This window comes from Vanessa cardui, chromosome 24 (genome assembly GCF_905220365.1).
Source record: "Vanessa cardui chromosome 24, ilVanCard2.1, whole genome shotgun sequence".
NCBI classification, from domain to species: domain Eukaryota; kingdom Metazoa; phylum Arthropoda; class Insecta; order Lepidoptera; family Nymphalidae; genus Vanessa; species Vanessa cardui.
Window position 1 is genome coordinate 10,399,637 of NC_061146.1, and position 124,646 is coordinate 10,524,282.

The window sequence follows — 124,646 nt, forward strand, 5'->3', positions numbered from 1 at the left end:
AATTAACCATTTGCCAGTTCACCTACGAATGCTATATAAAATACATTTAGTTTTATTAAGGACGATAAAAAAATATAAATTAGTATTTTATTAACAAAATTTTAAAAAGTATGGATTAAAAGTTCCGACGCCATTTTGTCAATAACGCATAAACAGTAAGCCAATAGCAGATGAGTTGGGGTCAAGATAACAATATTTGCATACCCTGAGAACAGACAGCTGCGCCGAGCTATCTTAAGCGAAGGATCACTGATAACGCTCTGAAAAACATTTCACTTTAGTTTTCGAATGCTGGAAATAATAAGATTAAATATATATTAATAATATAAATGTGAAATTAACTCTGTCTGACTGTCGCTCTTTCACAATCAAACCAATGAAGTGAATAGGCTATTTGACAGTGCGAAAAATAAATTGTGAATTATTGTAATTAGTGTATATTATGAGTTTAAAAATAGTTATTTACTAACAACATTAAAACTTGAAAATAATAATTAATTTATTCAAAAATCAATAAATAAAAATGCATTTTTTCAAACGTTTGTCACGTGACACAAAACGCTCCCGATTGTTGGGGCTTATGATGAAGTAACTTTCTTGTAAACCTTGCTTTTCTACTATATGTACCACAGATTAAAATACAGCAAAGTGACGTCACCGACCCCATTGCAGCGCCATATTGTCCAAGTAGCGTTTTCGCGCGTTATTTAAATATGGAATTTTTAATATGATATTTTTCGGTAAATATGTATTAGAAATAAAAAAAAATCAACTTTTACTGGGTTCCTTAACCTCTACTAAGTAATATAAAATGGATTTTAAAAACCAGTCAAATAACTCCAAGTAAGGACAAAGGCTACATTTTAGGCCTAACACATGGTAACCAAGCCTTAAAACGCGAACGAAGTCTCGGTTAACTACTGTTTGGTATCTATTTAAGCACGCAAGGTATTAAAGCATAAGTTTTTTGGATTATTATTATTATTTTATGGTATAAATAGGTGATGGTAAGTGGTCAACATCACCCATAGTCAATGACGCTGTAAGAAATATTAACTATTCTTTACATCGTCAATGTGCTACCAAACTTGGGAACTAAGATGTTGTGTTCCTTGTGCCTGTAGTTACACTGGCTCACTCACCCTTCACACCGGAACACAACAATACTGAGTGCTGTTATTTGGCGGAAAAATAACTGATGAGTGGTTGGTACCTACCCAGACGGGCTAGCACAAAGCCCAACCACCAAGTATGTATATTAATTTTAACGTAAGATAACAAAAAATATTTTAACAGGAAAGCTGACCTATTCGTTTTCAATATCACTCAATTAACCGGTTTAAAATGATATACATATACTTCAAAACATATGTGTTTCTTCACGGTGTAGCACGTAGCATACAGCTACGCGCTACACCGTGTCTACAAAGACCTTAAGTCGAATCGTCGAAATAATATCGTCTTAATAAATAATATTTTACTAACAAATACTTAATATGACTTTACTGTTATTCTATTAATAAGTACAAAACTTATTGCAAAATTATATATATTAATTAATTTGTATTTGTCTAGTCTTGACTCAAAACCTTTGAATATATTAAGATAATTAAGAGCGATTGTATAGGTTTTTTTATATTTTAAAGCACTCGCATTAGATTATTTTGAAATTAAATTAGCAATTTTCAAATTGTTAACATTATAATCCAAGCGCAAAGTGCGCAATTATCCCTATATATAAATGTTTGCGATGTTCGGACACGCGGCGCCATCTGTGGCCCGCGGCGGAACCAATTTATATGTTTGTTTGAGAAACAAGATTTGTATAATATTATGTATATATAATTTTTAGATTATATCATTAATCATTACATATTATATTAGATGAGCATTTTTTAAGGTAGTTAGATATATTTTGATGCCTCAGATGTTTGGGTAGCTTCACTTTTTATATTTAAAGTAGGTAAGAAAACTGGTAAATAGGTTACCTGATGATAAGTTACCTTGTAAGAAATATTAACCTGTACTACCATCGTCAATGCGTCACTAGCTTTGGAAACTAAGATGTTATGAGCCAGTAGTTACTCTAGCACTAACTATTTATGGTACAATATTGGATTATTAGGTAGTAATCAAAAAGGCTTGTATAAAGTCCTACAAAAGTTACTCAAGTGAAAGTTCGGTTCACATACTTTCTACTTTAAATGATTGTGTACACGACGACGCTTTAGCGATGTAAACTAGATGTACTTCCAAATACCAATTCGGTATCTACAAGTGAAGTTGATACTTAACGTGAGATGGTGCACTGGCATGTTAAATTATATTGTTTATTAAATATGAATATAATATATTATTTAAATTTAATGTTTAATAATCGCGAAAAGACAACATTATAATATATTATATTGAACGGGGAAATGTTGCTAGCATTCTTGCCACCATTCCACGCGGTCAAGATTTATACAGTAACTAGTTTTAGTTCATATATATATATATATTTAAGCATTTAATGTTGTTAATTCTTATGTTAATAAATTATTATTTAGACTTATAGAATTATATAGAATGTAAAATTAAATAAAAATATATTAACAAATTATAAAATTAAATTAAAATATTACGTTGATAATTGGTATACAAAGAGATCTTACTTCTTTGTTTCTAAAAAAGGCAATGTCGTTTCTCAGGCTCTAGACTATTTGTATACCAAATTTCATTGAAATTGGAACAGTAGTTTTGGCGCACTCACTTTCGCATTTATAATATTAAATAGTTAATCATTAATAGTATGGATTAATATTCGAAAGGAAAAGCTCTCTAAAAGCTGTCGTTGAATGCTTTCGAATACGCAATAAAAGAGTATTAAGTGATACACTAAGAACGTCAGCAAACATCATAACTCGTGGAAAATCCTCAATTATCCCGATGTAAATGTTTGCAGACCTGCGCGGACACGCGGCGGCACCTGCGGCACGGCTCTAATTAAATCATATCTGCTTGTTTATGAGCTATGCGCCATGAACGTGTATACAATCTGAATGATGAGCGCTCTTGTTTGTTTATAGGATATGTTTTGAACAAACCGATTATTGTCTGATATGATATGAAGATGCTGCCTGTGAATGTATGACAGTTAGGCTTAGGCCACTGTTTTCTTGTAATCCATATTAATATTATAAATGTGAAAGTAAATATGTGTGGCTGTTGCTTTTTCACGACCAAACCGCTGAATCGAATGTCATGAAATCTGGTATGAAGCAAACTTAAACTCCAAGAGGAGACATAGGCTACTTTTTGCCAGGCTTCTTAGCGAACTTAACCTAGCTTCGTTATATTCATTTTACCCCTTCGAGGGGTAAATTGAAAAGTAATTGAAAAATGTATATATCTCAAGACTCAAGCTATCTCAAAATACAATTTAATCTAGATTATTAAAGTTATTAATTTCGGGATATTTACCATGTTTTTTATTATTGTTCGGTGGAGCTCGATATTTCGACATTGTCTACGAATGTCTTGTTTAGAAAAAAAAATCGTATTAATTCAGCCATTTAAGCCTAAAAATTAAAAGACAGGTATTTTCGAATTTATAATATTAGTGTAGGATTTTTAATATGTGATTTATATCAATATTTTATTTATTATATTGCCATCAATCCATTAATTTTCATTACAGTTCCTTTTATAAGAGAAACATTGAGAGTTTTTATTTCTAAATTGTTATGGTTAACTAAAAATATCACAAAATGCATCTTAATTTAGTATGCATATATTAAATTTTATTTTCATTGGACCATCTCAGCTCTATTTAATTATAATTATAATTGGCCCAGTGGTTAGAACGCGTGCTTCTTAACCGATGATTGCGGGTTTAAACCCAGGCAAGCACCACTATATATATGGACTTAATTTGTGTTTATAATCTCGTGCTCGGCGGTGAATGAAATAATCGTGAGGAAACCTTCAAGTGACTAATTTTATTGAAATTCTGCCACATGTGCATTCCTCCAACCCGCATTGGAACAGCGTGGTGGAATATGTTCCAAACCCTCTCCTTAATGGAAGAGTAGGCCTTATCTCAGCAGTAAGAAATATATAAGCTGCTACTTTTTAACAGAAACATTGAGAGCCCAAAATGCCTCAGACTTATTTAACTTTGCATAACTATTCAAGATAGTAAACCCACGTCTGTAATGTGAAAAAAAAAGATTAAAACTCGTGAACCTTAAACAGTAATTGTGTTTTAATCCAGGCAAGCACCATTGCAATTCCTTGGCAGTGAATGAAAGCATCGTGAGGAAACCTTCTCTAATTTCAATGAATAGCTGATGTATATGATGCAATACATGTGTATGCATTACGTTGGAGCGTGGAGCTTTAAGCTCCAAACGTCTTCAAAGGGAGAAAGCATTAGTCTAGCAGTGAGACGTTAAAAAGTTGTTAGTTATAATATTAAGCTATAAAAAAACAATACAATCGAAAATGATTTATTTTTAAAGAAATTGTATTGAACAAAAGAAAGTTGTCTGTAAAAAAATCGTTTAGCTAAAATACAAAGTTTGAACTATAAAATAAAGTTTAGCCAATTTCGAGTTCCGAGATTGGAAATGGAAGTTTTATTTTAAGCAAATATTGATCCCAGTGGAAACTCTATAGCGACATCTGGCACCGAATCCTTATAATAATGCGGGCGACAGTTGCTCACCCTTGGCAGATATTGTGTTGTCTATCATAAAAGAGAGGCGACTCGTTTAAGCAATGCCGATGTATTTGCTTATTTATATTGCTAATAACTTTGATTTACACTTTGTTTGAATATAAAGCGGTTGAACACACTCAACTTATGTAATAGTATGTGCCTTCTCCAAAATGTGATACATCTTCTGATATAAGTTCTACATACATTGGTTTAGTAGATATTTTAATAAGACATGACTAAAATACGTCAGTTTCTTTCACCGTTTCTTCTCAAGGTTGTTTCGAACCTGTGGTAGTGTATATTGAACTTTAAAAAGTATGTATGCTTCCATATCGAATAAAGAAATTTCAATTTGAGTATGATTTCTCTTTACTGGATGGGAGAGCTTTTTGCAAGCTTTTTTTGCAAAACAACAATCCTTTGTATTGTTGTGTTTGCTTAAAGGGTGATGACTTCTTAGTTACCATGTTTGGTAACGCGTGGGTGATTTTTTATTATTGTTATACGTGATTACCACCGCCCATGGTTATCTGCAACAGCGGGGGCTTGCAGGCGTCTTGTCAAAAAAATTGTAAAAATTTAAATAAAGAAATTGTGCTCTACCATAAAACAATATGTCTGTTTATAATGGCTGGTAAGTGCTCACCAAATAGGTCAGTACAAAGCATCACCATTATTATTTAAAAAAACTATTGTTAGATTAAATGAATTCTAATTCTTATTCCATGTCTTCAATTCTACAAAAAACGAATCTTTTCTGTAACTTTATTGGTAAAGTGAACTAAAGGTCAGTTCTGTCTTAGGAAATTGGAAATAAAATCGAATTGAACCCAAATTAGAATGAAATGAAAGATTTACATCGAAATATATTGATAGAACTCTACATTTTGCGAATAATTTGTCGCCTTTTTTTTTAAACAACATGATTATGAAATATTTACAGACTAAACTGTGTCCTTGTTTATGCATAATAGAAATAGCAATAATACTTATCATATCTGCCAAAAAACGATCCTTAACATTGTCTTGTTCCGGTTTGAAGGATTTACCATTTAAATTTTGGAAAAATAATGATTAGTTTTGGCAACGTACTTACTCGGTGGTAGGGCTTTGTGCAAGCCCGCCTGGGTAGGTACCACCCATTCATCAGATATTCTACCACTAAACAACAGTACGCAGTATAGTTGTGTTCCGGTTTGAAGGGTAAGTGAACCAGTGTAACTACAGGCACAAGGGACGTAACATCTTAGTTCCCAAGGTTAGTGGCGCATTGACGATGTTAAGAATAGTTAATATTTCGTACAGCGTCATTGTTTGTGGGTGATAGTGACCACTTACCATCAGGTGGCCCATATGCTCGTCCTCCAATCTAATCCATAAAAAAAACGTACATTGTATAATGAAACTCTTTCATAAAACTTGGAATACCAGCTCCAAAACGTTCTGGTCTTTGCCATGAAAAAGCATCTGATGTATGATATCATGATATAACCACCTATTACTTTTACTGAACAAACTAGCCTCAGATATTTAACTTATAAAATCTATCAGACTGTAAAAATAGTATTTCATCTAAATATATTTATTTATTCTTTAAATCTGATATTCCAAAGTATTCTTAGATTTGGAATAGTTTCATTGTGTGTGTATCTGCATATCTGTATGCATTAGCTCATCCTTTCAAGATGTATTAGTGTGCGTGGGATGATTGACACAAGATTATAGGTAACAAAAAATACAAATTATATCATATTTTAATAATTGAACTTAAAGAGTTTTCGTGAGTGATTAGATCTGTAACTCTGAAAATAACTCTTGAAACCCAGTGCTTCCGGATCTGCAGCTGTAAACGTTGGGAAAAGCACGGCGTATGTATAACACAGCTGACCGCCCGAGTGACGCAATCAGCGCGGCCATGTGGCGCGGGGGCGCGTCTTATTTATACACGGGACTGGCCGGGCACGCGACTTCGTTCGACTCTTAAATTTTTACACCATTTTTAAATGACAAGCTCACATACAAACGCACACATATACAGATACACTCACATGGAAATAAAATAATTGCATTGGTGTGATATCTGTGTTGTTATGTATCAAAATCATCTTTATTCGAGATCATATCATTATAGTAATTTGAATCGACGTCAGTGTTGAATTAAATGTAAAGCTTCTACCAGTTCCAATAAGTTATTTATTTACTTAAAACAAAACAACAACAACAACAGCCTATAAATTCCCACAGCTGGGCTAAAGGCCTCCTCTCCCTTTGAGGAGAAGGTTTTGGAACATATTCCGCCACGCTGTTCCAATGCGGTTTGGTGGAATACATATGTGGCAGAATTTCTATGAATTTTATCACATGCAGGTTTCCTCACGATGTTTTCCTTCACCGCTGAGCACGAGGTGAATTAATTTAAATAAACACAAATTAAGCACATATACATATGTATACGTATATAGTGGTAAAACAAAACAATTATCTAAAATTAACTTGATTGCCCCTGATATGTGAACGAACAAACGATTTAGTATACAACTTTATATATTAGTATAGAGAATATACCGTTTTTAATAGTTAAATCCATTAGCCCAGATGGCTAGAAGTTGAATATTGCTGAAATGTTTCGCCGTTATATATTAATCGTGGAGTTATACAATGCATGTGTTATTGTGACGTGTGGAGCGCGTGCGGCCATGTGGCGCCATATTTATACTAATCATCGATGCTTGCACTTGCTTTTTTATTTTAACTATTATTAGAGCCGAGATAGCCCAGTGGTTAGAACGCGTGCATCTTAACCGATGATCGCGGGTTCATCAGGTTAGCACCTGAATATTCATGTGCTTAATTTGTCTTTATAATTCATCTCGTATTCGGTGGTGAAGGGAAACATCGTTGGGAATCTTGCATGTGTCAAATTTCATAGAAATTCTACCACACGTGTATTTTACCAACCCGCATTGGAACAGTTTGGTGGAATGTGTTCCAAAACTTCTTCACAAAGGGAGAGGAGGTTTTAACTCAGCAGTGGGAAATTTTGAAAGTTGTTGTTGTTGTTGTTGCAATAGTATTACGGCCTTTGTGTCACTCAAACTGCACAACATTTTATTTTTCATTAATACACTTTAGCTTTCGATGTTAGAATTTTAATTATGATTGAAAACACTTAATACTTTTATAATGTAGGTATTTATTTGTTAGCACATCTTTCTTGTTCGTGTCTAGCCAAACGGCTATGAATTCTATGTCTGACTTCAATTATACGCTTAATTTCGAGTCAAAATAAAAACCATATTATTTAAAATATATATTGTTTATTATCTAAACTGAAGGAATCAATCGAGACGCTTAAATATTCATAGAATATAGTTTTGTGATTTATTAAAACAATAAAATATCGGTTAAAATTGTAATCAAATTGGAAAAATTACAGAACAATTAATATTATTTACGTCAAATAATTCTTTAATATAAATTCAACATAAAAATATCTTTAATCATAACACTTTCTTATCAATTGTCAAAATTCTAATCCCATAAAATTTGAGCCCATAAAATATTTTACAAAGCTTCAACCCTAATGACTTTGGAAGTAAATAAATAAATAAATATGAGACAACATCACGTACATTACTCTGATCCCAATGTAAGCAAAGATTTAAATCGTTAGATGCGCCCCTGCCATAGTATAACCGCTATAAAATGTGTCAATACTCAAATGAGTCAGCTCACTCATTCGCAATCAGTGTTCATTTATACGTAGTGACAGTCAGACGTCATCCATTGTAATTAATGCGCTAATTATAATCCAAAAAAAATCGCAAAATGCCGTCATGTGCCTTTCGAAAGTGCAATCACAACTCAAGAAATACTAATAAAGCCCAGGGTGTAACATTTCACTCGTAACTATTTATATTTATTTTAATATTGAATTTATTTTATTCCGATGTCCGACAAGACCACGAAATGAAAGAAATTGTGCGACAGAGAAAGTAGTATGGCATAATTTATGTAATTAACAGGGATGAAACTATTGTCTCAGTACCATTCTATTAACTAATATAACTAGATACACGGAAGTAGTACGGAAGCGGCTTGGAAAGGGATCATCTATAAATGGACATTAACAGCGGCAATCCTGTGGTAGCGTCGGCATTTTATGTTTTATAAATATTATATTACAAAAAATGTTTTAAATTGCACCGTAATATATTTTGCAATATTAATCCGTCAAAATATATTTTTGCTCTTAGAAATCTAGTAGCTTAGTAAATTATGGATGTTTTATTGAAAATGGTTCAGTTGTTCAATCAAGAGTAACTTATTTGGTGCTGGATAAAATTTAAATAATTGAAAATACCTTTCTCAAATTACGTTTTTATTATTTAGATTTCCGCAAGACACACGAACGTTAGCTACGAAATTTAGTCAAGTTTGTTCTGCCTAGAACAACCAGCAACTTGGAACCATAAAAAACAATAAAGTCTGTAATTAAATGCTACGCTGATGTACGCCTTCATCATGTTCATAAAAATGTTAAAAGAACAAACAGTCAAAAGTATAATAAATTGATTTTATTTCATGGAGAATAAATATTATGCAATAACAATAAAATTATAATACATTTTTTATAGTACAATTATATTTTTTTTGTTAAAATGAAAAGTGTTTCTTACTAACGTGTAAAAATTGCAAAAAATAATTTTTTGTAATTTTTAAAATTATTTCCTTTAACAACCTAATTTCTTACATTTTACAATTTGATGAATTTGTTGACCGTACTTCGCACGCATTCGTGTGAGTGCGTAAGCCATCGTAAGCGACTTGTCAAAACACGCATTGTAAAAATTATTCCACAGTTTTTCAAGGCGAGGGCGCATCTAACGATTTAAATCTTTGAATGTAAGTAGCTAAAGCACTTGTGCTATGGAGAATCAGAAGCAACGACGGCACCACAAACATTTTCTATGCTGTCTTGGGTCTGGGATCCAAGATAACATAGAAAACTAATGGTAATCTAGATCGACTCGGCCAGGAATCGAACCCGGGACCTCAGAGTGGGGTACCCATGAAAACCGTTGTACACACCACTCGGTACAAAGTCGGTGTTTTATAAATTTCGCGCGGGTAAAACCGCAATTTCAATATTATACAAAATCGTATATAAACGCTATTTTATCATGACGATTGATAGCACACACAGTAAACCGTTTAAAATGACTTCCTTAAAATACACAAACGAGATAAATACATAAACTAACGTTAATCGTAGTCGGGTTAACATGACAAATAGTCCTCGAGTCACTGAGGATACTCATTAGAGGGCCGAGCAGGTGCGGAGCAGGCGTCACGTGACGCTGGCGGATAATTGAAGTTAAAATGTTTTCGATAGATTAGTTATTCAATATATTATAAAGATATAAATGATAATAAAATTCCGCAGACATTTTTAACTTTGCCACTTCCTAAATTCAAATCATTTGTAAAGAATACATTGGTAAAAAAGGTATATTATTCGAAACAATTATAGATGATAAAAAAGCGTGGAATTGATTGATGACTTCCAGGCAGGATACATTACATACATATACAATTGTATTGAACTAATATGACTGTATGTTTTAAATGTTGAAAAAGAGTAAAAAGAGTTTCTTGCCGGTTCTTCTCGGCGGCTGCACTAAATTGTTAAATGACGATTCAAAAGTGCTTGTAAAAGCCTACTTGACTAAAGATTGTATTGTATGTGTTCTAGCCGAATGAAACCTCCTTGCTGTGTACAAATTTAATTACGGCGAGACGTCATTTTTAAGAAAAGAAGATTGCGCTCGGAGACTTGTCCGCTAAACAAAATCATAAATTATTTATTTATTTAAAATATTACCTTTCTCCATGTTAATTCATTGGCGCGATCAGTAAGACTAACACCATAATCTAGCTAACTTATCAAGATACGTAGGGCGATAAGTGTAAGCTCAAGTCGCCATAAAAAGCCTTAGATGACTCTATTGACAGTTTCTTGAGATTGAATACAATCCAAATTTTAGGATTTTTTTTAGGTAGAATTAAAAAAAAGTAATCTAGAGGTTTTGTAACTTTAGGATTAAATAGACAGATGTAGATTAGATTAGATAGATATATAGATAATAGATTTATTCAAAATAAATGATAGGTGTAAGTGAGAATGTGTCGTTAGTCTAGTGGCTGAATACAAGGACAGATCCAGAAGTTGTGGGTTCGAACTTCAGGTCGGCCCAATAAAATTCTGTCGAAAAATTATCAATAACTCTTTGAAAAAGATGAAAATGTTAGCGGTTCTGTACAGATGTTTGCACATATACTTGTGCACTGTAATGTGTGCTGCGTAGATTATGATCTCCTGTGAAATTGGCCGCTGAAACCGGAATCAAAAATCTTTATTCAATATAGAAGTGTTACACTTGCTTATTGATCAATAATATACCATAGATTCGGAAACAAACATGTTGTTTCATGCTTTATAATTATTGTTTATAAATAAAATCAAATATATTTTAATTATTTGAAAAATCCTAGATACGATCATCTCATTCCAAAGGTATGCAATAAACTAAGAAATCATTAGTGTTGTAATATTCTCTAGCACACAAAAGCTCTTTAACGATTCTCTTAAATTTTACAATTGAATACTTTTGAAAGATTATTGGGGCCCTCTTGTAGAAATGTCTATTTTGTCCCACAAAAGAGTTACTAACCCTGTTGTAATCGGGTAATTGAAGTAAGAAGTTTATCATGTACGTCACAATTTCTGGATATTCGTAGAAAATTGTTTCGATATTCAAAATAAAAACTACATACATAATTGACATAAACAAAATTGGCAATTATTTCGTTATTATTTAAAATATTTAATAAAATATATTCATCTATAATAAAACTTATTGCATTTTTTTCATCGAATGCAAAACAAGTTTGAATGCTTTAAAAAAGAAAAAGAAAAAGTAAACGCACTGCTGGGCTAAGGCCTCCTCTTCCATTAAGGAGAGGGTTTGGAACATATTCCACCACGCTGTTCCAATGCGGGTTGGTGTGGCAGAATTTCAATGAAATTAGACACATGCAGGTTTCCTTACGATGTTTTCCTTCACCGCCGAGCACGAGATGGATTAATTCGACAAATTAAGCACATACTCGTATATATACTCGTGCTTGCCTGGGTTTGAACTTTGATTAAGATGCACGCGTTCTAACCACTGGGCCGTCTCAGCTCTTTCTCATACTTTTAAAGATTAAACTTTAATAAATTATAATCTGTGTTCACTGCCACAGATAAAACAAACAATTTAATAAGAAACACAGTCATGCTCCCATTCACAAACATTTATAAAACGTAAAAACTAAACCGGTATATCGGTATTTAAATGTAATCTTCGTTCAGGAATCGATTAGTTGATCAGTCGTTTTCCGGTGAATGAAAACATTTCGCAGACTTTTCATACAATTTACTCAGCGTCCTGATATAAAGGTGTGTAATGCGGAACCAATGTTATTCCTTATGAAAACAAATTCGATACTTCACAGCTAATCTAATCAAGAAAATCACAATTTTAAAGTGTTAGAATAATGTTTTTTAGGCGTTCCGTACATGTGTATGCATGTGTATAATATTTAAACGTTTATTTTGTTCTAACTATGTGTCAATAGATGTCGTTATTCAATTTGTTTGAATTCGAGTTTTACTTGGTGGTAGGGTTTTGTGGCCCGCCTGGGTAGGTCACCACTCATCAGATATTCTACCGTTAAACAACAGTACGCAGTATTGTTGTGTTCCAGTTTGAAGGGTGATTGAGCGAGTGTAACTACAGGCACAAAGGACATATTATCTTAGTTCCCAAGGTTGGTGGCACATTGACGGTGTAAGGAATAGTTAATATTTCTTACAGCGTCATTGTCTATGGTTGATGGCACGTATGATCACTTCAGGTAGCCCATATGCTCGTCCGCAAACCTATTCCATAACAAAAGTTTCTAAATCACACTATCCTTTGTCAAAAGAAATATGTCACAGAATCACATGGATAGATATCTAAACGATCACTGTTGTCGTCCGATGTGTTGATTTTACTAATTCAGTACGCAAGTCTGGCGCTGGCGTTGTCCCAAGACGAAGAGACCAAGAGCCTGATTCAAGGAAGGAACATATACTGACAGATTTTAACTATTGACATCTCTCAACTAACGAGTTATAAAACTTAATCACATCGTGTGTCATTCTTATAAATGAGTCGTGTACTTGTAAATTCATAATCTCTAACATATACAAGACTGGAAATTCAAATTAATAAACCGTCTTTGTCTTGGGAACGAGTGGTGTCTTTTGGTCCTTCGAGACGGATATATAAGACAACATCACATACATTACTCTGATCCCAATGTAAGTAGCTGAAGCACTTTTGTTATGGACAATCAGAAGTAACGACGGTACCACAAACACGCAAACCCAAGACAACATAGAAAACTAATGGTAATCTACATCGACTCGGCAGGGAATCGAACCCGGGACCTCAGAGTGGCGTACCCACGAAAACCGTTGTACACACCACTCGACCATGGATGTCGTCATAATATGAACCAGCGATTGATAACAGTTATTAACTCCTACAGTCCCTTGTCAACTAAGCCATAGAAGAAAAAAACAGTCTTAAATTCGAGAACTAACTAACTAAACCAACTACGTAAAATATAAATCAAGTATGTATATATATAATCTAATATATATATGACAGTTGTATCCTTCATATGATGATGTCATTGGCAATTTACAAATTTTCGATGTTGATACGTGCTCTTTGTTCATTTGATCTTCGTCGTCAAAGCAGTCGTGCCCTTGTTAAACTTAATTGGTATTTTTTTAGCTAACAGTCCAATTAACATTGCTAGTATTAACTACAATGAATAGATAGATAGATAGATTGTAGTTTAGTTAATTTGCCTAGATAAATAAGCAACTTGTGAGATTCTAGACGATTCTCTTGGTAGCTTTATATTCATTTAATACATAGTATTATGTATTTATCTAAGGTAATTTTGTATTCCAGTGTACAATCTACATTACAAACAGGTTCTATTAGACTTTACTATATGGAGCTCTGTAAAATGATGATTAAAAAGTGCTTGTAAAGTCTAGTTTTTATATTAAAAAGTACTTGTAAAGAAAGGTCATTAAAATTATTTTGATGGATGCAGGACTGTAACTTGGGAAATTACTGTTTAAAATAGTTCATTTTAAACCTTAGAAGCACTTCCGTCACTGTCAGTTCTCTGGTACATATTCTTGAGATGTAATTCTACCACTCATCAGCTCTTGTACCGCCAAACAGCAGTACTGAACAAGTACTGTAGCAGCCAGTAGTACTCAGTATTCCAACAATCAGTACTTAGTATTCCAGTTTTAAGGTAGAGTGAATTTGTAAAACTTCAAAAACGAGGGACATAACATCTTCGTTCAACATTGATGGTGTATTGACGATGTAAGGTTAATATTTCTAAAAGTACCATTGTCTATGGGTGGTAAAAATAAAATAATAAAAATGAAACTCACACATCACACAGCCATCTTAATTTATTGCGATTTTCTAAGAAATATTAACTATTCCTTACATCGTCAATGTGCCATCAACCTTGGGAACTAAGCTGTTATGTCCCTTGTGCCTGTAGTTACAATGGCTCACTCACCCTTCAAACCGGAACACAACAATACTGAGTACTGTTATTTGGTGGTAGAATAACTGATGAGTGGGTGGTACCTACCCAAACAGGCTTGCACAAAGCTCTACCACCAAGACATAAAGTCCTACCACCAACCCTTTTTTACGAATCATGATATTTAATGAGGTCCAAGTACCCAAGTTGTGGAACCGATATCTTGAAGAATATCTAGTAAATACTATTATTGTTTCTGCGTCAATTTGTTCTATGGAGTGACGCCAAGACAGATGGTTCGTATCTCCATTACCAGCGCAATTGTGACGGAACCCAGCCGCCCAACTCGGTCAAGTGCGAGCCGGTTTAATATTTAATTTTAGAACGTTTCTATAAACGTAACTTTACCGCTAAAGCCGGTTTACATTTTCATAGAATACATGTAACTTAAAACCTTATGTCTAGTAATTTGTCCCACTTCGTGGTACGGAACACTTATAGCCTGTCTGTATGTTTGTATGTTTACTTTTAATAATAAAATTGAATGTATGAGTTATTTTTTAAGAGTACTAGCAACCCGCCCCAGATTGACACGGGTGCAATATACTATTATTTATTTTTTAACATACAATACAAACCGCTACATTCCTGCATTTTAAATCTATACATATAATAAAATTGAGGTGGCTGTTTGTAATATTAAGATAGTCCTTTTTTACTCAATGCACGTATACACGGTACATATACGGGACTGATAGACGGGACTTGCACTGGCAGATAACTGTTATAATAGGGAGTACCTTAGGCTACAATATATTTTTTATTTAATTCAAACGTGTACATAGTCGCGGGCACAGCTAGTCTGTAATATTTTCCAAAATATTCATATAAATCGCATGATGCAAAGGGCCATATTGATATTAAATGCACAATGTATTTTATTGCAAAAGTATTAATGCTGTATAAACCGTATTGCTTAACATCGCTTCGAAAAAAGCCATTATTTCTCGCAGAATCTAAAGAATAAAAAATAGTTATTGTTATCTCTAAGATAGAAATATCTCACCGCGGACTTTTGGAGACCTTTATAAGATGTACAATGCTATAAATTATTTTGATCTATCTCGTTGAGTTCAGCCAGTTTCTACAATGTAAGCACAAAAAAAAGTGTATATAATGTTGTCTTAGATTTTCGCGATTATTACACATTGAAATAAAACTAGTTTTAACGGATTTAAATCGCGTATATTAATTACTTATATCATCCCGACGTTTCGAGTTTATTTATTTATTAGAAATCGTTGGCGGTAGCTGTAAATAATATTTCTTTTGGACTTCAAATAAACAAATGTCACCTCAGTCTACCCGTGACCACGAACACTGTAAAGTCCTCGAAACGTCGGGATGATAAAAATAATTAATATACGCGATTTAAACCCGTTAAAACTAGTTTTATTTCAAAAAGTGTATATTTACGACTTCATTTTAGAGACCTCTAAAATAATGTTTATCTACTTTATTGTGCATGCATTATACATATAAATATTCCTCTTGAATACATCTATCTATTAAAAAATTTTGCATCAAAATCCGCTGCGTAATTTAAAGATCTAAGCATACACAGGGACAGACAGCCATAAGCGACTTTATTTTATATTATGTAATGATTTAATTATAATTTTACTGTAATTTCAGCTCAGTTGATTAAAGATATCTACTTCTAAGTTGGGTTGAGAGACTTCTACACTTTCATGGCTATTTAATTGAAAGTTTGTGAAAAACATATTATATAGAAATGACAAAGTATGTTAAGTATCTTACTGATGTATTTTGAGTGATGATTAGTTATTACATACTTACCGCTGTCTGTATATATGTATGCTTAGATCTTTCAAACTACGCAATGGATTTTGATGCGTTATTTTAATAGTTAGAGTAATTCGAGAGGGAAGATTTCGTTTATAATACATATACAATATAGTAAATAAATAAGAAAAAATCCGTAGTATGTTTAGTAACATCAGTTTCCCAAAAAGTATACAACTATTGAGATCCTATTGAAATGAAACTCAAAGAGCTGAAATAAAAGGAGATGGCTGTTGCATTTAAAATTATAATGAAGTTGTTTTTATATTTGCAGATGGAGGCAAAGGTGAAAGAAGAAATTCCAGATAAAGACTATAATCAGCCCACGACGACCGAGAGACGGAAATGTGAGTTAATTTAGTATATATATACATATATTTTATGGTATAGGTTGGCGGACGATCATATAGGCCAACTGATGGTAAGTGGTCACTATCACCCATAGACAATGACGCTGTAAGAAATATTAACTATTCCTTACATCGTCAATGTGCCACCAATCTTGGGAACTAAGATGTTATGTCCCTTGTGCCTGTAGTTAGACTGGCTCACTCACCCTTCAAACTGGAACACAACAATACTGAGTACTGTTATTTGGCGGTAGAATAACTGATGAGTGGGTGGTACCTACCCAGACGGGCTTACTTACTTATAACTGTCAAATGAGTGACAGGATATAGTCAGTTTTGTGTCTCTTTCTTTCGAATGACGACCTTCGCGGTCGAGTTGTGTGTACACCGGTTTTCATGGGTACGCCTCTCCGTGGTCCGATTTGATGTAGATTATCATTAGTTTTCTATGTTGTCTTGGGTCTGGGTGTTTGTAGTATTGTTACTTCTGATTTGTCCATAACACAAGTGCTATAACTACTTACATTGGGATCAGAGTAATGTAGGTGATGAAGCCTAACTTTTGTGTTTGCTCTAAAAGTCTATAGTGAATAGGACATTGCCCAACTGTGGGCTATTTGCGGAACATTAAAACATTACCCATTTTAATAAAAAAAATAATTTCAACCACGGATATGAACCCGCAATCGTCTGTTATCATTCAGCGCTTAGTATTTATAAAGAATTATCTTACTTATAGGAAAGTACAAGCAGTTTTATTGGTTAACCTTTGTGCTAGCCCATCTCGGAAAGTACCAGCCGTAATAGTATATACATTATACACACGCCCAGTCGTTAGAACGCTTGCATCTTAACCAATGATTGCGGGTTCAAACCCAGGCAAGCACCACTATATAAATGTGCTTAATTTGAGTTTATAATTCATCTCGTGCTCAGAGGTGAAGGAAAACATCGTGAGGAAACCTGTGTTTAATTTCATCAAAATTCTGCCACATGTGCATTCCACCAACCCGCATTGGAACAGCATGGTTGAATATATTACAAACCCTGTCCTTAATGGGAGAAGGAGCCTTAGCCCAGCAGTGGGAAATTTACAGGCTGTTACTTTACTTTGGTACACATAAGGTACATAACATATTAGCTTCCAAAGCAGTTTTTGAATTTAAGGAATGATCAATATTTATTATAATTTTAGTCTATGGGCGATGGTGACTACCTACCATCAAATGACCTACCGCGGTACCAATGTTTATGAACTTCATGTACTAAGTTTGTAAAATAGATGAAATAGAGAGAACATAAAATAAATCAATAGCATAACGCCTCGCTAATCACGGCACCCTTCGTTACATAAAGAGTAACTACTGAGTTTCTTGCCAGTTCTTCTCGGTAGAATCTACTTTCCGAACAGGTGGTAGCTTAACATAATTGCAAAATGACGATTCAAAAGTGATTATAAAAGCCCACTTGAATAAAGTTTATTTTGATTTTGATTTTGACCTTACGCGCCGAAATATGGCATCCTGTATATGGCTGTATCGGAGTTATCATAAAAAGTAAACAAAATAAATCCACATCTTCGTTATATTTATTTGTTCTGGTTAAATATAATAAATATTACCATCATCTTCTATCTATACATGTAAAATAATAAGTCCTGACAGAAGGATTCATCATCGCCCAACGTAAACTATTAAAGTTACAGCCATAAAATTGAAAATAAGTAGATACGTACTTAATCGTTACTGGATACTCGTTTTCTAAGATAAAATATAATATATAATATAATAATATTTCTACCATAAGAAGTAGTGTAAAGTAAAAACACATATGGTAATAATGATAAAGAAGTATTTAATAAACATATTCAACTTCAACGCGAGCGAAGACGCGGGCAACGATTAGAAAGAAACATCCCAACATATACAACTGTTGCAAAAACATCACGACTCCAAAACATTGAAAGCAATATCGCCCTCATACTACGTATTACATATACTATATGTATATATAATCAGGTATTATTCTGTAGGCTTGTTTGTGGGAACTGACAAGTGTGAGGCGATCATAATCTAACGATAGCGACGGGCGGCACGGAGCGGTTCTGCGACGCAGACCTAAGTTGTTTTAGAGGCGGCATTACGGTTGTCGAACTGAGCTCCGTAGCTGTTTTAGGGGAAGTGCTTTGTTTGTACAAGTGCTATTTAGTGCTCAGATAGGGCATAGTGTTCTGAATTTTAGTTGGTTTTAATTATATTTTTTTAAGATTTTTTTTTTATTATATCGGTAATTTTAATATTATTATGATACATGGAATCAGTGGATGATAGATAATCTATCAGATGCGTCGCAATAGATTCTCGCAAAAACTAGACAATTTAATTTTTTTTGGTTTTGAATAAAATATTCCTTGTATAATTATTACTTAAAAGTATTCTTCTCCAGGAAAGCAAAGTCATTTCAAACACTTTTTGCTTCAAAATTTTTCAATGAGGCAATATATTGCACATCGTTAAAAGGTGTTAGGAGAATTCCTGAATGTGGTACTTCGATGTGAAAGAGCCGAGATGGCCCAGTGGTTAGAACGCGTGCATCTTAACCGATGATTGCGAGTTCAAAAACAGGCAAGCACCAGTGAACATTCATGTGCTTAATTTCTGTTTATAATTCATCTCTTGCTCGGAAGGAAAACATCGTGAGGAAACCTGCATTTGTCAAATTTCATAGAAATTCTGCCACATGTATTTATGTTCCTCAGAGGGAGAGGATTAGCCCAGCAGTGGGAAATTTACATACTGTTGTTGTTGTTGATGGGAAATATATTACGAAAAGTATATATCGCTGTGTTATATGCACATATTGTGTTCTAGTGCAATTATAACAAGAGCGTTAAATTGAAGTCAATATAAATGATCTGTGCTCAATTTTGCGCTGGATTTACGTCAATATAAATGATCGGTGCTCAATTTTCGCAAAGATATCTAGTATCTCTATATCTTCGTAACATCCATTCTATAAAGAGCGTTGTATTTGCTTTCAGCGAACATTCCGCCCGTGAGTAATACGCCGTAGACACAACCTCAACACGCGACTACTGATCTCATTATTTATTTACAAATACATTATGATTTTTATCATCTAAATAATGACAATAAAACAATACTAATCGAACTACTTTTTTTATAGAATACGTATTTCATATAGTATGTAGGTGGACTGGAAAATAACTATAATCATCACGTAAACATAGATAAAATAAACCATTTCTTAAATCACCCAAAAGGCAAATGCCCCAGTGATTAGAACGCGTGCATTTTAACCGATGATTGTGGGTTCAAACTTAGGTAAGCATCATTGAATTTCCATGTGCTTAATTTGTGTGTTAGTCATCAAATCTCGTGCGACGGTGAAGAGAAACTTGCATGTATCTAATTTCGACGAAAGAAAACTTGTGTATTCAATTCGTATTGGAGCAACATCGTGGAATATGCCCTAAACCTTCTCCTCAAAGCCTCGGACCTACTTGGCCTAAAAATTCGCCTTCGACTGCTTAAGGCTGGATATCTCAAGGTCATTGGTTCAGAGTACAGTTGGTAAATTCTGTAACAGTCCAGGTTTTAGTGTTTAATTTGGTAAATAAGTTTGAAGCTTCTTGAAAACTTTATAACTTCTTTATTCTTTTGCCATATAATTTGGCTATATGGCATATTAAACAAAAAGGCATAACTTTCTCCAATCCTATTAAATTGATGTCCAACGTTCACGCTTATTTCAAAATTCGAACAGTGATAAATAAAAGACAATCAAACAGCGGAAAAAACAATTCAAATAAATGTCATAGCAATAATATGAAATTAATTTGAATTTGGAATAGGTTTTTTTGGTATAGGTAAGTGGTCACCATCACCCATAGACAATGACGCTGTAAGAAATATTAACTATTCCTTACATCGTCAATGTGCCATCAACCTTGGGAACTAAGTTGTTATGTCCCTTGTGCCTGCAGTTACACTGGCTCACTCACCCTTCAAACCGGAACACAACAATACTGAGTACTGTTATTTGGCGGTAGAATAACTGATGAGTGGGTGGTACCTACCCAGACGGGCTTGCACAAAGCCCTACCACCAAGTAAAATTCTAAATAAAATTCTAAATAAAATTGACAGTTACGTAGGTAAGAACCTAATCTTTCTACTTAAGGTGCCTCAACCTACCGTGAGTTTAGTCAAAGCCTGAAACTAGTACAGACAAATGAAAAATAGGTATTGTTCTCACTAATGTAGGGTAAAATTTCAGCACAACTTTTGTTTATATATAGGACATAGGTATTACAAACATAATGTTATTGTATTTAAATAAAATGACTTTGTATTTTTAAATGTTGACAAAGAGTCAACTTCTCTGTATAATCTACATTCCAAACCGATGGTCAATTAGTATAATTGTTATGTGACCATTCAAAAGTGCTCGTGAAAGCCTACTTGAATAAAGTATATTTTGATTTTGATAGGTTACGTTTTACAGCAAAATCTATCATAATCTTTGAAATTTAAATGCTGGTTAGATAATTGACGATGGGCTATCGCACTAAAAATTTATTCCACCATTATCCGAGTTTACTAGAGTCTTTATCAATAAATCAAAATAAACGGTGACCGCTATTATGCCGTGGGACGAACAGCGTGGTGGTGACAGATTAATGTTGATAGCAAAAATGATTACACGTCGTACACAAATTAGAAAATCCGACAGTTATTTAGAACTAGCTGTCTGACCAGACTTTGCAGGGGTCGAACAAATCCTTACTAATAACGGGTAATTTTTTAAGCGTAGTTTTTTTAAAAATCGAATAAAACACTGAAATTTGCATGATATATTAAATTTTTTTATTGGAATCAAAAATTTGGCCTTTGCCATTTACGTTTTAAATATAAGTTCATGTAAATGTTGTCCACGGCTCCGTTTCAAATGGTCCATTCGGAAGGTCCCACTCGTCACTTTTTTGAGCATTTCGGCCTGAATTCCACAAATAACGCATGTTATGTTATCTTATAAGGCTTCTATCGTGTTCGGCTTGTCAACACAAACTAACGACTCTACATAGCTCCACAATAAATAATCAAGAGGCGTAAAATCGCATGATATAATTTTTAGAATACGTCATTAAATATTCCAAAATTTTTAAAACAGTATGCATTTCTGCTAAGTCCTTATATTTAAAGAAAAAAATCCTGAATTCTGATAATAGAATTAAAGCCACATGGGATGTTATTAGTAGTGTTAGTGGAAAACCCAAAAAGGAAATGATACCAATAGAATTGAACACAGGTAGTAGATACACGAGTTCTGAATTAGAGGTTGCTAATTTATTTGAATCATTTTTTGATAAAGTACCCATTAAAATAACATTTCATTTAAAATCATCTACATCAAATGCAGCTAGGTTATTAAATAATAGTGTTTCTAAATGCGTTATTGATTTTTCATTTGAAACGGTTTCTGCAATAGATGTCATAAAAGTATTTAAAACTATAAATATTAAAAAAACTAACGACATATGGGGCATTTCGGTAAAATTTTTTAATAACATCATATACGATATTGCTCCGTATATAGCAGTAATTTTTAACAAGAGTTTGGACACGGGTTCATTTCCTAACTTGTTAAAATGTAGTAAAGTTTTACCACTTTTTAAAACTGGAAACAGAAGCGATCCCGGTAATTATAGGCCTATTTCAATACTCCCATCCTTAAGTAAAATTTTCGAAAAAATTATTTTAAATCAACTTCTCGTCCATTTCGGTACAAATGCTATTTTTCATGGTGAGCAATTCGGTTTTAGAAGAGGTCGCTCGACAACTGATGCGGGAATTGCGCTTCTCAAACATATTTACGATGCTTGGGAGAAATCACAGAACGCTATTGGAGTATTCTTTGATTTATCTAAAGCATTCGATTGTGTAGAACACGAAACGCTTCTTTATAAGCTCAAATATTACGGTGTTAAAGGTAAAGCTCTTGATCTCATCGCTTCATATTTAAGTCAAAGAATCCAGCAAGTTTTCATTAATGGAATAAAGTCTTCTGGATCTACGTTAAAAATGGGAGTTCCACAAGGTTCAATTTTGGGTCCCTTTCTATTCCTAGTATATATAAATGATCTTCCTTTCTATGTTAAGGGTATTTGTGATATAGTGTTGTTTGCTGACGATACTTCGCTGATTTTTAAGGTTGACAGGAAAAAAAATGACTATGACGATGTGAACGGTGCATTATCACAGATACACAATTGGTTTACAGTAAATAATTTAGTTTTGAATGCTCAAAAAACAAAATGTGTAGTTTTTACCCTACCTAATGTTAGCAAGCAAATTTATAATATATCTTTAAATGGTGACCGTCTTGAAGTAGCTGATACTACGGTGTTTTTAGGAATAGAATTGGATTCCAGACTTCAGTGGACCTCTCATTTATCATCCCTAACAGGAAGACACAGCTCCGCAACATACGCGGTTAGAAAAGTTAGACAACTAACTGATATTGATACCGCTCGTTTAGTTTATTTTGGTTATTTTCACAGTATTATGTCATATGGCATATTACTTTGGGGTAACGCTGCAGATATTGAATCTGTCTTTATTTTACAAAAGAGAGCAATTCGGTTTATTTATAATCTTGGAGCTAGAGACTCTCTTCGGGATGTTTTTAACAGAGTAGGAATACTTACTGTTGCGTCGCAATATATTTACAACAATATCATGTATATTCACAGTAACATTGATCACTTTGATAAAATCAGTGATAATCATTGTATATGCACTAGAAGTAAGGATAAACTTATAACGCCAAGTTTCCGACTCCGCAAAGTCAATAGATCCTTCTTGGGGCAAGGTATCCGTTTCTATAATAAAATTCCGCAGAAATTTTTAACTTTGCCGTTTAGTAAATTCAAATCGTTTGTTAAAAATACATTGGTAGAAAAAGCATACTATTCGATACAAGATTTTGTAGATGATAAAAAAGCGTGGAGTTAATACCTGTTGACTTCCAAGCAGGATACATTAATTGAAATAATTGTATTTAATTAACATGACGTTGTATTTTTTAAATGTTAAAAAAGAGTAACTACTGAGTTTCTTGCCGGTTCTTCTCGGTAGAATCTACTTTCCGAACCGGTAGTAGCTTCACTTAATTGTAAAATGACGATTCAAAAGTGCTTATAAAAGCCTACTTGAATAAAGTTTATTTTGATTTTGATTTTGATTTTGATCTTAGTGGCCAATTCACAGGGCCATTTCGAGAGTTGAGCTGCTCACCAAATTCATCCTTCAACATGTCCATTGTTTTACGAGCTGTGTGGTATGTGGCACCGTCTTGATGGAACCACATGTCCACCAAGTTCAAGTCAGCCAACTGGGGCAAAAAAAGTCGCGTACCATGGCTCGATAATGTTCACCGTTCACCGAGAAGGTTTGGAACATATTCCACACATATTCCACAAACGATAAATTTCCTATTTATTTTATTTCTCGCTGAAAAACGCATTAAGTGTTTCCCCCACGTAAAGTAGGAGGTATGTGGGTTCCCAGAACGTACTTAGTACACCAGAATACCTACTGAAAAACCGGGGGTACTCTCTTCGGCGTTTGGGGCATTCAAGTGGTGTGTGAATGATACCTGAACTAGTCCCTGAAACGAAAAGCCGAAGACGAAAACTAGTGTCTACAAAAATCATATATTTCATAATACATTGATTTAAACGGCACACAAATAATCATGGTCATATTTGAGCTAATTTATATACAAAATGTAATGAATTACACATGTAAACAATCCCCATGAATCAATCCTAGGGGATTAGATTCCAACCTCAAAACGAGAGGAGGCTTTGGCATTGTTATGTTTTTTTAAATATATTTTTTAATATTTATGGTAACAATATTTTTTGGAATCAGGCAACACTGTAAGTAATATTATAGAATGTATTTCTGTAGACTGTTATTACTATTTGATTCGTTGTTTATTTATATAAAGAAATATCAATAAAAAAAAAAAAACAAGAAAGAGAACAAAAATAGGGTAGGCAAAGAAAATTATACAAAATAGATAAATTAGAAGCGACAAACACTCTCATCATCCAATCATTATGACGCAAGATGAAAACAATACGATCCGGTCGTCCCGCCTGGTATGTACAGGCTGTTACAAACAATCCAAATTTACTTTATGATTGAAAGTTTTACAAAATGAATATAAGTAATTTTTAATTAATTAATTAAAATTTAATATGTGATTTTTAAGTTTACTTTTGATATTTTCTTTATTAAGTTCTCTTGTTAATGTTATAGGTAATTTATTTATTAATTCTGGAACCATATATTCTAGTGTTCGTTTTCCGTATAAGTTATTATATTTAGGTATTTCTAGTTTCGTTTTTAAAGATCCACGAGTCCCAGTATAGTTATAGGTTGCAATTTTTTTAAGGTTTTCATTAAAAAATTCTTCTTTTAGTAACGTATATTGCACTTTTTTTTGTATAGGCATGATTTTACAGTGATTAAAAAGGGTATGATAGTTTGTATCTTTGTGTTTTCTTTTAATATTGTCTGGTACTATAGTTTTTAGTATACGCAACTGAAGTGAGTAAATTTTATCTAAGTGTGATTTGTATGTTCTTCCAAAGCTAGACAGTCCATATGAGATGACAGACTCCACCAATGAGCGATATAAGTAAATAAGAATTCTATATGAGATTTTACGTTTAACCATAGCAAACCTCGATAACAGACCTCGAAGTTTGTCACATGTGACTTCGATGTGATGTTTCCAATTAAATTGATTGTCTATTACAAGTCCTAAATAGGTCTGCGTTTTTACCAGCTCTAGTTCATTACAAGTACATGGGTCCATTATTGTCGGTCTGTATCTTTTGTGTAGGCATTCGTGGTTATGTACTATTATTCTAGGTATAACATTGCTCCTATTTTGGCTAGTACTAATATACATTAATTTAGTCTTGCACGCATTAATAACAAGCCCCTTATCATGAGACCATCTCATTAGAATGTCGAATTCTTCCTGCAATATACGTACAGCGTCATTCATGTTTTTCCCGGCTGCGATCAAACAAGTGTCGTCTGCATATTGATATATTTCGCATTGCTTGATGACATTTACGAGACTATTGACATACGTAATATAATGCAACGGTCCTATCACAGATCCTTGCGCCGTGCCTACTGAAGTGTCAATGTAGGTGCTCAAGGCTTCCCCTATTTTAACCGTATATTTTCTATCTGTAAGATAGTCCCTGCACCAACCCAACAATGGTCCTCTAATACCGTTGTCATCAAGACTCTCTATAAGCTTACCATGAGATAGAATGTCAAAGGCCCTGCTATAGTCGATGAAGATGGCTAACACGTGTCTTTTTTCATCCAGGTGCTTATAAATGCTATTAGTAAAAGCCGACAACAGCTGAGTAGTACTTTTGTGAGGCTGGAATCCGTACTGCTTATCCGTTAATATGTCATTCTTAGCATAAAAGTCATATATCTGTGTACATATATATTTTTCAGCTATTTTGTCAATTGTAGGTAATATGGTTATGGGTCTATAGTTATTATAGTCAGTGAGGCTACCCTTTTTATGGATCGGTCTAACAATGCCAGTTTTTAGAATTTTTGGATACTTCCCTTTTTTGACACACGCATTAATAAAATTTGCTATGGTATCTTTAACCCTAGAACATATTTTTTTTAAGTCTATAGCTCTTATGGAATCTATGCCAGGCGCTTTATTGCTATTCAAATTTTTGATAATTTTTTCTACTTCAGCTCCATTTGCAGGTCTATATCGCATTGACACATCAACGTCATCACTATATGAACCTTTTTCTAGCAATGGTACGTTGCATTCAAGAATCGATTTCTTAACACTTACGTCAAAGTTTTCTGCAAATGATTGTGCTATACGAAACGGAATATTCCTCAAGCTACTAAAACTTTTCAGTATAACGTCATCGATTGACTTTTTAATTCTTCCTGTAAGTCTATTTAATTTTTGCCAAAGTACTCTTAGGTTATTTGCATTCCTAGAAATTTCCGATTTTAACCATTGGTTTTTACGCCGTTGAATTACTGTGTTAGCATGGTTTCTTGCCTTATTGTATTCTTGTTTTAGGACCATATTGCCGCTGTCTTTAATCCATTTATTGTATAACCTGTCTCTATAGCGACAAACCTCTAAGATTTTTTTATTTACCCATTCATTATTAGTACGTTTTGGTTTTAGTATTGTTTTTGTCTCAAATGTGCATTTTGCATAACACTCGGTAAAACTATCATACAAGAAACTGTAAATTTCGCAGGGACAGCTCATTTCGTTAGTATTTTCCCATCGTACATCATTCAATAATTTTATTAGTTTGATTTTATTAATACACTTCCTGATTCTAGGAACGTCCTGTATACATGGTCCGACGCAGGCGAAAACGATCGCGCGGTGGTCCGCTAGTGTCGTGCCAATCGCTGCTGTGTATAGGTCCTGTGTATGAGATCTCGCATAAATGTGGTCAATGCAGGATTTAGTTAACCTACCAGCTGTTACTTCAATCCGCGTATCGCTAGTTATCCCTCGCACAAGACCCTTGCCATAAAGTGTGTTATTATATTTATGTTTTACAGGATTATCACAATTTAAGTCAATATTGATGTCCCCTACCACAAACAACTCCGTGTTGGGGCTATGTAGGAGCAACATATTATCAAGTTCAGAGATAAAAAAATGTTTACTGTTCTTAGGCGGACGGTACACGGCACAAATGTCTGCCGAATAACCCGACTGAGTAGTGATTGTGCACAATATGCTTTCAAAATGTACAGTGTTTATTGGTTTCGTTAAAAATTTATGTTTGTTATGTATGTAAAGGATAATACCACCTCCCCTACGGGTTTTTCGCAGACGACTTGTCATTTGATAATTACTTAAATTAAATACACAGCTATCTGATTCATGAATATTAACCTCCGTTAAGATAATGACATCTATACATTCCTTTGAATTTAATATTATTTCTTCTAAACTATCAAAATTTTTAATTAAAGATCGAATATTCACATGCATACATAATAAATTAACCTGCTTTTGAGGTATTCTTTCTATAAAACAATTAATATTTATACAGTTTAAGTATTCAACAAGATCATTACATTGAATGGCCATTTTAATAAGAGAATATATATATATGTGTATTTATAAATTTCACTGTTTTTTGTTGGCCAGTGAATGTACATCTTGTAGATTTCTTAGATAGAATATCTTTCCTTGGTCATCTTTGCGAGCTTTTACGTAATCTTTTTTGAACCACACATATTTATAGTTCTGTTTTATTTTAAGTTCTTGTTTTGCTAGCCACATTATTTGTTTATTTAAGCGAGTCATGCATTCTCTTACGTATACTCTTCCGTTATTGCTAGGTTCCTGGGGGTGAACGTCTGCAACAGTCACCGATGTCGATCGTGCAGCTGCTAACCACTCTGTTTGAGCAGCTTCTTCTTTTAGCTCCACTAGCAGGTTTCCTTCACGATCACCTCTTCCTCTTAGTCTATAGGTATGCTTAATGCCACTTTTGGGAACGTTTAGTTTTCGAGCTAGGTTTTCAACTATAACTTCAACATTCTCATTATTTTTGTAAGGTACGTTGGAAACTTCAATCTGTTTTGAAAGCTTTTCTTGTTCCATGGCTTGAATTTGTTGTTCGAGCGCACCTACTCTAGTTTCTAAGTTGTTATTTTTATTTGTAAGCTCAATATTTTTTTTCTCTAGGTTTTTAATTGTTTGTCGAAATATTTCTATACTTCCCATTACTTCATCGAGCTTCGCACTATGAAATTGTAGGGATTCGCTTATCTCTTTCATCTCCTTTTTGATTGTTTTTTCAACGTGCTTTGATATATTATGGATTAGGGTTTTCGCATCAGGATTATTGTGTACATCGTCTTCTTCGTCATCTTCTTCTGGAATCACAATGGAGGAGTTGCGCTTCGGTGATTCTCGAATGCATTCTAGGCAAGTCCATCCCAGTCCAGATGATGCTGCTTTCAGAACCGCAACCTGCTTGTTCGTTAGCCCGGTACATTTCGCGTTGATATGTACTAGCCGTTCACACTTGTTACATTCTATACCTATCTATGTACTGTAGTTACAAATTTTATTTTTGCAAATAAGAGGATGTTAGGATTTTTACATGTGTGCTACCAATCACTGGTTGCCAATTTATAATATTCCTCGCGCATTTCATTACAATATAATCGAACTACTTGCCAGTCAAAACTGTATCTATTTTATTCAAAGTAACCCCTCCCATTTTCCACCTTAAAGTTCAAGTTTCTAAAGATCTTTTCTTAGCGGATTCTTAGCTTGTAAATAAACCATTGTTCCAAATTTCTTAAATCTAAAGACTTGGGAGTTTCGGCCGTGAACAATTTTATAAGTATAAATGAAGGCTTCATCTATACTAATATTATGCCGAAGTTATTGAAATTTGTTATGAAGCTAGCTTGAACTCAGAAAAAAAAATCAAAATCAAAATATAGTTTATTTGAATAGGTTTTTACAAGCACATTTGAATCGTCATTAACAACTATATTAAGTGAAGCTACCACCAGTTCGGAAAGTAGATTCCGGAGATGAACCGCCAATAAACGCAGTAGTTACTTTTTTCAACGTTTAAAAATACAGCCATGTTAGTTAATTACAATTATATATGTGTGTAATTTATCCTGCCTGGAAGTCAAAAAGAATGAATTCCACGCTTTTTTAAATTCAATGAAATACATAACTTTTTTGTGCCTAACACGGAACCGCCAAACTTAAAAGGGAATCCGCGTGTGACAACTGATTACTTAAATGTGTAAATTAACTGTTAAAGCTGTGAATGCGACGAAAGAAATACTGGTTAACGATTGGTAGTAGTAGGAACTATACTTGTGTGGGTGTACAGTGTGTGTCTGTTTGGTGTGTGTCAGGCATCCCTTTCACGCACGCTTATATAGTAAAGTTGGCTCGTTTTAATTTATTTCTTTTGAAATACAACACGCTATATAGATTCGAAATAATAATCAAACAGTAATTATTACTATCTCCAGGATTTTTACTTTTATTTAATGCAAAACTAAATCTTGTTTATTTATATCACATTACAAACTTCTAAAATTATCAGTGTTTCTTTAATATATTGTTATATTATATACGAAAATCTTCACCTCGAATCAGTCTATTAAAAAAACCGCATCAAAATCTGTTGAGTAGTTTTACAGATAAAAGCACACATAGGGATATAGGGACAGATATAGCGAATTTGATTTATACTATGTAGTATCTTTTGAGCGGTGATTGATTATCATTATATAGTATAAAACTTAGTCGCTTACCGCTGTCTCTATATATGTACGAGTATGCTTAGATCTTTCAAATTACACAACGGATTTTGACGCGGGTATTTTTAGTATTGTATGTAAACATCGACAGTTTCTTAACCACCAATATATTTTTTTTTTATAATCATATTTTTGTTGTTCTTGAAACGTTTTAATTAATGGACTTGTGTCCTTTTCGCAATAACAGGTTCAATTCAGCTCGTTCTCGATTAGGGATCTTAGTATGGCGTAAGATTGATTTGACCTGAAACATTTCGTTAAGGTTATTTTGAAGATATGTATAATTGAAGTATAATTTGATGAAACAGTAAAACGTAAGGCTTTTACAAAAATAAGTATCTGTATACACCTTCTACATTAAGGAGAAATAAACAAAAAAGGCAAATTTTTGTTTTTATGACTTTACTCTTTAATATTACATATATCATTAAGAAAAGCCGATAAAAGCTGGGTTTATTGATGAAAAACACATTAAAATCCGTTACGTATTTTAAAAGATCTAAGCTTACAAATTTAAGCAAAATCGGTTCAGCGCTTTAAGCGCAAAGAGGCAAAAGAAATACTTACTTTCATTATAATATTAGTATATATGTGCATATACATAATTATTCATAGAAAATTAAGAACAGAAAAGGCTGTAAAATTTTGTCAGTTAGGTATCAAAGTTTAGCAGAAAAAGCATTTCTCAAAGACATTTTCGTAATAAAACATAATACAATGGAATTGAAATTTTTATTAGCGCGAGAGCGATCAGGAGATCCCTTCCACCCCTCAGAAACTTCCCTGGGAAGACTTGCATCTGACGCATTCTCTGTTTTGCTAACATTTGAATAGAAAATTCATTTAAATCTTTTATAGGGACGAAATATGTCGGGAATTGTTGAAGGTTTTAGCGTAATGTGTTTTTAGATTAATTCAATCTAAATAAAAACTTATAAAGTACTTGTAATGGCCCGTGGATTCGCTTGTGTTTAAGTGTACTGGTTGTTATGTGTTAGGCAAAAAGTACCCTATGTCCTTACTTTGAGTTCGAGTTTGCTTCAGAAACTCGGTTCAGCGATTTGGTCGTATAATAACGTCAGACAGACAGACAGACAGAGTCACTTTCACATTTATAATATTAGTATTGATTCGTTTTAAAACACCCTTAAAAGCATAAACTAGTATTAATAATAATAATAAAGCCATTTATTCCATATTTCAATATAACATTTCAAATGAAATTAGTAGTTTGTTAGTAGGTTTTCTTAATTTATTGTTAGTGTGGTTAGTCTCTATTGTGTGAAATATGGACCCCTTTTTAGGTAAAGGCCTCCTCCAGTTTTTTCCACGTATCTCTGTCCTTGCTTACTGTTAGCCAGTCGCTCCCTATGACATTGGTGATATCATCAGCCCACCGTTTTCTTGGTCTACCAACACTTCTCTTTCCCCCAGGGCCGTTCCATCTTGTGGTCTCAATAGTCCATCTTTTGTCAGTATATCGTGAGATATGTCCAGCCCACTTTCACTTAAGTGTGAGTGCATGTTTCAGAGCATCGGTGATTTTGGTTTTTTGTCTGATAGTTTCGTTCCTCACTTTATGTATTTTTCTGATTTTCAACATACTCCTTTCCATTGCTGTTTGGGTGGATTTGATTTTCTGCTTTGCTTTGTTTGTGAATACCCATGTTTCGCATCCATATAATAAGCATGGCAAGAGGCAAGTATCAAATACGATTTTTTTTTAAATGCGGATTGCATTTAAAAAAAAATCGTATAATGACCTTTTAGAATTTCTTTCTGAGACCAAAATTTTTTCCATGTAACATTAATTCTCCTTGTTATTTCTTCTTCGTTGCTAGTCCCGTTGAATGATACTTGTTTACCCAGATATACATAGTCTTGGACATATTCTATGTAGTCTCCTTTTATTATGATAGGTCGCTCATAACTGTTAGTCATTATCTTTGTTTTATTTAAGTTCATTTCTAAACCAATTTTTGAGCTTTCATGATCCAGTGTCCTCATCATTTCTTCAATGTCCCTTGGAGTTTCGGCAATTATAGCTATGTCATCAGCGAATCTTAGGTGGTTTAGATATTTTCCGTTTACTAGCACCCCTTTGTTTGACCAGTCTAACTTTCGAAATATGGTTTCGAGTACCGCAATAAAGAGTTTCGGCGATAAAGGATCTCCCTGTCTGACACCTCTTTCTATTTTTATTACGTCACCTCTAGTTTTTAGTTTTATTCTACTTGTGCTATTTGTATAGATATTTTTTAAGATGTTGATGTATTTTTGGTGCACATCTGAGCATTGTAATGCATTCCAAATTGAGTAGTGGCTAATGCTATCAAATGCTTTGCTGTAGTCTATGAAGGCCACATACAGGGGTCTATTAAATTCTTGGTGTTTTTCTATTAATTGTTCTAGCGTCTGTATGTGGTCCATTGTGCTGAAGCCTGATCTGAACCCAGCTTGCTCTGTTGGTTGCATTTTATCGATAGTTCCTGTTATTCTCGTTAAAAGTATAGATGAGAACAGCTTGTACATGCTCGAAAGTAGACTTATGGGTCTATAATTTCCCACGTCAGAGGGATTTCCTTTTTTAAAAATTAGAATTATGTCAGATGTGCGCCATTGTTCTGGTACGGTTTCAGTATCCATTATCATGTTAAATAATCTTGTTAGATGGTCGATTAAAATGGGTGCAGCTGATTTGAGAACTTCGTTGTATATTCCATCTGGACCGGGACTCTTCTCATCTTTTAATCTCTTGATATGTTCGTACACTTCTATGTCTTTGATTGGTTCTATGTACGAGTTATTATTTTCGTTAGAATTGTTGGCTTCTATCTCGATATCATTTTTATTTCTTTTCCGGTATAGTTCACTAGTAAGTTAACTAGTACTAGCGCGTGAAAAACCATCGCTAAGATTGACCATGATCCAGATGACTAAATGGTAAGAACGCATCTCTACAGAAAAGTGCAGGCTACAACTCACACAAACGCTTTCGTTTATAATTCATCTCATGTTTGTACTTGGTTTTAATTAAGGAATTACCAATATCCCTATTTACTCAACCTTTTAAGCTTATCTCTTGTGTTAGGAGTGACGAAAATAGCTCAAGCGGTATCGATCCTGCGACTTTTACATTGGCCAAACCATTGCGCTATTGGTGCTTTAATTGAAATGGAATTTTACCACCAATCATCTAAGCCTCCTCAAAAGGATTTGGTCATTTACAGTTACTTTTCACTTATATAGTAGAGTTTACTACTTCCCACGGACGTCATTGCTTATTGTCTATGCAGTTCTAGTATTACAATACCCTTATAAAAACCCTTATAAAAATAAATAAATATAAATATTGGACAACATCACATACATTACTCTGATACCAATGCAAGCAGCTAAATCACTTGTGTTATGGAAAATCCGAAGTAACGATGTTATCACAAACACCCAGACCAAAGAAAACATAGAATACTAAATGTATGAAAACTTTTCATACATCGACTCGATCGGGAATCGAACCCGGGACCTCGGGTGGGGCGTACCCATGAAAACCGGTGTACACACGACTCGACCACAGAGATCGACAGACATTTTTTATTTATTTTGTATATATTATTGTATAGTAGAGATATAACTGCCGTACTGAAATAATTTCTGTTTATTTCATCTCGTGCATCCTGAAAACTTCGTTTGAAAACCAGCACGTGTAAAATGAAACTCTGTAATATGTATTCCATGTAAACTTGCTACTAGGGCTTTAGACTTGCTGGTAGGACCCCTGTGTTGCCGAAACGACGACTAAAAAAATTAATTACAAAGCGGTTTATCTCTTTCTATTATCAGTAATTTTATGTTCAAGAGAAAAAAGTTTTCAGGAAGTACGAGATGAATTACAAACAGAAATTATTTCAGTACGGCATTTATATCTCTTCTATACAATAATATACACAAAAAAGAGATAATTATCTGAAGACCTCCGTGATCGAGTAGCGTGTACACGTTATACATATTTTTATATTTATTTATTTTATATTTTCCAAATTGATAAAGGAGTTCTGAAACAACATTATCGAATTGAAAATCTCTGTCCTTTTTTAAATCGTTTAAAAGGACAGTAATCCCACTGCTGGGACAATGATCAGCTGTTACTTATTAAGCTTACCCTTAACATCCCAATATGCTAAATCGCTTTTCAATTCAACAAAAACCATGATAAGGAACTAGTACAAATTCTTATTCACTTTAAAGAAGAACTTATGACATTTTTTTAATTTGAACTCTATCGTAACGGTGTAGAGTTTATTTTCCCTTGTTCCCAATCGTCTGTCGGGCCAGGCGGCGAGTTCACACGGCATATTATTAATGCTGTTTACTCTCGGAACGGCCTCAAATCGATTTATATTATTGTCCCTTATTAACTATTATAATGGAATCACAATTTATACTATTATCATAAATGTATATTTATCAAAAACGCTTATATTTCTTCTCCTACTAATCCTACTATCCTACTTACTTAATATTATAAATGCGAAAGTTTGTGAGGATGGATGTGTGTATGTTTGTTATTCATTCACGAAAAAAATACTGAACGGATTTGGATGAAATTTTACAGTAATCTAGATTAACAGATAGGCTACAGTTTATAATGATTTTATGTAATTTGGTCATAATGTAACGATACATATCAAATATGCGTGTGAAGCCCGGGCGGGTCGATATATTATTATATTGTGCAAAAAGCTTCAATAAAAGTATAACACCTCGCCTCATTGCCTCCACTGGTGACAGGAGTACTGGTTCGTTATTTGCCCAGAGGATCGGAACTGCGATTCAACGGGGAAACGCTACTAGCATTCTTGCCACCATTCCACGCGGTCAAGATTTATATAGTAACTAGTTTTAATTAATATTTAAGGATATAACGCCAATAATTCTTATGTTAATAAATTATTAAAATGCATATATCATTCGAAGTTATCACCTAGAAGTTTGTCTTTATTTAAGCAACTTCAAAAAATAAAGTTATCAATTCGGCTGTTTTTTTTTAATTGTCGATTAGCTCAGAACTCCTTTATTTATTGACCGTTTCGGAAAAATATTTTTTCGTTGTTCCGGTACTCTGTTGTAGGAGTCTGTGCTACACGTAATTAACCCGCCTATCATTTATTTCCGTCGCCGAATATCTTTAACGAGTGAACGAGACCGACATACTTCACAGTGACAACAGCATCATAGGCGCCTTTAGGCGTTACGTTTCATACAATCCAACGCTTCTTTGATCGTCCGTGATCGTACCATGAAATTGTTTATTTATGAGAACAAAATCGTGTATTGTTTGTGTCATATAGTGAGGCAGACTGGCAAAAGATCTATCTAATGCTAAGTGCATAAATATTGGTTATCTAAGAAATGTTATCAATTACTTAAACCACCGATCACTTAGGGCACAATATTATGTCCCTTATTCCACTGGCCAACTCATCTTACACACCGAAATACGACTAAGTAAATACTTGCGACAAGACCTGCGTTTTTGTACTAGAATATATGATGAGTAGATACTACGTAACTAGATGTGATACACAAAATCCTACCACCAAGCTGAACCGCTATCAAAAAGTCAAAGTCAAAAACCTTTATTGAAAATGGAAGTGCTTACACTTTCTTATTGCATGTCGAAAAATCTACCACCGGTTCCGAATATAATACCTCAGACCTGAGAAGAACCGGCGAAAGAAACTCGGCGGGATCTATTTTTTTTTTAAATTTGCAATACGCAATAATAAATAATATATTATATTTCAGTATCCTCAGAGAACGGGCATTGTGGCCGAAATCAGTCAGAAAGACATCATCTTTTTGCTGTAAAAATCATAAAAAACCACCAGACGAATAAATAAAAATATTAAAATAACAAAGTATGTTTCTACCTTATTCTTGTGTATAAATATTTGATGGCTACCAGCCCACAAAGGCACATGTATTATTATCGGCTTCGTTCAGTCATCAAATGACTGTGATTTGCTTCAATATTTAAAGAGTTGATTTACAAAATGATATTCAATGGTTTCACCTTTTATGACGTATAACGATTGGAAATTAAATACGGGTTTTATTTGAGGCAAGATTGCCCAGTGCTTAGAACGCATGCAACTTAACCGATGATTGCGGGTTCAAACCCAGTCAAGCACCACTGAATATTCATGTGGTCAATTTGTGTTTATAATTCATCTCGTGCTCGGTGGTAAAAGAAAACATTGTGAGGAAATCTGCATGTGTTTAATTACATAGAAATTCTGCCACATGTGTTTGCCAGCAACCCGCATTGGAACAGCGTGGAAAAATATATTCCAAACCTTCTCCTCAAAGAGAGAGGAGGTTTTAGCCCAGCAGTGGAAATTTATAGGCTGTTGTTGTTGTGCTTTTGTAAATGTTAAATTCTGACGAAGTAATGAGTCTTTATATTTACTCGCTCTATGGGGTGACCGCCTAAATGATTAGCGGCAGTTTTCAATAGGAAATCATTAGCAGTTTAAATTTTGGACCGGTAAACAAGCAAGGCTACATAATTATATTAATTAGATTAGATCAACAAAACATGATAAACAAAAATAGAATACCAGGAATTTAATACGCAATCTTCATTAAGGATTCATTACTTTCAATGATTGGAGCTCTGCTAAAATCCATATATTTTTTTTATTTTATAAATCTGAAAGTCACTCTGTCTGTCGGTCTGTCAATCGAATTTGATATTGAAATTTGGTATGAAGCAAAGCAAACTTCAAGAAAGGAGATATGCTACTTTTTTTGCCTGAGACATGACTATCAACGTCCTAAAACGCGATGCAGCGAGCGACTACTATTACAATATATGCAATACTCTTATATACCTTTATTTCTTTTATAAGAAATAATTGCAATTTTTAGACAACAGCTCTAAATCAAATTAAGATCAGTCATGTTTAGCCCAAATTTTCCATTACAATAAGTTGTCACATACTAAAGAATCCGTTGCCTAGGTACGATTTCATAATAGCATTTTTTGTAAATCGTATATTTTAGTCAGTTTAAGATGTATGTATAAATAAACAGAACAATTGGAGTGATGTCGATTATATTAACCGATATATCACGACGGGCCGAGGGTGCTTCACGACTAGGGCCCTCCACGCTAGTGGCCACTGATCATGCTGTCAGGACAGCGCATTGGACGGACGATCTCGGTCTTGCTTGTTGCTGGATGACATTATCTACTATATCTATATATTGACCCTATATGATTTAACTAGCGACCCTCCTTCGCACGGGTACAATAATCATAATAAATATTCTACAGAATGTTTTTCATCGGACAAAAAAATATTTATTTACTCCACGTTAGAAACCTCTAAAATTATTATTAGGGTCTTTTTGCTATATTGTGCATGTATAAATATACAAAAACCTTTCTTTCAAATTACTCTTTCTACTAAAAAAATCGCTTCAAAATTCGTTTGTTAGTTTTAAAGATCTAAGCATACATAGGGACAGACAGTGCTGAGCGACTTTGTTTTATACTATGTAATGATGATCGCTTGTAAATAAATTTCATTAGATAAATATATTTTATTATAAGCCATTATCTATGCTATTGTTATAAACGTTAAAGTAAATATGTCTGTTTATCTGTTGTGCTTTAACGTCCAAACTACGGAATTGAATTAGAAGAATTTTAAAATCAAATCAAATCAAAATATACTTTATTCAAGTACGCTTTTACAAGCACTTTTGTGTCGGCATATAACAATGATATTAAGTGAAGCTACCACCGGTTCGGAAAGTTGAAAGTAGGTTGGGTAGGTAACACACTCATCAGATATGTTACCGTCAAATAACAGTACTTGGTATTGTTGTGTTCCGGTCTGAAGGGTGAGTGAGCCAGTATAACTACAGGCACAAGGGACATAACATCTTAGTTTCCAAGGTTGGTGGCGCATTGGCGATGAAAGGAATGATTAATGTTACTAACAGCGCTAATGTCTATGGGCGGTGGTGACCACTTACCATCAGGTGGCCCATATGCTCGATACAATGATTCAATGATTTTAGATGATGATATACGTGTATTTCTTCGTACACCTCATAAGTGTTTCTAGTTTTACCGTTTCTCTACAATATTTTCGTAGTAATTGAGATGAAAAGCCCCGGGCGAGGTGTCGCCTGCCACGCGCAGCACTCGATAACGAGAAGTGTTGTTAACTATCGATACGAATATATCGATAGAGATTTATGAATTTAGTATTTTATTTACTTTGTCATTATATGTGAAATTTAATTAGAATTCTTGGTAAATCGTTATAAATGTATAAGGTTTAGTAGATTTATTTGCTATCATTGTTTAAATAATTATGTAAGGTGTACTGCTAAAATGATAATTGAAATAAATAGGGGCAGGTATTTTAGTAGTAGATGTAAAAATAATTCTAATATTCATATTCGATGTCAATGAGATTAACAAGTACCTAATTTGTTTCTTGAAATGAAAGTTATAAAGTACGTCGCGACTTTATTAATTATTTATTATAAATGTTTTTTTTAGTTTTGGTATATGATATAAATGAGTATAGATTTTAACAATTATGCAATATGTAGACACCGAAGGATAAATAAAATGAAATATTTCAGTCATTCTTTATTAAAAATATCTTTTTTCACTTTCATATTTAAACAAATGAAATTGTTGGCGAATGTATTGTGGAGTGATATTTTAATTGTCTATTCATTGTAATAACTTTACTCTGTAAAGTAAACCCTTTAAATGTCCCCTGTTATACTGTTGTCCTCCTCAATTTAGTTTTTTGGATATATAATCGACACAATTTCTATAAAATTAAACACATGCACATTTCCTCACGACGTTGAGATGATATATAAGGACGGAAGAAGCTTATTAAAGAAATTCAGTGATGCTTACCTGGTGCTGTAACCTTAATGATTACGATGCACTGGTATACCAATTTAATATATTAAATATTAAGAAATTATTATAAATAATGAAAATAAACGAAATCAAAAATTGTTTTTTAATATTTAATCAGCTATCGACATTTCGGTCCGTAGCGCGCGCATCACTAGTCTGCAGTGGAGGGCTGTCGCTCGCACGCGGGTACACTCGGCACACCACTAGCACCAAACTTTTATTTATTCTGTCAACTGCACGCTTCGCTTTTTTTGAACGCAATATCGCTTTCGCTCATACACAATGTTCTTGAACATATTTAATTATAAAACCTTTATTAAAAATTAATTCATATTTAATATCAATCAAAAAACACAAACTTAACAAAGAAAGTAAGAAAAGTTCTTTACCATTGGATAGATGCCGTGAAAGCCTCCATCAATGTCATTAACAATCCAGTCATTCGCGTGATACCTTTTTTTTGTGGTCACCACCACATGTGTTTAATAAAAATTGGTGCTATAAGATTAACCGTTCCTTACATCGCCAATGCGCCCCCAACCTTGGTACCTAATATTATGTTGCTTGTACAGTACGTACAGTAGAATAACAGCCTGTAAATTTCCCACTGCTGAGCTAAACCTCATCTCCCTTTGAGGAGAAGGTTAGGAGCATATTCCACCACGCTGCTCGAATGCGGGTTGGTAGATTCACACGTGTCAGTCAGAAATTAGACACGTAGACATGGGTTCTTACTTGTCATCAAATTGCCTATCTGCCTAACAACATACTAATGCTAAAAAACCTTTTTTTGTTGTATTTTATCATCTTGGTAAAGGTATTACACCATATAGCCTAACCTTCGATATTATTTCCGAGTTGCTTAAATGCCTTAAATATTCGAAGTAATAATATAACTCATAACTGTGTGATAAACTTCCGTGTTTTTTATAGTTCTTGAGCTAGTGCGAATTAATTAATCATACAATATATCAATAAATTATATTTAATAAACCTTGAATGGAAAAAAATATGTAATCTGTTGTAATTCGTTTTAAAATATTTAATCTATATTCCAAACCAATGTTAATTCTATATCATCAGGCTTGTATATACAAGGTGGCCGAAATGTCGTGGATCAAACGAATCAGGGTTATAGAGGAGGTGATTTCCAACAAAATTATGACATAGGTGGCAAACGAGCAGGAGGCTCGCCTGATGGAAAGTGGCTACCACCGCCCATGGACATCTGCAACACCAGGGGGCTTGCAGGTGCGTTGCCGGTCTTTAAGAAAGGAGTACGCTCTTTTCTTGAAAGTGTCCATGTCGTATCGGTTCGGAAAAACCGCCTGCGAAAGCTGGTTCCACAAAGAGGTTATGCGAGGCTGAAAATGTCTAAGAATGTCTAACAATTTCATGAATACAGACAAAAGTTTAAAAAAACAACAAAACACAAGGTTTTATTTTGATTAGGTAATGTATAATTACGAAAAAAAAAATTGCAGCCTTGGATACCAAATTTAATGTATAATCAGGCTTGTAAAAATATTGAAAAGTGTTTTGAACGTTTTAATAATAGGCAGTTTTCCTTAAAAACTCAAACAGAGATTTCTCTTAATTTTTAAATGAAAATTGTAAGCAGCGATTGTCTATGCGTTCGCACGTAACTCATCGCGCGGTTTAAGGGTTGGGTTCGATTTAGGGTGGAGTTCCGAAGTGAGCGAGATGCTGACAAATAAAAATTAAACTGTATTTCTTTTATTGTTAAATATATGCAAACTAATATTGTAAGGAGGTCATGTTTGTTTTAGTGTATGTAGAGGGTTATATCCGGAATTTATGGACCAATTACAAAATTATTTTGATTCCTAAAAAACTACTTAATTCCTTATGCTATAGTGTTTAAATTTGATTTATATCATCAAACAACAGCAACAACAACAGCCTATAAATACCCACTGCTGGGCTAAAGGCCTCCTCTCCCTTTAAGGAGAAGGTTTGGAACATATTCCACCACGCTGTTCCAATGCGGGTTGGTCGAATACACATGTGGCAGAATTTCTATGAAATTTGTCACATGCAGGTTTCCTCACGATGTTTTCCTTCACCGTTGAGCACGAGATGAATTATAAAGACCAATTAAGCACATGAATCAGCGGTGCTTGCCTGGGTTTGAACCCGCAATCATGGGTTAAGATGCACGCGTTCTAACTACTGGGCCATCTCTGCTCTTATTATATCATACCATTTTTTATTATCAATGGCAAGAGAATTTCAATACGTTTTAATTATCTGTTTGTTAGCTGTCCCTTTCCTTTTACTAGAGTAAAAGTAAGAAGGATAATTGAACTATCACTAGATATAACAAGTCGCCTTTGAAGCTAAGCTGCTTTGAACGTCGTGATTAGTTTCAAGGTCAAATTTATGGGTTTTACTGACTAAAGTTTGAAGGAAACGCTAACGCAGTCAATAAACTAAAGTCAAATTTTATACCAAAATATATAACGGAGTGCCAGCGTGTCCTAGCCCGTTTTTAAAAAACATGAGTTTTTAAAGTCACGAGTGTCAGAGTTTCGATCTTTAACCATCTTCGGTGGTATGAAATAAAAATCAGGAAATAATCCTCTCTGGTTTATTCCAATATGTGACCGTCAGTGAAAGAAAATCGTCAGTGAAGAAAAATAGGTGGGTAGACTTATTCACTCAAGATAACAGTTGTTTACAAACATTAAAATATTTCAGACTATTTTAACATTTCAAAATTCACTAAAAATTATTAATTTAACAATAAAATAATCAATTCTGGACACGTGTTTTTCTTAAATTCGTGGTTTCGCGCCTACATATACATATATTAATGTTATAAATGTGACAGTAACTCTGTCTGTCGGTCTGTCGCTCTTACACAACCAAACCTCTGAACCGAATTTGATGAAATTTGGTTTGAAGCAAACTTGAAATCCATAAGACATAGCCTAATTTTTTTGTCTAACACATGACAACACCCTAAAACTCGAGCAAATCCGCGTTGACTACTAGTATGGTATAAAACATGTCAACTCTTTTTTAAGTACACACGCTGGGATTGAGGATCTACCTAATTTGCCATCTGTTGTTAAGTGGGTATTCCCCCACTACTCTTTGTTGTGTCTATACATTCTAATTACACTGGCTCACTGACCGTCAAATTGAAACACAATAATGAATTTGTATTACTGTTTGATGTTTAGTAGGTAGATGGTGCGAGGTCAATTCAAATTTTGACGACCTCCGTGGTCGAGTGGTGTGTACACCGGTTTTCATGGGTACGCCACTCCGAGGTCCCGGGTTCGATTCCCGGCCGAGTCGATGTAGATTACCATTAGTTTTCTATGTTGTCTTGGGTCTGGGTGTTTGTGGTACTGTCGTTACTTCTGATTTCCATAACACAAGTGCTTCAGCTACTTACATTGGGATCAGAGTAATGTATTTGATGTTATCTCATATTTAAAAAAAATAAAAATTAAAAAATCAATTAAATATCTTGAATGGATTTTTGTCTCAAAATTAAAAGCGAAGTCTGATTATCGTGGTGGTTTAGCTCGTACGACAATTTTTATTTTAGTATATATTAATATTGAGATATCTGTTATGACGACCTCCGTGGCTTAATAGTGTGCACACCGGTTTTCATGGGTACACCACCCCGAGGTCCCGGGTTCAATTTCCAGCCTTGGAAGCTGAATGGTACAACATAGGACACGATTGCTTAATAATAATTGCTTGGAGAATTTCTTTTTTTATATCCAATCCTTTTCTGTTGTGTCTTCTGTAGATTAAACTACATAGGGAATCTACAAATTATACATTTCTTTCTTTACTTATAATACTTATACACAAAACTTCTACCAGAAGAGTAACACATTACCCAGAAGGCTTTAGTATATGGTCACGGAATTCAACGTCAAATCTTGGTTTTGTTTGTGATGAAATAACGGATTATACTTTACGAAAACGATCTTCTATTTTTCGTGTGAAATCGATTCGGCTCCGGAGTCTGTCGTCGGTATAAACAGCGTCCGACATGCATCGGCACGATGTGTTTGCTCAGGCTGAGCCTGCGAAGGGGTCGCTAAACCAGCGGCCTGATTTATTTATCAGGACCACGTTCATACATTCAAGTAAAATTTATTGTTACCACCTTCATGACTTTCTGTTTGGCCTAGGTTGACTGGTAGAGAATGCCTTCAGGCATTAAGTCCGCCTTTTGTCACAACTTATGTTGTTGGTCAATAAAGTATTTTAAATAAAAATAAATAAATGAATAACACCGACTAACATACGTTGTTTTAATAAATTCTCCATGTTGTATACTCATTATTAAGTAACTTAAGCGCTTGATGTTTTTGACACAAATGCCGAGTTTTTTATGCTATTGGTTGGCAGACGAGCATATGGTCCATCTGCTGGTAAGTGGTCACAATCCCCCATGGACAATGGCGTTATAAGAAACAGTGATCCTTCCTTTCATCGCCATTAATAATACGCCCAGTATATGTCTCCCTTGGTGCGACTAAGAAAAACAAACATCTCTGCCGTGCGGAGGCCCTAACGTGTATTTGATACATTGTAGGAAGATTATAAATATATTTATTTGATGTCTTTTGCAAACAGAATGATATAGTTAGTGTACCTACTCTTACCGAAACCTAGTTTTCCTAAACCGGAAACGAGTGCAGCATAAAAATAATTGCATACTACCTTTCAAACAAAAAAAGATTATCAAAATCGGTCCACCCTGTAAAAAGTTATGAGGTAACAAACATAAAAAAAAATACAGACGAATTGATAACCTCCTCCTTTTTGAAGTCGGTTGAAAAGCAAGCGCTTGCCGAGCCTCATTCATTCTGCGCGTGGTATTCTGGGCTGTGGTATTAAAGTTAGGTTGTGGGTAGTGTGTAAATATAATTTTTTTTTGTAATTACTATTTTGTCAAATTGTTGATTATAAGGTTATCCGTGTTTTCTTTTTTTTTATTTAAAAAAACTCAAATGCCCTTCTGATCGATAAGACTACTTAATACGGGGTCTCTTTGACCATGTACCAAGAACAAAAATTCGATAACATCACAGCATTACATCATATCGTGTTGTATTTTCTCAAACGTTACGGGATGGTAGTTTCCGTAGAAGATCTTAAGCGCCTCGTACCGCAGGCATGGAGAAAAATAATTATGCCGCGGAGAACGTGTTAATAAAATTTGTTATAAACTGACCATTGAATGATGATTGATGAATGATTAGATGTATTCCATTCACTCAAAAATGCGAACGCTTCCAAGTTTAATTTATAAACTCATCGAATATAATATAATTTGTTTGTTGTTGTTTACTCGTAAACACATACACACTGAGACATATCGTAAGTACAAACGTATAGTACGACACAACTTAGATGTAGCATCGGCAAATTCAATAGAACCGATTCCTACCGATTGGTTGTGTAATCAATAGAAATAGCTCGATTCGACGCCATTCGTCGCTATAGATTCTCGCGTCAGTTCAACCCGAGAAAGCAAATCGACGTGTCAAATTGGCGAATACATTAGGTCAAATGATATTACACGTTATTACGTTTGTGTTAAGATCATCATAAGAAATAAATATTGATAATTTAGGATAGCGTACTTAATTCAGATGTGATCGGTTTTACGAATTTGCCGAAGCTAGGTATAAGTTGTGTCGTGCTGTAACTCACTCATACAGATATATTAATAATTTTGCATATAAAGGAGGGTGTTGGCTAATAAATAGATTTATAATCAAGTGAAATTACTCGAAGAAAACACGTTTTTCTGACTGATTAACGATAATGTTAATAAATTTGCTGTCTGACTTAGCTAGCTCGTATGTTCATAATTATCCTGAATTCAAATCCTACTAAGGTTCCATACATAAATTCTCAGTGGCATATTGGACTTAGGTACCAACAGGTTTGGTTAACGGTATTTAATTGGCTACGTGTTTCTATTTTTATTTATTTATTTATTGATTTATTGAATATACATTCTTTGTTTATATTGACGACGAGGTAACAAAAACCCCACTGGAATTATCCGTACATCGATATTTGTTGTCAACACTTAGACTTAAAACTATACAATAATAATAAAATAAATACAAAAGAAACAAAAGGCAGGTACATAGCAAAACTTAAAATTAAGAAAACAGCGATAAGTTAATTGTCGCTGTGCCTATTCATTAACCGGCTTAGATCAACATCACAAATCAACATGTATAAATCTTGACCGCGTGGAATGGTGGCAAGAATGCTAGCATTTTCCCGTTGAATCGCAATTCCGATCCTCTGGGCAAAAAACGAACCAGCCCTCCTGTCACCAGTGGAGGCAATGAGGCGAGGTGTTATACTTTTGATAAAGCTTTTTGCACCACCACTCCAAGGGCCGAGCGTTTCGACAGCAAATGGAACAAAAAAGCAATAAGATATAATAAACGGATATTTAGTCCTTTTTTTGCTTCAAAATTCAAGTCAAGATTTATACAGCAACTAGTTTTAGTTCATATTTGTATATATTTCAGCATTTAATATAATTAATTCTTATATTAATACATGTATAAAATACATGGAACGCCTGTATACGCTATACTAAACGATATTGATGTTCAAACTGTTTTGTCTTGTTGCAGCTACCACTTCAGGCAAGGACAGAAGATCGCCCGACCAGGATGATGCAAGATCCTCTCCAACTCCTGGACCGCCCAGCCCTCAAAATAATGGAACGGCAGGTAATTTTATCATACGATCTTAGACCTGTCTTACCCCTCATATGTGGAAAAGAGCATATGGGCCACCTGATGGTAAGTGGTCACCATCACCTATAGACAATGACGCTCTAAGAAATATTAACTATTCCTTACATCGTCAATGTGCCACCAACCTTGGGAGCTAAGAAGTTATGTCCTTTGTGCCCGTAGTTACACTGGCTCACTCACCCTTCAGACCGGAACACAACAATACTAAGTACTGTTATTTGGCGGTAGAATAACTGATGAGTGGGTGATACCTACCCAGACGGGCTTGCACAAAGCCCTACCACCAAGTATATATATTAGAATATATTAAAGATTTTATATTTTTTCACAGCTGCGTTATCTTCAACGGAATCTCTGTCGCCTCCTCTACCTGAAGGCTCGAGATCAGCTCCAGCGCTACAGCGCTTACGTCGATTCCTGTCAGCGCTGCAGCAATTCGCTTCTGACGTGAGCGCTGATACAGGCGAACGAGTGCGACAGTTGATTTTCAACCTTGTGGTAAGTGATATTACAACAATAACAACAACAACAGCCTATAAATTTCCCACAGCTGGGCTTCACACCCTTTGAGGAATTGAGGAGAGGGTTCGGAACACATTCACGGTGTTCCAATGCGGGTTTGTGGAATACATATGTGGCAGAATTTCTATGAAATTAGATAAATGCAGGTTTCCTCACAATGTTGTCACCGCCGAGCACGAGATGAATTATAAACACAAATTAAGCACATAAATATTTAGTGGTGCTTGTCTTGGTTTGAACCCACAATCATCGGTTAAGATGCACGCGTTCTAGCTGGGCTGGCACTGGGCCATCTCAGCTCATAAGTGATATTAGTTATATTTTAATTCAAGGTACTCCTGCTGTATCAAAGGGCAACTAGTAATTGATAAAATTTATAATGTATAAGTATGTAAGTATTTTAATGACATTCTTGGCAGGCTGGGGTAGTGAATATTGAAGATTTTCAAGTGGGCGTCCAGGAGTGCACAAACTATCCCCTTCGTGCGTCTGTGCCTGGCTTCCTGAGGGCTTTGCTGCCCTTGGCTCAGAGGGATTTGCACGCGAAAGCGAGAAGAACTAAACAGGTACAATTTATTTATTTATTATTTACCGCACCAATAAAAATTAAAACTAAATTGTTAGCATGAATCAAATAGAAATTGCGCGAATGCAACAGACGGGCTTATCGTCAAAACGGCGATCTCTTTTAGAATATTTCGGGCAGAGGACAGGTATATATAATATAACAACAACAACAGCCTGTAAATTCCCACTGCTGGGCTAAAGGCCTCCTCTCCCTTAGAGGAGAAGGTTTGGAACATATGTGGATTATGGTCGCCGTTCCAATGCGGGTTGGTGGAATATACATGTGGCAGAATTTCTATGAAACTTTGTCACATGTTTCCTCACGATGTTTTCCTTCACCGCCGAGTACGAGATGAATTATAAAGACAAATTAAACACATGAATCAGCGATGCTTGCCTGGGTTTGAACCCGTAATCATCGGTTAAGATGCACGCGTTCTAACCACTGGGCCATCTCGACTCATAATATACGTCACATTTATTTATATATAAAGTCATATATATAAATAAATGTGATTTATTTTACAAACAGTTCAGATACTGTTATTAGGTACAAATACAAATTCATTAGTCAATAATCAAGTTTAATTAGAAAATTGTATGTTGGAATTTGGAACCATAATATAGGTAATTGAACTGGCAATTGGGTCATCTGACGGTAAGTGGTCATCACCATCCATAGACGTTGGCGTTACATCGCCAATGCGCCGCCAATATTAAGAACTAAGATATTATGTCCTTTGTCTTGTTACTGACTCACTCACTCTTCAAACCGGAACACAAAGCACTTACGATTTCCGTTTGGTGATAGAATATATTATGGTGGGGGGGTCACCACCATTAATAGAGATCATTAAATATTTTCTTCAATTTCAGACACCTCTACAGTATATAAGATCACACGAACATCTGATATTGGAGTCTGGCGGGGACAGCAGCGACATTTTCGCGCCGCAGCAAGGAACCGGCAACGAAGCGGCAGCTAAGCGGCGCGCCAGCGACCCGTAAGTCGAAATTAATTATTGAGTTTTAATATTTAGTTTCATATTTATGATCACCAGTATTCGCCCGGCTTTCCTCGCGTTTTTGGATGTTAGTTCTCATACGTCCTTTCTTGGAGTTTAAATTTGCTTCATTCCAAATTTCATCAAATTCTGTTCAGCAGTTTGGTTAGCAAAAAGCAACAGATAGACAGTCAAAGTTATTAATATAGGTTTAACGACCTTCGTGGTCGAGTAGTGTGAACTCCGATTTTCATAGGTACGCTACTCCGAGGTCCCGAGGATGTAGAAAATTCATTAGTTTTCTATGTCGTCTTGGGTCTGGGTGTTTGTGGTACCTTCGTTACTTCTAATTTTCCATAACATAAGTGATACTCTGATCCCAATGTAAGTAGATAAAGAGCTACTTACATTGGGATCAGAGTAATGTATGTGATGTTGTCCAATATTTATATTTATATTTATTTATAGGTTTTATATAAATAGATTTTTTGTTCGATTTTAAACACGTTTTCCTCTTTTATGGCTGAATTTCTTTCTTAGGAAATTTAAAAAGGAATGACTTTTATCTACCTCGATTAAATATAAGAAATTCTTCAATTTAACTCGTAAATATATTATGAAGTTTTCATAATCATTATATAAATAGACAAAAAAGTTTTCATACCGTGGTACCTATTCGACGATTTTTATTTATGGCAATTGCAAATGGACCACTGAATTGTGAGTGGCAAGCGCATACTAGTTAGACATTTTTCGAACCGGTGGTAGCTTCACTTAATTATTAAATGATGATTCAAAAATGGTTGTAAAATTTTTAATCATTTATAAGATAAACAAAGTGATATCTACCTTGAACACTAGAGTTAACAATTTTTGCATGAAAGTTTTTTTGTTGGGATTTTATAATTTATATTATCAATTAAAATTAAAATATACTTTATTCAAGCAAGCTTTTACAAGCAAATGAATCTTTTGACATACTCTATTCATTGTAATTAAGTCATTTTAATAATTAAGTGAACGGAAACACCTTTCCGTAAGGTTGATTGTGTCAGGTTTTGTAGAAATTGATTTATTTTGAAGTAAAAGAGTTCTATAAATGTCCCGCTGAGCTAAAGCTCTCCGTTTGAGGGCAAGGTTAGTGCTGAAACGATCAGAGGTCTCTCACGATGCTTCCCTTGAACATTGAGCATTAGACAAAATACATTGAAACTTGGTTAAGTGAGCCCTGGATAAGTGAAATACCTCCATAACTGGAACCGGTCCCATCACTTTGGCATTGAATTACCTCTGTTAGTGGGACGAAGCAAACCTCTATAACTGGGATTTGTTATTTTGTTTTATCATTAGAATAACCTCTATAAATGAGACAGCAAGTGATTTTTTTATGCATAAACTTCTGTAACTGAGATAACATGGTTTTGTATTTTTACTAACTTATTCTTTTTCTACCCACAAATTCCGCACTTAACTATGTATGTAATTTGAGGTATCAATGACTCCAAGTTTGAGTTTTCCTTTACTACCATAAAGGTGTTTTTTGCAAAATGTCAAAGCCCACCTCTATATCTGAGACAGATATAAATTTATACCTAGGTATCTGAGACACTGAGTTAGTGGAATACCTCTATAAGTGAAACAACATTGCAGGTCCCTTGAAGTTTTACTTAACCAGGTTTCACTGTATACATAAACATAAATGTTATCCAGATACCCGCAATATCAAGTATAGTATTACAAATCTATACTATAATGTTATAAATGTGAAAGTAGGTCTATCCGTTGTCGCTCTTTCACTACCAAATCAATGAACCGAATTTGGTGAAATTTGGTATGAAACAAACTTGAACTACAAGAAAGAACATAGACTACCTTTTTCGCCTAGAAAATGACAAGTGAACCCCAAAAACGCGAACGAAAAGGCGACATCTAGTGCTTTATAACAACAACAACAATAACAACAGCCTGTAAATTCCCACCGCTGAGCTAAAGGCCTCCTCTCTTTGAGGAGAAGGTTTGAAACAAATTCCACCACGCTGTTCCAATGCGGGTTTGTGGAATGCACATGTGGCAGAATTTCTATGAAATTTGTCACATGCAGGTTTCCTCACGATGTTTTCCTTCACCGCTGAGCACGAGATGAATTATAAAGACAAATTAAGCACATGAAACAGCGGTGCTTGCCTGGGTTTGAACTCGCAATCATCGGCTAAGATGCACGCGTTCTAACCACTGGGCCATCTCGAGTGCTTTATAATTAAATTGATATAAATGGTTATTAAGATCGTTCTCGCGTCTGAAGCTAATCGCGACTGTGTCACTTGTTCTTTGACTAAAAGTCAGACGTGAACATTCTCCCAATAGCCGTCAAGAGCACGCGTGTGTCGCGGACAGGTTATTCGCCTCACACCACCGACTTTCTATCAAAACGTAAGGCTGGCTGCCTGCGTTACACCCTCTTATATATACCGCTATTAATCTACTGTGAAAAGATTTGTGTACTCTTGGCATTTATCATCTTTGTTTTAAATGGGTTGAAGTAATCAGAGACAGTTGCGTTAATAGTAATAGGTACATATATATGTAACTAGCAACACGCACCGGCTTCGCAGGGGTGCAATGCTAATACTAAATATACTACAGAAACACTCTATCTATTAAAAAAAACGCATCAAAATCTGTTGCGTAATTTTAAATATCTAAACTTACATAGGGACAGACAGCTGTAAGCGACTTTGTTTTATACTTGGTGGTAGGGCTTTGTGCAAGCCCGCCTGTGTAGGTACCACCCACTCATCAGATATTCTACTCCTAAACAACAGACCGCAGTATTGTTGTGTTCCGGTTTTAAGGGTGAGTGAGCCAGTGAAACTACAGGCATAAGAGACATAGCATCTTAGTTCCCAAGGTTGGTGACACATTGACGATGTAAGGAATAGTTAATATTTCTTACAGCGTCATTGTCTATGGGTGATGGTGACCACTTAATATCAAGTGGCCCATATGCTCGTCCGCCAACTTATTCCATAAAAAAAATAGTATTTAATTATAGGCTTCCAGAATTGACAAGTTTAGATGCACATTTTGGGTACTCCGTAATTTTGTCGCATAAGGGATGAAATACATTTAATATTGACCGAGTATGCTCACGGCAGCTAGTCTCAAGGGTCTGGCTAACTACGCAGGACATATTACACTGCACAAGTTTGTGCAAGCACAGATGCACTGTCATATTCCGAATCGATGGAAACGTCGAATGTTGCTTCATTTAAAATTAATTCTGAGATATTCCCAGCGATTAAAACATTTGTATATTTTTAATTGATGTACTGGGCGGTAGAACAAATTTATTATCAATAAGGGAAGGCTTTAGCCCAGCAGTGGGATAATTACAGACTGACATGTGAATGGAATATGTTCCAAATCCTCTCCTTAATGGAAGAGGAGGCCTTATGCCAGCTGTGGAAAATTTGCAGGCTGTTACTTTACTCTTTTGACTTTATGTGAATATTTCATTTGGCATACTTTCCTATATTTCTAGTTTTGTGATTCTTATTGTCTTTTTTCGTATATATAGCCATGTAACATACATTACAACATAACTTAATTTATATGCAAAATTGGAACGAAAACGTCAGACCCGTTTCTGAGAAAGACGAAATTTTATATATGTACATGTAATGTGCATTTAACAGAATATGTGTCTGTATATTTTTACTAGTAGTCGACCGGCCTCGCTCGCTTTAGGTTGTCATGTGATAGATAAAAAAGCCTATTCCTTGGATTTTCCAAAGATTCCAAGGATCCTTGGAAAATCCAAGGAATCCAATCCAAACCAAATTAGCTTCACACCAAATTTTGTCAAATTGGGTTCACTGGTTTGGTCATGAAAGAATGACAGATAGACACACAGACAGTCACTTTCAACAACAGCAGCCTGTAAATTTCCCACTGCTAGGTTAAGGCTTCCTCTTCCTTTGAGGAGGTTGGAACATATTCCAAAACGCTGTTCCAATGCGGGTTGATAGAATACACATGTGACAGAATTTTTATGAATTACTTTTAAATTTATAATATTAATATAGATTATAGCTTCTTATTAGCTCTATCGTTACGTGTTCAGTGAAGACCCTACCTAAGAGCCTGTCACTCGCATGCCACAGGCCATAGTTGACAAATTTTTGCGGTCGAGGCTTTGTAGGCTGTACGAGAAGTTGTGTATTTATGATAGATTTTACGTGTCCTTATTTTAATAAACTAATTTTCTAAGCAAGTTTTGGTAATGAAACGTTTTATTAATGGTCAATGGTATATCTGTTCGAAACATTAAAATATATCAGGTATCATGAATTCATTAATTACGTCACACTGAAACTGCGACGTTACTTGCCCGAAATTTATAAAACTCTACATATAGCACACAAATCATCGAGCCCCATTTTACTCTCACGAGGAGTATATATATATAGAATGTAGAGATATGTATTATTGTATATGTTAAAAATTAGTAAAATTAGCCTGTAAATTTCCCACTGCTGGGATAAGGTTGCTTCTTCGGAAAGCACATGTGGCAGAATTTCGATGAATGATGAAATTAGACACATACAGGTTTCCTCGCGATGTTTTCCTTCACCACTGAGTAATAGATGAATTATAAACACAAATTAACTACATATAATATATAGTGGTGCTTGCCTGGGTTTGAACCCGCAATCATCGGTTAAGATGCACGCGTTCTAACCACTGGGACATATCAGTCTTACGAGTTTATTTAACAGGTAGCCTATGCCTTCCCCGGGAATCAAACTAAATCCATAGCAAATTTCATCAAATGCGATTCAGCAGCCTTAGCGCGAAGAAGTGGACTGTACTTTCGCATGCATATTTCGCATATATAATTTCACTATAAAAATCGATCCCGCTGAGTTTCTTTCGCCGGTTCTTCTCAGGTCCGAGGTGTTAAATTCCGAACCGGTGATAGATTTTTGACTATCAATAAGAAAGTGTAAATACTTCTAATTTGAATAAAGGTTTTTGACTTTGGCTTTGATTCAGTGGCGGATTTACCAATAGGCTAAGCAGGTTGGAGCCTAGGGCGGCAGATTTAGAGGGGCGGCAAATTTAGTCCAAATTTGTTATTATAAAAAATGTAATATCATATCACCTAGATTATAATCATACTAATAACGAGTAAGAGCCGATGTAATGAGGACGATTGAACACAAAACATAAAGTTACAATTTCAGAATAAATGTAATCAATATGATTGTGAACTAAACTAACGTATTGTAAGTCAGTAGGGGCGGCAAAAATTGTAAAACCTACTAGCGGCAAATTTGTAAATCCGCCTCTAAGTCTGATTATTGATAGATGTATTGAATTTGATTGGTGGAAAAGTAGACTACGGAGTTTCTTGCCGGTTCTTCTAGAATCTAAATTCCGAAGCGACATTAACTTAATGCAATGTATAACATTATTAAGAATTATCCATCATTTTATTAGGTGTTTTCTGGTGCATTTTTTATATTTATTATTGTAGCTGAATTATACAGATATTTTGCAATCGTTTTTTTAAGTAACGGCCTGTAAATTTCCCACTGCTGGGATAAGGCAACCTCTTCCATTAAGGAGAGGGTTGCGAACATATTCCACCACGCTGTTCCAATGCGGGTTGGTGGAATGCACGTGTGGCAGAATTTCTATGAAATTAGACACATGAAGGTTTCCTCACGAAGTTTTCCTTCACCGCCGAGCTCGAGATGAATTATAAACACAAATTAAGCACATACATATATAGTGGTGCTTGCCTGGGTTTGAACCCGCGATCATCGGTTAAGATGCACGCGTTCTAATCACTGGGTCATCTCAGCTTTAAGTAGTATATGTAATTAATTATAACTGTTTATTAGTGTGTGTAAGTGTGTAAATAAAGTTCTTATATGTAGTATGTAAAGTTGTTATATGTAGAACATTGTAGATCCCTACATGTACATGTTTCAACGTTTTATATACAGATATGTATTCAGAGAAACTACTTATAATTTCGTTATAACGTGGTTCCGTATGTACATAAGTTAAGGCCGCGGTTTTGTTTAGCGTTGAGTTACGGTACCATTTGGCAGAGTGCGCTAATGGGCATTCGTTAGCATGTGCGCGAAATGAGAGCTGAGTTATTAGAAGCGGTTGGCGTGGCCTCCGCAGCCACGTATGCCGGAAAATTGGTAAATTATATCGAATTCCTGTAATCACTACACTCTATTATATCTAGAGTGTTTAATTTTTATATCGTTTTATAAGTGAATATATTTTGGACAAGATTTCTGAATACATAACATTAATTAATAACTCCGTTTCTATAATACAATTTCACAGATACTTGAAACTTAGTTGTTTCATAAATTAAAATAAATAATTGTTGTTGTACTGTTATTCACTACAAGATTTTACAGACGTTAAAAAAGCGTGGAATTAATACTTTTGTATTTAACTAAAATTACTGTATTTTTAAATTTTCAAAAAGAGTTACTGAGTTTTTTACTGGAATATACTTCCCGAATCGGTGGTAGCTCCACTTAATATTGTTAAATGACGATTCAATAATGCTTGTAAAAGCCTACTTGAATAAAGTACTTTTTGATTTTAATTTTGATTAACTAACACATTGATAATTATGACGTATTATTGCCTCTTGTAATATAGCTATAGAGTGATCTAATTTGGACGGATGGAAAAAGAGTTCATAAAAATTAAAATTTTTATTTTAATAGAAAACTTTTTGGACAATTTTAAGGACCCACAGACGACAAAAATACATATATTTTAATATAGATTAGAATATCAAAATACTGCCTAGATTTAACTTATAAATCGGTTAACATAAAACTTCAATTAGCGTGGACATGAGTTACAAAAGTTGAAAGGACAAATTTTGTTGGACGAGATTTATAATTGATATTAAATGACTATCACACTGGTACTTGACCACATGTTGAGATCACGCCTGAGTTAGAAGTTGGTGATTATAATTACAACGGATTGAATTTAGAAATATATTATTCAGATTTTCTATACATATAATAAAATTGGAGTGTCTGTTTGTAATATTAAAATATCCGCGTCTTAATAAATGCATATGTATGTATACACGGTACATACATATATCAAAATAGCGTCTGTCTATCTGTTTTTCACGATAGTCTCTGAAACGGCTGGGCCGATTTTGACGGGACTTTTACTAGCAGATAGTTAATGTAATAAGCAGTAACTTAGGCTACTTTTATGTTAGTATTATATTTATAATATCTAGTTATGACATATAAGTTGAGCCTATGACTAATGACTTAAAGAAGTGATCGCCTCTGACATTGGTACTACTAATAATTACTTATTTAAACAATGTTCTATTATTCTTGGGAACTAAAATGGTATGACCCTTGTTGCTGTAGTTATACTGGCTCACCCTACAAACCGGAACACAACAATGGTAAGCGTTGTTGTTTGGCTATAGAATGTGTTATGATTGGTACCATTTAAATGACATTACACTAAGTAGCCGAGATGTCCAGTGATTAGAACGAGTGCATCTTAACCGATGATTTCGATGATTGTATATATATATTATAATTCAACTCGTGCTCGGCGGTGAAAGAAAACATCGCTAGGAAACCTGCATGTGTCTAATTTCATCGAAATTCTGCCACATGTGCATTCCACCATCCCGCATTTGAACAAGCGTGGTGGAATATGTTCCAAACCATCTCCATAATGGGAGAGGAGGCCTTGGCCCAACTGTGAGTAAATTACGGGCTGTTATTTTACTTTTTTTACACTAAGTATTTCTATTTGGCGGTAGAGTATCGGATGAAATCAGTAGTAAACTTGCACAAAACCTACCCCAAAGGTCTCGATATCAGAACGATTGCATCCCTCGAAAAACTAACCAAACAATTGAATATTTATTTAAAACATTAGATTAAAGATATCACAATCTTAAATTAAATTCCCCGAGTTCGGTCTTTGATAAAACTAAAAGCTATTGCATAAATAATTAAATATCCATCGCAAGACCGGCGAACAGTGCTATCTCACAAACAGCGGCCTCTTGTTCCGATTATTATTTATTACTGAACGAACAAACTAGCGCGCCATGCTCCGGGCCCGGTTGAAGGGTTGACATTACAGCGGGTTTCCAATCAATAATTCTTTTTTATAATTACACGGTATTGTACGAATAATGTGTTTAATTCATCTCGTGCTCTGTGGTAAAGGAAAACATCGTGAGTAAATGTGCATGTGTCTAATTTCATAAAAATTCTGCCACATGTGTATTCCACCAACCCGCATTGGTACGTGGTGGAATATGTTCCAAATCTTCTCCTCAAAGGGATATGCCTAGATGGTAATCTACAGGATGTTGTTATTGTTGTTACACGACACGTTAATCAATTCTAATCTAATCTATTCTATTAGACTAGTTCTACTATATTTGGACTAATCAAAGACGAGATAAGCTGCGCTGAATAACTGTCATAATCTTTACATACTATAAAACAAAGTCGCTTCGCGCCGTCAGTATGTGTAGATCTTTTAAACAACGCAACGGATTTTAATGCGGTTTTCTTCAATGAATAGAGTCACTCTAGAGGAATATTCATATGTTTAATACACGTATAATATAATAGTGAAACTTTCCTAGAAGCTGAAAATTAAAACTGTTTTGATGTTTGTTTATTAGTTTAAAAGTTGAAGTTAAGTTTTTGAAGCCGATGCGTTTGGCTAGTTAAGTAAGACTTATATTTAACATTTTTTATGCTATTGGTTGGTGGACGAGCATATGAGTCATCTAATGGTAAGTGGTCACCACCGCCCAAAGACAATGGCGCTGTAAGTGTTAACCATTCCTTTCATAACAAATGCGCCACCAACCTTGGGAACTAATATGCTATGCCTGTAGTTACACTGGCTCACTTCAAACCGGAACACCAAGTACTTTTGTTTGGCGATATAATATAAGTGGATGGTACCTACCCAGACGAGCTTGCACAAAGCCCTACTACGTAAATTACCCTAGCCCTCAAGAATTAATGAGGCCACAATTAATGAGCGCGGTCAGCAAGCTCTGTCGGCAGCTCCGCGCCCGCTCACAACACAGACCGCATCATGGAACTCCGCCAATACACGCATTGTACTCGATTGCATTTGAAAGATCGTTATCTATACGCGGTTTTTGGATCGCGTTCAATTAATTACCGAAACTTTTAAACAATGCCACGGCTTGGTTTAGCAGATATACAGCCCTTTGTTGATTAAATTTTAATGGCTTTCGATATTAACTTTGCTTTTATTCTTATTCAAAACATTATTAATATATCATTAATTAATTATCATATTGGTAATCGTGTGATAAATGTTTTGATTGTTCTATTTTTGTATTTTCAACCGACTTCAAAAAGGAGGAGGTTATCAATTCGTCTGTATTTTTTTTATGTTTGTTACCTCATAACTTTTTACTGGGTTGACCGATTTCGATTTTTTTTTTTGTTTGAAAGGTAGTGCTTCCCGTGGGGTCCCATTTTAATATTATTCTGTGCCGATGATGGTATCTGTATGAAAACGATATAAGTCTTAAATTTGTATTATGTATGTGCGCCATAAATAGGTGAATATTTTTGATAATTCATTTTTTATTATAAAGGATATACTTCAAGGGTAGTTTGGTAAAAGTTTAGTAAGGTTCTCAGCATAGGATCCATGACAAAATAACGGAACGGAAGGGAACGGAACAATTCTGAGGAGCACGTTAGCGATACTCGGTCGATTTTTTTATTTATAGGTTACTTGGATATTTGAGTCACCTTCCGTAACGTGTTTATGTTAATGTAATTGTCATATTCGAATAATATAATCAACTAGCACCCGTGCGAAGCCGGGGCAATACTGATACTAAATATACAGAATTTGTTTATTTACGACATCACATTGAAAACTTCTAAAATTATCAATGTGTCTTTACTATATTGTTTATGTATTATATACACAAATCTTCCCCTCGAATCACACTAACTAATAAAAAAAAACCGCATCAAAATCCGTTACGTAGTTTTAAAGTTTTGACGATCTCCGTGGTCGAGTGGTGTGTACACCGGTTTTCAAGGGTACGCCACTCTGTGGTCCCGAGTTCGATTCCCGGCCGAGTCGATATTGATTATCATTAGTTTTCTATGTTGTCTTGGGTCTGGGTGTTTGTGGTACCTCACAGTTGAAGCGATATGGGGCAGAATTTTTTACTGTCTTTAATCAAATTTTGTGTATGTGGTGTTATGTCATATGATGTTCGACATATATTAGCTCTTTTGCAAAGTTTTTTTACTGAGGTCGATACAGCTCTTTCGAGAGTGGTACCTTGTAGTTTATACCACATGTACTAAAGCCGCATTTACGAAAGTCTATTTTTGCTTTAGTCGCAAGTTTCTTTTGAAATTGCCCTCGAAGTAGTTTTTGACTCATATAAATGGCACCCTTAATCTATCCATATTAAGAAAAATTAGTTTATCTACATCAGTTTAACTTAAAATAAAAAAATAAATAAAAATTTTAACAAAAAGAACAACCCACTTGAAACAAAACACAATTTTAAAACAAATAAATATGCACTAAAAAGTAATAAAGCTATATTTGGAGTCGGTCAGCCAAAAAAACCCCTTCAGTATATTTATCAAAGAACAATACGATAATACTTTAAGAAATTTGTTTTTTAAAAATTACCTTTTATACGATAATATACTGGGTCAATCAAAGGACTCGTATCGCTTCTTGCTTTTGATTGTTGAGGTGCGTGCTGACACCGGCTGGGGCGGCAAATTTAGCCCAAATTTGTTATTATCTTAGAGAAAAAAAAACTTATAACTATATACGTATACGTATACACATTACGTCCGTATTCCGTATGATCGTCACTACAAAGTGGGTTGGAAAAATAATCGAGTAACTGTCAGAAATATCACCTAGTTTATAATGTTAGTTACATTAACAAATAACACATAACGAGAAAATACCGATCTAATGAGGACGATAGAACACAAATCATAAATGTTGCAAAAAAGGTAGGGGCGGCAAAAATTGAATAGCCTACTAGCCTACTAGCGGTAGATTTGTAAATCCGCCACTGCCTACCCAGGTATTCGCACAAAAGTCTACCAATATATTCATTTTAATTAAGCTCGGTTCTGATTACGCCTTAGAAGTTATCTCTTGTATTGGAAACTCGAGAACCCCGGCGGTTGTGATTTGTTTTTAACTAATTGATCTTACTTTTAAGTTCCGTTTGCCTTTGATATATCTGCAGGATTTTAAACGTGTCGTTAATTAAGATAATATATTGAATGACGCTTCTTTGAACAGATAACTTATTTAGTCTTAAATAGAATAATATATATACCCTATACTAGAGTACCATATCATATCATAGGATATAGGTAGGCCATATTAAAATGCCAAGGGAGGTGAGGTAAAAGCCTCTTTGAATAAATATATATACTCAAACTGCCGCGTTAGTCTAGTGCCTAGATATAAGGCTACAAAACTCGAGATCTTAGTTTAAAACCTACGTGGGGCCGGTAAAACGATATTAGGTTTTTTTTATTAAAATTTCATTAAGAATCAGCCCGGATTTTGGAACTTCGAAGCGTATGATATGACACTCACGTGACACATATGGGGGTCAATTCGGGTTGACTGGCTCTTAAAAATAAATCAGTCATCAAATATTATTGGCAATTACTCTATTCATTAATAATGACCACCTACAAATTAAGGCAATATATCTAAGCAAATAAATCTTTTTAAAAATGAGAAAATACTCATAATTGCCACAGATTTCGTAAAGCTTATGCCTATTGGTGAAAGTGTAGTGACATATTACTCCATCACAAATATTGTTACAGCTTCTACGACCCTCAAACAAACGGTTCGCACGATGACTACCCGCCGCACGCAAAACGCCCGAGCCTCTTCAACCCCTCGCCTTTCTACCCCCTGCCCAGTAATGCGAGTTTGTTCGACTACCATTCCTACCACAGCTATCATACCGCCCAAGAAACAGGATTCGAAAGGCGAGATGGTAAGTTTTAAAAACTTTATTGGTTATTTTTTCTGCAACACATAAGGAGGTTTTATATCACTCTAAAGGAAATAAAATGACTTCTTAGGAATTCGTTCCTTATAATACACTTTCGCCCTACAATGCACGTACTTCTTATAAATTCATATACTCATGAATTTGCAAGAGTTACCCTTCATTATGATCAAAATTACCAATAAAAACAATCCATATACTTCAGTATTACAATTTATTATTAATTTGTATTTAAAATCAAAACAAATGTTAAGATTGTAATACGGAAAAAACATTTTTAAAGATATTTCCAAGGCTAAATGATTCGTGGTTTTAGGTGGCATCACAGTCCGAGATGTCTCATCCATGAATGCCCCGTTCACGGAGCCGCGGCCAGCAGGATTGCTGAAGAGTGATGACGAATGGAAGAACATCAACACGATGCTAAACTGCATCCTCAGCATGGTGGAGAAGACTAAGCGAGCGCTGGCCATATTACAACAGAGGGGTAAGCTTTATCCATTACAAGATAGTCCAGTGGCAAGACTACGAGGATATTTTGATTGAATTGAAAAATACAGGTTCCAATGTAAATGAGCGCTGCTTAACTTTCATCTGTTTATTTTATCGCTTTGTGGCAAAGGAAAACATCTTGAGAAAATCTGATATTCCGGATAGTGCAAGCTCTATGTGATGGCACTTCAAAGGTTATGCGTTTCGTTGACGTAATACTCAATAAATAAAAAATAATTAATAATTAATTTTCGTTGAGATTGGAAGTTTGGCAGAAGTTATCTTCATAGGGTCTTATGAATTAGCTGCGTTTGGTTGGTTGGTTTGGATGGTTTGTTTGGATGGTTTTCTAAAGGACATGTGATATATTCCCCTGGCAACAGAGATGGTACTTTCAGTAGCGTACCAGTCTCAAAATTATAAAGTAATGTTTATTTCTTTATATCAATCACTGTTAGGCTATATCTAACGGAGTGGCGTAACAGACAATAATGTTGTTAATAAAGTGGACATAAAATCTGAAATAAATGAAACATTGATTGTGATTATTAAAATGGTATTCCATTCCCCATCAGGTATTGAACCCACTGAGAGCAATGATATCAAACGAGCAGCGAGTGAAATCATGGCGTCAGCTGTGCGGCAGACAGAAGAGAGAGTCGCTGAAGTCAGGAGACGAGCTGAAGATGCTGTGAACCAGGTGAGATAATCATAAAATGAAAACTTTACTTATAAAATAAACTTTATTCAAGTAGGCTTTTACAAACACTTTTGAATTGTCATTTTACTATTAAGTGAAGCTACCATCGGTCCGGAAAGTAGATTCTAACGAGAAGCACCGGCAAGAAACTCAGTAGTTACTCTTTTTCAACATTTAAAAAATACAAATATAAATACATATATTCTGCTTGGAAGTCAACAGGTATTATTTATATTTAAAGCAATAATGTTAAGTGAAGACCTATTTCTTGTTTTATAAGGTGGTAAACCACCACCCACAGAAATTAACCCCTTATTAGAAATACAAACTTCAAAGTATCAAATATTTTAGGGTGACTAATAATAGGAGCAGAGATGGCCCAGTGGTTAGAACGCGTGCATCTTAACAGATGATTGCGGGTTCAAACCCAGGCAAGCACCGCTGATTCATGTGCTTAATTTGTGTTTATAATTCATCTCGTGCTCAGCGGTGAAGGAAAACATCGTGAGGAAACCTGCTTGTGACAAATTTCATACAAATTCTGCCACATGTGTATTCCACCAACCCGCATTGGAACAGCGTGGTGGAATATGTTCCAAAACCTTCTCCTTAAAGGGAGAGGAGGCCTTTAGCCCAGCAGTGGGAATTAACAGGCTGTTACTTTACTTTTTTTTACTTTAATAATATTTTTATGTCTTACTAGTTGTCATGAGTTAAAAGAGGAAAGAGGAAAAAAGTTGCCTATATTCTTCCTTGAAATTCAAATTGTCTACATACCAAATTATTGAAAGAGCGACAAACAGACAGCAGATTACAATGTAGCGAAAAATAATGCGTTAAATTGCAAACATATTTTACTGTTCACAATATTTCGATAGTTTACTATCTCACGAGATAGATTGTAATCTAATGATGTTTGTAATCTAACGGTAACATATAATATAGATGATAGAGTTATTCAGTCAATTTATAATGTTTTTATATTCTGACTATATAGTCCAATTCGAATTTGTCCAGGTGAAACGTCAAGCTCTGCTGGAGCTGCAGCGGGCTGTGGGCGCTGCTGAATCCAAGGCTCTGGAACTGGTGTCAGCGGAGCGCGGCAAAGTCGAACGCAGACACTCGCCACCCCCTGGGCGGGACCTCAGCCCTAGCGCCTCGGGACAGCAGAATGTAAGGCTGTATCCATTGTATGACAAGATATTTGTATTACTGTCAAAATGCTGTCGAAATCAATACTTGTTTATTGTGTTTTGATTCAAAAGTGATTGAATATTTGCTGGTACTATCATATTCCCATTGCGTGTAAGTATTGTTTAGTGTGTACAGTTAATATTTCTCTGTGCTAATGTATATGTAATCAAGTATCAGCACGTAATAGTTTAGGGCCCATTTCTTCGTTTTGGGGAGTGGGTGGTACCCATGCAAACCTAGATAATTTCGCTAACAAAGGACTATTATAATAATCATTGCACAGTATAAAACAAAGTCGCTTACCGCTGCCTGTCCTTCTTTTAATAGATAGAATGTTTCTAGAGGAATGTTTTTGTATATAACACATGGATAATATAGTAAAGAAACACTTATAATTTTAGACGTTTCTAATGTGATGTCGTAAATAAACAAATTGTGTAGCTACTTAATACTTAGTAATTACTATCAATATTGAATTCGTGGGAAGCCTAGGTGGTTGCTGGTAATTAATATAGTGGTAATTACGGTCCATTGTTGTCCAGTGTTGTTGGAACTGCGGTCGCAAGGCGCAGGAGACTTGCTCGGGCTGTAACGCGGCGCGCTATTGCGGAGCCTTCTGTCAACACAAGGACTGGGAGAACCATCACCAGGTACTGTTATTTTCATCATTCACTCAAAAAAGAATTAGAAACAATTAGATCGTATTTTCGTACAACATTATTCAATACTAAATATTTAACTTGTCATGTTAAAAACAGAATTGGAGAAACAAAGTACTAAAGGATATTAGGAAACTTAAGACTAATCACACGTTACCCAAGATATATAACATACATATACACGAACATATACGCACGTCTGATGTATTTCTTCCAAACTAATGGTAGATTTTTTATAAGAATATATAACATTTCTATAAGATTCCATATAACAACAAACAAGAAGAACAGCCTGTAATTTTTTTTTTTTTATGTTATAGGTTGGCGGACGAGCATATGGGCCACCTGATGGTAAGTGGTCACCATTGCCCATAGACAATGACGCTGTAAGAAATATTAACTATTCCTTACATCGTCAATGTGCCACCAACCTTGGGAACTAAGATGTTATGTCCATTGTGCCTGTAGTTACACTGACTCACTCACCTTTCAAACCGGAACACAACAATACTGACTACTGTTATTTGGCGGTAGAATAACTGATGAGTGGGTGGTACCTACCCAGACCGGCTTGCACAAAGCCCTACCACCAAGAAAATTTCTCACTTCAGGGCCTCTTCTCCCTTTGAGGAGAAGGTTTGGAACATATTCCTCCTCGCTGTTCCAATGCTGGTTGGTGGAGTACAGTTTCATCGAAATTCTGCCTCATGAATTTCTATGAAATTTGACACATGCAGGTTTCCTCCTTGAAGAGAAGAAATGAATTATAAACACAAATTAAGCACATGAATATTCAGTGGTTCTTGCCTGGGTTTGAACCCGCAATTATCGGTTAAGATAACTATTTTAAAATTATACACTGGGCTTATGTACATATTATGTAAAAGCCAGTTATTTCCTTGTATAGTCCAAACATCCTAGAGTGCGCGTATTTACATTAGGACAACTTAGTTTGCTATACTCGTTAATCCTATCGTGTATAGGAAGATCTAGTTTAGCCTAGGCAAAACTAGTTTGTCCTGACGTTTTAGAATTCTTGGATTTTCTTATAATAATCGTAAATTCTTATTTAAACATAACCGTTATTAAATAACATGATGTATCATTCCAGGTGTGCAGCGGTCGCGATCAAAAACCCACCACGTTACAGCGCACTTCCCCCCCAACGACTACAACCCTCACCAAAACCCTTCCCCGCTCCACAACCCCCATCACCACCCCAACAAACCCGACCACGGCCACCGATAACCGTCTGTCACTCACCACGCTCAACTCCGCCGAGAGGTTGCTGACGAGCACTCAGGAGAGAAACCTGGCATCCAATTCTGAGCGAATTGCTTTGGCGACGCTGTCTTCAGCTCAGGGGCTGATCGGAGCGATTGGGGGGAAGAAATGACGCCTCAATAGGGACTTTTTGGGGAATACGATAAAGTTCCCCAGGAAGATAAGACGGTAAACCTCTCACCCTTCGAATAATCCTGAGATGTTCTGTGACGAGTTGTGTAATTTCTAAATTCGTTTTAATGTAAATGTATATATTTCATTTGACTACATATTATACAAAAGTCAATTTCTCCAAATATATATTTAAGATCTGCATGATATACTGCGCATCTATAATTCCCAGAAGAATAGATACAAATCCTCTCTATAAATGGCTGATGAGTCCGGCAATGAGAATACAAATAAGGTTGTATTGATTTTTGTATAATTTGTAACGAAAAATAATGTATAAGACTTTGTTTTAATGGTTTGTAAATAAATGTTATTTTGTGTCGTAATTAATATTTAACTCGATTGTATATTTAGGATCTTTTGTAGTTTTATTAAGTAGTAATTGGTTCTGATTGTATTTCAAAACCTCAATTAATTCCAAAAGACTAAATTTGCTATAATCTTTAACCTCGCTCATTAGAAAGAGATGACTATACTTTTGTTAGTTTAGTTTAGAATTGCAGAACAATCAGGACCAATTTGTAACAAAAACTTTATTTTATTTTATTAACAAGATTTAAAATGGAAATTCGATTTGGCCATAGACTAAGGATTAGTTCATACATTATATGTGTCTGCTGTGAAGAATTTAAATGGTTGATTTGACCTTTTTTTCTCATTTTTTTAAAAATCCAATTGAAATAGAATGGATATACAACAAGTTACATAGAATAAATTATGTTATACGATTAACTGTCTGCGCAAGACTACATGGATAGGTAGTCTGACGCAATTTAAATATCTTCAGTTGGAAAAACAACAATTTCCTTCAGTTGAGCCTCCAGCTTATTTATCTAGATCATTAAAAACCAGATTTTTTTGAGAAATTCCAACAGAGAAACCCAAAAAACTATTGACTATTCCGGACTTTTTATACGCTATATAATTAACTGATGAAGAATTCCCCTATTCACCTCTTTAAGCCGGGTCTTCCCTTATTTTCACTGATCCAGATACCCTGAACTTGAAAAAGTAAAAGAAATGGAATTAGTAATGAGATTATTAGCTTGATTATCCGTTAAAAGACACAAAGTATTTTTAACAGGCCAAAATTGTTATCCATGTATCAGATTGTCTGGAAGAGTTTCATGAAGAGATAAATATGTCTTTGTGCCCTTAGATTTTGTTAACAACAATAACAACCAAAACAATCCTTATCAAAGAAAATTTCATTATCATTGTATTAACAATGATACAAACAAAACAATTATGTTTAAAGTATTTCCTTTATTATTTATTAAAATATTATTTATGTTCATAGTATTTATTCTTTGTGCCATATTTAAGTTTTACTTGTAAATATTATGTAATAAAATATATTGTAATAAATATTTATGGTTATTTGATAAATAATTTATTGTGGTGGCAACATTAACATCTCAAAGTGAATGTTGCCAGCTTATTTAATATAAATTTGTGTCAGTCTTAGGTTGTGAGGTTACAGGTTAGGAAGCTGACTAGTATTGTTATTTAACCGATTATTCAGACGAGAGAGTAATGTATTTGACGATAGATAAATTATCGAGAATGTTCGAAAATATCGAAATACACAGTCAATAATAACGGTTTGTTAAATATGACAAATGACAGCTGTCAAATTTGAAAATCGAATTTTATTGTTTAAAAAAAATAAATTCTACATGGTTATGTGTTAAAATAGATAACGAATAATCTGAAATATATAATAGCACTATATAATAAATGTTCCTTTACATAAATATATAAGATATCACTCACATTTTTATCTTAATGCACCTTTTTCTATGTTTCCTAGTAACGATGTGCAATATTAATTATTATTATTATTTGTAAATTTTTCGAATTTAATATTGTTAAGGTTTGTGTATATAAGTATATAGTTTTAATAATTCATTCCGTATTTATGTCTAGTTCATGAAATATAAAAAATAGTAACTGGTAACATTGGCGTTTTATTTTTTAAACAGCATTAACTGTTGGGAGTAACACGGTCATCCAAAATCAAAGCATAAATAAATACATAAATATTTGACAACATCACATACAAGTACTCTGATACCAATATAAGTAACTAAATCACTTGTGTTATGGAAAATCAGAAATAACGACGGTACCACAAACACAAAACAACATAGAAATCTAATGAACGTTTTCTGTATTGACTCGGCCGGGAAATCGATCCCGGGACCTCGGAATGGCGTGCCAATGGAAACTACTAGACTACACTAAACACTAATGTACACACTATTCGACCATGGAGGTCGTCAATACAGCATACATTAACCAACCAGATTATATTTTAAATACGAATGTTACTGTATTATATTTAGTATATTTTAGTATTCAATCTTTGATCATTGTCAAAATTAAATCAAAAGGAGTCTCAAGCCCTGAGGTTACAAAATGGCCGACAGCTCTCTTTAAATGTACTTTCGAAATCTGAAGTTGTGCCAAGATAATTGTTTTAAAGACAATTACATTCTGCTGACTTCGCATCCGGACGGCTATAAGATTGTCGTCGATCCCCCTCTGGGCTCGTCGGACCACTGTCTCGTCCGGAGTACAGTGCCAGTTACACGATACTCACGACCTCGTTTCGCGGGCTGTCGTCGCGTGTGGCACTACAAGTCAGCAGATTGGGATGGGATGCGGTCCTTCTTTGCATCTTATCCATGGGGGCGAGTTTGTTTCTCGATGGATGATCTGAGCGTTGTTGCTGACTCTGTCGCCGATGTGGTGCTTCAGGTACCATCATCCATATTCTGCGGTGCCCATTGGTGGCAAGTCCCAGCCCTGTTTTGGTCGCCTCTGTAAGACGGCTTCACGCCGAAAATGGGAACGCTACCAAGACTGGGCTAACGCATCAGCGTCTCGTGATGCAAACACCAGCACATTCAGAAAGGAATATAACTCTGCCTACAGGTCCTTCAAAAACGTGATAGCTGAGGCGAAGTCGAAGTACATTGGCAGAATTGGCGAGAGACTGGTGCGCTTCCCATCAGGAACACGTACGTTCTGGTCTCTCGCTAAGGCTGTCCTAGGGAATTTCTGTCAGCCTTCTTTTCCATCTTTGCACAGTGACGGTGAGTCATTGGCCCATACCGCGAAGGAGAAGGCCGATATTTTAGGATCTCTCCTCGCGTCGAACTCGACTCTGGATGACCAAGGAAAGTCAACACCATCAATCCCGCGGTGTGATACGACGATGCCGGAGGTTAAAATTCGGCAAAGTGCAGTTCGGAAAGCACTTGTTTCCTTGGACATTCACAAGTCGAATGGACCCGATGGCATCCCTCCAATCGTGCTACGGACATGTGCTCCCGAGTTGGCACCGGTCTTAACGCGTCTTTTCCGGCAATCCTACGCATTAGGCGTCGTCCCGAACTTCTGGAAAACTGCTTTGGTGCATCCGATCCCTAAAAAAGGCACCGATCAGATCTGTCCAATTATAGGCCTATAGCCATCACTTCCTTGCTCTCCAAGATAATGGAGTCCCTTATAAACTGCCAGCTTCTGCGGTATCTAGAGGAGAACCAGCTGATTAGCGACCGCCAGTACGGTTTCCGTCGGGGTCGGTCGGCCGGTGATCTTCTAGTTTACCTTACTCATAGATGGGCTGAAGCAGTTGAGAGCAAGGGTGAGGCATTAGCAGCCAGCTTGGACATAGCGAAGGCCTTCGATCGCGTGTGACACAAAGCGCTTCTTTCGAAGCTTCCTTCCTATGGGCTTCCCGGGAAATTATGCAATTGGATTACCAGCTTTTTGGCAGATCGGAGCATCAAGGTCGTTGTAGACGGTGCATGCTCCGACTTAAAGTTCGTCAATGCTGGTGTTCCACAAGGCTGCGTTCTATCACCCACGTTGTTTCTTCTGCATAAAAAAAAAAAATCATATCAATGACTTGTTGCAAATTGGGAACATTCATTGCTATGCAGACGACAGTTACCGTTGACACCTTATACACCGGCCGCGCTAATATTTCTCGGGAAAACGTCGAAGAAACCGGAACAAACTTGTGTCTGAAATCGAGTCTCTTAAACGAAGTCTCGAACTGGGGCCGGCTAAATTTAGTCCTTTTCAACCATAAAAAGACGCAAGTTTGCGCGTTAACCGCTAAAAAAACACGATTCGAACCTCGTTCAGTTCCGTGGTCAATTGGAAGGCAAAGCCAAATTGGCTTCAAAGAAGCTCGGTGTGCTCAGCAAGGCGAGACAGTATTTCACGTCGCGTCGGCCCATCGCCTAAAACTTTACAAGGCGCAAATTCGGCCTCACATGGAATACTGCTCTCACCTCTGGGCGGGTGCTCCCCAGTGCTCCTTCCATTTGACCGCATCCAACGTAGAGCGGCTCGAGTTATCGACGATCAAGCCCTTTCCGATCTCCTTGATCCTTTGGCTTTGCGTAGAGATGTTGGATCACTCTGCATCTTCTACCGAATTTTTCACGGGGAATGTTCCGAGGAATTGTTCGGATTAATCCCGGCTGCTGAATTTCACCTTCGGACATCTCGTCAAAATTTTAAGTTTCACCCGCACCATCTTGATGTCCGAAAATCTACAACAGCGCGATTTCTTAGACATTTTCTGCCTCGCACAACCACTTTGTGGAACCAGCTTTCGCCGGCGGTTTTTCCGAACCGATACGACATGGGAACCTTCAAGAAAAGAGCGTACTCCTTTCTCAAAGGCCGGCAACGCCCCTGCAAGCCCCCTGGTGTTGCAGATGTCCATGGGCGGTGGTAGTCACTTTCCATCAGGTGAGCCTCATGCTCGTTTGCCACCTATTCCATTAAAAAAAAAAAATTAACTCCAAGCAGTGTTAATATAGTTAAGTGGTACTTGGCTTTTGAAGAGATTGATTGGAGCTCATTTCATTAGGTTGCTCCATTACAGGTTGGTGGATGTACATGTGACAGTTTATTTCTTCCGAGCAAGTTTTCTCACGGTGTATTCCTTCGCCGTAGAAGACGAAATAAATTCTAAACACAAATTAGGCACACAACAAACAACAAAAACTTATTGCTGATGGCAGGCACATACGGACAAATAATGTAAAATATTTTAGTATTTTTTTATTTAAAAACATGTATTTTTTTCATTTTCTATTTAAACGAATGATATATGAAGTAAATGGTCATATTTTTATTATCTATGCGTTATAGGAAATAATTGAAAAGGTAATTGATTATTTTGTAAAGTAAAGTAAAGTAAGAGCCTGTAAAGTTCCCACTGCTGAGAATAGGTATCCTCTTCCGTTAAGGAGAGGGTTTGGAGCATATTCCACCACGATGCTCCAATGCGTATTGGTGGATTCACATGTAGCAGAATTTCGTTGAGACTAAACACATGCAGGTTTCCTCAAGATGTTTTCCTTCACCGCCGAGCTCGAAATGAATTATAAACACAAATTAAGCACATGACAATTCTGTTATAGTGCTTGCCTGCGTTCGAACCCGCAATCATCGGTTAAGATGCACGCGTTCTAACCATTGAGCGGTTTCGTCCGTGAATAATAAAAGTTATATCTAATTGGATTAGACTTGTATGGAATTTTTACGATTCAAGTTAATTCTATCCTCATTTGAACAGATATTCATATTTTATTGATTTTAACTTTTTAATTGTGGCAATAAAGACAAGTACAAGTTTTTTCGATTATTTCAGTGAAATATCCTTCATATTCCACAATCAATGGCAGCGTTTGGTATCAGTTACTTCCACTTTGCCCACTGACAGGGCCCGTAAAAATTTTACAATTATTTTAAAGGTATCATTTTAATATCGAGTAGTATTTATCCAAAATGAAAGAGTCGTATGAAAACTATAAAAGAGTTAATTTTTTTTGGACTATGCTCTAAGTAAAACATACTTAAACAATAGAAAAACTCAGGGAATAAATGAGTTGAGAGTAATCTCAATGGAAGTAATTCCATTTCATTTATTTGTTCTAGAAATCGCAGGCTCGCAGGTAGGCTGGTAAGTAGAATATTATTTTCTTAGTTAAACCCATGTTCTTATACAATTTATCATAATTAATATATGCTACTTAAATGACTATAACTTTATACTTGTTACATCAAGATTAGGACTTTACAAAGTTAGCACATCCTTCCTCTGGTAATATAATAAAATTCTGCAGAACGTTTTACATTTTGCCTACAGGTAAAAGTAAAAGAAAACTAAATAAGCCTTGGTTATATAAATAGTTAGAAGAGCTTGGTCTTATTTATTATTTATCTTTGATAATCAGACAGGATATATAAATATAATTGTATATGTAAATAACATATAAATTGTGTTTGATATATACTAAAAATATAACTTGAATATCTTGTAAATTCTTCTCAGAGGGATAAATGTTCTAAGCTGATCATATCTTGATTCTAAAATTATTCTTGTATTGACGATTTAAACGTGCCTGTGAGAACCGACTTGAATAAAGTATATTTTGATTTTTGATTACTTTTTTTAATAAAATAAAATAACAAAAAATACCATTTCGCTTAAGTTAAGTTTAAGAGTTCTTTTTGGCTAAATTCCTGACTTTCGTGAATAAAATCGTATTGCTTGGCATTTATAACAAGTGAATGTTCCGTTGAAAACACGTTTTGTCAACGAAATGAGAAATGATTACATTTATTATTGGAAACAATATTATACGTTCTACTAACAAACGTATATTCACACTGATATTCTTTGTTAAATATCTTGGTAGTCTAGCTTCGCTTAATATAATTTGCTAAATGACAATTCACAATAAGTCCACTTGAATAAAAGAGGGTAGATTTGAATTTATGAAATGGCAAAGTTAAAAATGTCTGCGAAATTTTATTAGACAGACATACAGGGTCACTTTTATCATATTAGTATCGATTTTATATGATTCCAAATACTAATCATGATTTTGAAGGATCCACAGTGCATGACAGTACATATAACTACAAATATACTTCCTAATTTTCATCATCAATCGACGGTATTGACGCAGCATAATTAAGCGGGACCGCGAGAGGACTATTCAAGTACTTTTATCCCGCGCGTGCGACACGCTGCGACGTGACAACGAGGGTGTCCATGGGGTCACGATTTATTTAAACTAGTTTTGACCCATATATTGTAACTATTAGATCTGTCTAATATAAACAATGTCATAAGGCATTGGGTCTTACAAAATGACTTATCAATAAATAGGTCTTTAATAATATTTACTGGCTGTATAGACTTTTGTTCTTTTTCGTCTGTGTGTCAAACGAGTTTACTTGTATTCTAGAATTGTCTCGAATAAGTTACTACGATAATAAATTTCTTTGGCATCATAATATTTGTTTGCTTTTTCTACATACAACAACAACAACAACAACAGCCTGTAAATTCCCACTGCTGGGCTAAAGGCCTCCTCTCCCTTTGAGGAGAAGGTTTGGAACATATTCCACCACGCTGTTCCAGTGCGGGTTGGTGGAATGCACATGTGGCAGAATTTCTATGATATTTGTCACATGCAGGTTTCCTCACGATGTTTTCCTTCACCGCTGAGCACGAGCTGAATTATAAAGACAAATTAAGCACATGAAACAGCGGTGCTTGCCTGGGTTTGAACCCGCAATCATCGGTTAAGATGCACGTGTTGAAACCACTGGGCCATCTCGACTCTTTCTACATAAATCTATCATAAACTAGTAGTCGCCCGCGGTTTCTCTGGAGTTTTAGGGACTTGGTTATCATGTCTTTGGCAAATAGCCTGTGTCATTCCTCGGAGTTCAAGTTTGCTTCATACTAAATTTCATCAAATTTCAAATAACAAAAATATATTTGTATATGTAACATGATATGAAAAAAAAACAGATCCCGCTGAGTTTCTTTCGCCGGTTCTTCTCAGGTCTGAGGTGTTAAATTCCGAACCGGTGGTAGATTTTTGACAATAAATAAGAAAGTGTAAACATTTCTATTTTGAATTAAGATTTTTGACTTTGACTTCGGTTCATGAAAATGTGACAGACAGACAAACAGACAGTTACGTTTACATTTTTCATATTAATATAGATTCGACCGCTATTAAAAATGAGTCTTTTTTTAAATAAAGCTTTTATAAACAATAACTAAAACACACAAACCATTTTTCTTTCATCGATAGAACACATTTAAACAACTTATTGAACGGTGAAACCAGTAAACATGGCCGTGATATTATTTATCTAGAAAATATGACGCTACTTTTCATTTGAAAGAAATAATCTTATCAAGCTGAGCTGAGATGGCCCAGTGGTAAGAACGCATGTATCTTATCGATGACTTCGGGTGAAAACCCAGGCGAGCACCACTATTATATGTGCTTAATTTATTTTTATAATTCATCTCGTGCTCGGTGGTGAAGGAAAACATAGTGATGAAACTTGCATGTGTCTAATTTCATACATTCCACCAACCCGCATCAGAACAGCGTGGTGCATTATTTTCCAAGCCCTCTCCTTGGTTGGAGAGGAGGCCTTAGCCCAGCAGCGGGAAATTTAAAGGCTTTTACTTTACTTTTTCTTTACTAATCTTATCAATAAATAAAATTTGTGACTACACCTGTCTTACACGGTTGATAGATCAAACTTAAACTGTTAATTATATACCTATAAATGGTGTACTCAGGAACTAATGAATTTTTATTTATCTTTATACTTTTATTACGAACCAGTTGTACTGTTTCATTTGACCATCAATAATTATGTGAAATGCTTCTTTATTGAATAAAGGAATTTAAGTTTGAGTGTAAATATTGTCTGTCCGGCATAGATTTCTGAAATCGTGGTCACTATTCGAAAAGTAATTTCATGTGAGGCGAACGAGTGGTCAGCCCGTGACAACAGCGCTCCGACAGTTTTGATTGCGCTCGAAGAGACGACTTATGGCGATTGGGAACTGATGCTTTTGACAACGCTTCCATATCAGAGCTTTAAGCTTTTCATATTTGACGCTAAACGTTGTCAAATGTGATATGATTTACGCCTGGTTTTGACCATCAAATCGACTCCACGGTTTTTTCTTTCAAAGAAAACTTTATTTAAGGTGGCTTTTACAAGCAATTTTGAATCATCAATTAACAATTAACCACCGGTTCGGAAAGTAGATTCTACCGAGAAGAACCGACAAGAAACTCAGTTATTTTAACTTGCCGATTAATAATTTCAAATCATTTAAAAAGGATAGTAATGATTTGATTAATAAAATAGATGATATGGTGGTTTGGAGCGTGGAGCTTACTGACTTCCGGGTAGGATATATTATATACATATATAATTATATTTATTTAATTATATAATACAATTTATACGTTGTATTTTAAATGTTGAAATAAAGTAACTACTGAGTTTTTTTAACAGTTCCTTTTTGTTAGAATCTACATGCCATACTACAACCAGTGGTAGCTTCACTTAATAATATAGTTTTGCAAAAGCTAAACCTCGTCAAGACTTTCCAAATAATTCTCGATGTATATTGTCTTAAAAACGGATATCGCTTTGATAATGTTAGTCAGGTGAGGAGGTGAGGAGGTGAGGAGGTGAAGGCTTGACAGTCTTTGTTCAACGGTAACGAGGCCGCGAGCGGACTATATTCGGTGACAGCTGCCATCTCTACTGAAACGGTAAAGTAGACTCTGGGTAAACTTGCAAAGATTGAATCCAAAATTATCCAAAGTAATAAATTAGGAGATTTTTTTGAATGCTTAACTTAAACTAAAACAACGCGACGCGTGTCAGAAGCTCACCACTGTGTTTAAAATTTCGCAGACATTTTTAACTTTGCCGTAAATTCAAATCGTTTGTAAAAAAAACATTAGTAGAAAAAATATTTTATTCGATGCAGGATTTTATTTTATTGATGATAAAAAAGCGTGAAATTAATACCTGTTGACTTCCAAGCAGGATATATTAATTTAAATAATTGTAATTAACTAACATGACTTTGTATTTTACAAAACTACTGGGTTTCTTGCCGATTCTTCTCGGTAGAATCTGCTTTCCGAACCGGGGGTAGCTTCACTTAATTGTAAAATGACGATTCAAAAGTGCTTGTGAAAGCCTACTTGAATAAACTTTATTTAGATTTTTTTGATTTTGTAAATAATGGAGCTATATTTCGTATTATTGTGTGCGATTTATAGTGAGTGAGCCAGTGTACATAGCGGCTTCTTTGTATCTGAGTTTACGAGACTCTTGTCACATAAACCATTGTTTATAGGCCGACAACTTACCATTAGGTGGTCAATTTGCTACTCAACTACTTCTAAATAAGAACGAATCGAATCAATATATATTTTATTCCTACTTGACTTAAAAATACTTGTAAAAGGCTTTTCACGACCTCTTTTGAGTCGTCATTTAAAGAACTGTATTAAGTTAAACTATCACTCGTTCGGAATATAAATTATACCAAGAATGCTGGCAGCATTTCCTGTTAAATCGCAATTCTAATCTTCTGGGTTAAAATATATATATGTACAAATAAAGCTATATAATATTTATGCGTCTAGTCAGTTTAAGCTGTGTGTAGAGTACGTTAAAATTTCATTAACTATACTGAATTTAATTACGTCATTTCCAAACGAATACCTTGTGAAAATTTCAGAAAATGTTAACCCGTTTGTTTGATAAAAATATCTAAACTTAACTTACATTTTGGTCTCGTTTAAATTAAATATGATCTTAAAATTTGTAAACCTCTTTGAACATTCACATGACGGCTGACTTGACTTTGGTTTACGTAAACATTGCCGCAAGCATTACTCCTCGACGGCATGTCTCAAGCCCTGACGGTGAAGATAAGGGCTTACACGTATACGTAGCTAAGCGAAGCGAGAGCGAAAGAGCGAAAAAAAATGTAAAAAAAATTTTGTAACTGAAGAATCGGTGTCCGAATCTTTTAACAACAAAGACAACAGCCTGTAAATTTCCCAGTACTGATCTAAGGCATCTTCTTCCATTGAGGAGAAGGTTTTGAACATATTCCACAACATTGTTCCAATGCACATGAATACACATGAGGCAGAATTTCTATAAAATCAGACACATGCAGGTTTCCTCACGATGTTTTTATTTACCGCCGAGCCGATGTGTGTATCTTTCGATCAATATTATATATTTTAGCTAACATAGCAGTAGTGAGTCGATGGATCTAAGGTCACAGATACCGAGGTCGTGTATTTGAACCCCAAGCCTGGCCGATAAAACTTATTGAGTTTTCCTATCAAATAATTCACAGTAGCAGCTCGGAGTCTGGATAATGAAACTAAAATTTAAATTAGAATTAGTCACTGTGTCCGAAATCGGTCAGCACAACATCATCATTATCAACTAAGTGCTCACGGAACATGAAATTTTTAAGACAAATATGATCGCGAAGCCTTCTAGTTCCGAAGTGAGGGGTGAATCATCATCCTCCTGCCCTTATCGCAATTTTATTTGGGGTCGGCGCAGCATGTCTTCTCCTTCCATACTTCTCTGTCAGACGTCATCTCACAAGTAACATTCTTTCTAACCATATCCTCTTTCACACAATCCATCCATCGTTTCCTTGGTCGTCTTCTACCTCTATATCCAGCCACATCCATGCTCAAGGCTTTTCTCACAATATGTTCCTCATTCCTCCGCATTACATGCCCATACCATGATAGCCGCCTTCCACATAACTTCTCGGCTATCGGTGTCATTTTCAAACTTCCTCTTATGTACTCATTGAATCAAATTGAGGAGTGAATATCAGTGATAAAAGAAATGCCTTAAAATCAAGATTCCCTGCGAGAGCTAGCTTAAAATGAAAGGCGTTAAGAATAACTTAAACTAGATTCTATCATTATATAGTATTGAACAAAGTCTCTTACCATTGTCTGTCGTTATCTATGCTTAAATCTTTAAAATTACGCAACGGATTTTGATGCGATTTTTTCAATAGATAGAGTGATTCGAGAGGAAAGTTTGTGTTTATAATACATGGACAATATAGTAAAAAAACACTGATAATTTTTAGAAGTTTCTAATGTTATATCGTAAATGAACTAATTCTGTTGTATATATAGTATCAGTATTGCGGGTCGCTATTAATATAATTAAGCGCTTAGGTGTGTTCGATCCTTATTGTGAAAGTTTGATAAAGCTTTGTTTGTTACATTTAAACGTAATTTTTGAAAAATAACCGTTGGTTCCGAGATTACAGAGGCAGTGTCAGATCGGATGCGATGGGTTTTCCCCGACCTTAGTTTTGTCATCTGTCATAGTTTGTAAAGCAACCGGGGAAACCCCTCAGGGGTGTTCTAGACAATACAAGTTACAATGCTTTGAACTTTATTAAATGAAATATATATTCATAAACCAATATCAAAATATACTTTATTCAATTAGACTTTTACAAGCCCTTTTGAATGGTCATTAACAAGTATATTAAGTGAAGCTACCACCGGTTCGGAACCTAGATTCTACCGATAAGAACCGGCAAGAAACTCAGGAATTACTTACTCTTTTATGTCATGTTATGTAATTACAAATGTATGTATGTAATATATCCTGCCTGGAAGTCAACAAGTATTAATTCCACGCTTTTTTATCGTCTGCATAATCTTGTACTGAATGATATGTATTACTTATTAAGAAATTTATCTTGCTAAATAAATAAGTAAAATTTAGGCTATTTGACTGGTTTTTAAAATCCATTTTATATTATTTAGTGAAAATTAAGGAACCCAGTAAAAGTTGATTTTTTTATTTCTAGTACATATTTGCCGACAAATAAGCTCAAAAACGCTACTTGGACAATATGGCGCTGCAATGGGGTCGATGACGTCACTTTCCTGTATTTTAATATGTGGTACATATAGTAGAAAACAAGGTTAACAAGAAAGTGACTTCATCATAAGCCCGGCCAATCAGGAGCGTTTTGTGTCACGTGAAACGTTTAAACAATGCGTTTTTTTTATGGATTTTTGAATAAATGAATTATTTTCAACTTTCGTTAGTAAATAACCATTTTTAATCTCATAATATACACTGATTACAATAATTCACTATTTATTTTTCGCATTGTCAAATAGCCTGTTAGAAAATAAGTTTTTTAACGTCGTCGAGACGCTTCTCACATCTAACTTTAAGAATAATAATAACTATTAACTGTCACAATTAACGCAACGGTGTATTATATGTTTAAAAGTTTCATATATAAACATTTGAGAGGGGAAATAATAGTTCCCGTTATCACTAAAGTGGTTTATAATAAGACAGACATAATATTATTAATGGTATGACTCGGGTCATTACAAGGCCGTTGTATCGCGGTTTCCTCTTTGATCTAATGCATCTGTGCAAATATTATTAAGAAAGTACTGAGTTCTCCGTAAGAGCCTACTTGTATTAAGTAAAGGTACATCTGGATTTTAGTATGACGACCTGCGTGGTCGAGTAGTGTGTACAACTTGGTGGTAGGGCTTTGTGCAAGCCCGTCTGGGTAGGTACCACCCACTCATCAGTTATTCTACCGCCAAATAACAGTTCTCAGTATTGTTGTGTTCCGGTTTGAAGGGTGAGTTAGCCAGTGTAACTACAGACACAAAGGAAACATCTTAGTTCCCAAGGTTAGTGGCGTATTGACGATGTAAGGAATAGTTAATATTTCTTATAGCTTCATTGTCTATGGGTGATGGTGATCACTTACCATCAGGCGGCCCATATGCTCGTTTGTCAACCTATACCATAAAAACGAAAACAAAAACAAACAGCGGTTTTCATGGGTACACCACTCCGAGGTCCCGGCCGAGTCGATGTGGAAAAAGTTTATTAGATTTCAATATATATGTTATGTACGTTACTTCTGATTCTCCTTAAGACAAGTGCTTTACATTGGGATTAGAGTAATGTACGTGATGTTGTCCAATATATATAAAAAAAAACATTCAATTTCATCAATCCTGTGTCTTTGGTTCCCTGTCACTGATTTTCCCAGTTTGCTCAAAATACATTTGATATAAGAAAAAATAACGACTCTTTAACGGTTCTTCTGTGTATATTGTTAAGAATTCAAATTCACTTATATATGTATTTTGCTACTAATTTAGCATTAAACGTGATAAAGATGGTAAAAACATGTGTTATTCTTAAATCGTGATTCATATGATATCGTGGAACAAAAAAGTAAGGTCATAGTGGAACGTAGTCATGCGTTTACACGGCGAGTGAACTAACCCGTTCTGAAATTAGTCATTTAACGAACATACCACGCGAACCGCGGACATGAGGTTTCTTGTAAGTAATTCTTTGTTTTTATTTTTATAAATCAAGACATATATTTGTCAAATAAATAAAAAAAGATAAATTTTATAACTCGATAATTTATATAATTACACTTTTTATTATTGTAATGTTTTGATTTTTTATCTGTGCTGTTATGTTATGTTTTTGTTTATTTATATTTACGAATTACAAGAAATGTTTTTAAAGTGTATATTGATAAATTATGCTTCGTAGTACGATTAATTATAATTTCCTAACATTTTAATACGTATTAAATTTTAAAAGTTAAAATGGAATGACAAAATTTCGTTAAATAATTTGACAAAATGTGCATCATTTAAAAACACGTTAACCTATTATGAGCAGTGTAAAATTTATTTGATATATATCAACAAAATACTATTAAAACTGCGTATTACTTTTGATTTTAATGAAATACTTTAATTTTAAATAAACAAAGGAACAGAAAGTGAACTTTTTTTATGAAAAAGGTCGGAAACAGCGCACTTTGAAGGTCACCTGATATGACCTCCAGTACCTAATCATAATAAGTTATGCATATGTAGTAACGCAAAACATAACAAATACAACCCGCGTTGTGTTTTATTTGAGTTATGTTAAGTATTTCTTTCATATTTGTTCACTATTAGAATGTGTATTTAAAGAAATAAACATGTTATCAATTATATTCTAATTAACAGATATGTTATATCCATACTAAACAACAGCAAAAAGTGTTCCGCGCCGGGGACCGTTTTTTTTACATTTCGTTACGAGTAAAAAGGATAGGTTGATAAAAACAATAAGTAAAAGGGATAACTAGATGTTTTAATTACGCAAAACGTATTACTACATAATAATAATGTATTATAACGTACTACTGGCATAATTATGATGAAAACGACTAAAGGCAAACGTCCCAATTAGGACTATTTCTAGTCTTCGCTTTTTGCGCGTTAATGACATATCTGTTTACTAGAACATCATTGCATGTTATTTAAAGTTTGTTTAATTAATTAAATAATTGATTACGTTCGTATATAACTCCAGTTGCTCGTGATATTTATTAGTAAATAGCGATTCGTCTCATCATTCGGGCGATGAGAAATTTATTTAATTTAAGTATTTTTTAAATTAAAAATACTGGTTACGATCGCAAAGCCATCTTAATCACCCAGGGAATGGTTCACATACAAAATTTATTAAATATAGTTGGTTCATCGGCTTAAGACGAGTTCAGTGACATAAACACACACATAATATAAATAATATGCAGATATTGTTTCCGTAAACATCCTTATACGGATATTTCCTTTTAGAGAGGATTTGTACAAATTAAAAGTATTTCATCCTTGTACATTTGAATATGTAAATTTTTGTTTACGATGTGATAATGCACAAGTTTATGCGTAAACTCAGAAGATTCGAGTATTTTTTTGAAGTTAAGGCTTAAAGATGAGGCATAAATGACCTGTTGTCATTTTTGCTTCATCTTTAAGCCTGTAAATTCCCACTGCTGGGCTAAAGGCCTCCTCTCCCTATAAGGAGAAGGTTTGGAACATATTCCACCAAGCTGTTCCAATGCGGGTTGGTGGAATACACATGTGGCAGAATTTCTATGAAATTTGTGACATACAGGTTTCCTCACGATGTTTTCCTACACCGCTGAGCACGAGATGAATTATAAAGACAAATTAAGTACATGAATCAGCGGTGCTTGCCTGGGTTTGAACTCGCAATCATCGGTTAGCGTTCTAACCAATGGGCCATCTCGACTCTACATACATAAATGACGCTAATGATATATTCAGATATGTTTCATTCCCGTATTCATATTGTTTTTTAGTCATTTCGTGACTAATGAATTGATGATTAAGATGGGTGTATGTTTATTACAAGCTTTTATTTAACTACATTTGTTAATGTGTAACGTGTACGTAACCTTGGAAAAGTATTGTTTTACTAGTAGTCGCCCTCGGCTTCATTCATTCCTCGGAGTTTATGCTTGCTTCATAATAAATTTTATCAAATTCGATCAAGTGGTTTGCCAGTGGAAAAGCTACAGACAATACAGAGTTACTTTCTCATTTAAAGTATTAGCATAGATTGAATGTATTTTAATGTTCCGGTCAATATCAATCCAGCATTGAGCTGAAACGTTCCCCACGATTGTGGCGCTGATGACAATATATCCATAACCTATACCTTTTTAGAAAGAAACGCCTGGAGTTAGGCTCGGGTTCCATCATAGGACACTAATTCCTGTAAATAACGGCATCGTAAATCTGTTTGTATGAAAAGAGCAACTATGCGAGTTTCTTGGCATTTCTTCTCGCTAAGCTGCTTTCCGAAACGGTGGTAGTATTTAATTATTGACGATTCGAAAACGCTTCACTTTGAAGTTTACTTGAATAACATTGATTGGATTTGATAAAAATTTAAAGCATTCAAGAGAGAGATTAAAAAATCCAGTGTTTACGTATTTTGCGAGGCATGGGAGTGGAGACACTACCAGCTTTCAGACTTTGTTGTAAACCTTTGTATCAATCCGACCTGGGATCTATGGTCTTCTATCTTTTTTTTTTTTATTTTATTTACAACATCCACAGGTCTTCTCAGCAGATCTTCGCTGGAAATCATTTTTGTCGTCTTCTTGGGAGACGTGGCCCACACTGATTTTTTTGTCTTTTTTTTAATAATATATACATAATCTATAATAAATAATATATAATAAAAATATATAGCAGTATATGTGTAACTCGAATTACTACAAATTTTAATCATTACTAATACCTGACCAACTAAAATGCGAACAAACCCGCGGGTTTGCGGGTCAACGTGTATTGTATTTTAAAATGTATTATTTAATTTCAGTTTTTATTCGCCGTCATATTCCTGATGTCGGTGTTGGTGTATTCGACACCGATAAACCCCAAACGCCTGCTAATCAACCGACCGAAGGAACATGACATCTTCAAGCGATCAGCGCAAGTAAAGGGAGCGAAACCGGGAACTAAAGGTTTGTATTTTTATAGATAACATTCTCTCTTAATCCTTGCGAGCATCTTATTGGCTAATCTGGGTAGGTACCACGAGCAATATGGCTGTGTTCCGGTTTGAAGGGTGAGTGAGCCAGGGGAACTATAGACTCAGGGAACATAACATATACTCCCCAAGGTTAATGGTGTTTTAGTGTTGTAAGGTTAATATTTCTTATGGCATTCATGTCTATGAGCCGAGACGGCCGATGATTGCGGGTTCAAACCCAGGCAAGCACCACTGAGTATTCATGTGCTTAAGTTGTGTTTATAATCCATTTCGTGCTCTGCGGTGAAGAAAACATCGTGAGGAAACATGCATGTGTCAAATTTCATAGTAATTCTGCCAAACATGTATTCCACCAATCAGCATTGAAACAGCGTGGTGGAATATATTCCAAACTAAACTGAGAGGAGGCCTTAGTCCAGCAGTGGGATATTTACAGGCTGTTGTTGTTGTAGTGTCTAAGGTAAGGATGACCACTAACCAATAAATCCCGGTTTCCAAAAAAACCGCTCATTAATTTTCCCGCGATAAAACTACATGTCTTATTAACAATTTTACATTTTTCTATTTCAGGTTACAACCCCTCACCCCCTATAGACTTACGGAAAGGAGAATTTATGTGTGGAAACACCGTTTGCAAACTCAAGCCGGGAGAAATACCGAAAGGCTGCAATGGGATCTGCCAGTACCCGTTAAACCCAATGCCATGAGTATTATACCATGAGTATACCATATATACCTATATATATTTATATGTTATAAAAAATCTTGCCATTATAAAAACTTGAACATCGAACTTGTCCTTATCACGGATCATTGTCGGTATATCAGAGAAGTATCCTTGTGGATATAGTGTTGCAACATTAAAAAAGTATTTATTAATAATTATAAAATAATATTGTAATAATGTATGTATGTACCTGACTAAAATGAACTTGCTAAGTAATGAAAATAAGGAAATTTTAAACAGCTCATTAAAATTCTGTCATCAGAACTCTTCTTTCAGTCATAATTATTGTGTATTAGTATATTAGTATATAAGTTTTTTGTAGCCTTCAGACTTGTGACTTGCTTTATACAGTTGTTTTAAAGCTTTTTGCCACCTTAATGAAAATATAATTAAAATACATATACTTACATGTTTTTTTTAATTTTATACATTTATAAATAAAATAATTATTACGTATGATTAGTTTTAATTTTTTTATGTTGCAAAGATGTAAGGAGATACATCTTCGTGTATAAAAAGTGTCCCTTAAATTATAACGTACTCAGATGAAGCTACAACAGCTTCAAATGGAGGAAACGTAATTTATATCATGTTCATGCGTTTTGCAATAAAACGAAACCTATATAAATGGTATTATTCTATATATTAAATGTACATAGTTTTTGTGAGTGATATAGGACATAACTATAGCCTATTTATTAATTAGGAATACAAATTTGATTACCATAATATTTATAAAAAAAACGTACAAGGATATTATTTTTAATTGATTGCAGTAAAAAAAAATGTTTTAGCGCATAGTTTATAACAATATTATACTTTATCCAAGCTGTTTAAATCATCATTTCTAAAACTAAAATTCAAGTTACCTTCATTAAATGAAACGCATTAAATATCAGGAAAAATTTACAATTATATTTAACTTTTTATTATAAATTATTCAGGCAGACTGATAAAATCATCAGCGCTCACAGAAATCGGCGTTATTTGAAATATTTACTTTTCATTACCTGCATTATCAAACCTTTAAACTCAGATGTATTTTTTATCTGTAGTTACACTGACTCAACTAACTTCCCCTTCAAGAGAACGCAAAAATACTGGGTATTACTGTTTAGTGGAAGAATATAATTAATGGGTGATTATAATGTGATGATAAGAGTCGAGATGGCCCAGTGGTTAGAACGCGTGCATCTTAAACGATGATTGCGGGTTCAAACCCAGGCAAGCACCGCTGATTCATGTGCTTAATTTGTGTTTATAATTCATCTCGTGCTCAGCGGTGAAGCAAAACATCATGAGGAAACCTGCATGTGACAAATTTCATAGAAATTCTGCCACATGTGCATTCCACCAACCCGCATTGGAACAGCGTGGTGGATCAGTTCCAACTTCTCCTCAAAGGGATAGAAGACCTTTAGCCCAGCAGTGGGAATTTACAGGCTGTTGTTGTTGTAAACATAATATTTATAAAACAGTATTTAATCAAGGATATTATTCTCAACTGATTGCAGTAAAAACAAAGTATTACTTTTTGACGGAAGAATATAATATAATTAATGGGTGAATTGTTTATTTAATACTAAAGTAAAACACAAAACAGTTATAGATTTGATTTATTTATCAATTTTCTTCCTGGACTCCTCCCACTTCTTCTGGGACACTTTGAAAGTGTTGAGATCCAGCTTGGTCGCTATCAGCCTGCCATAGTTGGTGCTGTTTAACAAGTTACTCTTATCCGAGAGCTCTGTCATTATTTTGACCTTCTGTTCTGGTGACGATGCTTCGAAGATTTGCTCGAAGGCCCTAGACCCGTGCTGGGATAACGCTAGCTTCTGATAATAGCCCTGAAGAAAAAATATACATTTAAAATCTTTCATGAAATTCCTGTACTACAATTGTGTGTTATTTTAATATTGCTTCACTTCTTTTATATAGAAAGTTTCATTATTTGCCCATTGTCATCTTCTTGGAAGATGAAACAAATCCCTAACCCTTTGTTACCACAACAGACTAACCCATCAAAAAGGGATCACAAGACGGACAATTTTTAAAAGATAATTTAAATTTAACGTTACCACTGTTTTGGGATTTACATTTTACTAAATGAGTGAGTACTGAGTTTCTCTAATCAGACAAGAAATTAACTGTAAGAAATATGAGTCATAGAGTCAAATAGGGGTACCTTCAGCTTCCATACGAGCTTGTCCCTGGCCTTGACCCCCACGAACTGTCCGCGGCAGAGGGCGTCGGCCACGTGGCAGCCCTTGGGGTCGCTGAATATGTACAGCAGTTCCTCCGGAGACAGTTCCAAAAGAGCCGACACTGGCTTTGCTGGCCGCTGGAAAGATACATTGAATATACATTAAATTGTTTCATTATTACATTTAGTTTTTTATGCTATTGGTTGGTGGACGAACATATGGGCCACCTGATGGTCACCACCGGGTGGTCACCACCGGGTGGTGAGCATATGGGCCATCTCATGGTTACCACCGTGTGGTGGTGAGCATATGGGCAAATTATGGTCACCATCGGGTGAAAATATTACCTCACCCTTCAAACCAGAACACAAGAATACTGAGTGCTGTTGTTTAGCGGTAGAATATGGGATGAGTGTGTGGTAGTGGTGGTGGTTTGTAGATCTTTAAGCGTCTACGTTTTACGTGCTAACGCTAGTGGCAAGCTTTACACTTCCAACTTCGGAGTTTTTTCTCGTTGGAAAATAACTCCAAATTTTTGACTCACTCAGGATTTGAACCCAAATGATTAAGCAGTTTTGCTTATTAAGATTAAAGTATGTATAATTATAAGATGTATTGACATTTAAGCAATGATATTCTAATAAACAGATATGTTATACGCATACTAAACAACAGAAAAAAATGTGCCGCGTCGGGGACAGTTTATTTTACATTTCGTTACAAGTAAAAAGGATAGCTTGATAAAAACAATAAGTAAAAGGGATAACTAGATGTTTTAATTACGCAAAACGTATTAGTACATAATTATGATGTATTATAACGTATTACTGGCATAATTATGTTGAAAACGACTAAAGGCAAACGTCTCAATTAGGACGTTTTCTAGTCTTCACTTTTTGCGCGTTAATGACATATCTGTTTACTAGAACATCATTGCATTTAAGACTTGGAAATTTGGTGTCACAAATGCACCTGAAAGTCCAGGATGGTCTGCATCACAACGGAGCCGTGGACGTTGATGAAGTAATCCTTCTTGTCGTCGCCGGTGCCCAGCGGAAGCATCTTCAGGCACTGTACCGGGAAGTGTTTCTGATTCTCAGCGTCCGAACAGTTCAGTGCCTTTTCTAAATTCTGAAAAAAAAAGTAAATAATTTACATGACAATAACATACTACAATTGCTGTTATTGTCTATATTTAACTCAGTAAAAATCAGAGTCAGGCGTTTCCTCCAAATGAAGTTAGGGTGAAAATTCTCACCTCGATCGGAGTCGGGAAGTTGGAAGCGTACACGTGCTTCAAAAAGCACATGAGGTGGTTAATACTAATAAATAATAAATATTGGACAACATCACATACATTACTCTGATCCCAATGTAAGTAGCTGAAGCACTTGTGTTATGGAAAATCAGACGTAACGACGGTACCACTAACACCCAGACCCAAGACAACATAGAAAACTTTTTCTACATTGACTCGACCACGGAGGTCGTCAATATACTAAACTCTTTCCAGTCGTATCGATTTTCTCTCCCACCGAATCATGTAAGTTAGGAAATAAATACTACTGTGTTCCCCCTTGATATTTACGCTGTGGCCAAAATCGGGCATGAGAATATATAGTTTACTTAATTATGAAATGGCTGTATTACTAACCTGCATAAATTGTATCTGTTTGGCTTTTATCCTGAGGCAGGCCTTCGCTAAGGCCACCAGCACGCCGGTGTTGCCGCACGCCAGCAGGGCGCCAAACTTGGGTGACAGTTCTTCAAACATTGGCTCAAACTGAGGAAAAGCGATAGATTTATTTAAACACATATTTGAATTATTTTCAAAATTTAATAAGAGGAATAAGTTTTTAAAACTTAACTGTTGTTAGCAAAGGCTATATCTGATTTTTGATATCGTCCTAACTAACATAACTATGTTAAGCAACGTCACGTATATGGCTACCCTCTGATGAGATACATGTTTTCTTTTATAATAATTAGTGCACAACAAAATTAAAAAAAACCCTATTATTTTAAAATAAGAAGGCTTGGAATATATTTACACACAAACACACTCACACGCTGTCTGTTGCATGGTGTATTAAGCTCTATTGCGGATTGGAAACACTAAGCATATAAAAACTTGAAGCCAGCTCTGATGGGTTGGAATATTCCAATGAGCCTTCTCTGCTCTTGACCAATAAATTGTAAAGAAAATTAAAAAAAATTTGATCAATTTTGAATAAAGAATTAGTCTCGACTTTCTGAGACAGCCAGCTTCATGACTTTAACCTATACATATAATAAAATTGGTGTCTGTTTGTAATATTAAAATAGCCTACACGGTACATATACCAAAATAACATTTTTTACAATTTTTGTCGGTCTATCAGTCTCTTTGTTCCGGCTAATCTATGGAACGGCTGGACTGATTTTGATGAGACTTTCACTGACATAATAGGGAGTAACTTAGGCTACAATATGTTTTTTTGTTAAATTCAAACGCGTACAAGGTCGCAGGTACAGCTAGTTGTCTATAAGATCAAAACAATATTATTTAAATCTTAAGAACTTTTATAAGTTATAAGTTTCTGTAAGACAGAACATGTCTGCACATGTTCTAACTACATATTAAAGCATACCTCTTCCTTGATGTTGCAGTTGTCTATCAATCGTTGTACAGTGAAGTTCAACATGGGCATGGTAGCGAGCTGACCCAGCCGGTTGATGAAACACCGAGCATATATTTGCGTGTACATCTTCTTCCTGGACACAAACAGCGCTGCTTCTAATAATCTGTAATAAAAATAGTTATTTTAAATCATTATTGTACTTGATGGTAGGGCTTTGTGCAAGCCCCTCGGGGCAGGTACCAGACAGTCATCAGATATTCTAGCATCAGCAGGAGTCAGTGTTGTTGTGTTCCGGTTTTAACAGCCTTTTGAGGTGAGTGAGCTAGTGCAACGACAGGCACAAGCAGAGTCTGATTTAAAGGTCTGGAGGCCCCCGGGCCACAAAGCAGTGGGGGCCCCCACTAGACAAACAGAAGCGTGAACAACCTAATAATTATATTATCATGAATTAATTACTTTATTTCTTTCAATCAGTAAGCTATGATTTATTTACTTGTATCGGTAACTTTTAAAATATTAAATAATAACATTATTATATTTATATTTGTTAACTTGCTGAAAACTGTGGCCCCCACTAATGTGGAGGCCCTAGGGCAGTTGCCCCGGTTGCCCTAAATACGGCCATGGGCACAAGGGACATAACATCTTAGTTCCCATGTTTGTGACACAATGGCGATATGAGAAATGGTTAATATTTCATAAAAATTGATATTTGGTAAGACAAACTACGTAATATAATAATTTAAGGCAATAAAATATCTGTTACCTTACCCAGATGAGACTGGGGGTATCATGCTAACATTAGTAAAAGATATTACCAGGAAACTGAATACCATAAAGTAAAGTAAAGTAACAGCCTGCAAATTTCCCACTGCTGAGATAAGGCCTACTCTTCCATTAAGGAGAGGGTTTGGAACATATTTACCATGCTGTTCCATTGGGGGTTGGTGGAATGCACATATGGCAGAATTTCGAAGAAATTAGATACATGCAGATTTCCTCACGATGTTTTTCTTCACCGCCGAGCACGAGATGAATTATAAACACAAATTAAGCACATACATATAGTGGTGCTTGCCTGGGTTTGAACCCCCAAATATCGGTTAAGATGCACGCGTTCTAACCACTGGGCCATCTCAGCTCGTATCCTTAGGTCTAGTAAATCGTTAATTTTTGTTACTCCATAGTGTTATGATAAAATGCAATAAGTTTACTATTCTCTGAATAACTATGGCTACATACCTAACAGCTGATTCGCTCTCGAATACCGGCGGTAAGTTACCCGCTGTTAACTGTTGCTCTTCTTTCATATCACTCGCATCTACATCAATTTTATCATCTTTCTTTTCTTCCGTTCCCGTCGCCATCCAGTCTTCAGGCGCAAAACTTTCATTCAAAAGTTTCTTTATTAAACTCTTCGTCAAATTTTTATCAACATTTTTCACCGCATACAACAGAACTTGTAACAGGGCAGATGTAATGTTCTGGTACGGTAAGTCTTTGAATTGAGGCCACGCTGACAGTCGGTTTGCAAAGTCTTTGGCGATTTCTTTGAACTCATCCGGTACCACTTTATACTTCATCTCTGTTTGATGAGGTGGTATACCTTTTTTGTCCTGAATCGGTTCTCTGAAGAGATTCACTTTCGGTTTCTCTCCTGGCAGCAACGTAATACCGCTCAGACACTTTAATGCACTACGTAGTATATGATTAGCGTATTGATCCCATACAAAATCTTCTAAATTATTCAACGCATATTTACAAATCTTTACTGTAAATTCGTGACATATATCAATGTGTTCTTTTGTATATTTTTCTGACGGATTTTCTAATTTAACTTTTTTCTTCGGTACCTCGTCCTCTGATTCATCATTACTTTGTAAATGTTCCGTTGCTCTTTCACAAGATACTCTTAGTAATGTTTCTATAATATGACTTGTGAAATTATCCGAACATAATCTACGTAATTCTGGTGACAGTACCTCTATGTACCTCTGAAGATCCTCTGGTGAGGAATATGGAAGGAGCAGTTCTACGAGACGACAGCCTAACTGATTGCCGACAACATTCAACTCTTCGCCTTTTGTTCTCTCTAATACATTGGTAACCAGAGACTCTGTAACAAATCAATCATAAGTTTATTAGCAACTGTTATTGTGATGAGACTGTTAAGCTTATCAGCTATTTTAAAGATTGCTAGCTCAATTCAATAAACCTAGTCCTTTATATATTTGTATCTAATTATAAACTTTCCTGGTAGACGTTAATTTGATTGTGTTGTACAGATAAATGTAACCAATGAATAACCAATAAATAAAATGTTATATACTCATACATGTCCTTAAAATATAAATAAGTATCATAGTATTATAAAGAGTCTATTCTAATTTTATATATAGGCAAAATTTGTGTGTTTGTATGTAGGGAGTAATCTATGGAACTAATGATCCTATTTAAAAATGTTTTACTGGTAGAAAGCTACATTTTTCCGGGGTGCTCTAGCATAAAGATATTTCTATGATATTATTTTTCATATTAATAATTGTAGGTAAAGTTATATACATATATAATTGAACAAGGAATTATTACTATAAATATGGTATTATCTTTTAAATGTTATCAAGTTTTAATAGCGTATCTGTTGGGTTGGTACATTACTACACAACACAGTCTAATTCTACACCAGTAAAACGTCCTGTGTTGTGTAGTTCATAAGAGTACTAACTTTATGTAAATATACCACTTTAAAAAACCACATAATGTAAAAATATGTATCACTTTGTTTTTTAATTATTAAAATTTATTTTAATCTTATTTTAATTATTACGATTTAAAGTGATTTGTCTTCGTCTGACAAGAGTGCACATTGAAAAATTAAAAGTAACATGTAGTTTAGTTTACAACTTTTTCTTTCACAACTAGATTCTTGACATCTTTTTAAATATTTTACCGGGAACCAGTGGAAAACAATTAAATTAAATATAATTACTAACGTCGTTCATCAGGATCTTCAATTCCTTGCTTTATAACGTCCAGAATTCCAACAAAATATTGATAGAGTTCCTCAGGTATTTTCGTTCCGCGTCCCAATTGACCCTTCTTCGCATATTTCTTTGCATTCGATAAGAAATTCTTGCGCTTCTTTCTATGCCTTTTCTTGTTTGGATCAACGGTTTCTTCACCCATTTTATTTAAAGAATATTACACTTATCAACCAAAACAACAATACAAAGTGTGCTTGTGAGGTTATGTGTCAAAATATTACGTCAAAATCATGCTTTATTGTTGAGTTTGTTTTTAAATTATAATGACGAAGTTCTAAATTACACAGCCAAAAAAGTTTTTAATCGTATCTCTGTTGGTCAATTACTTATATCATATTGGAGTGACGATTAACGCTATTTTGACTATTATTCCAAATTTATTCAATTTTATTAAAACTGATAATATTATAGGGTAACCCCGAAAAGTGAGTAAAACTGTTGATCCTGAACTTGAACTCTTTCCGGTCTTTTTGGATTTGCCGAACAGAGAGAATACCAGTGTTTGCGCTCACACATACACGATAGTCATAGCTAGTCGCCCTAGAAAATTATCCTCATGGTGGTAGTTGGTCAGAACGATATGAATAATCAATTAAAATCTAACCTATCCTAACCTATCTAAACGTTAACACATTATACCAAGAATAACTATTGTACACTTTTCCTCCACTGATGTATTCTTAAACTTTCTACCTAAAACAGTTTGTATGAAGATGTTTTTTAATATTTTTATCATAACATTGTGTTTATGTTAGATATATGTATTTTAGTAAAGTAAATACATATATACACATACTATAAAGCCTGTAAATTTCCCACTGCTGGGACAAGACCTCCTCTTCCAAAGGCTAAAGGCCTCCTCTCCCTTTGAGGAGAAGGTTTGGAACACATTCCACCACGCTGTTCCAATGCTTGTTGGTGGAATGCACATGTGGCAGAATTTCGATGAAATTAGTCACATGCAGGTTTCCTCACGATGTCTTCCTTCACCGCCGAGCAAGAGATGAATTATATTCACAAATTAAGCACATATGTATATAGTGGTGCTTGCCTGGATTAAAATCCAGGATTAAAATGAGGTTAAAACCTGCAATCATCGGTTAAGATGGACGCGTTCTAACCACTGGGCCATCTCAGCTCATAATGTTATAAAACTTTCAAACTATTTCGCGATTTCCTAATGCTAATAACAAATATTATTTTAAATATTTCTGTTTATTATAAAGGTGCATGTAAAATAAACACTTAAATGTATGAGGGGAAAAATGAAATTCACTTTTTCATATTATAATATGCTGAAATAGCGGTAGTACGCCAGCATATTTGAAATATTCAAACTCGTAAGATGGTCTTACTAGGGGCATTCAGGCTCCTGGAAAAGATCATTATACCGAGGCTACAATATATTGTGAACTAATGACCTGCAACATAGTAAAAAATAACAAAAGCATAATATGTAAAGTGTGAATATAAATAGTTTGAATACTTCCTCACAACTTCTAAAAAAAAATGTGAGGATGTTTTTTAATGTTTCACTTTCAATAAAATAAATATTTTGTACTTTGCAAAATAAATATACCTAATAAGTACTTAATATTTGGTCAGTAGAATTATACTATCGCGTAAACAATATATGCTGTAATCCCCAAGTTTTTTATGTTAGACAATTATTATTATTTTTGATAAAAAACAGTAAATATTTTGCTTACTCACTGATTGACTACCATATTTTTCTTTCAAATGTAACGCCTAGCAAGCACCTATATTACATAATCTTTCTTAACAGTTAATTTATGTTTACAAGACGCATTTCAATTTACTTTGCCAACAAATGAGCTAAAACTAAAACCCCAAATATGCTGAGGCCGTTTAAATGACAGCATGAAATCAAGTGCGTGAACTGTGAAGTATAAGTCCCGCGCGCGAAAACTAGAGAGAGGTGAATCGAAATATTGTATGTACCTAGTCCAAAATTAGGATTATTATTAAAAAAATACATTAATAATAAAATAATAAGCACGTTCTAAACGACATAATATATATTATAAATGTCAAAATAGTTTTCAAGTTATTTTATGTGATAAAACTGCTCTACAACATTGATTGCACTTATGATAAATATTACTAATATAATAATAATAGTAAACAATAACAATGCATACATTAGCTACATTAGGTTTGGACTTTATTAAACATGCTACATTAGTTACCTACATTAATATCACTGTACAAACGCATACGACACTTGAATATTGAATAGAATTCCATTGTAGTTCTTCAATGAATCACGAATTAGCATTCCGATTTTAAGTTCGTAAGAAAGCTGCAACAGGTAAGAGATAGTCTATATATCCATTTCGCTCTCACATTAATAAATTTCATGAATGCGAGCTTCATACCACACGATACCAAACAGAAAACTTGTTTCTTAACAAACAGTTTCCCGCCGGCTGACGAGGCGTGTGTTGCGTCTCTTTACGTTTAAAAATTTAAAAAACACGTTATTACTACTTAAACTTTTTACACAAATATATAAAGTGCAGTGAATAAATAAAACGTATTTTTTTAAATATATTTTTAATTTTATATTGTTTTGTTTTAAGTGTTGGGATTAGTGGCTAAGGTTGGTTTTGCTTTTGACATATTAATTAAAAAAAAAAGTTGTGAGAGCGGAAAGGTCGTTGCCCTTCAGGCTTACGATATTTTATACGATCTTAGCATTTATTAATTAAAATATTTTTATAACAAAACCTTTATTTTAAATTACATTTGGAAATATAATGTTCAATTTGATGCTTTTTATTTAAGATACTAATTTTCTTGTGCAATACTCTCAAGGGACAAAGTATTTGTTTTCAAACATAAAACAAATAAATAAAACAGTATTTAATGATTTATTTGTCTTGTTCATTATTGCATCAGTATTAATTATTCTAAATAACTTCATGAAACTGGTTATCAAAATTTATAAAAACACTTTTCGTTGAATCGGGTTTTTTTTCACAGACTAAATATAAACAAGTTGCATAAAGCAAATAATGTTTGATTACGAAAAAAAAATGTAATTCAGTATTAATATGTATAAGATATAATGATTATAATATTATTATTAAATATTTATCATCTTTAATACTATTTTCGGTCTAATTAATATTATTTGTCATGTTCTGCCGTTGGCAGACATTGCATTCCAGCTTGGACTGATTGCTATTATGCTATAGTATATTCATTCTACCTCCAAACAATAATATTTTATAACGATAATCCAGTTTGAATTATTAGTGAGAAAATGGGCATTACATTTTCCCATCCCAATGGTGCGTTACCACTAAAATTGTTAGCAAGTCTTCAGAAAGTCACAAACATTGTATCAGTCTATGTTAATTTAAAGTAACGAGAGAAACTTTTAACACAGTGTTGATAACGTAAATATGAATGTTGCCAGTTTTGCGTTTGTGATGTTTGCAACTTTGTTTTCAAGGAATACTTACTATATTTCTGCTACAATTATGCAAACTAATGTATGTTAAAAAAATATTCAAAACAATATTACAATAAGGAGCTGAGATGGCCCAGTGGTTACAACACGTGCATTTTACCCGATGATTTCGGGTTCAAGCCCAGGCAAGCACCACTCTACATAAGTGCTTAATTTATATTTATAATTCATAACATGCTCGGCATTGAAGGAAAACATCGTGACAAAACCTGTAGGTATGTGTCTAATTTCATCGAAATTCTACCACATGTGAATTCCACCAACCCGCATTGGAACAGCGTGGTGGAAAATATTTCAAACCCTCTCCTTAATGAAAGAGGAGGCCCAGCGGTGGGAAATTTACAGGCTGTTACTTTACTTCGTGGTAGGCCTTCATTATTATTTATCCACCTGGATAGACAAATCGCACCCACCTAATAATTAACACTTAATATTTTTGTGGTTCAGATTGAAAGGTGAGCCAGTACAACTATAGGCAGAATTGACATAACATCTTAGTTCCCATGGTTGGAGGCGTATTGACGATGTAAGGAATTGTTAATATTTCTTAGAGCGCCATTGTCTTTTGGCGGTGGTGACCATTTTCCAAGAACTGACCCATTCATCCATCCGCCAACCTGTCATAAAAAAACAATGCATAGTTCGCAATTTAATATATCTAGAAAAGTCTATGACGTCATTCAAGACTTACAATGACGTTATATGATTTTGATAATAGTTTAATAACAATAAATAAAATAAAAGTAAAAAAAATACAAATTAAAATGAATCTGTGCTTTATATATAAAAAAACGAAATTATTAATAGATATTCCATTATCGAATACTGTATTCGAAATTCAAACATTCCTTTATAATTACGAATATTAAAAAAAAGAAAACATTTTTTTTAATTCCATCGGAATTTAAGGTGAGTCTTAGTCAGACAGTCTTATGTTTCTGTTACCTGGATTCTGGTTTGTGGTTGCGACGTCACCACTTGGGTCATGACTTAATTGACCCACTTGATAAAACTCAGCCTTATTGTAAACATAGGGTTCGATATTCGTCTTAAAACGAGCGTCTAATTATGCATATATTTATTTTTAATCTGTATTTTCAAATGTCAAAAATGATATAGATAATTTTAAATTATAGCATAATAATCGCATTACGACGGGTGCAGGTGCACGTGAATCACTGGTAATGATCATGATGACTGACCAATTAAGGTCATGGCGGTCAATCTGAAAGGACACCAGTCAATGACGCTAGATATATTATAGTACATAAGTATATGCGCCAACATAGATGCTCTCTTTCTCACTCTCATAAGCCAATCTGCAAATCATATATGATAGAAAATAATTTTGGCGCCGGATTAAAGGCGTGCTTTCTGATGCACGGATTGCGTCGGGTTCGAACCCAAAACCTCTGGATTTGTGACCTTACACCACTGTGAGCTACTACACTAACGACCCAGTCAATTTATACATACTGTCCACCATTTATTCAGGAGGTATTCCACCTCCAAGATTAAATAGACATCTTTCAATATTCAATCTAAGGAACCATTAAGAGAGTCAGTATTTTTATTCCTCTTTTTCAATTACCAATACGTTTAAGTCACACCGATAAATCAGAATTCATTTCGGATAATGGCGAATGGATTTAGATTCAAAAACAAATCTCATTAAACAATAATAATAATTATTAATATAAATGTTGTTATTTAAAAGAGCAAGTATGCGAGTTTCTCGCCGTTTCTTCTCGCTGGAGGCTGCTTTCCAAAACATACTTGGTGGTAGGGATTTGTGCAAGCCCGTCTGGGTAGGTACCTACCTACCCACTCAATATTAGTATTCTACCGCCAAATAACATTACTCAGTATTGTTGTGTTCCGGTTTGAAAGTTGAGTGAGCCACCGTAACTCCAGGCACAAGGGACATAACATCTTAGTTCCCAAGGTTGATGGCACATTGACGATGTAAGGAATAGTTAATATTTCTTACAGCGTCATTGTCTATGGGTGATGGTGACCACTTACCATCAGGTGGCCCATATGCTCGTCCGCCAACCAAAACAATAAAAAAAACGACGATAGATTTAAAATATTGACATTTCAAAAATGCTTTATAGTAAAATTAATTTTAAAAAATATCTTTGATTGAATTGTAAATCTTTAACACGAACATACAAACATAAGCTTCTCATAGTGATATAGAAAAGCCACGCAGCGTTTGATAACGAAATAGTACTTTGTATGTAGCCCATCAGATTATCGGGAGCTCTAGTGCCCCATTATTGATTTAATCTAAACGATTCCAGCTTCAGTTTGCTTTATTAGTTAATACCAAAGGTCACGTAGAGGTCAATTGAAGTCTCAAGTGGCTTAGCGGATGAATACTCGCAATATAAAAAGCGAAGCTACTAATTAAATTCATTAACATCTAATCTCGTAGGTTTTTTGATGTTCTGTCCTAATGTAGTTTTGATGCTAGATAAAAATATAGGTTACTGCTGGGCTTTTCCACTACTTTGTTTGTTATTGTATATAGGTATATTTTAATTTCATGCTACATGCATGAAATTTAGATATATGTATAAACTAGCTTCTGACCGCAATTTTGCACGCGTCCAAATCCTTTTTTCCAATAATAAAATTTAGCCTATGTTACTCGTTGATAATGTAACAATCGAATGGTGAAAGATTTTTTTTAAATCGGTCCAGTAATTTTTGAGCCAATTCATTACAAACAACCAACAAAGTTTTCCTCTTTATAATATCAGTATAGAAAACAATAGATCCCGCTGAGTTTCTTTCACCAGTTCTTCAGAGGTCCGAGGTCTTGAATTCCGAACCTGTGGTAGATTATTGACTATCAATAAGCAAGTGTATACATTTCTATTTTATTTAAGATTTATGACTGTGACTTGACTACGCTGCTTAACAATGGGTTGGTGGATACATCATCATCATCATATCAGCCGTAAGACGTCCTGAACATAGGCCTCTCCCAATGATTTCCACCTTGACCGTTGAGTATCGGCCTGTATCCAGCGATACTCCGCGGACTAGACCAGATCGTCGTTCCATATCGCAGGCTATATATCCACTCGAGAAGTTTTTAGCCCCATTGCCCATCAGTCCTTCGAGCAATATGCCCAACCCATCACCGCTACATCGGTTGTTGGTGGATGCAAATGTAGAAAAATAATTCAATTCAAGTAAGTTAGATGTTATGCTTGATGAATTAAAATCACTTGAAAGTTCAGTGATATTTGGACCGGATTTGAACCCCCTAACTTTGGTTAATATTCACATCTAATTAGTAAGTCATCTTAACTTACTTGTTCTTGAGAATCAAGAAAACAATCAAGAAACATGTGAATGAGGTACGCGATCTAGTATTGTTTACTATAAATAATTAACCAACTTAATTATTATGAACTTTCTAATTTATATATTTTCTATGGCTTCATGGAGAAACCACATAAGTTCCGTTTCGATGGGGTTGGACATCTGATGCGTTGCCTCTGCATTAGTTATTATATCGCCACAATTATCTTATACCATATGTTTTATAATCATATTTTTATATAGTGTTAGTGAATAAAAAAGAGAGAAGGCCTTAGCTCAGGATTAGAAAATATAATTTCCTTATGGCTTATAAATGACGGAGCTCTGATATAAAACAACCTTCAAAATCCAATATAACGCAATTGATTCACTTCTTTTTTGAAGTTAGGTAAAACTAGACCATTAAAGACAAAAATGAACAATCATAATCATAAAAGCAAAGCACTAAAAATTTAAAACGAGATAAAATGTCTCATTAACCTCGAAATGCGATAAAATTTTGACTCTTTTCATAATACATCGTTAACTTTTAATATTCTCATAAGACATTCTTTTGTTTTACTTAACTCGTCTAATATTTAGTAACAATGAGCTATTTTAAACGAATTAGCAAACAGCTTTGTGATATTGGAAACATAAATTACAATAACTATGGTGATTGCTCAAAATAATCGCTAGGAATCCGGGTCGTGGTACCCATTACGAGGCCCTAGGGTCCTATTGAGAACATTTTTTTTTTTTTTTTTTTTTTATGGTATAGGTTGGCGGACGAGCATATGGGCCACCTGATGGTAAGTGGTCACCATCGCCCATAGACATTGACGCTGTAAGAAATATTAAGTATTCCTTAAATCATCAATGCGCCACCAACCTTGGAAACTAAGATGTTATGTCCCTTGTGCCTGTAGTTACACTGGCTCACTCACCCTTCAGACCGGAACACAACAATACCGAGTATTGTTATTTGGCGGTAGAATAACTGATGAGTGGGTGGTACCTACCCAGACGGGCTTGCACAAAGCCCTACCACCAAGTAAACATAGGGATCAATTCGAGTATAATACGGACCAAGTACTTTTTGGGCTATTATTAAATGACCAGTTTATTTGAAAACTAGCGATCCACCCCGGCTTCGCACTGCAATACTTAAACTTATACTAATTATACTATAGAATATGTTCATTTACGACATCACATTAGAAACATGTAAAATTATCAGTGTTTCTTTAATGTATTGTCAATGAATTATATTACAAAAACACTCTATGCATTAAAAAACCGCATCAAAATCTGTTGCGTATTTTTTTAAAGATCCAAGCATACATAGGGACAGACAGCAGTAAGAGACTTTATTAAAGTTATTAATTTCGGGATATTTACCATGTTTTTTATTTTTGTTCGGTGGAGCTCGATATTTCGACATTGTCTACGAATGTCTTATTCACGAGACTGAAGTGTGCGGGTAGATGCTGATAATGTTAGAGGTGTCCGTATCGAACTACCTCCTTTCTTGTACGTTTGCTACGTAAACACCGGTCACCACTACTATTGTCACCCCTACCATTGTCACTAGTTGAATTTATTTTATGTACACTCGACACTCGATCCCGTGTTTTGCAGACGAAACTCACCGTATCAATTCGCGAATTTTTTTTTTTATTTTTTTTTTATTTTGCGGGGGTTTGCATAATTTTATTATTGGATTCCATACTCTAGACAGTTGAAACCCATCCTCTCTATTGAAATTACTAAATTTAGTTATTTCAATGGCTTCTCGTACCAGTCGGGCTATGTAGTGGCGTTCTGTCGAGAGTATCTGAGTATTATGAAACTCGATCCAATGTTTCGACCCGGCTTCCAGGAGATGTTTCGCGATGGCTGATTTCTTGGTATCGTTGTTTTTTACCGCCTTGATGTGTTCGTTAATGCGACAAGATACCGTACGCTTCGTCTGTCCAACATAGGATTTACCACAACTACAGTCGATTTTATAAACTCCGGGTTTTTCCAGGGGAAAGCTATCTTTAGGCGAACGCAACATTTGCCCTATCTTCTTGAAAGGAGTGAAGATAGTCTTCACCGCATATCTACTCAGGGTTCTAGCTATCTTATCTGTCACTCCTTTAACATATGGCATAAACGCTGGTTGTCTTTCAACCCTGTACTGTCGCAGTAGCTTATTATTCCGTGCAGCTGTGTTTCTCGTTTTATATCCATTTCGCTGTAGGACCTCTTTAACATCAAGGCGGTAAAAAACAACGATACCAAGAAATCAGCCATCGCGAAACATCTCCTGGAAGCCGGGTCGAAACATTGGATCGAGTTTCATAATACTCAGATACTCTCGACAGAACGCCACTACATAGCCCGACTGGTACGAGAAGCCATTGAAATAACTAAATTTAGTAATTTCAATAGAGAGGATGGGTTTCAACTGTCGAGAGTATGGAATCCAATAATAAAATTATGCAAACCCCCGCAAAATAAAAAAAAAATAAAAAAAAAAATTCGCGAATTGATACGGTGAGTTTCGTCTGCAAAACACGGGATCGAGTGTCGAGTGTACATAAAATAAATTCAACTAGTGACAATGGTAGGGGTGACAATAGTAGTGGTGACCGGTGTTTACGTAGCAAACGTACAAGAAAGGAGGTAGTTCGATACGGACACCTCTAACATTATCAGCATCTACCCGCACACTTCAGTCTCGTGAATAAGACATTCGTAGACAATGTCGAAATATCGAGCTCCACCGAACAAAAATAAAAAACATGGTAAATATCCCGAAATTAATAACTTTAATAATAAAAATAACCATGTTAGTTTAAAATCCAGTAAGAGACTTTGTTTTATCAACCGACTTCAAAAAGGAGGGGGTTATCAATTCGTCTGTATTTCTTTTGGGTTGACCGATTTTCATATTTTTTTTTTGTTTGAAAGGTAGTGCTTACCGTGGGGTCCCATTTTAATTTTATTTTTTCCGATGATGGTATCCGTATAAAAACGACATAAGTCTTAAATTTGCATTATGTACATATATGCGCGACAAATAAGTGAATAACTGAAAATCACGTTAAACAATTTTGATGATTCTTTTTTATTATAAAGCATATACTTCAAGGGTAGTTTGGTGAAAGTTTGGTAAAGTTCTAAATAGGATCCATGACAAAGTAACGGAACGGAAGGGAACGGAACAATTCTGAGGAGCACGTTAACGATACTCGGTCGAATCTTTGATTTATATGTTATTTGGATATTTGAGTCGCCTTCCGTAACGTGGTTATGTTCATGTAATAGTCATAGTCGAATATTATAATCAACTAGCAACCCGCCCCGGCTTCGCATGGGTGCAATATTGATACTAAATATACAACAGAATTTGTTTATTTACGACATCGCATTGCACTTCTATAATTGGCTGTGTTTCTTTAGTATATTGTTTATGTATTATATATACAAACATTCCCCTCGAATCACACTATCTATTAAAAAAACCGCATCAAAATCCGTTGCGTAGTTTTAAAGATATAGGGACAGAGAAAGCGACTTTGTTTTATATACTATGTAGTGATGGAACTCCTAAACGGTTCACAGTTAGGGTACAATATGGGGCAGAATTTCTTGTTATATTTAATCAAATTTTGAGTATGTGATGCGATGTCATATGATGTACGACATATATTAGCTCTTTTGTAAAGTTTTTTTACTGAGGTCGATTACAGCTTTTTCGAGGGTTGGTACCTTGTTGTTTATGCCGCATGTATTAAAGCCGCATTTTCGAAAGTCTTTTTTTGCTATTTCCGCAAGTTTTTTTTGAAATTGTCCTCGAAGTAGTTTCTGACGGCACGCTAATTTGTCTACTTCAGCTTCAATTAAAATAAAAAAAAAAATAAAAATTTTAACAAAAAGAAAAACCGACTTCAAACAAGACGCTACTTTAAAACAAATAAAAATGCACTAAAAAGTAATAAAAATAATTGCGTATTGAACATATTTTAAGAGTCCTCCTAAGTAATTTTTATTCGTGGCTAGTTTACGAGAACGCGGATCTCGTTGGACTGGGCTGGGTAGGGCTTTTGTGCAAGCCAATGTTCAGGTAGAAGGAGCATATCAGTTCCTAAGGCTGGTGACACATTGCTGATATATGTCAAATTGGTGACAACATACCAACAGTTGGTCAGTTTGCACGTCCAATAAAGAATATTAAAAAAATTATAAATACAAGTCTGAAGTAAATTAAAGTCAATTAAATTAAAGTCAAGAAACAAATTAAAGTCTGCAAATTGATGGTGCGCCCTAACTCTATTTCTCCGTCCAATTTGCAATCCTATGGGATAATGAGAATGGAATAGCACTGGCATAATGTTGCTAATTCTATCAATCACAGATCAAAGGATTAATTTCAGTATCAAATCCAGAAGTTAACAGTAATACACTCGCCTGCCTTAGAAAGCCATTCTCGATTCTTCATTTATTTGTGTATGTGAGTGTAAAATGTAGTAGCATTAATACACGTAATTCTTTCACTTGATCTTCGCGATTAGCCTAATCCTTAAGATTGATGGCTTTATACATAATCATTATCATCATAATTACATATATAGTACAATACAAAGTTGCTTAAGTCTGTCTCTATGCTTAGATCTTTAAAATTGTACAACTGATTTTGAAGCGGTTTTTTTAAAAGATAGATTGCTTCAAGAGTAAGGTTTATATGTATAATACATGTACAATATAGTAGAGACTCACTGAAAAACTATGAAGGTATTTTACAGTATATTTAGTATTAGCATTGCAACCGTGCAAAGCCGGGTCGGGTCGCTAGTTCAAAAATAAATTAAAATCAAGTATATATGAAAACAAAAAAATCTTATTAACCGGATGTAAATATTAAACTAAGCAATATATAATATATTACAAACAAAACCTAAATATACTCAACGGGCGATATCTCATCGAAACGATCGTAAATTCAAAAATAACAGACTACTTCCATAGATTTTACAGTTTAAATAAGAGCTTTGGCATATTCTTGGCAGGAATCTCGCAGTGAAACTCGTTTTGGCAATAAAATTGGATTGATACGTTACTTAACTTTACGATAATTATAACAACATATTGAAATAGAATAAACATGATCTTCAGCCATGAACAGCTGTTGTTTGAATGATTTTATTTGTAGTTGTACTATAGAATAGAACACACTTTTCTTGCTTCTTAATCCAAAGTACAATACATGGAATACAATATATATATATATATAAAAAATTAAATTTATAAACCATAATAAAAAAAATGAATTATGATTTCGGAAAAAAAATAATTCAATTTTGCAAAACCGTCGATATTTAGGTACATACCTGCCTATATGATATGATAATACCATCCATACAATAACAACAACAGCTTGTAAATTCCCACTGCTGGGCTAAAGGCCTCCTCTCCCTTTGAGGAGAAGGTTTGGAACCTATTCCACCACGCTGTTCCAATGCGTGTTTGTAGAATACACATGTGGCAGAATTTCTATGAAATTTGTCACACGCAGGTTTCCTCACGATGTTTTCTTTCACCGCTGAGCACGAGACGGATTATAAAGAAAAATTAAGCACATGAATCAGCGGTGCTTGCCTGGGTTTGAACCCGCAGTCATCGGTTACGATGCACGCGTTCTAACCACTGGACCATCCATACATAAAAATATTAACTTTCTTAATTCGAAGCTAAAAAATCTCAGTTTTAGTCGAAATTTTAACCCGGACGCTGGTTTTCAGTTTACGATAAATTCCAGAACTACAGAACGAATTCTCGTGTGGTCTTCACTAATATACAGGGGATTCAAAAGGAAGGTTTTGGTATACAATTTATTCAGGTTTTTGTGTAAATAAGTTGAAATAGAACAATTGTTATACATATCGGAAAAAAGCAACAAAAAAAAATATAAATAAAAGATAAAAATACTACAAATAAAAATTTTAATAAAAAGAAAACCGGACTTTAGATAAAACAATATATTAAAACAAATTAATATGCACTAAAAAGTAATAAAAATAATTGCGTGTTCAAAATATATTTTGCTCCTAAGTTTAAATTAAATGAAAAATATTAGACTACTTAAAAGTCGATTAACGATTATATAACGTAGTTATAGTGTTAAAAGTTATGAGGTAACAAACGTAAAAAATATGCAGACGAATTGTTAACCTCCTCCTTTTTGAAGTCAGATGAAAAATAAACTTATATCAATCCATATGAAGCCGGTATTGGTTTGTATATAGAGAGTACACGATTCGTGTAATGGAGAGTCCATTCAGAGAACCATTTATAGCCCAGTTAAAATAAATACGGTTTTAAACGGTACAAACATATAAATCATATATTACTTCTCGCAGGCAAAGTAGCTGGCAGGATTAGTAGAGAACTAATATTACTATGCGATTATGAGTTTGTTTGTTACACTTGCCGAGACAGCTTAGAACGCATGCATCTTAACCGATGATTGCCGGTTCAATCGCAGGCAAGCACCACCATTCATGTGCCTTATTTGTGTTTATAAATCATCTCGTGCTCGGTAAAGGAAAACATCGTGAGGAAACCCACATGTGTCTAATTTCATAGAAATTCTGCCACATGGGTTTTCCACCAATTCGCATTGGAACATCATAGTACAATATGTTCCAAATCTTCTGATCGGAGAGAGAGAGGAGGCCTTAGCCCAGCAGTGGGAATTTAGAGGCTGTTGTTGTTGTTACACTCTCTCGTCGTACCTTCTGATCATAATTAGATTTAGCATATACGTTGGTAGCTACCGAAAAGACCTGAATTAAGTAGTAATCATCGGATTTTGTGTACCCTGCAATTCTTCTAGCTTGGAGGCCCACAAAGGTGGGTAACCATCGGAGCGTCACGGAAACATGAGCAAGTGATCCCGTGATGCAACCCGCAGACGAAATAGGTACCACAGGTTTTTCAGTCGATATTCTGGTGCACTGGGGCGTACCAGACTTTCTCAGCACTGGCGATTTCCGCATACGCTTAAGAGCGTATTTCCAGTGAGAAATAAAAGTGTTACCGACCCCTAGTGAAAATTACTAATAATAATTAGTAATAAGAATCAGAAAAGACAAAACTATCTTAATTTATAATACGAGTGAACAATAACATTAATTACTTTAAAATAATAAGCATTAAAAACATAAATCAAATGAAAGAACAAAATAGTATATCAAGGACTCAAACTTCGCGCCAAAAAGTTAGGGTAAGACAGTTTGACAGATGATCGAACGCTCTTTATTTTTTAATAAATACGCCTCAAGGTATTGATGCACAAGGTATGTCTAGTAATCATTTATTTTATATTGTATTTTAAACAAAGAGGTTTAATAACTAAATGAAACTAAATGATAAGTTGGTCCATCTCAATGATATTCTAATAAACAGATATGTTATACCCATACTAAACAACAGAAAAAAGTGTGCCACGCCGGGGACCGTTTTTTATTTTTACATTTCGTTAAAAGTAAAAAGGATAGCTTGATAAAAACAATAAGTAAAAGAGATAACTAGATGTTTTAATTAGGCAAAACGTATTACTACGTAAGAATGATGTATTATAACGTATTACTACGTAAAACAACTAAAGGCAAACGTCCCAATAAGGACGTTTTCTAGTCTTCACTTTTTGCGCGTTAATAACATATCTGTTTACTACAACATCATTGGTCCATCACTAATTTGCGCTCCTTCTCCTCCAAAACCTAGATGACTTTTGATTTTGTCTTTTGACTAATGCTCTTTGCCATTTCTCTAGTGGTCTGAATTCTGTGCGTGAACTATGAGTGTGCATTTTGGGCAAACGCCAGATCCCAAAGTGCTCAATAACAATAGCTTTACGAGCAGACACTTCTGTAAACAAGCACTGTTTGTTTGTTCGAACGTTATTAAATTAGTTTGTGAGAAGTTCAATTATTTTCAAGGATGCTTCGATACGTAGTCAGTTAACAATAACAGTTTTAAGTGTTGTTTATATGATCTGAGATCGTCCATAATCAAAAAACTGTATGTGTATGGGCATGTTTCAACGTGCTTATCTCAATTTAGAACTAAGTATATCTAAATGAGGAACTCAGATCTAAAATTGAACTTATCAAACACTTTGCAAATTGCGATTTAGACATACACAATTTTTGAATTAGATACCTTCTAAACACTTAATTAACACTCAATAAATATATTTAATTTAACGAAATTCTGAAACGATACTGTGTAATACTGTAATACTCTTGTTAGTATTGGAGTAACGTAGTAATAAGCGCCGTTCTCCACGAAAGGACATTTTAGTATAAAATAAAGTCGATTACATGTGTTTATGTTTACCCAATAGTCAGGGGCCATCTGAAAATCAGTGCTGTGCATTAGCACAGCTTATACTGAGATGAACCCCTTGCTACCTACACTGTATTCTTTAAATTTAATTATTTTCTTCTGTATAATATATGTTATGTATGTGTGTAGCAAAATAAATGGTTTAAAATGGTTTACCGCTCTCCTTTGTGTATGCTGATCTTTAAAATTACAGAACGAATTTCTATGCAGTTTTGATAAATAGAAAACGACGGTTTATATTTATAATTCATACAAAATGCTGATAATTTGAGAGATAAACGCTAGTTGATCCTACGACATAGATTACAATAACTACTACAAGTACTATAGTATTGTACACCGTAAAAAGTTTATGTCTATCTCTAAGCGATAACCCACAATAACCTTTGCTTTTTACGAGAAATAATGGCTTATTTTCGAAGCGATTTTAAATAATACAACATTAATCCTTACGCAATTAAGTACCTTAAATATATTGTGCAGGCCTTAACATGTAATTTAAATGAATATTTTTGGTGATATTACAGATTTAAAATTTAGGGACATAGCGATGGAATTAAAACTTTTCTGTACTATCAGCCTCCGTGCAAAGTGGGGCGGGTCGGGTTATAAACATATAGCAATAATACATATACATATAGCAGTAAAACAAAGTTAACAACACTCGGTCCCTTATGCAACTATAGACGCTCTCAGGTTTCATTACAAAATTTCAACATAGTTATATACAATCAAGCGGCTTGTGTCAAATATTTGCGCAAATTTTGACGCTTGCAAAGATTGTTAATTAGTGTTATAGTACGACACAACTTAAAAACAAAATTAAAATAAACTTTATTCAAGTAGGCTTTTACAAGCACTTTTGAATCGTCATTTTACAATTAAGTGAAGCTACCGGTTCGGAAAGTAGATTCTACCGAGAAGAACCGGCTATAAACACAGTAGTTACTCTTTTTTAACATTTAAAAAATACAAAGTCATGTGTAAGTTAGTTAAGTGTATTGGAAGTCAACAGGTATAAATCCATGGTTTTTTATCATCTATAAAATCTTGTATCGAATAATGTGCTTTTCTTACCAATGTATTTTTTTTTACAAACGATTTGAATTTACGAAACGGCAAAGTTAAAAATGTCTGCGGAATTTTATTATAGAAACGGATACCTTGCCCCAAGAAGGATTTATTGACTTTGCGGACTCGGAAACTTGGCGTTATAAGCTTATCCTTACTCCTAGTGCACATACAATGATTATCATTGATTTTATCAAATAATATCAAAGTGATCAATGTTACTGTGAATATATACATAATATTGTTATAAATATACTGCGATGCAACAGTGAGTATTCTTCTTCGTTAAAAAACATCCCGAAGAGAGTCTCTAGCTCTAAAGTCCTAGATTTACACAACCAATAAAAATAGCTCCCTATCACGCCATTCGATGCTAATCGTCGCTATAGATTCTCGCGTCAGTTCAACTCGAGAAAGCGAGTGCATGTAAATCTACGTGTCAAATTTAGGAATATATTAGGTCATATGATATTACCAGTTATTACGTTTGTTTAAAGATCATATACGCATGAGAAATAATTATTGATAATTATTTCTTATGAGAGCGATTCGGATGTTATCGGTTTTACGAATTTTGCCGATCTAAGTTGTGTGACTCTTTTATAATTAACTAATGTCCGCTCGCAGCTTCACTCGCGTGAGGAAGGTTTGAGATATCCCATTTAGGTATTCCGTTACGGTAGATTGAGCAGTTAACGAATGAAAGCGTAACAAATTGACTAACTCACTTTCGTATCATAGTATTCTGTATTCATATTTCAAGGTACGATTTGGAGGGATTATTTTTACGTTTCCTGTAATATTTTTGTGACATCCACGACATATCTTATAATATTATATATATTCATAAATAAGAAAGGCATATTATTAAACACAATATTATATAGATGATAAAACTGCGTGGAACTAATACTTGTTGACTTATAGGCAGGATTATACTTTAAACTTTGGAAAAGAGTTACTTCTGACAATCTTGCCGAATCATATCGGTATAATCTACATTTCCAACCGGCAGTAGCTTCACAATATTTTTGTTAATTGACGATTGAAAAGTGTTTATAAAAGCCTACTTGAATTAAGTATATTTTGATTGTACGCATTCTCCAGTGTGTATCGACGCAAATACCTCATTCAGAGGGATGAGGTGTAATAGGGCTTCCACGACATCAAGAACAGTAAATAATAAGTATCTCATTGCACGACCTAATCTGAATGACAAAGTGTTCGAAACATAAGGCCGTGTACACTAACCGCATTATACGAATCGTATTGCACATTCCTTATATCATATGAACTGATTCCTGCTTGAAACAGACTAACCAAAGATTTACTCAACCGGCTAGATTGAGAAACCAATTAACGTCTATATTATTCAAAAATAACTGACTTAACTAAGTTACTCCTTATTACATCAGCTATCTGCCAGGGAAAGTCAAAATCAGTCCAGCCGTTCTAGAGATTAGTCGGAACAAACAGACAGATTCACAGACAAAAATTGGAAAAAAAGGTTATTTTGGTATATGTACGAAATACGTGAATGAGATTAGTAAAAAGCGTTCAGGCTCAGATCGCTCTTCCTCTATTACTTAATTTTCAAAATAAAACCGTTAACGGATTTCACAATATTTTATTTTCATAGGACAAATCGATAATAACAAACGAATGCCTGACAGCTATCTAGAATGCAGTTTTGTCGTTTTCCGAAAGCGATATCATACCAGTGTCTACTTCAAGAGTTTATTAACTAGTAACTCCAAGGCATAGTTCTTGATCGTATCGATGGCGTTGCTCATACAAAATCAAAATAAACTTTATTCAAGTGGGCTTTTACAAGCACTTTTGAATCGTCATTTAACAATTAAGTGAAGCAACCAAGGATTCGGAAAATAGACTCTACCGAGAAGAACCGGCAAGAAACTCAGTAGTTACTCTTTTTCAACATTTGAAAAAATACAGTCATGTTGGTGAATACAATTATTTAAATTAATATATTATTATTATGTATACTGTCTATTGAGCAACCTATAGTTAATACAGCACCATCAACAGTCATTAATAATATCTTTGATCAACATTGGGTCCAAAGGTGTTATGTCCCTTGTTATTACTTTGACATGCCGGATCAGAACGATTATAGATATAAAGTCTTACTCTTTGGCTGTAGAAATAGGCTATTTGTCAATGCCAAAATATAGTGTCAATTATTGTAATCAGTATACATATATTATGAGTTTTAAAATGATTATTTACTAACGAAAGATGAAAATAATACTTAATTTATTCAAAAATCCATAAATAAAAATGATTTTTTTTAAACGTTTGTCACGTGACACAAAACGCTTCTGATTGGCCGGGCTTATGATTAAGTCACTTGCTGTTAACCTTGCTTGCCTACTATATGTACCAAAGATTAAAATACAGGCAAGTGACGTCACCGACCCCATTGCAGCGCCATATTGTCCAAGTAGCCTTTTCGCGCGCTATTTAAATATGGAATTTTTAATATGATAAGTTTCGGCAAATATGAACTGCTAATAAAAAAAATAACTATTACTTGGTTTCTTAGACTCTACTAAATGATATAAAATAGTCAAATAGCCTAACAAGTGGCTAAAATGTCAAATACAATTAAATAAAAGCAACGGGATCACGTATCTATCGAAGCGTGTCCAAATCATCCGGTGACGCGTGACTTGGAAATTTCTTAGGCGTGAGCCGTAACTGGGGTCAATAGTCGGAAATACTTTCCTTATAGTCTATTTTAAAATATCCAGGTAATCCTGAAAAATACCCTTTTTAACCGCTTTTTGCTCATAAAGCGCATTGACCTATATTTAAGACCCGATTGAACACGATAGCTCAGAACTTCAACAAATAAAATTGTCGTTTCTAATTTTTTTTTTTTTTTTAACTAGTTTTGGGCTTTCAAACAAGTTACTGAAGCGCTTTTTTTATGTTACTTGGTGGGAAAATCGACCACTTCATTGTAATTTCTCACCACAACCTATAGCCAAGCGCTGCAACGAACATAAACTATTCTTTTAATCCTTAGGATCTAAGATAGTATATGAATGAAGTTATGATTGGCTAACTCAACCAAACCAAAACAACAATACTAAATACTTCTACTTGACTTGAGAATATGTGATGATGAGTACGGGCATGCTCACAAAAACCTGTCACCAAGTCAATTCAATTATAAAAATTATATGATTTTCCACCCAATTTTTAAATGATTCATCAAATCCAATTTCAAATGTTTTACTACCTCCATGGAAAAAATATGGAATGACCATTCTCTAGATTTTTTCCAGCATGTAATTTAAACAAGGTAAAAAAAAATTACCCTAGCTATTACAATTGTTGACTATGTTTAGTCTCTATCTTAAAATATACGAGAACCGCTTGCTCACAACTGTGCAATAGATATTTGCAAGTGTCGAGTGAGAAAAATAATGTTTGTTTTTGTTCTAGGTGACATAATGCGAGAGAGCCTAAGACGGCTGGCCTCTGACGACGCAATGGCACCACGGTCGTGTTCGGGAAGGGTCAGGGTCGAGCTGCTCACTGGCGATCATATCACCATTGACGTCGCTGTAAGTGCACGCCAAATTAAACAAACATAGCCCTAAAAATACTTTACTAGACCTAACGTTAGTGCGAGGGGTAATTGCCCAATTACCGCTTTTCTACTCCAAAAACTAATTTCATCATTTAAGACAATATTTAGAGATTACTATCTATCCGTTTTAAATCTTGTCTAATCTTAGAAGTAGATTATCTACATTCTTTACACGATTGAAGAGATTAAATGATAAGGAATTAAGAATCTGAGTCAAATTTTGAATATTTCATAGTCGTAATAACTTTTTAAATTTCCAAAAAGATTATGTTTCTTCCTAAAAGGACAAAACTTTTCATTTAAAGTCAATAAAATGTTCTTATTTCCTTGTTTATTGATTTCAGAGAAAAGCCAGCGGAGCTGATCTTCTGGACGCAATTTGTGATGATCTAGATATAGTAGAGAAAGATTATTTTGGACTGCTACACGTTCACCGAAGCGATCCTCGAGTCTGGGTTGACTTGAAAAGGAGACTCTCCAAGACTTTTAGAAGTGAGAACAATTTTAAACGGGATTTTAATTTAATTTTTTTTAATTTAAAATTCTTTATTGACCAACAACATAAGTTGTGACAAAAGGCGGACTTAATGCCTGAAGGCATTCTCTACCAGTCAACCTTTAGGCCAAACAGAAAGTCATGAAGGCGGTAACAATAAATTTTATAATAAATACGATAGTAATAATAATAAAACAAGAACATAGATGAAATATTGTATATATGCATAAGATTACACATTTATAATTATATATACATACATGATATAAAATAACAGAGTCGTAATAGAAATTATAAAAACACAGCGTAGTGAGAAAAAAAAGAGAATTGTATGTACGGGATGTATTATTTGTAAGAGCAGTAACTGAGTGTCCTCCACAACAGGGGCTGCAAAGATTTTTTCAGCTCTATTAAAAATTGATGGAAATATCAGCCGACAAATGTAGGCTTCCTCACGATGTTCTCCTTTGACATCACAACATGAATAATAAAAACAAATTAAACACACGAGAATATTGCAAGATCTGTCTCTATTAGATTATATAGATTATTTTTGCAATTTGTTTATGCTAGCTGACCAAAAATAGGTTATACCTCCAAAATTTCCAATTTTAATTTGAAGAAACTATTTAACAAAAGAGGTTACGATAGAATTGTCCTTGTGTGTGTACATTACGTCGCAGTTTTCAGCGTGGTCTCAATTTCCTTTCTCAACGTCATAAGTATACTTTAGTAATAACTTTCCCTTTGATACCTTATATCTAAGTAATTTATCAGGTTTTTTTACACTATATAGCATAAATATATATTTGGGGTTAAAGAAACAATTATTTTATGGCTATAAATGACATATTTATGTTATAGATGAACCATGGGAGGTGAAGATGGCGGTAAAGTTCTACCCCCCAGAACCCTCAGAGTTAAATGATGAGGCATCCAGATACCAGCTCGGGCTAGCCATTAGGAGAGATCTAATAGAGGGTAGGTAATCATTTCTCATAATCTGGCACATGGCCCAAAGGATAGAAAGAGGTTGTTCCTTGTACCAATGCTATGAGTTTCACATTTTCAAAAATTCATATTATACCGTACATACATAATATTACAGAATTGAAACTGATATATCCTTAATTTTACTCTTTTTTTTAATGACACACAAACAATGATTATCAGAATATAATTTAATTGAAATTACCCGTGTTATGGATTCAAAGTATACTACTATTTCTTGTTTTTCAAAAATGTATCTTACAATATGCACGTAATTTGGCCAGTAACTAGACAGCAAAATTGGCTATACTATATAATTAAATGTAAGTAAGTCAGTTAGTTTATCCAAACTACGGTTTACGTACTTATACTCTTAATTTTAATTGGGCAAATCGATTTGCGCAAGTGAACGACTTGAGGTTGAAGTTATTTGTTAACGATAAAATATGATTATTGACATTACGTACGGTACGGTACGGTGCGACACGAAATAAAAAGCTCCGTAATATTCTCACAGTAAAAATACATAAAGTCAATAAACGTGTGTGTTTGTGTGCTTATAATTGACTGATGCCTAAGTGTTATAGTATTGATAAATAAAAAGATATATATAATAACCCTAATAATATATAATAACTAATAATTCTAGTACATAAAAGTGCACCAAAAAAGAAAAAGACGAGAAACCTTAACAGGAATAGTGAGTGGCGATCAATTGTGATTGTAAAGTGAGTGCAAGAGTATTAATAAGCAGTAAACAATTACATAAAGTATATCTTATGCACAAAGAAATGATAAACAAATCGGAATAAACAACAATAACTTTTTGTGTCGGTAACAGCTAAATAAAAATAGTGACTGAGTTTGAGAAGTATTAACCTACCTTCAGTTAATTTTATACGTCATAACAATGATACATAAGGAATAACATTTTTAACTCTCCGACGAGTAAGTGATTGGTGTAGCGGCAAAGGCCCTATGGTGTCACTCGTCGTGTTCGGGATCGATTCTCAGCTAAGGCTACTTATTCGTACTTGCATGTTTATATTTTTTTTTTTATATATTTTTTTTTTCTTTGAATATATGTCAGTGAAGAAAATTAGGAAAAATTATTAATTGAAGCATTATTTCAATAACTATGCCACCAAAAAAAAATAATGTTAATAAAAGAACAGAATCAGTATGCACTAAGTGCAAAGTATTAATAAAAGAGGAAGACTATCTTAATTGTGCCCTATGTACAAAAATCTACCACAAAGTATGCATCAACAGTATCGATGATATTGGTAGTAATGACACCTGGGTTTGCCACGAGTGTAAAGCTAATAGCCGACGCCGAGTAAATAATACAATTACACCAACGGTTAAGAATGTAACTAAGATTTTTGAAAACAATAAAGTCAAAACTACTGATTGCAAATCTAATTCTTCTTCGCCTAAAGATATACAAATAACAAAACAAGACATTAGAGATATAATTAAAAATGAAATACAGAGTATGAGGACTGGTTTATTAGTAGATATTAGAAGTATGCTAAGAGATTTGATACAGGAAGAATTAAAGTCAGTTAGAGAAGAAATAAACAATATAGAACAGTCGATGATTTTTTTGAATGAAAGCTATGAATCTGCAAAAAATAATATAGCAAAATACCAAACCAAGTTAGATAACCTTGAAAAAGAAACCAAAAATCAACAATCAGTTATACAAAACTTACAAAATAGACTAGAGAACATGGACCAGCAAAACAGATGTAATAATATAGAAATTCAAAACTTACCAGAACACAGGAATGAAAATTTGATAACAACTATAATGCAAATAGCCAAAACAGTGTCGTGCAACATCATGGAAGACGACATAGTTCAATGCACTAGAGTTGCAAAAATTAATAACAACAACAAAAGACCGCGTTCTATAATAATAAAATTCGCAACACCAAGGCTGAGAGACACTATGTTAGCTCACGTAATTAAGTTCAACAAAATAAACCAGCAAGATAAAATCAACACTAGTCACATCGGGCTGGCAGGAGACAAGAAACCTATTTACATTATGGAACACCTGTCACCTGCAAATAAAGCATTACATGCGGCGACCAGGTTAAAAACTAAGGAAAAACGCTACCGTTTTGTTTGGGTTAGGCAAGGAAAAATATTCGTGCGGAAATCGGAAACGGCGGAATGCATATGTATAAAAAACCAATCAACTTTAGACAAGTTAGAATAAGACAGGAGATGTTCAATGCATGATTGGCAAGAGAAAACTCATAAAATTCTTTCCGTTATCTATATATTACCAAAACGTTCGAGGGCTTCGTACAAAAACACATGAGTTTCTATGCAACCTTCTGAGCTGTAACCATGATATTGTAATACTCACAGAAACTTGGCTAAACAACCAAATCAACGACTCCGAATTGTTTGATAACCGGTATGTTGTCTACAGAAAAGATAGAGAAAATTCAATCTTTCATAAAAATAAAGAAGGAGGTGGTGTATTAGTGGCAGTTTTGAAAAAATTTAACTCGTACAGACTAAAAACATATGAAAGTAATTGTGAGGAATTATGGGTAAGAGTTCAAACAGCGAATAGTAGCTGCTATGGAATTAACATATGTGCGATTTACCTTCCTCCTCCTGTAAAAAATGAGGTTCTTACTCATTTCATAGAAAATTACAACAGGATCTCCGAAATCATTAAAAATGTTGTTGTCGTCGGTGATTTTAATCTAAGCTGCATAAAATGGTCTCCAAACGAAACGGACGTCACCTACATTAATAAAAACAACATAAATGTAGCAAAGGAATTTGTAAATTATGTATGTCTTAATAATTTTACTCAACACAACAATGTTAGCAACTGCAATGATAGAATACTAGATTTAGTTTTGAGCGATAACAATAACATTAAAGTGTCGCAGAATTTCATACCTCTGGTACCAGCCGATCAATTTCATCCACCGCTAGAGATACTTATTCATAATAACACGTCATCCAAAGGAATTTATAATAACACAGAGGAAATAAGAATGAATTTTTTCAAGGCAGATTATGATAAAATAAACAGTGCACTGGATGAAATTGACTGGCTGCATGAATTCAAAAATTGCAGTACAGTTAACGAAATGGTCGATATCTTTTACCAGAGACTACACGAAATAATAAATAAATATGTACCTAAATGTAAATCCAAGGGCAACAAGCACCCACCGTGGTTTACAAGATGTCTTATCAAAATGATAGGAGAAAAACATAAGCTACTAAAAAAATTCAGACTATACGGGAATCCATTAGATGAAATATCATTGCAAATATTAAGTAAACGTTGTAGGGTGCAATCAAAGGAATGCTATAATAACTACATTAAAAATATTGAAGATTGTATAGGCAGGAATCCAAAATACTTTTGGATTTTTTTAAAAAATAAAAATAAAAAATATAATAGCTATCCTAATAATATGTACATGCAGGGTAAAAATGTAGAGGGAGAAATCAAAATCTGTAACGCGTTTGTGTCGCATTTTTCAGCAGTGTATAATTATCGCACACCACCATCACAAACCACCATAGAAGATCGGGGGACTGACTTGATGGGCACATCTCTTCTGAACCATTTGCATATTGAAAGAAAATCAATAAAGCTTTATTTAAATAGTCTTAAAATAAACAAAAGCACAGGCTCAGATGACATCCCACCTATATTCCTGAAAAGATGTGCTAATCAATTAAGTGGTCCGTTATGCTTAATATTTAACAAGAGTCTGCAAACAGGAACATTTCCCTTGAAATGGAAAGGTTGTCCCAATCCACAAATCAGGTGATGTAGATATAATTGAAAATTATAGGCCAATATCTATTTTACCAGTAATTGCCAAAACTTTCGAAGCCATGGTTCTTCCGCACCTTACTTTTTATTTTAAGCAACACCAAAATAATAATCAACATGGTTTTGTAAAAGGCAGATCGACAAACACTAATCTGGTGGCATATGTAGACCGTATTATGATGTTAATGGACGATCAAATACAAGTCGATGCTATCTACACAGACTTTTCGAAAGCCTTCGACAGAGTATGTCATGATACACTATTAAAAAAACTATACAGTTTTGGAATAGTTGGTTCTTTACTCGATTGGCTTAAATCGTATTTAAACGATCGTACACAATACGTTGTCGTAAGTGGTTTTCGATCTGTCTCTTACAGAGTCAGTTCTGGGGTTCCCCAAGGGTCACATCTAGGTCCATGGCTTTTCAATGTTTTCATAAGGGATGTATCCAACACAATCAAGCATAGTGAAGTTTTCCTTTTTGCAGATGATTTGAAACTTATTAAACCAATTAAAAGTAATTTAGACTCTGTACATCTTCAAGATGATTTAAACGCTTTACATAAGTGGTGTGAAATGAACAAAATGATAATGAATCCCGAAAAATGTTTTCATATAAAGTTCACCCGCAATAAAAAAAACTTTCCATCAGATTATTACATACAGAGATGCATTTTAAAAGAAGTTACACAAATTCGGGATCTGGGCATCATTTTAGATTCAAAGCTGACTTTTTTGCCGCAATTTGATAACATCACTGCAAAAGCATCATTAAAGAAATTTGGGTTTTTTAATTAGAAATGCCAAAATATTTAAAAATGCGTCAACAAAAATAATGTTATACAATGTATATGTGCGCACCATCCTAGAGTATTGTAGTACAGTATGGTCGCCACATTATAACGTGAATCAACTTAAAATTGAGAGAGTACAAAAAAGATTTTTGCGTCATTTAACTTTTTCAAGTGAAGGTTCAAAACAAAATTATAATTACAAAGATCAATTAGCATTTTATAACATGTACAGCCTTTCAAGTCGTAGAATTCTCTTGGATCTTTTGTTCTTGTACAAAATAGTCAGAAATAAAATCGACTGCCCTCAAATTCTCAGGGGAATAAATTTCAATGTGCCTAGGAAAGTATGTCCACGTTATCCAATAAGTGTATTTTACATTAGACCATCTAAAACTAAACTAGGACAAAATGCACCTCTTGTAAGATTAGGTAAAACATATAATAAATACTCAATGTCACTTGACATATTTAAGGACTCCATTAATAAATACAAAAAATATATTCTGGAGTTATTATTAAAATCGTAACTACAAAATAAAACATTTATTGTAAGCATGTAAATTTAAGAAATTAATGAAAAATGTATTCAATGTTATTATTAATTTTTTTTTATACTTAAATTTTTAATTTTTTTTTTAATTAATTACTATTTATTGTTTTTCTTATTTAAATTATTTTGTCATATGTTATTAATGTGATAAATGATTTGAGTGCACTAATTTATAATACTTTTTTAGCTTTATTTTCAATGTTATTAATTATTAATTTAAATTAATTTATTTTTAAATCTTTAATTTTATATACAAATGTGGTTAGCAATTGTTAGTATTCAGTATTATAAAAATATTGCTTATATTGTAATCTGTCTTAAGTAAAACAAAAAAAATATATTGTACCTAAGAATGCATGTTGTGGCCGTCTTAAAGAGTCGCACATTTTATATAAGTTTCAATGTGTTTTTATGATTACATGTGTAAGTGTTGTGACTGCTGATGGTCCTTAATAAAATAAAATAAAAAAAATAAAATAAAATAAAATGATAATATTTCCAGGTCGTCTTAATTGCTCGACGATCACATATGCTCTGCTCGCCTCATACGTGCTCCAAGCTGAAGTGGGGGATAGAGAGGGGAGGGTAAACGTTGCGATGCTCACAGAGCACCACGCTGTTCCTCTGCAAGTGATCACACCAGACTTAGAGGATAAAGTTGATGAGCTGTATAGAAAACACAAGTATGTACTGAGTACTTTATCTGTTTTAGAGAAAAATAACATGAGCAGAGGAAAACTTTAATATTTCCTAGGGGCCTCCGGCTTCGCACGGGTGCAATGATATGACATCACAGCCGCATCAAAAGCCGTTGCGTAGTTTTAAAGATTTAAGCATACATAGGGATATAGGGACAGAGAAAGAGACTTTTTTTTATACTATGTAGTGATATAGAATTTAGTTGTCGCTTTTAATTATATAAATTATGTTCTTTCTTGAATTCAAGTTTGCTTCATACAAAATTTCATCAAATTCGGCACAATGGTTTGGTAGTGAACAGTATATAGCAACTGACAGATAAAGTAACTTTCACATTTTTTTAATTATTATAGATTAATTCAAAGTGTTAGTAATAGGTAAATAGTTATACTATTTCTAATTCCAGAGGTCAAACTCCAGCTGAAGCCGAACTGAACTATCTCGAGAACGCGAAAAAACTGGCCATGTACGGGGCCGAGTTACACAGTGTTAAGGACTCAGAAGACGTTGACATCGAGCTCGCTGTCTGCGCGGCTGGAATCTCCGTCTTAAGAGATGGGTGAGGTCCTATAATCGTACTAGTGATACACAGAAGAAAAACTTTTAGAGTTTGTCAGAAACAATTGATTACAACAACAACAACAGCCTGTAAATTCCCACTGCTAGGCTAAAGCTTCTCCCTTTGAGGAGAAGGTTTGGAACATATTCCACCACGCTGTTGCGGGTAGGTGGAATACACATGTGGCAGAATTTCTATGAAATTTGTCACATGCAAGTTTCTTCACGATGTTTCCCTTCACCGCTGAGCACGAGATGAATTATAAAGACAAATTAAGCACATGAATCAGCGGTGCTTGCCTGGGTTTGAACCCGCAATCATCGGTTGAGATGCACGCGTTCTAACCACTGGGCCATCTCGACTCATATAATTGATTAATGTTGAAATATACTGTTTACTATTTATCTGAAAACAAATAACTTAAAATTGTATTTTCTGTGCTGAACAAATTAATTTAAAATAATCGTACGCTTTTCAATTAATTTTAATACGTTTTTGCTAAATTTAAACTTTAATTAATGTGTTTAAAGTTAATAAAAATAAGTTTTAAATAAATTATGGTCAAATGTTTATAATTAAAAAAAAACAATTGTGTTGTGTATTTTATGTTATTTTAATATTTAATCTTGACTGTGTATGATTAACGAGTAAATAATCTATAGTAAAAATTTATAGTAAGTTACTCTTGAAAGTAAATCTATAACTATAATAGAAATGGTGTGTCCCTGTGTATTTACTAAATTCATGTGTGTATACACGGTACATAAATAACTTTTTTTTTTCAATTTTTGTTTGTCCGTCTGACTGTCTGTTTGTCCCGGCTAATCTATGGAACAGCTGGACCGATTTTGATGATACTTTCACTGGCAAAAAACTGATGTAATAATAAACTTAGGCTACAACAATAACGTTTTCGTTTAATTCAAACGCGCGCGTAGTCGATGTCACAGGTAAACGATATCATCAAATAAACATTCGAATTTCCCCAGTATGGTCATGAACCGGTTCCCCTGGGCGAAGATCCTCAAGATCAGCTACAACAAACGCACGTACACTTTGAGACTCAGGGCCAGCGAATTCGACGAGTTCGAAACCCACGTCAGCTTCAAGTTGGCCTCCACTCGCTCCAGCAAACGGCTTTGGAGGTGCAGCGTGGAGCACCATATGTTCTTCAGGTACATAATCTCGAACAACCTATCAAATCAATGGCCCCAAGCTCAGTTCAGAATTAAAATATACTTTATTCGAGAAGCATTTTTATAAGCGCTTTAGAATCGTAAGATTATAATTGACTTTGCAGTCAATACGAAATACCAACATCATTGAACATTGTTTATATTTTGCATTATCGATTGGTGTTTACAATCCGTCTCGTGCCCAGCGGTGAAGAAAATATCGTGGGGAAAATTGCATGTTTTATAAATTTAGATTTATAATGTACTAACTATGGGAGTTTCTTGCTATTTTTTCACTGGAGGTTTCTTTCAGAAACGGTCAGAAATTTCTATGAAATTAGACACATTTCCTCACGATGTTTTCCATCACCGCCGAGGTTGAGATGAGTTATAAACACCAATTAAGCACATAACTATTCAGTGGTGCTTGAACGTTGAACTCATAATCATCGGTTCAGATGCACGCGTTCTAACCACTGGGCCATCTCAGCTGTTACAATGATACGTGTGTGATGTATTGCGGCAGACGCGAGGCGCCAGTGGCGGTGGAGCGCGTGTCGGGCTGGCCGCGTCTCGGCTCGCGGCGCGTGTCTTGCCGCCGCACGCTGCGACAGCTACGCGACCCCGCCGCCCCGCACGCCCCGCACGCCGCCTGACACCACGCCAACCCGCTGCCACAGCTGTGTGTCAAATAGAGCAACATCTTTGCTCGAAATAGCGCGAAGCATAGTCGCGTAAGTGTGCAAAAACTTTTTGGCGCTAAAACGCCTGTTCGTTGATGAAAAGCAATAAGGTAACATTACGAAAATGGGAGTACTTTCGTGAATGTGTGCGAACACTTGGACGAAGATTATAAAGTTTTTAAATACTGTATTCAAGTAGGACTTTAGGAGAATTAGACTAAGCGATTTAGACTGCCATATTGTAAGTAAATAATTGTAATAACATATCAGTTCTATGAAAAGGTAAATTAAACTGGTTCGGGTATAATTATACTTAAAAGGTTACGACAAACTCAGTGCTTACTTACTCTTTGGTATACATATTATAAAATTTGAGTGTCTCTTTGTAAAATGTGATCATATATCAACAGATCATAATAATGCTTATGTAACAGAAATTGACTATATTATTAATATAATAATTAGTATAAAACTTTTTGTCGCACAGCTTTTCTTTCATTATTAGTTAGTTAATAGAAAAATATTCTTTAATATTACCTATGAAACATATAATTTACTTTTTTATTAATACAAACGTTAGTTTAATCAAAATAAGTGCCATTAATATTATATAATTAATGAATATGATTGTATGTGATTATATTAATTACACTACAGATCAGTTATTTTAATTAATTAAGTATTATTATACACATTTTCGTATAAAACTAACAACCTCATAAAAGCCTTAAGTCATCCTTTTATAAGATATACAATGTATAAAGTTTCTATCGGTTTAAAATGTTTATACTGATAATAACCATGTACCCTAATTAATTAACGAATTGAGAACAACCGTGTACGTTATAATATTTCAAATACATACATAATATAAGATTGTAAATTAACATAGTTATTTTTATTATTAAAGTTATTTATTTCGGGATATTTACCATATTTTTTTATTTTTGTTCGGTGGAGCTCGACATTTCGACATTATCTACGAATTTCTTGTTTACGAGACATCTACCAGCAAACTTCAGTCAATATCCCGAAATCAATAACTTTAATACAAACACAATGTATTAATAATTACAAATCCTACAGAAAATTGAATATTCGCAAAACTCTAACGTAAGCTTTATAAAAACATATTAAATTAGTGTATTTACGATCGATACGACGCTACGATACGATCGAACCAAAAAAATTTACATTATGAAACAATTTCATTGACCTTTTAAAAATTATTTTCTATACAACTGGTATAATGCCGTATCTATACACTTTATTGATTTGAAATTTTTTCCCTTTGATAATCTCTCAGCAACGAAGTAACTAATAAGGATTCAGGTTTTTGCTTTTTATTTTATTCTGTTATATAAAATAAATAAATACATCTAGTATCAATACCAAAACGGATTTATCCTAAGAATGTAATATCTGATCTAGAATATTCACAATCTTACCTCATTTAAAAATGTAATAAAATGTGTATGATGAAAAAATAAATAAATAAATTAGCAATAATCGGATTATTGTTTTATTTTGAATCAATTTAACATTTAATATACACTTGAGAAGTAAAAATTCTTTTAATGATTAAAAATTGATTAAGATGCACGTGTTATAACCACTGGGCAATCTCAGCTCTTAAAGCATTAAGATATATTATATTTATTATATACAATGATTACAAAATGATATTTATAAAGAAAAACAATTTGTAAAGTGAACGGTATAAAAAAAAGGTCGTTACTGTTTCTGAATCATAATTTGACAAAAAACTTCCGGGCCTCGTTCTAAGTAGTAAGCGATCTAAGTGTATGTTTCCGCGTGCTTAAAAATGTCCCGAAGTAATATGTATTTATATTAATTCTAAGAATTTTTCATATGGCAACCTTTTTATGTCATTAAAAGTATAAATAGTATTTTTATTTTGTTTTATTACTTTATTTTAGTACTTAAGTTACTTACTGAATGATTATTACTTATAAAATATATAATTATAATTATTTACATTACAAATTGTAATTTGTGCAATGTATTTTAAATACATACATCTGCTTGTCTGTTTAAAGGTTTCTCGGGATAGATATTTCTTTACGATGATAATTAATTAATTTCTCAGATGAATAACACATAGGAAATAATACTTCACTTAAAATATTCCTTTTTTATTTCCACTTGATCGTAAGTGGCACCACTGCACAGAGACTTTGTCTCTGTTACAAATCGCTATTGTAACGAGTATCGCCAGTGCTACACCAACATAAACTAAGATGGTATGTCCCTTATCCCTGTAGTTATAAGGGCTCCTCGGAATGGAAACGAAACACGAAAGTACTAAGCAATGCTGTTTGATAATTCAATAAATAATAAAATCACAGAATACTTAACAAATTGGAGTATTCTGCGATTTGTCTAAAGCATTTGACTTTGTAGAACATGAGACGCTATCTAATCTGTATAAGCTCAAAAAATTACGGAATTAAAGGTAAAGTTCTCAATCTCGTTGCTTCATAACTTAACTCAAAGATTCCAGCGAGTTTTCATTAGTGGAATGAAGTCTTCTGGATCTACGTTAAAAAGGGTGTTTTACGAGGTTAAATTTTGGGTCCCTTTCTATTTTAAAAGTATTTGTGATATAATGTTGTTCGCTGACGATACTTTACTAATTTTTAAGGAGGTGAAAAAACTGACTATGGCGATCTAAACGGTCCATTATCATATATACACGATTGCATAAAGTGTTCTGGGTCCGTAGACGTATGTCCACGAAGGTGTTCCTCGAGGATCAATTTTGGGTCCCATTCTATTTTTAGTATTCATACATTAACTGTCTTGTTTCTTATGTTAAAGGTATTTGTATGTAAGGTCGACAGGAGAAAAAATTATTATGACAATGTGAACAAAATTTGTTTTCCAGGTGTTCGAAAAACGCGCGTTAAAACCGGTAGCTAGCTTGGGGGCACATTTTCGTAGTACGATTGGAAGGCTGACTTTCCTCTGTCATTCAGAGTCGAGTTGGACGCGAAGATAGAGCCTGAAAGCCCTCTCCTTCTCGGCCAATTGGCCAATGACTCACCATCCTTGCGTCCGTCAATGCGCTGGTATTTACGTCACGAGACGCCGATGCGTTGTCCATGCTTGGTACAGATACCGCTTTTAAACTAATACAATTAAAACATTAAGATAAACAATATATATTTTTAAACTATTAATATTTATTTAATTATTAACAATACAATACTATATGCATTTCATTACAGGACATGGTTATCCCAATTCGATGTTACAGCACGTTTATTTATTTTATTTATTTATTTAATATGGGACTCCAACACAGGTACATACGTAATACAAAAAATACAAGTTTAGACAATAAAATATCAAATGTACCTCCAATTATAGGAGAACACAACATGCACTTATAAAGTATTGAACTCTAAAACAAAACTTAAGAAATAAAAAGAAAATAAAAAAAAAAAACTAAAACTTATAATTACAAGACAATGAAATAAAATAATTTATCGAAAACTATTTAACAAAAAAAATTAAAATAAGTACTGACGTCATATAGTATAAATTCAAATTAGTATATATCCTTATGAGTTCACTCAGGCTGCAAGAAAACAAATCAACCCTGTCCGCTATTATATTGAGAGCACTTAACGTATATATATTATCTAGTATTGTAATCCGATAAAGGAGGTGATAGCGGTGACTACTTGCAATAATTTTAATCCCCATATGCATAATCCAAAAGTGAACCATTTTTGAGTTATCATGTTTTTTATCTTTTAACAAATTTGGCAAAAATGCAACTTCAAAAATTTATTTAAAAAAAGTATCAATTAAAATCACTTTTTTCTTCTGTTTTATTAAAACGATTAAACACTGGATATTTGTCAATGTTTAAATAATAATTATCTGTACAAAATTTAAAAATGCGAGATTAAAAACAATAACCCCTCTATCGCATCAAATCGTTTCGCCAATATCTCCCTCAGAAGATTGTGAAGTACAGATTACACAATTATTAGGATACGAATTTCCAAAAAATAACTCTTCCTTCAGGGACCACTTTGTGAGGATAATGGTAAGGGTAGAATCCTGCATTATTCACTGTAGAACATGCTGTGTGTGCTGTACAACATCACATACATTACTCTGATCCCAACGTAAGTAGCTAAAGAACTTGTATTATGGAAAATCAGAAGTAACGACGGCACCACAGACACCCAGACCCAAGACAACATAGAAAACTAATGAATTTTGTACATCAACTCGGCCGAGAATCGAACCTGGGACCACAGAGTGGCGTTCTCATGAAAACCAGTGTACACACTATTCCACCGCGGAGGTCGTCGAAAATGTACCAAACTTTCTCCTCAAAGGTAGAAGAGGCTTTAGCTCAGCAGTGGGAAATTTATAGGCTGTTATTGTTGTATTTCGACATTTAAAATATATTATCTGTTATTCTAATTCGATTTAGTTTTATTTTCTAGAGCTGTAACGTTTGACCTAGTTC

The 124,646-nt window shown here is 34.5% G+C and overlaps 5 protein-coding genes across 5 annotated transcripts; 4 read left to right on the forward strand and 1 right to left on the reverse strand.

Moving 5' to 3' along the window:
• Positions 1–43,047: 43,047 nt before the first annotated feature.
• LOC124540267 (protein CBFA2T2-like) lies at positions 43,048–60,325 on the forward strand. The gene is made up of 7 exons (XM_047117736.1): positions 43,048–43,144; positions 45,671–45,769; positions 46,128–46,294; positions 46,738–46,884; positions 47,762–47,889; positions 59,832–60,007; positions 60,306–60,325. The coding sequence occupies exons 1-7, from the start codon at positions 43,048–43,050 to the stop codon at positions 60,323–60,325; spliced, it is 834 nt and encodes a 277-aa protein (XP_046973692.1).
• Positions 60,326–60,343: 18 nt separating this feature from the next.
• On the forward strand, positions 60,344–64,665 carry LOC124540305 (protein CBFA2T1-like). Its single transcript, XM_047117787.1, has 5 exons — positions 60,344–60,509; positions 61,090–61,214; positions 62,232–62,387; positions 62,951–63,058; positions 64,179–64,665. Exons 1-5 carry the CDS (start codon positions 60,368–60,370, stop codon positions 64,461–64,463), a joined length of 816 nt encoding a protein of 271 aa, XP_046973743.1. The 5' UTR covers positions 60,344–60,367; the 3' UTR covers positions 64,464–64,665.
• Positions 64,666–78,674: 14,009 nt separating this feature from the next.
• LOC124540061 lies at positions 78,675–83,030 on the forward strand. Its single transcript, XM_047117468.1, has 3 exons — positions 78,675–78,811; positions 81,674–81,818; positions 82,418–83,030. Exons 1-3 carry the CDS (start codon positions 78,800–78,802, stop codon positions 82,552–82,554), a joined length of 294 nt encoding a protein of 97 aa, XP_046973424.1. The 5' UTR covers positions 78,675–78,799; the 3' UTR covers positions 82,555–83,030.
• A 1,143-nt stretch (positions 83,031–84,173) lies between these two features.
• On the reverse strand, positions 84,174–90,662 carry LOC124540138 (nucleolar protein 9). Its single transcript, XM_047117584.1, has 7 exons — positions 90,393–90,662; positions 88,642–89,515; positions 87,409–87,562; positions 86,433–86,561; positions 85,751–85,909; positions 84,760–84,915; positions 84,174–84,421 (listed from the first exon to the last, which is right to left on the reverse strand). Exons 1-7 carry the CDS (start codon positions 90,583–90,585, stop codon positions 84,191–84,193), a joined length of 1,896 nt encoding a protein of 631 aa, XP_046973540.1. The 5' UTR covers positions 90,586–90,662; the 3' UTR covers positions 84,174–84,190.
• Positions 90,663–92,893: 2,231 nt separating this feature from the next.
• LOC124540325 (protein 4.1 homolog) lies at positions 92,894–120,525 on the forward strand. The gene is made up of 8 exons (XM_047117812.1): positions 92,894–93,066; positions 110,209–110,330; positions 110,701–110,848; positions 111,717–111,833; positions 117,520–117,700; positions 118,123–118,275; positions 119,265–119,450; positions 119,977–120,525. The coding sequence occupies exons 2-8, from the start codon at positions 110,217–110,219 to the stop codon at positions 120,104–120,106; spliced, it is 1,029 nt and encodes a 342-aa protein (XP_046973768.1). The 5' UTR covers positions 92,894–93,066; positions 110,209–110,216; the 3' UTR covers positions 120,107–120,525.
• Positions 120,526–124,646: the final 4,121 nt, after the last annotated feature.

Bases quoted from the DNA above. Each gene is read 5' to 3' on its own strand.
- LOC124540267 (XM_047117736.1), top strand. From the start codon at position 43,048: ATGCATCGGCACGATGTGTTTGCTCAGGCTGAGCCTGCGAAGGGGTCG. The intron at 47,890-59,831 runs GTAAGTCGAAAT...ATATTGTTACAG, and splicing joins AAGCGGCGCGCCAGCGACCC to CTTCTACGACCCTCAAACAA. The intron at 60,008-60,305 runs GTAAGTTTTAAA...ACATTTTTAAAG, and splicing joins AGGATTCGAAAGGCGAGATG to ATATTTCCAAGGCTAAATGA.
- LOC124540305 (XM_047117787.1), top strand. From the start codon at position 60,368: ATGAATGCCCCGTTCACGGAGCCGCGGCCAGCAGGATTGCTGAAGAGT. The intron at 60,510-61,089 runs GTAAGCTTTATC...ATTCCCCATCAG, and splicing joins GGCCATATTACAACAGAGGG to GTATTGAACCCACTGAGAGC. The intron at 63,059-64,178 runs GTACTGTTATTT...GTATCATTCCAG, and splicing joins ACTGGGAGAACCATCACCAG to GTGTGCAGCGGTCGCGATCA.
- LOC124540325 (XM_047117812.1), top strand. From the start codon at position 110,217: ATGCGAGAGAGCCTAAGACGGCTGGCCTCTGACGACGCAATGGCACCA. The intron at 117,701-118,122 runs GTATGTACTGAG...TTCTAATTCCAG, and splicing joins GAGCTGTATAGAAAACACAA to AGGTCAAACTCCAGCTGAAG. The intron at 118,276-119,264 runs GTGAGGTCCTAT...GAATTTCCCCAG, and splicing joins ATCTCCGTCTTAAGAGATGG to TATGGTCATGAACCGGTTCC.
- LOC124540138 (XM_047117584.1), bottom strand. From the start codon at position 90,585: ATGGGTGAAGAAACCGTTGATCCAAACAAGAAAAGGCATAGAAAGAAG. The intron at 89,516-90,392 runs GTTAGTAATTAT...GATTTGTTACAG, and splicing joins TGAAGATCCTGATGAACGAC to AGTCTCTGGTTACCAATGTA. The intron at 84,916-85,750 runs GTGCATTTGTGA...GTATCTTTCCAG, and splicing joins AGACCATCCTGGACTTTCAG to CGGCCAGCAAAGCCAGTGTC.
- LOC124540061 (XM_047117468.1), top strand. The intron at 81,819-82,417 runs GTTTGTATTTTT...TTTCTATTTCAG, and splicing joins AGCGAAACCGGGAACTAAAG to GTTACAACCCCTCACCCCCT.